This window comes from Giraffa tippelskirchi, chromosome 5 (genome assembly GCF_054371585.1).
Source record: "Giraffa tippelskirchi isolate mGirTip1 chromosome 5, T2T-mGirTip1v1.2.pri, whole genome shotgun sequence".
In the NCBI taxonomy this organism is placed as follows: domain Eukaryota; kingdom Metazoa; phylum Chordata; class Mammalia; order Artiodactyla; family Giraffidae; genus Giraffa; species Giraffa tippelskirchi.
Genome location: NC_137279.1, coordinates 118,153,534 through 118,276,509, shown reverse-complemented (window position 1 = coordinate 118,276,509; position 122,976 = coordinate 118,153,534). Strand labels below are relative to the sequence as shown.

At 35.6% G+C, this 122,976-nt stretch overlaps 1 protein-coding gene across 3 annotated transcripts; it reads left to right on the top strand.

Moving 5' to 3' along the window:
• Positions 1-2,357: 2,357 nt before the first annotated feature.
• Positions 2,358-81,028, top strand: LOC145507100 (pancreatic alpha-amylase). Of its 3 annotated transcripts, none has more exons than XM_081492928.1 (11): positions 2,358-2,525; positions 2,874-3,020; positions 7,917-8,114; positions 8,496-8,726; positions 9,524-9,657; positions 10,470-10,592; positions 10,687-10,786; positions 14,354-14,472; positions 14,839-14,964; positions 23,019-23,122; positions 80,866-81,028. In XM_081492928.1, the coding sequence occupies exons 1-10, from the start codon at positions 2,358-2,360 to the stop codon at positions 23,083-23,085; spliced, it is 1,413 nt and encodes a 470-aa protein (XP_081349054.1). In that variant the 3' UTR covers positions 23,086-23,122; positions 80,866-81,028. The 3 variants fall into 3 exon arrangements, with proteins under 3 accessions (XP_081349054.1, XP_081349055.1, XP_081349053.1); XM_081492929.1 differs by lacking the exon at positions 80,866-81,028 and adding an exon at positions 24,454-26,452; XM_081492927.1 differs by lacking the exons at positions 23,019-23,122; positions 80,866-81,028 and adding an exon at positions 17,005-17,235.
• The last annotated feature ends 41,948 nt before the right edge of the window (positions 81,029-122,976 follow it).

Here is a 122,976-nt window from a genome sequence, read left to right as displayed (position 1 = left end):
TGATTGCTTTTATCACTTCAAATCCAAAGCATTCCTATTAATTCCTACGCTTCTTTTTGCTCTACAGTATCTCTCCAAAATTCTCTTTTCTGGACTCACTTGTCATATTACTTTGCTGGCATACATATAACCCCTCATTTCAAGGGTGATCTACTCCATGTGATCTTAATTTTTCACTATATCCTAGACTCAAAATTAATTCATTTGTTATTTTCCCTGACACTGCAAATTTGCTGAATAAAATGAATTCTTTAACCAATATCTTTGTTTGCTCAGTTAGGTATTCATATCAACAGTCTGGTCTCAGTGAAGATGTGTCTGAAGATTCACATGTTTCATGATATGTCTCCAACTCTGACTATCTATTTACTGTGGCACCGACAGCTTGCCCCCAAAGTCTTCCAGATTCTCTACCTGGAAGATGTGATACAATGTCTCAAACATAATTGTTTTCTTCCTAACTATGTGGCAACCTGCCATTTTCCTTGTTTGCATTATGGCTTCCTTGATGCCTGTTAAGCTACTGTGTGGAAATACCTCTTAACTAATATAGACCACCAGCCCCTTTCCTGCTGATACTATGTTTCCTTGTTAAAAGACTATGCTATTGAAAGGACACTCCCACACCAAAGCCAAAATAGAGCTCTTAGGTACCAGTCTTGTTTAGTCTCCTAGTAATCTCTTTCCTGCAACACTATATGGCCTAAGTAGCCAATCATCATCGCTTTTAATTTATTTATATTAGAAAGAATCTCATTTTACATGCAGTTTCCTTCTCTAGACTTTACCAATCAATCTATGGGAACTTGACCACAATCCATCTTAGAGGCATTTATATTATTCAGAATCACTCCTTACCCTTAATCATTTGATCAAGTTTTGCCTTTATTTTTTTCATGAGTCCTTTCTTCCGGATTTCCTAATATTTTGGGAAAGAGAGAGGTCTTGTCTCTCAGTTCTTTTTTTTTTTTTTTTAGTTGAATGTTATTATTACAGATTCTGATCATGTTAATCCCACCACAAAATCTTTCTGACTCGAAATGTTGGGTGTATGGATTTTATGGACTTTAAATTTCCCTGAATTCCAAGATAAAACTCCACTGTCTCCTCTTATTCTCAGAACAATAAACAACTGTATTACTTTAGATTAAGATCATAGAATTTTAACACTAAAATAGAATGGAATATCCCCTGTAGTCAAGTAGAAACACTTTAGAATTCCCAATGATTTTTTATCATTTTCTGTTAGAAATTGGAGAGCTGTTAGAATTATTTCAATCATCAGATCTAGTCTTTGTTTCTTTTTTGATTATCTAGAATCATCACTCCAGGCTCACTTTAACCCCTAATGCTGTTCAAAGCCCCCTACTCAATCGACATATAAATAAGTCTACTGAGAATTGACTTGTTGCCTCACTTGGTTACCCTAATATATTTTTAAGATTAGAAACAGAATGTAAATGCATCAATGCTTATATTGTGAAATATGCTTTACCTCAGTACTGTGATCATTAGCATTTAATTACTTACCTTATCTGAATCCAAAGGTTTTCACAGTGACACTGCTTTTGATGGTAAAATCTATAGTTTTGAAAAAAAATCCAGAACATTAGAATAGATATTTTGATCCAATACTTTCACTAAGGGGTTTGCTCAGTTGCTCTGTGTGTACTCCTGGAGTGAATAAGCCTAAAGATCTTATATTTGGTCAAACTAGAGTCCTGTGATGATGTCCTAATGGAAAAGAAGCCACAGAATTAACTTCTCATTATTTAGTCTCTTGATATATCTGATATTCTATGACTGTATGTATGAGTAATATCTATTTTTAACCTCAGAAAAAAATGTCATATTGAAACTTAATTTCTTAATGCAGAAACTTCAATAATGAAAAATTTTGGTTGGGGGTGAAACTAAAACTGAATTGAATATTTTGTTCATTTTGAAATTGAAACACTGCAAATGTTTGCAATAGATAGAGCAATATTTTGACTGTGAGTTCAGGTGGCTCAAATTGTTATTTTCCTTCTATTAGTGAAGGACTTTAGATATAAGACCTAATCCTAGTTAAATAATACATGATTACACACTTTATATATATATAATGCCAGATGTTTAAAAGGTTAATATTCCCGTGATAAGGAAAACATTGTTATTAAAGCTCATTTAGATGGTATTCCTGTGAGATTTTATGGATGTTCTTCATCTGTTTAAATTATTATCAATATTTCTTTTCAGATTATGAATAAACAGTTTGTGCTCAAGTGTTTGTTCATGTTAACATTTACTTCGTAATATATACTTCTTATAGGAATATAAATAGCTACTGGAAAGAACACTGACAACTTCAAAGCAAAATGAAGTTTTTTCTGTTGTTTTCAGTGATTGGGTTCTGCTGGGCTCAGTATGACCCACATGTACAATCTGGACGGACATCCATTGTTCATCTGTTTGAATGGCGCTGGGTTGATGTTGCTCTTGAATGTGAGCGATACTTAGCCCCCAAAGGATTTGGAGGGGTTCAGGTGAGTACTGTTCATTGTATAAATTGCGGACTTTGCTATGCTGAGAGTAAACGGTAGTGTGCTCTGTGTCTGAAGACTGGGACATTTTACTTAACAGTTAAGTACTCTAAGTAAAACAGTTTTCTGAGGAAGAAAAAAATTTGAAATTGTCGGTGACTTTATGTTTTATTTCTAAGATAATTTTTTTCAGCAGGATATTTCCAATGCAGTGTTAATATTTTCAACCAATTGTAAAGAAATGTAGTTTTGCCAAAGATTCAGAAATAATTTTAGACTATTGATTATAGAATATTCAGTGATATAAAGTGAGTCATAAATTGATACTTGTTAACATTGTTTTATTTGTAGGTCTCCCCACCCAGTGAAAATGCTGTGATTACTGACCCTTCAAGACCTTGGTGGGAAAGATACCAACCAGTTAGCTACAAGTTATGTTCAAGATCAGGAAATGAAAATGAATTCACAGACATGGTGACTAGATGTAACAATGTTGGTGTAAGTGACTTAAAGTTTCCTTTAAACATATGATATACAAAAATAATTTCTCTCTCTTGTCTCTTATTCCTTTTAAGAAGAACAATTTTCATACATATAAAATTTACCTCGTGCTTTAGCTATAAATTAAAATGTAATTGTTACCTTATGTTTAATTATTATAACTATTTGTATATGTACCATTTATACACTAAAGAAGATGTAATTAAAAGTTTAAAGCCACAGACTTCAACTAATGTGTAAGTTTAAGTTTTATTTTATTAAGCAGAACATCAACTTTTAACCCTTATGGTTGTACACATTTTGGGGGAACACTTTTCCAGTTAGAAATTAGAAGTTCCACTTACAACATTTGCTGTTTCTTTTATGTGAATTGTATGGCCACCCATAATTCTTGGATATTCCTTCCCACAAATACTATGATGGTTTGTAATTATTTTCTCTTTGATGAGGAGCATAATGAGAAATAATTGTTGTTGTTCAGTCACTAAGTTGTGTCCGATTATTTGTGACCTCATGAACTACAGCACGGCAGGCTTCCCTGTCCTCCACTATCTCCTGTAATTTGCTCAAATTCATGTCCACTGAGTCAGCGGTGCTATCTAACCATCTCATCCTCTTTTGTCCTCTTCTCCTTTTGCCTTCAATCTTTCCCCACATCACAGTCTTTTCCAATGAGTCGGCTCTTCGTATCACGTGACCAAAGTATCGGAACTTCAGCATCAGTCCTTCCAGTGAATCTTCAGGGTTGATTTCCTTTAGGACGGACTGCTTTGATCTCTTTGCAGTCCAAGGGACCCTCAAGAATCCTCTCCAGCACCACAGATTGAAAGCATCAATTCTTTGGCGCTCAGCCTTCTTTATGGTCCAACTCTCACATCCATACATGACTACTGAAAAAAAAAACAACATGGCTTTGACTATACTGACTTTTGTCAGCAAAGTGATGTCTTTGCTTTTTAATACACTGTCTAGATTTGTCACAACTTTCCTTCCAAGCATCTTTTTTTTTTTTTTGTCATTGATGCCATATTGACATGTGTCACCATCTCTTTTACAAACTAGATTATGGTTTTAAATGGAATGCACAGGCAATATCTACAAACACCAAGGAAAGCTAAGTATTGCATCTCGATTTCATTTGGAAAAGAGAAGATTCCCAAATCAAGCTGGTTTTTATTCTTGAGAAGAAAGGTGGTAGAACATATGGATAGACAAAATCCTCAGTAAGAATGCAGTATGGTAGTGTCTACTTTGAAAGAAAGGATTAGGTGCTTCAAACCAAAGTATCAGCTGCATGACTCTTAGGTGTTTGAATATGGCCATGTACCACACTGAGTTCTAGTTTGCATGGGGTATGAGCAAGAAACTTAAATAGACAAGATAGTTTTACAGATCCTGTACACAGGATTTGTTTTTTCCATTCATGGAACTTAAAAAAGAGTTAAATGTGAAGCCAAAACATACATTTTGTTTAATATTAACTGTCTTTCCTGGTCCTCCTTCAAATCTGTAAGTAATATTCTAGAACATGTGTATTGAGAGAAGATTGAATCCCAAGCAGTGAGATAATTTTAGAGAAATAAGCGACCAGACACATAGTTTCTTTCTTTCTTTCTCTTTTTTTAAAGCAGCCACACTAATATTTCTGGAGTGTGGCAGGGACCTCGGAACCAATCATTCATCAAAGAAACGTCTTTTAATTTCATTGTTGCAGTCACCATCCACAGTGATTTTGGAGCCCAAGAAAATAAAATCTGTCACTGTTTCTACTTTTTCCCCTACTATTTGACATGAAGTGATGGGACCAGATACCATGATGTTAGTTTTTTGAATGTTGAGTTTTAAGCCAGCTTTTTCACTCTCCTCTTTCACCTTTATCAACAGGTTCTTTAGTTCCTTTTCACTTTCTGCCATTAGAGTGGTATCATCTGCATATCTGAGTTTAATGATATTTTTCCAGGCATTCTTGAATACAGTTTTTGATTCATCCAGCCCAGCATTTCACATGATATACTCTGCATAGAAGTTAAATAAGCAGAGTGACCATATACAGCCTTGTCTTACTCCTTTCCCCATTTCAAACCATTCAATGTTTCCATGTAAGATTCTAACTGCTGCTTCTTGACCCACACTTAGTTTTCTCAGAAGACAGGTGGTCTGTTATTCACATCTCTCTAAGCATTTTTCACAGTTTGTTATGATCCACACTGTCAAAGGCTTTGGCATAGTCAAGGAAGCAGACGTTTTTCTGGAATTTCCTTGCTTTCTCTGTGATCTAATTAGAGTTGGCAATTTGATCTCTGGTTTCTCTGCCTTTTCTAAAATCCAGCTTTTACATCTGGAAATTCTTGGTTCACATATTGCTGAAGCCTAGCTTGAAGGATTTGAACATAACCTTGTTAGCATGTAAAATGAGAGCAATTGCACTGTAGTTTGAACATTCTTTGGCACTGCTCTTCTTTGGGATTGGGATGAAACTTGACCTTTTCCAGTCTTGTGTCCACCGCTGAGTTTTCAAAATTTGCTGACATATTGAGTGTGGCACTTGAATAGCATCATTTAGGATTTTAAATAAATCAACTGCAATTCCAACACCTCCACTAGCTTTCTTTGTAGTAATACTTCCTAAAGCCCACTTGATTTCACACTCAAGGATGTCTGGCTCTTGGTGAGTGACCATACCATCCTGGTTATGTGGGTCATTAAGACATTTTTTTGTATAGTTCTTCTGTGTATTCTTGCCTTCTCTTCTTAATCTCTTCTGCTTCTGTTAAATCTTTACAATTTCTGTCCTTTGTCAAGCCCATCTTTGCATGCACTGTTCACTTAGTATCTCCAGTTTTCTTGAAGAGTACTGTTTTCCTCTCCTTCTTTGCATTGTTCATTTTAGAAGGCCTTCTAATCTCCTTACTGTTCTCTGGAACTCAGGATTCAGTTGGATATATCTTTCCCTTTCTCTTTTGCTTTTTGCTTCTCTTCTTTCCTCTACTATTTCTAAAGCCTACTCAGACAGCTACACTGCCTTCTTGCATCTTTTTGTTTTTTTTCCCCCTTTGGGATGGTTTTGATCACTGCCTCCTAAACAATGATACAAACCTCTGTCCATAGTTCTTCAGGCACTCTATCAGATCTAATCCCTTAAATATATTTGGCACCTCTACTGTATAATCATAAGGAATTTTACTTAGGTCATAACTGAATGGCCTAGTAGTTTTTCCTACTTGTGTTAATTTAAGCATAAATTTTGAAATAAGGACCTCATGTCAGCCACAGTCAGCTCCAGGTCTTGTTTTTGCTGGCTATATAGAGCTTTTCCATTTCCAGCTACAAAGAATATATAGCCATCTTGCCTGTTACTCAGGATATCTCTTGACTTCCTACTTTTGCATTCCAATCCCATATGAAAAGGATATCTTTTTTTTTTGGTGTTGTTTCTAGAAGGTCTTATAGGTCTTTGTAAAACCAGTCAACTTTAGGTCCTTCAGCTTCAGTGGCTGAGCCTTAGACTGGATTACTGTGATGTTGAATGGTTTGCCTTGGAAACAAACTGAGATTATTCTGTTGTTTCTCAGATTGCATCCAAGTAGTGCACTTAAGACTCTTTTCTTAACTATGAGGGCTACTCCATTTCTTCTCGGAGAAGGCAATGGCACCCCACTCCAGTACTCTTGCCTGGAAAGTCCCATGGACGGAGGAGCCTGGTGGGCTACAGTCCATGGGGTCGCTGAGAGTCAGACACGACTCAGCAACTTCACTTTCACTTTTCCCTTTCATGCACTGGAGAAGACCATGGCAACCCACTCCAGTATTCTTGCCTGGGGAATCCCAGGGACGGCAGAGCCTGGTGGGCTGCCGTCTATGGGGTTGCACAGAGTCGGACACGACTGAAGCGACTTAGCAGTAGCAGTAGCAGCCATTTCTTCTAAGGGATTCCTGCCCACAGTAGTAGATGTAATGGTCATCTGAATTAAATTTGCACATTCCCGTCCATTTTAATTCATTGATGCCTAAGATGTTGATGTTTACTCTTGCTATCTCCTGCTTGACAAAGTCCAACTTACCTTGATTCATGGATCTAACTTTCCAGGTTCCTATGCAATATTGTGCTTTAGAGTATCGGACCTTACTTTCACCACCAGACATATCCACAACTGAGCACCATTCCATTTTGGCACAGCTGCTTCATTCTTTTGGAGCAATTAGTAATTGCCTTCCACTCTTCCCAGTGGCATATTGGACACTTTCTGACCTGAGGTCCTAATATTCCGGTGCTATATCTTTTTGCCTCATTGTGTTGTTCATGGAGTTCTTGCAGCAAGAACACTGGAGTGGTTTTCCACTCCCTCCTCCAGTGGGCCACATTTTGTCAGAACTTCTCACTATGACCCATCCATTTTGGGTGGCCCTTCATGACATGGCTCATAGCTTCATTGAGTTACACAAGACCCTTTTTGCCACAACATGGCTGTGATCCATGAAGGAGATGAGAGACAATATCTACCTTTATTTTTCTGATCCTAAGTAGACAGTAGAGTCTGGCTTATTATTTCTTAGGATGACCTATGGAAATTTCAAAAACTAATAATCTCTCTTGCCTTAACTGATTCCTATCTACTGCCAAAAAAAGTCTCTTTGCATTTTTTCACAGTTCTATTAGTTTGGGTTTCTCTTAATTTATTATATGTATAAACATTTTCCAAGTGCCTAGAATGCTTATAGGACTTCAATTCACAATGATTTCTTTTCACACTTGACTGTTTTTCTTGTAAGATAAGTTATAAAATAACAAAGAAGTATTTTTGGAATGTTATCAATGTTCTGTAAAATCTAATTAATAATATTATAAATTTCTATCTCTGTAAGTCATACTGAAATGGAAATTTTGCCTTTCAGGTCCGCATTTATGTGGATGCTGTAATTAACCATATGACTGGAAGTGGTGTGAGTGCGGGAACAAGCAGTACTTGTGGAAGTTACTTCAACCCTGGAAGTGAGGATTTTCCAGCAGTCCCATACTCTGGTTGGGATTTTAATGATGGAAAATGTAATACTGGAAGTGGAGATATTGAGAGCTATAATGATGCTTATCAGGTAATTAGCAAAATATCTATCTACACCTTTTATTATCCATATGTAGTTCACCGATCTCCATTTTAAATGTTAGTTTAGGTGTGTTTAGGAAAACAGCATTCCATGTCTGACTTCAGAATCTCATATCAACATTCAAAAAATTTTCCCCAATTTGATTTTTCAAAATGGAAAAACTTATCCACTTTTTCTCCATTTTCCTCATTTTTATAATGAAAAATATTTCAAAGGTATGTCAGTACTAGAATGTCAATATCCTCAGAGACTGGTGCAAAGAAATCACTATTGAAATATCTATTAATGAATAAATGAATGAATAATTGAATGGATTCTCAAGTGAAGGTGATGTTTTATGTATCAATCACAAAATTTTTACCTCCATAGGTCAGGGATTGTCGTCTCGTTGGTCTTCTTGATCTTGCACTGGAGAAAGATTATGTGCGCTCCACAATTGCCAACTATCTAAACCATCTCATTGACATTGGTGTAGCAGGGTTCCGAATTGATGCTTCTAAGCACATGTGGCCTGGAGACATAAAGGCAGTGTTGGATAAACTGAATAATCTAAACACAAACTGGTTCCCTGAAGGAAGTAGACCTTTCATTTACCAGGAGGTATGTCAATAAATATATATATATGTCCATATAAAATATGACCATTTATTATTCTTTAGAAAATAATTCATCAAGATAATTCATCAGAAAATAAATGGCAGATTTAATTTAAAATGCAATTTCTTTAGCTTAATGGCTGAATCATTTACATAGAAGAATGTTCCTTAACTTCCTTTTATTCAGGGAAAGTACATCTAACTCTGTCACAAGAGGTTTGTTATCCAAATGACAAAAATTTATTTAGGCTGCAAAAATCTCCATGTCATGTGTCATTTCCCCAGAGGCCATTATAGAAGACAGATAATAATACAGATGTCTTAAGACAGGATATCTGACTCTAAATTTTGGCTAGATCACCATTAGGTGTGTTTGTTTAGGCTGATTCATTAACCTCTCTGAGCAACAATTTTTTTCAGAAGTTATCGAAAGGAATAATGATAATGATTATGTCTTTGTTTTTTTTGGAGACTTGAAGAGGTGATATTTATCAAGTAGCAAGAAATATTACCAGCCAGATATTAAGTGCTTTACAAGTATGAACTAGTCTTATCATTTACGTGCAAGTCTAAATTAGGTCAGCATTCTCACAGAACAAGTTACTTTGTCATGTTACTTTTACTATTGTAGGATAGGTATGTTTTAGTGAAGAAAAATGAGAATCTTGATATAAGGAAAACCATTTGGGGCATTTCATATAATATAAAATAGTATAAAGCTATTTTTTATATAATTTTAACTTGGTTAAAATTCTTTAAAATTCTTATTTAAATTGTTATTTTCTTCTTCATTTCTACAAGGTAATTGATCTGGGTGGTGAGGCAGTTACAAGCAGTGAGTACTATGGAAATGGCCGTGTGACAGAATTTAAATATGGTGCAAAACTAGGAACAGTTATTCGCAAATGGAGTGGAGAGAAGATGGCTTACTTAAAGTAAATAAAATATGTTTTATCCTTTGAATTATTTCACAGATTTATTTGTGATGTTACCCCAACATAGATTTTCTTCTTAATGCCTTCTTATTTAGACAAATTTCAAGGATTTATTTACTAATAACAAGTGCTGTAAATCCCCACATTCCAAGGGATCATCTTTATTATTTAGAATATAAATCACAAGGAAGCTTTTTTAGGGACCCAACACCAACCTAGAGATTGTAATTTATGCATTATATGACTGTACTAGATTTAATTAATATTTGCACATAATTTGTGAAAGCCATATTATTGTTAAAGTTATTCTATAATTTATGAAGTTCCTACAATGTTGCCATTCTATAGACTTTACATATATTAATTAATTTCAAATATTAAATGTTTATAACAATATAATGTTGAAGCTTATTTAATCCAATTCATTATTCTGTATAAGATGGTATGGATAGTGGCCCTTCTGAAGTCCATCTAAATTATAATACACTAAAACTTCTAATATAACTTTTATACCAAAATTCCTATAACATGAAAGTAATTCAAGTAATTTCTACGTATATACATGCATGGAATGTATTTGTAGATAATATATATACATATATAGTTTGTAATTTTAAAAAGCTCAGTTTATTCTACAATTAAAATAAATTACTTTAAAAAATTAAAAAATTTTAAAACCCTACAGAATAATCATTTAACTAGAGAGAATTTCATTAAAGAGTGCAATACTGAAAGAAATGCACATTTTGATTATTCTAAAGTTATTGTAAAAGAATACATATACGTGTTCTTAAGATTTTCTTTTTTAATAGGAACTGGGGAGAAGGCTGGGGTTTCATGCCTTCTGACAGGGCCCTTGTCTTTGTTGATAACCATGACAATCAGCGAGGTCATGGAGCTGGGGGAGCATCTATTCTTACATTCTGGGATGCTAGGTAAGAAACAAAGTTCCCCATTTTTAAACCTACCATTTTAATGGTATTAAAAATATTATTTTCTTTTATAATAAGATAATTTTATGCCTTTTAGATTGTACAAAATGGCAGTCGGATTTATGCTCGCTCATCCCTATGGATTTACACGAGTAATGTCAAGCTACCGTTGGGAAAGATATTTTGTGGATGGAAAAGTAAGTTTTATGTTGTCCAAAAAATCTTCTTCTCAAGAAAAAGAAGTTAATTTTGTTATAATTTCACATAATGCTATAACATTCACTATTTATTTTATCGAATATTTATTAAGTGCAAACCTGAGGCAGGGTTCTTGTAACAATGCAGTGGATATTTAAAAAAGTAAAAATGAAGGATCTCTGTTGATAAAAAGTATGTAAACTATTTCAAAATATGAGAAGTATACCCTCTTGCCCACCCACTCTAAAAAAATACCACTTAAAAATAAGGATACAATGATTAAAATGGGTACTCATAAGTACCTGCTTCATAGAGTTGATATGAGGATTACAAGTTAACACTTCAAAGAAATTTAAAACAGTACCTGCTCATGGTATGAGAAATATAAGTATTTGTTAAATACTTTTTTTAAGGAAGTTTTGTGGAATGCAAAGGCATTATCTAGTTGACCTGAAGTTCAGTAGGGAAAGTATAGCAGGAACAAAATACATTTACTAAAGAGAAATTTGCTAACTATTCTGAAAATGTTAAAAATCAGAAAAACTTGAGCAGTATGGTAAAGACATTAATCTGAGTAAATATTTTAAAAAGAAACTGAGAAATAAGAACTTAAGTTATTTGGAAAGTTAGTGGGAAGTTTTCTTTTCAAACTGAAGATTTCAAATGCAGCATCATACAGCAACTTCATACCTGAAGTAGAAAATTCTCTTCACTCTGAACCAGATAGATATTCCCTTAGTTTCTAGTAGGTTCTTTACAAATTGAGAAGTCTACTACTACATTGCACAGCAACATTCTATTCTTAGACAGCATTAATATTTAGGGTATTTCCCTTTATATTGAAGCAATTTCTTATAATTTCCACTAATTAGTCTTATTTCTGATAGCAGGAGTCATGGCATATCTTCATTTCCCCTTTTCCTACAATATTCTCAAGTCTTCTCCATGATTTCTGCATGCTAACAACGCTGAGCTTGTCCATCATTTATCATACCATATGATTTAAGACAGCTATTGATAACCTTCCTAGACATAATCTATTTTTTCCTATGATTACCTTGAAAGTACCAATTAGAAAACCATGGTAATAAAAAATTGGTCAATTTAGTAAAGAGTATTTTGATATTTTGATTAGAACTTTTATTGAAAAAAGATGAAAGAAACATTTATTAGCAATTATCATGTATAAAGCATTTTTATATACCTTATTTAATTTTTATATTATCTAATAAAGAAATGCAATAAAGGAAAATGGCTGTCTGAGGAGGCCTTACAAATAGCTGGGAAAAGAAGAGAAGCAAAAAGCAAAGGAGAAAAGGAAATATATTCCCATCTGAATGCAGAGTTCCAAAGAATAGCAAGGAGAGATAAGAAAGCTTTCCTCAGTGATCAATGCAAAGAAATAGAGGAAACCAACAGAATGGGAAAGACTAGAGATCTCTTCAAGAAAATTAGAGATACCAAGGGAATATTTCCTGAAAATATCGCCTCGATAAAGGACAGAAATGATATGGACCTAACAGAAGCAGAAGATACTAAGAAGAGGTGGCAAGAATACACAGAAGAACTGTACAAAACAGATCTTCACAACCCAGATAATCACGATGGTGTGATCACTCACCTAGAGCCACACATCCTGAAATATGAAGTCAAGTGGGCCTTAGAAAGCATCACTACGAACAAAGCTAGTGAAGGTGATGGAATTCCAGTTGAGCTATTTCAAATCCTGAAAAATGATGCTGTGAAAGTGCTGCACTTGATATGCCAGCAAATCTGGAAAACTCAGCAGTGGCCACAGGACTGGAAAAGGTCAGTTTTCATTTCAATCCCAAAGAAAGGCAATGCCAAAGAATGCTGAAACTACTGCACAATTGCACTCATCTCACATGCTAGTAAAGTAATGCTCAAAATTCTCCAAGCCAGGCTTCAGCAATATGTGAACTGTGAACTTCCAGATGTTCCAGCTCGTTTTAGAAAAGGCAAAGGAACAAGGATCAAATTGCCAACATCCGCTGGATCATCGAAAAAGCAAGAGAGTTCCAGAAAAACATCTATTTCTGATTTATTGACTATGCCAAAGCCTTTGACTGTGTGGATCACAATAAGCTGTGGAAAATTCTGAAAGAGATAGGAATACCAGACCATCTGATCTGTCTCTTGAGAAACCTGTATGTATGTCAGGAAGCAACAGTTAGAACTGGACATGGAACAATAGACTGGTTCCAAATAGGAAAAGGAGTACATCAAGGCTGTATATTGTCAGCCTGCTTATTTAACTTATAGGCAGAGTACATTATGAGAAACGCTGGGCTGGAAGAAACACAAGCTGGAATCAAGATTGCCGGGATAAATATCAATAACCTTAGATATGCAGATGACACCACCCTTATGGCAAAAAGTGAAGAAGAACTAAAGAGCCTCTTGATGAAAGTGAAAGAGGAGAGTGAAAAAGTTGGCTTAAAGCTCAACATTCAGAAATCTAAGATCATGGCATCTGGTCCCATCACTTCACAGGAAATAGATGGGGAAACAATGGAAACAGTGTCAGACTTTATTTTGGGGGGCTCCAAAATCACTGCAGACGGTGATTGCAGCCATGAAATTAAAAGACGCTTACTCCTTGGACGGAAAGTTATGACCAATCTAGACAGCATATTAAAAAGCAAAAGATATTACTTTGCCAACAAATGTCCATCTAGTTAAGGCTACGGTTTTTCCAGTAGTCATGTATGGATGTGAGAGTTGGACTATAAAGAAAGCTGAGCACCAAAGAATTGATGCTTTTGAACTGTGGTGTTGGAGAAGACTCTTGACAGTCCCTTGGACCGCAAGCAGATCCAACCAGTCCATCCTAAAGGAGTCCTGGGTGTTCATCGGAAGGACTGATGTTGAAGCTGAAACTCCAATACTTTGGCCACCTCACGCGAAGAGTTGACCCATTGGAAAAGACCCTAATGCTGGGAAGGATTGGGGGCAGGAGGAGCAGGGGCGACAGAGGATGAGATGGCTGGATGGCATCACCGACTCAATGGAATTGAGTTTGGGTAGACTCCGGGAGTTGGTGATGGACAGGGAGGCCTGGCATGCTGCGATTCATGGGGTAGCAAAGAGTCAGACACGACTGAGGGACTGAACTGAACTGAATAATATCTTCATTTTACAGAAGAGGAAAATGAGGCACAGAAGTTATGTATATTAACTAAGTCTTTGAGTTAGTAGTAATGGAACCTATCTTTTAGTCCTACATTTTCTAACACTAAAGTCCTTGCGATGTCAATAACATCACACTGTCTATAGTGATATTAAGAAGTCATTATAATTCTTTGGAAAAAAATGAGAGACTAAAAAAATCATACTCTTGTTTGAAATATGGCACTAGGCAATGAGTAGTTAGGGAGAAGATAAACTTAGTAAAAATCCTGAACAAGTTGAACTCTAAGTGAAGACACTACAAAAACACAAATAGGACAGATTGGGTTTGATGTCCTAAATAAGGACACATGTAATGTTAAAAATGTGAGCTTTTAAAATTGATTACTTTTTTTTTTTTTTTTTAACTAATTGAGGATGTTAATGATTGGATGGGGCCACCAAATAATAATGGAGTAATTAAAGAAGTCACTATTAATGCAGATACCACTTGTGGCAATGACTGGGTCTGTGAACATCGATGGCGTCAAATAAGGTAGGAATATTATTTGGACACATTCTCTAATAATAAACTTTCTTAGCATTTTAAAAATACCTTTATTTATTTGTTGGTTTTTGACTGAGCTGGGTCTTTGTTGCTATGTAGGCTTTTCTCTCCTTGTAGTGAGTGGTGCTACTCTTTGTTGTGGTGTGGGAGCTTCTCACTGGAGCACAGGCCCAACAGTGTGGCGCATGGGCTTAGTTGCTCCATGGCATGTGGGATCTTCCTGGTTCAGGGATCAGACCCGTTTCTCCTGTGTTGGCAGGCAGATACTCCACTACTGAGCCACCAGGGAAGTCCATTGTTTTGTATTAAATTGTTGAAGTATCATCAGCATTTCACATGCTCTTTTGTTTTTAGGAACATGGTTATGTTCCGTAATGTAGTTGATGGTCAATCTTTTACAAACTGGTGGGATAATGGCAGCAACCAAGTAGCTTTTGGAAGAGGAAACAAAGGATTCATTGTCTTTAACAATGATGACAGGTAAGTAGATATCAATTAGAAATAATATTTTATGCTAATATGTTCTTGGTTTATTCTTTTCCTGCTCTTTTACTTTTTTCACATCTGAAAAATTCTTTCGATAGCAGATTAAGAAAACATAATGATTAGAAAAGGGTCAGAAGAAAAATGATGATGACTGATTTTTTTTTGATCTCCTCTGTTTATAATGGTTTTCTTTTCTAAGTGGAGTCATTTTTTGTGCACTCTTCACATCATGGACAGATGTGATGCATGTGTACTGCTTACATATACACCTCACATAAAATATACAAGTGTTAGTCACTCAGTCATGTCCAACTCTTTGCGACCCCATGGACTGTAGCCCACCAGGCCCCTCTGTCCATCTAATTCTCCAGGCAAGAATACTAGAGTGGGTAGCCATTTCCTCCTCTAGGAGATCTTCCTGACCCAGGGATCGAACCCAGGTCTCCTGCATTGCAGGCAGATTCTTTACTGTCTGAGCCACCAAAGAAGCCCCCAAAATATACAAAGTCATTAATATGACTATTAATATGGTCATGAAATCCATAGAAGAATGTCTTATAAAACTTTTAAAATCAATAATGGAAAAATAATGCCTCAGATCTGAAATGTCTTTTTTTCTCTCTTTTTTTCACCTACTTTAGTATGTAGTTCTTTAGTCTTGTTTTTCTTATTCCCATCTCTCTGTGACAAATAATAGTTTTTAAAGCATATATATATTTATAATGAATATGTATATTATGGTCATTGATTCACCTCAGGAGACTTTTTACTTTTAGTTCTGAGACATGTCATTACTGGCTTTTCATTTGTGAAACTATATTCTTTGCCTCCATTATACTGTTTCCCTCACATATTGAAGGAAGGCATCTTTGCAAGCACTTGTAATGTTTTAGTCCAAACTAGATTCCACCCATGTTTAGCTCACTCTTTGCCCAAATGATATTTTACTGGCAAAAAAATAATAATAATAAATAAATCAAGTATATACTTATCTTCCCCAAGAATCCATTACTAGTTCTTTTTTATTTGTCTTTTGTCATATGTGTATGCGTGCTCGGTCCTGTCTGACTCTGTGACCCTATGGACGGTAGCATGCCAAGCTCCTCTGTCCATGAGATTTTACAAGCAAGAATACCAGAGTGGATTGCCATTGTCTTGTCCAGGCGATCTTCCTGACCCAGGCATCAAACCTGTGTCTCCCACATCTTCTGCATTGTGGGCAGGTTCTTTATCACTTGAGCTATCAGGGAGAGGGAAGAAACATATTTATGAGACAGCTTTATATTTTAAAATTATATAATTCTTTATAGAAATGCAAGATTATTTTTATCTCCAGCCCAAATTTATTTTAACCTCTTAAAAAAAGAGATTTTTGAGGAAATAATCAAATTTAAGTTCTTGAAAATAATCAGTATTTTTTTAAGTTCAGATGAGGATACATTTAAAGTAATTTAAAATTATTTTCTCTAAGTGAAACAGGTCATTCAAATCTTCACTGATAATCTTCAACTTTATTTTTTGTATAATCTTTACTATTGACTGCTGCTGCTGCTGCTAAGTCGCTTCAGTCGTGTCCGACTCTGTGTGACCCCATAGACGGCAGCCCACCAGGCTCCCCCGTCCCTGGGATTCTCCAGGCAAGAACACTGGAGTGGGTTGCCATTTCCTTCTCCAGTGCATGAAAGTGAAAAGTGAAAGTGAAGTCACTTAGTCGTATCCAACGCTTAGTGACCCCGTGGACTGCAGCCTACCAGGCTCCTCCTCCCTGGGATTTTCCAGGCAAGAGTACTGGTGTGGGTTGCCATTACCTTCTCCGTAATATTGACTAGGAAATTCCTAAATCTATAAGAATTTTGTTGACCCTGAGAAAACTAGCTACAACCACTGGAGAAATCTTTATGTTTGAATTTTATTTTCATCGAGACTTTGACTGCTTAAAGTTCTATAGCATACAGTTAAACTATTTTAGAGAGTCTGTATTCTTGCTTTTAATTGTGTTGAATTCATATTAAATCTTAAATTTTATTTTTACAGTGCATTATCTGCAACTTTGCAGACTGGTCTTCCTGCTGGTACATATTGTGATGTTATTTCTGGAGATAAAAGTGGTAACAGTTGTACAGGGATTGAAATCAGTGTTTCCAGTGATGGCAAAGCTTATTTTTCTATTAGTAACTCTGCCGAAGATCCATTTATTGCAATTCATGCTGATTCTAAATTATAAAATTCGAATTGAATTAAATACATACACCCAGAGAAATAAAATGTGTTTTGTTTCTTCTACTTATGTAATGTATAACTTCTCATAATTCATTAATTTTTGGTAAAAGCTATAAAACTGTAAAACTCAAAAAAGCATAAAAACACATATACTTAATAATTGTAATTACAATCAACATTTTGTTACATTTTAAAAGATTCTCTTTAAACTATTTGTCAAAGGAATTTCTAAGAACTCAGAAAAGCATGATGAAAAATTTGTTTGTTACCATTAATACCACTTGCCCAGCTACATCTCTCTAATCCAGGTTTATATTTCTTATGTAGGGTGTTTCTAATAATTAGTTAAGGGTAGCTGATTTAATGATGGTTCACATACAAAATCATAAAATTTGTATATTTTTTACAATATAAAAGGCCCTTTCATAGTTATTAATTAAAAAATAAAAAATTATGTAGTATATAATTCTTAATTATCTTGAGCTTATAGGACTCCTCCTAATTTCTCTGTATTCATTTCTTTCTTTCTCTTTCCAATAGCTTTAGCATGATGATGTTGTATGACTTTTGTTCCATCTCTTAATCCCTAATATGGATGGATGTTTTCATAGGGCTCTCATGACTCCCTATACTCAGTTTTGGTTTTTCCTGATCCTTTAGCTGTTTATTCTTCTTCACCTTGACTCTCAATGTGGGATTTATTAAGACTCTCGGCTAGGTCTTCTTATAACTCTCAGGTGTTTATTTTCATAGTTGAATACGAAAATAGAAGCCATAACTTGGAAATTCTCTCCTCTTTTTACTCACAAATCTATCTATACTTGGCCCTATCTTTCTCTTCTTTCCTCCTGTCATAATGAACAAAGTGCATTTTACCAAAGTCTGCTCCCTCCATTTTTACCTTTTTGAGGAATTAACTGCTTAGATTATCTTTCTCTTCTGATTTAACAATCTTTCTTTTATTGACATATTAGTCCCCTCAGATTACATATATCATATTAGAATCTTTCAGCTAAAAAAAATTCATGACCTCAATTTTTCTCTTTCTAGTGGAACTTTGTAATTTTCATCTCATAGTCTCAACATCCTCAACACTAGTCATTTTTCATCTCCTTACTTTTCAGTTTCCATTGTAAGTTCATTTAATCTGCTCATCAACATAATAAAAAATATTTATGTTACTCATACAATGTACTTCACTGTCCTCATCTTTTTCTATTTCACAACACTACTCAATATGGAGAGACAATCTCACATCCTCTCTTCCTTTGATCTCTGTGATTCTACTCTTTCTTTGTTTTCCTTCTCTCACTAATTACTCTTTTTCAGATTTTGTTTTATTGACTTGGCTTCTGTTTGACCTAAAATCTCATTTGGATTAAATTTTCTTCTTTCTGTATCCTCTCTCTAAGTGACTACAATTGTTTCCAGGGGTTTTAAACACATACTTTAGCATGGAGGCCTATATCTGCAAACCAGATCTTTTCTTGGGACTCAACTTTGTGTTACAACAGATGCTTCACATCTCTATTTTAGTATTTCACAGACATCTCATACCTGACATATCCAAAATGTGATCGTCAATTTTTGTCTTCAGCAAGTCTTTTGGTACACAGCAGTGTTTCACCACTCACTTAGAAAGCTGAAGTATTTCCTTGATTTTTTTTCCCCTTTCTCTTAACTACTTGCCCTATCTCTTCACATAAAACTTAGCATCATCTATTAATTTTTATCTCCAAAATAGTGAGGCTAAAGAGGGAGATCCATGGGATACTAGTAGGAAATAGTTTGAATGGGTAGAAAGAGACTACTATGTAAAAATACATCTCCTGTCAAAGCTTTCCTATTAGATTTGATATATTGATACCAGCAATGGCATTTCTAACTGTATAGGATAGCACTATGAAAAATAATCATATGTTAACCATGAGGGAAATTCTAGAAACCGTCATTTCTTATACTGATAGTAATACAGAATTCATTCACTTGGTTTTAGTTTACACTACATTTATGGCTTACTTCTCTCCTCCCACCTGACCCCATCTGTGTAGTTTAAATAAACTGAATTCTACTGTAGTTCACTAGCACATAAGTCTCTATCTGTGAATCATTTCAGATTTGTATAAACATATTTATCAGTCCTCATTCCAGGCTTCTATTGACATGTGTTGAAATAACTGATTTTAAATGACAGCCAACATCCTGCTTACTGTTTTTATATCAGTGGGGATGGAAATAATAGAACTATCCCTTGATTTAACTGTCATTCCAATAACACGTCAAGCATACTATAAATTTTTAAACACTTTAAACCCTAACCCTAACACTTAATCTCCCAGAAGTTAATGGTTATAATAATATTGCTGGCTTTGTAGAAGAAACGTCAGCTATAAAATGTTTTCCTATATCATAATGAGCATGAACATATTAAAAAAATAAAGACTTACATCCAGCAAAATTCTGCTTCAATGAGAATAAACTTTAAAAATTTTCATTTGAGGAGGAAGAGCATTATTTGGCATAAAGTATTTTCTGCCTTATATTCTAAAATTACCAAATCAATGAAAAACTTTGTATCTATTTTTTGTCAAAAAGCCAAAACGTAGAAGAAAAATAAAAAGGACTAATATCTAACTAGATTTTTTTCTGATATAGAGACTATTTTCTGTAAAATATAGCTTTATTTTATAGAGGTTTAACTTTAGAGTTACTATATGGAAACATTTTTAGTGTGCAGGCTTAAAGGTCTCCAATAAATAGTACATTTTCTAAGGTCCTAGGGTGAATTTACTGAAAAGGCAAACAAAAGTGTAAGGAAGATAGAAATCAAAATATTATCTTCATTTAAAAGCTATTAATGTAAGAGAGGGCTTCCCTGGTGACTAGGCAAAGAATCTACCTGCAGTGTGTGAGACTGGGGCTTGATACTGGGGTCAGGAAGATCCCCTGGAGAAGGAAATAGTGGCTATACCCACTCCAGTATTCCTGCCTGAAGAGTTCCCTGGACCTCAGATAGTTTTTATGAGAGGGCAATTGGCAGTCTTAATAGTGAACCTAGGAATTAGATAGACATTTATACTCAACAGCCTGAACTGGAGCAGGGCTTCCCTTTGGACAGGCGGAGCTTCTCCAGAAGAAAAATGCAGAGTATCTTTATCAACATATAAATCACTGCCAAGAGAAAGAGAAGGAGCTAGGCTACATGTGTCCAATATTTCCTTCCAAATTAATCAAAAAGACTACCCACTCCTTTAGTGAGTGAAGTGGCAGAGAAGTCAAAGCATTCTGTAAATGTAGTTATTCCTTAAAAAAAGAGAAAAAAATGTGTAAGGAAAAAAATCTCCTTCATGGTCCTTGGTGTTTTAGAAGGGTAATAAGTATTTTGTGTTAAAATCAATAATTTTAAAGAAGTAAAAGAATATGTAAAAAATAAAGAACCTCAATTACAGTTTCTTTCTATATATTCTGACTATTCCTTGCTAGTGACATTTTAATAAATATTCATAGCTCTCTCTAATAGTTCATTTGCTTTGGAACCCCTGGAATTCCTATCCATGGCCCATGATGGTCTTTGCTTTTCTGTCCCATTCAGAACCTTCCTACCCATATGCAATATTTGGTCAGGGAGATCTCACAAGAATAGCATCCCACGACTTTACAATTTTACTCTCCCAAATTCTTCCATTAAAACTTTTTTTTTCTTTTTGTTAACTGATCTCAAAAAGTAACATGTCTGTCATTCAAAGGAGATACAATTTCATTTTGCCTACATGTGTGTGCTAAGTCATGTCAGTCATGTCTGACTCTTTACAACCCTGTGGACTGTAGTCTGCCAGGCTCCTCTGTCCATGGGATTCTCCAGGCAAGAATACTGAAGTGGGTTGCCGTACCCTCCTCCAGAGGATCTTCCCAACCCAGGGATCGAACACATGTCTCATGTCTCCTGCACTGGCAGGCAGTTTCTTTACCACTAGTGCCACCTGGGAAACCCACAAATTCATTATAGTAAATGTAAAAGAGGGTTTACTGGAAAATGTTACAAACAGATATAATGCCTTGAGTTTTGATTATTCCACAGAGAGTGGTGGTTCAGCTAGCACATGTGGACTGGGTGCCCACTGAAAGTGCTTCAGTAGACAGAGAGTGCCATTCCCACAAATGACACAAATATGAGGAGGAAACAACAAATAAGTGGCTTTCTTAGAAAAGATGGCTTATGAATTCAGCCTCTGGTATTGCCTGTTCTTCCACTGAGCTCACTCAAACCTGTGGAGTCAATCTTAGTAACCTACCAAAAGATAAGATGAAATGAGTCTTCAAAGAAGATCAAATTTACCCCTTTTATTGCCTCAAAAATTTTACAGATGTTAATGGCTTAATAGCATTTATATTAACTGAATTATTTTAATAGTTATTTTAAAAATTTCCTGGAAATAATGTCTTAACTCAGAGGTGTGACTGCATTGGTAGTAATATCATATTGGGGAAGATATGTAAGTAGACTCTGAGCAGTCTTCCAACCACTGAATATCAGTCACTGCCTATTCTATAATTTTCCACTTAAGACTAAAGAATTCTCTGAAAAAATCTGTATTAATAATTTCTACTTACACATCTGCTGAAAAGTTGCATGGGAGTATGTTTATTTTCTATTTAGCGGTAATATTCCACAGGTGTAAACTCTTATAAGTGCAAAATGATAGAATATCTCATTTCCTCTTTCAAGAGTACCCTTTACATGAAGCTTGGATCTTTTAAGTTGACAACACTTAACATGGGACATATTCTATCTATCTGTCTAACATGGGACATATTCTGGTAATGGGCTTCCGTTGTGGCTCAGCTGGTAAAGAATCTGCCTGTAATGCGGGGGACCTGTGTTTGATCCCTGGGTTGGGAAGATCCCCTGGAGAAGAGAAAGGCTACCCACTCCAGTATTCTGGCCTAGAGAATTCCGTGAACTGTGTAATCCATGGGGTTGCAAAGAGATGGACACGACTGAGTGACTTTTATCTATCTATCTAACATGGAACATATTCTGGTAATGGCATGGTTAAAGGGTGATAGGAAAGACACTTTTTATAATGTGACTACTTGGGCTGAAGATAAAAAGGATATTCCTTTATAATGTGTAATTTAGCATGATATTTATTTTTAAGCTATTTATATGTGGGTTTAATTTGTGTATACATAAATTACTCTCAGGAGTAAAGGGGAAATTTGTAACTTTCTTGGGAAGATGACTATGTGGTCAAAAGTTACAAAATTGTTTTTTTAACTTATCAGAAGAATCTCCTTTCCCTGCCCCTCTTAAAATTAATCTTATGTGGAATATCAATGTGTAAAAATACCATAATGAGGCTTCTCTCTTGGAGTTACAGTGGGATTTTGGGGGGCTGGATTGCCTGTCCTCACATTCTCCCTCCTTGTCCAGGATATCTTGAAAAAATCCATAGAAGCATAATATGTTGCTTTTAAACTTAAGTACAGGAAGAAATCTTAAAATGCTATATTTTTATGTTTAATTTCAATGCCTTATTTGAGAAATGTTTTTGAGATGTTTAATAAAAATTAAATTGCTTTAAAGAATACTATGAAATAATCTATAATATGTCAAAATTTCTAGTAAGAAATTTTAACAATTTTAAAACTGTTAACTAGTTTTAACAGCATGATTTTATGATATATTATGCTGAAAATTAGTGAAATGTAACTCACAAGTAGTATAAACATTGCATATTTACTCTTTTAGCTGCAAAAATGCTGCATAATCAAGAATCTCAAAATCTCAGAAATTTAAAACAACAAATGCTTATTTTTCTTGCAAGTTACTTGAGAGCTCTGATTTATGCGACAGTTTACCTGAGCTTGACTTCAGGCTGTGAGTTGAAGTGATGTCTGATCCATTATCTTCAATCAGTGGCTACTCAAGGTATGTTATGTTCATGATGCAAGGCATAAATACAGGGACCAAGTCTAATCATGAAAGAACATGTAAAGCCTTTGCTTGCTTCAGTCTGAAAATATTCTATTGGTTAAAGGAAGACATATGTATAAGCCCAAGAGTTCTGTTAGTAGCTTTGAGTAAGAAGTATTACCCACTGAGTGAGAAACTATACTCTATGTACTTTATTAGGAGGAATTGCAAAGTCACATGACAAAAGACATAGGTGTATATTTCTTTAACATTGAAAAACTACAGAATTTAAAATATTAACCCAAATGAAAAATATTAAAGGCAAGTACAAGCAAAAACCAAACTTGGATTTTATCCTGGATATTTCAGGACAAATATGGCATACTAAGTTAGCAATGTATAGGACAACATACATGTACATGCACACTTTCCACTACCATAATTCTAAGATTATATAGTTTCCTTTGTAATTAATTATTACAATTAGCAATAACTTTTAGTGAAAATATCTTCTAAGATATTATCCACATGAATTAGGAGATTTCAACATATGCATGTGATGAATATTTATTGTTTATCCCTGTAAAGCATCTCCTCCTTTATTGATAACAGTACATAGCTTTCCTGTTAATGAACCACACAGAGACCATGTTTCATCCATCCCATAAGGCAAAATTAGCCTTATTTCTCACCTGCAGGGGTAACATGTGATCTGGGCTGAAACAATCAGGACATTCCATTCCCTTGTCATAATGTTTGGTTCAGGGCTGGGTTTATAACCAAATCAGGCCAATCGAGGGTTCAGTCTTGAGTCTTTGGCTTAACCTGTTGGGAAAGAGATGCTTACTTTTTTCTCTGAGTTTGCCAGTCAGGTGGAAAGTAAGCTTTGAACACACTGCATTCAAAAGTTTTGCCACTGGGTGGGGTAAACCTGTCTGAGAATTAAGCCATAACATTGGAATGCAGAGCCAAGAGATAGAGACAGAAAATGTCTTGAGGTTTTACGAGCTTTTAATTCCAGTCCAAAGCTATCTGTATCCCTTACTTCCCAGTCATCAAGGTAACAAATTTTCCTTGATTGTTTTTGTCACTCAAAATCCAAGCATTCATACTAACACCGATGCTTCTTTTTGCTCTTGCAGTCTCTCCAAAATTCTCTTTTCTGGACTCACCATATCACTTTGCTGGCACACACATGACCCCTCATTTCAAGGGTCATCAACTTCCATGATATTTTAATATATCAACATGTCATGAACTCATAATCAATTCATTTGTTATTTTTCCTGAAAGTGAAAATTTGGTGAATATAATGGGTTCTTTAACCTGTATCTTTGTTTCCTCAGTTATCTCACTGGGCTCAGTGGAGATGTGTCCCAAGACTCATGTGTTTCATGGTATGTCTGAAACTCTGACTACACTTATTTACTGTGACACTGACAGCTTGCCCTCAAATTCTTATAGATTCTCCATCTGGAAGATGTGATGTCATATCTCAAACATGACTGTATTCTTCTGAACTGTGTGGGAACTTGCCACTTTCCTCCTTTACATTATGGCTTCCTAGAGGCCTTTTAAGCTACCATGTGAAATTACCTTTTGACTAATATGGACTACCAGTCCTTTCTCTGCTGCTAGTAATTCTTCTTGTGAAAAGACCATGTTGTTGTTCCATGCTTCCAGGTCAAAGCTATTAATAGAGTTCTTGATGTGCCAAAGTCTTGTTTCAAATGGGAAGAATCTCATTCCTGCAACACTATGTTGTCTTAAGTCTCAAACCAGTGTTGCCTCTAAATTCAAATATATCTCAAAGAATTTCAGTTTATATGCATATTTTTTCTTATCCAGCCTTTAGCAATCAAACTGTGGGAACTTGACCAAAAACCAGCTGAGAGACAGAAGCATTATAGTACTCAGACTCACTCATTTACTTTAAATGTTTGATCCAGTTTTGCCTTTATCTCCTTATGAGTTATTTTTTCAATATTTCCTAGTTTGGGGGGAAAGAGAGAGGTCTTATCTCTCTCAGTTCTTTTTTATGGTTGACTTTTATCTGTACTACAGTTTCTGATAATGTTGCATATCCTACCACAGGACATTTCTGATTGGCTATACTGGATTCATGGATTTTTATGGACATTAAATTTATAGGCTGAATTCCAAGATACAACTCCATAGTCTTCTGTTATGCTTAGAACAACAAATATATACTGCAGATTAAGATCATAGAAACTTAACAGCAAAATAGAATGGAACATACCCTGTAGCCAAGTAGAAACACTTTAGAATTCTCAATGGTTTCATTATTCAGTGTTAGAAATTATATAGCTGTTAGAATTATTTCAATCATCCCCTCTATTCTTTTTCTCCTTATTTTACTATCTGGAATTGTCACTCTGGACTTACTCCAGCACCTAACACTGCTCCAAGCCCCCTACCCTCCCTACATATGAATAATTCTACTGAAAATTGACTTGTTGCTTCACTTAGTTATCCTTATGTATTTACAAGGTTAGCAGTACAATTTAGATGCATCAATGCTTATATTTTGAAATATGCTTTACTTCAGTACTGTGATTATTATTAGCATTTAGTAACTGTTCTTATCTGAACCCAAAGTCTTTCACAGTGAGACTGCTTTGTATGATAAAACCTATTAGTTTCCAATGTTTTATTGCTGTGAAATCCTGTGAGAGAGGAAATAAGTCTGGAAGAATATTCAGGTACAACACTGTCACTGAGAGGCTTGCTCGGATAACCTGTGGTGTAGTAGGAGACTGAATGACTCTAAAGATCTCGTACCTTGTCAGATTTGGGGCCTGGGATGGTGTCCTAATGGAATAGAAGCTAAAGAATTACCTTTTATATATTTAGTGTCTTGATATAGTTGATATTCTACGATTGTACATATTATTAATATCTATTAACCTGAGAATAAAATGTAATATTGAAATTGAAGAGGGATGTTGGAACTTTGTTAAAGATGATTGCTTGGTGCAGATGCAATGAGATGTAAAATGGAACCTCTGTTTCCTGGTAGTACATTTTATAAGAACTGGGTATTACTTTAGGAATTCTGCACCATTTATCTTAGGAACTTATATTCTATCAATGTTAATACTCTCTATAATTTAATTTGACTGAGATATATCTTTTTATTGCCAAGTGTTATTTTGCTGAAGATTTGCTTCTAATAGAGAATAATTTGTTGTCTTTTAATTCATTTAAAAGAATCTTTAGATTTCTTAGAAATAAATGAGATTGTACTTATGAAGAAAGTGTCAATATTTTAATTGACATATACTAATTAATTGGAAAATGTGTCAATAAAATATATTGTTTAAATATTTTCATCCCATTACTGACAGAAGTACAGTGCACACCCACTTGAAGACTTAACTACCACCAGCAAGGTAGGGTGATAATTATGAGGAGGTAGAGAGATAAGGTATGGCTTTTGCTCTGGAAGACCTATCATTTAGTAGAACTGTTAATTCTCTATACCCTCAGAAAGTTTTGCATCTGATTCTCTTGTTAATTCAAAGTATAAAAGACTAATCTAAAATATGGAAAAAAGAAGAACGATATAGTAGAATAGAATATTTTTCAGTGTGTCCTTGAAATTAATTAAGTTCCTTATTGCTACATATATAATTTAACACTGTAGCTACTGATTTAAAATAGCTGAAAATAAATCTTAGTTTTGTTTTCCCTTTATTAATTCTTATGTTTACCAGTATCAATTATATACTTTCAGAATCCAAAACAATTATCACAAAATTTAACAACTTGGTTTTCAAAAACTTTTTGCATATTTTTAAGCTCATATAGGATCTTTATTAATTCTAAAATTTTTAAAATGGATACTTTCAAAGAACATGAAAGCCATGAGTTTGAAGCAAATTTTGTTTTAGGAAACTTCTTCAAATCATAGAAATTTTAGTTATAGCAGTATAAGGTCTTTAAAAAATATTTCATTTTCTTACATATGAAGATCACAAAGTAAAGTTATTTCTACTCCAAGCCCCTCCTTAATGAAATGAGAAAGTAATAAGAGAAAAAGCTATAGGGAATAATCCCCTTCATCTCTAATAACTGAGATCTTCAGCCCAAATAATAAACTGTAATGTCTAGCATAAAAATTTCAGTAGAGTGGAATTTGGACTCATCTATAGAGGAAACAGTACCAACAGACTTTGTGCATGGCCAAACCGCTTAGAAATATGGAAGTCTCTGACCTTACAATTCTAATCAAATACTCCTTTATTTGAACAGTGAGCTATCATGATGTGGTGAGCCTTGAAACTATACAAAAACCTGTCCTATACTGTGAGAGCAGAAAAGCCACAAAGAAAACCTGTATTTTCCAGAAGAAGTTAGTAACAGCTGCAGGTATTACCAACTAACAGGCTTGATGATCAGCTTGATAGTTGTTTAAAATCCTATCAGGAGTGTAAAGAAGTAATTAAAGCAGTTAACCTGCAGTCTATTTATTCTCTTTACTGTCAGATGCCCTGGGAGAAAGAATAGAAGATGAGTGACCTGATCTACTCTCATTGACATGTGTACTTCTGGGAAAATGTACTATTGGTATTGGCTGGGGGAAGAAAATTCATCTCTGAAATGCCCTTTATTATAGAGAGAGTGCTCCTGGCTAATGGTTATAATAAATAGAACCCAGAATCTATGAGGTATGGTGTATATCTTTTAAGTTATACAGTTCTCTGAGATATAAATGGAAATTTTTTTATACCTTAACTGCTTCTATTGTCTGAGGTAACCCCCATGAAACTTAGTTACAAAATCTGATCTAATATTCTCAGCTAGATACTAATTTCCAGTGTAGAAATATGGGGACTGAAGAGCTGCTGTTAGTATTTCAGGCCTTTCTCTGTTTTGTCTGAACATCTTGATTGACTGTGTCTTTGAAATTATTATATATGGATGATGCTGGAATACTAGGAATTTTAATCTCTAATTATAATAAAGATTTTTTTTAAGAGACTATACAGTAAACAGGAAGGAGGTAATTATGAGCTCAAGGATATGAATATATAGAATAAAAATGAAATGTTGGAAGCAATGCATATTGTAATATTTCAGAAAATTAAAGGGAAAAAGGTGATTTCAAAAACTTCCAGAGAAAGAGAATGACTAGTTTGCATATGGTGGATCAGAATAAGTTTAGTACCCAAGGGCCAGTACAAGACAGTCAATAGAGTGCGGATTCAGATTTTTATTAAACAATTTATTTGCTAAGTAACCTGAGACAATCTTCTTAATTTCTTTAGACCTCAATTTCCTCATCTGTCATTAGGGATAATAATACTTCTCCATAAATTTGTTTTGAGAATTAAATAGGCTAATACAGAAGTTGGTATACAGGAAGAGATAAATTAATATTAGCTATGTGCTGTGCCTAGTCGCTCAGTCATGTCTGACTCTGCGACCCCATGGACTGCAGACTGCCAGGCTCCTCTGTCCGTGGGGATTCTCTAGGCAAGAATACTGGAGTGGGTTGCCATACCCTCCTCCAGGGGATCTTCCCAACCCAGGGACTGAACCCAGGTCTCCCGCATTGCGGACAGATTCTTTCCATTCTAAGCTATCAGGGAAGCCCAATATTAGCTGTATAGAAAACTTATTAACAATAACTCTGAAAGCTTGAACACAGTAGAAAAAAATCTCTTTAAAATCCTGAGGAAAATGATTTAAAACTTAGAATTTTGTGGCCATACATACCATCAGCTATGTTTTGTGGGAGAGAATAGATATTTGGGCTTTCCTGGTGGCTCAGACAGTAAAGAATCTGCCTGCAATACAGGACACATGGGTTTGATCCCTGGGTCAGAAGATCCCCTGAGGAAGGAAATACCAACCCACTCCAGTATTCTTGCCTGGAAAATTCCAGGAACAGAGGAGCCTGGAGGGCTATAGTCCATGGTCACAAAGAGGTGGACACGACTGAGTGACTAACACTTCCACTTTCATCAATATTTATCATATGTAAAAAAATCTAAAAATATCTAATTGCCATATGCTTTCTTTTTTTCATAGAAATGAGAAGTTAAACCCAGAAAGAGGAAAATAAGTTTTCTAAAATAGAGAGAATCCAATATAGAAGAGAGACTAAGGGAATTCTTAATATAATAACACGAAATTTCCAAGAATGTAGGGCTCAAGCAGACTCCAGAAAATATGAGATTAGTTCATTAGTCAGATTTTTGTGAGAAAATTCTTTTTAGAAAAATAAAATAAAGTGTTTGACCCTGAGAATAATTTGAAAAGCATTGATTAATAAGCATTTTAGAGAGCTGTTAGAAGTTTTGGAAGACATAATCAGGTATTTGAAGAACGCCACAAAAATGAGGAATTAAAACCAGACAGAAGAAAATAAGATAGGTGTTTGAAGAATACCAGGCAGACAGAAAAAAATAAATTAAAAATAACTTTTGGAAAAGTAAAAACTCTTGTCTAAGAAAGGTAATGGAATGGTGTCATAGTACTTGGCTCAGAATGAAAAGTGTTTACATAGACATAATATTAATAACAGTGAATGTGGGTTTTATTAATGAAATCATATTGGGAAGATGGGCAACAGAAGATGCGCATATGACAGGGATGTATTATGGGGCTAAATTTGAAAATCAAGACAATGTATACAACACAGAGAAGGAGAGAGACACGATAGACAGAAACTTTTTTCCTAGAAAAAAAATAAATCTTACTTTTCACTTCACATGCATTTCTAAACATCAATGGTCACTTGAATTAGAGTGCCAAGCCAAAACCAGTGCTAGATTCTAACTTAGTAGTCACTAATTACTGAAGCCATTTGGAACCAACACTCCTTTTTAATAATAGTTTTAAAAAAGAAACAGAAAAAAATACTAATTTTTCTTCTAATGCAAGGAATTCTAACAAAGTTCTGAGTTTTGTATTATGATAATTCAATGTGGCTTCCCTGGTGGGTCAGAGGGTAAAGCATCTGCCTGCAATGTGGGAGGTCAGGGTTCAATCCCTGGGTTGGGAAGATCCCCTGGAGAACGAAATGGCAACCCACTCCAGTATTCTTGCCTGGAAAATCCCGTGTATGGAGAAGACTGGTAGGCTACAGTCCAAGGGGGTTGCAAAGAGTCGGACACGACTGAGCAACTTCACTTTCACTTTCAATTCAATGTTTATCTTTTTGAAAATATAAATACAAGTTTTCTCCAATTTTTTTTTTTCTATTTTCTATTCCTGAAGCCACAAACACATGTGTAATTTGCCTGATCCATCTCAGGTTAAAACCTAGGCAGTTCCATTTTTGTCTATGCACAGTGGCAAACAGCCTTTGGAAAATCCTGGGGAATCTCTGTCCCATTTCCCTGTGGAGATATGAGAAAACACATTGTACAGCTTGACCAACATGGCAGACAGAGTTGGATAATGAGTGTTAGAGATCTTTGGAGAAATATGCACTCCTAGAAAAAGTAGACTTGATGGGCTTAATCTTTAGGAATGAGCTGAGTCCAGGCAGAAATTCTGTGTTAGGGTTTATCTGTTCCGTGTTTTTTATTTCCTATGGACTATGGGGAAAATCAGGTTCACTGTCTTGAATTTCTCCTTTTGTGTGTTCAGCTCTAATCTCTCCCAACCTTCAGAAATGACTGACATATACACAGGAGAGTAAAAGTTCAGGACTTTTAGAATTATCTTTATAAAGATTTTGTATTCTCTCTCTCTCTCTCACAGATCTCAGATAATATCTTACATCATCTTGTATTTGAAGTAGAAGTAGGTGCACAAGCCAACATTCATGTAGGACCTAGACCATTCTGCAAACCAAGGATTATTCTGAAATCTAGTTTAGATGCAAATTAAAGTATGTCCAAGAAGGTGCTGTTGTTCTGCATCTTGTATCTTCCACCAAATTACATTTTGGAATGGGTTTATATCATTTAGTTCATCCTTGTTAGATTATTAAAGTCAAATCTGTATTTTAATACATGTTTTAAACTTTAAAAATGATAGCTTTAGTTTGAGAAGAAAAAAGATTTATGCTGAGAGTATTGGCTGGTCACACAGTTAAATCATCTGTGCTATGTGAATGCTTTACGTGCTGCTAGGTCAGGTACGTCCGTGTTCTTATTGCCATCAAGTTCAATCATTGCTTGTCACCTAGAAAAATGCTGACATACTGCCAATTAGAGTGAATCTTCCTATCATCCCTGTCCAAGATTTTGTTGCTTAAAGATGAATACTGTGCAAGTATGAATCAGTATGTTAGGGACAGGTAAAAAAGCTAAGAAAATATGTTCAATATATTGGGAAAATGAGCCCATTTACAGGTCAGGCAAGGCTACACTCTCTATTCCAGATTTTGGAGGAAAAAGTTTAAATGAGGCACCGACAAGGTTTCTAAGGAGGGAAATATCTTGGGCAGTTTAGAAGAATGTTTTCAAAATTTATTATTGCATTAGTAGTATTTTCTATATTTTAATAAATAAGTAGTTGATAAAATAAATATTTATCTATTTTATAAATATATGTAATATCTATAAATATTTTAATAAAATAAGTGTTTTATCTATTTTAATAAATATGTAATTTGACAAAAGTTCATAAAATGTTAGGAGGAAAAATCTCCTTAATTATTCAGGTACTTACTTACATCTAAGCATACATTGTCTTTAGCACCAAACATGCTATCTGACACACAATAGGCTTTAATGAATTATGTGATGAGTAATTGAAAAAATGTAGTTCTTCATTAGATACTAACATGCAACCTCTGAAAAATAATCTATATAGAAAGTAAAAAATATTGATAACTGTGAATAAAGAATCAATTTTCACATCCCTAAAAGTGTGAAAGGTGTTAGGTGAGACAGATTTGGGTCTGAATTCAATAACTGCTACTTTGTTGTGTGTCTGTGGGCAATTTATTTAACCTTTCTGCATGCACCTTTTTGTTCCTAGGCAGTAGTGATAAATAACACCTAACACCTAACTCACAGGGAAGTTATAGAAACAGCATGTATATGAATAGGGCATAGTGCCTGCCACATTGAATATGCAATAAATTACAGTTAATGTCCAATAAACCTTATATTGACTAGAGAGAGTAAGTAAATAAGGTATTTGCATAAATTGAGTAGATACAAGAAATTTAATTGCTTCGATGGAGTCTCTCTACTTAAACATCTCCAAGTGCTTTATTTTATAAAATTAAATTTGCCTATAATCTGAATTAAAAATTCAAATACTATTAATAAAAGTTTACTTCACAACACTGATTAATTTACTAATTGTATTACTGTGGCATTTTGAACTACACTTTGAAAGAGCAATAAATTACAAGCATACGTAATTGCTTTTCTAATGTAAAGTCACAAAGAATATCTGATCCATAAGTGGATACTATCAATTTCAATAGTCAAAGTAAAATAAAAATTTAAGATATTGTTAAGTAATTTGAGTATTTATCATTTGAATAAATGACAAAATTCTTTTAGTAGTTTACCTAAATAATGACTGCATTTGTTTGGAATATCAGTGCAGCATGGAGTGATAGAAAGAACACTGTCATGAGAATTCAGAGGCTCTAGTTACATGATGGCTCTGATACTATCAGTATGATCCTGGGAAAGACATTTTCCTCTACATGTCTCAGGATACTGGTCAAGATGATATTTAAGGTACTTCAAAGGGACTGCCATCCATGGAGCCATTTTAAGCTAAGAAATAAATTCCTAAATTGTAGAAGTTGAGTAATAGGACAATTATTAGAAAGTGAAAATATATTATTTAGTATCTGACATCTGAATTATCACATAGATAAAAATCCTCCTCTTTAACAAGATATGAAAAGCCATTGGCAGCTAAAGTGAGATTCTGAGACAAGATCCCAAAAGAATAAAAATGGTTTTCTAGGTCTTTCTTAGAATGAATGGGATCTTTTTTCCCAGGAAAAGGCATAAAATCAGGGATTGAAGGCAGAAAAGAGTTAGAAGCCAGTAAAACTTTATGAGATGACCATGAGGACATAAACTCATTCTCTCCCTACCATACATCAACAGAAATCTTGACAACAGAAAACTTCAGGATTCCAAAGGGAGTGGTCATTGGTAATTTATAAAGTCTTAGGTAGCTCTCAAAGGGCAAGAAAACACTAGATGATATCTGGCTCATATTTTGAGGGCCTAACCAGGATCATGTAAACTAAGGCTTTGAAACCCCACTGCATCTTAAATTAAGTCACCACTCTCAAACTGAGCCAGCAATAACAAAGTATTTGGTACATGAATAGAGTAGAATTGTGTTGATACTTAAACAATTGAATAATTACCACAATTAAGTAAATTAATACCTCTATCACCTAATATAGTTCATTTTTTCTTTCTTGAGTATGGTAAAATTCTTGATTTACTTTTTTTTTTTTAGCAAATTTTAAGTATACAATAGAGTGTTATTAACCATAGCCACCATGCTATACATTACAGCCCCAGAATTTATTTGTTTTATAATTGGAAGAGTATACCAACACCTTCTCATTTGCTCCACCACCACCAGCTCCCGGGAACCATATTCTCTTTACTTCTCTGAGTTCTAACTTAAAAAAAAAAAAAAAAAAAAAAGATGCCACATACAGGCAAGATCACACAGTTTTGTTTCTGTTTGTATGGTTTATTTCAATTAGTATAACGTCCTCCAGTTTCGTTCATGTCATCACAAATGGACCTATTTCATTATTTATGGCTGAATAGTAGTTCATTATATATAGATATATCATCTTTTCTTATCCATTCATCCACTGAGGGACACTTAGGTTATTTCTATATCTTGGCTATCGTAAGTATGCTGCAATGAACATAAAAGTACAGACGTCAATTCAAGATACTGACTTTATTTCTTTCAGATATATACACAGCAGGATAGCTAGATCATATGTATGTGCTTAGTTACTCTGTTGTGTCCAACTCTTTGTGGCCTCATGGACTGTAGCCCTCCAGGCTCCTCTGTCCATGGGGATTCTCCAGGCAAGAATACTAGAGTGGCCAGGCTACTATACTTGCCAGGCCCTCCTCCAAGGTATCTTCCCAACCCAGGGATTGAAACCCGGTCTCCTGCATTGCAGGCAGAATCTTTACTGTCTGAGCCACTAGAGAAGCCCAGATCTTATGGTAATTCTATTTTTAATTTTTTGAGGAACTTCATACTGTTTTCCATAATGGCTATACCAATTTACATTTTTAACAGCAATGTACAGGGTTTCCTTTTCTCCACATCCTTGTGAATATTTGCTATTTCTTGTCTTTTTGATAGCAGACATTCTGAAAGGTCTGATGTGATACCTCATTATGGTTTTGTTTGGCATTTCTCTGAGGATGAGTGATGGTGAGAAACTATCATGTACTTATGGATCATTCGTATGTTTTTATTTTTGGAAAAATGTTTATTCAGGTTCCTTGCTCATTTTAAATTGTTACGTGTGTGTGTGTATGTATATATATATATATATATACACACACACATATATCATATATCTACATACCAGATATGTATGGATATGGACACATATATGGTCAATGATCATTGACAATCCATTCGCTGTCCATTTGAAATTATCAAAACTTTGTTAATTGGCTAAATTCCAATATAAAATAAAAAGTTAAAAAAAAGGTACTGTAAGACATGAGAGGAAGCTCCTAGGCAGTGCTTCTGTGGAGAATCTACAAGAAGTCAAAGGGAAAACCTGGGAAAATTAGGTTAAGATTTGTTCAGCTTTGGTAACTCAGTCAGGTGTTATTTTTTTCAAAGTATAGTGATTTGACTAGAAATCTGGTTTTTAATTAAGCGTCAATCTTTATTGTAAGAGATAATCTTTACTATCTTCAGTACACAAGTGAAGTCCACACAATCCCAATTTATGTTGTTTAAAGATATTAGTGTGTATACACTGGGGAACTGATGATCAGAATTATTTAATGCATGAGTTCAGTTCAGTTCAGTAGCTCAGTTGTGTCCGATACTCTGCGACCCCATGGACTGCAGTATTCCAGGCTTCCCTGTCCACCACAAACTCCCAGAGTTTACTCAAACTCACGTCCATTGAGTCAGTGATGCCATCCAACCATCTCATCCTCTGTTGTCCCCTTCTCCTCCTGCCTTCAAACTTTCCCAGCATCAGGGGCTTTTCCAATGAGTCAGTTCTTCACATCAGGTGGCCAAAGTATTGGAGTTTCAGCTTCAGCATCAGTCCTTCCAATGAATAGTCAGGGTTGATTTCCTTTAGGATGGACTGGTTTGATCTCTTTGTAGTCCAAGGGACCCTCGAGAGTCTTCTCCAACACCACAGTTCAAAAGCATCAATTCTTCGGTGCTCAACTTTCATAATGGTTCAACACTCACATCCATACATGACTACTGGAAAAACCATAGGCTTGACTGGATGGACCTTTGTTGGCAAAGTAATGTCTCTGCTTTTTAATATGCTGTCTTGGTTGCTCAAAACTTTCCTTTCAAGGAGTAAGCGTCTTTTACTTTCATGGCCGCAATCACCATCTGCAGTGATTTTGGAGCCCCTCAAAATAAAGTCTGTCACTGTTTCCATTGTTTCCCCATCTATTTGCCATGAAGTGATGGGACCAGGTGCCATTATCTTTGGTTTTTGAATGTTGAGTTTTAAGCCAACTTTTTTACTCTCCACTTTCACTTTCATCAAGAGGATCTTTAGTTCTTCTTCGCTGTCTGCCATAACGGTGGTGTCATCTGCATATCTGAGTTTATTGATGTTTCTCCTGGCAATCTTGATTCCAGCTTGTGCTTCATCCAGCCCGACATTTTGCATGATGTAATCTTCATAAAAGTTAAGTAAGCAGGATGACAGTATACAGCCTTGACGTACTCCTTTCCCAATTTGGAACCAGTGTGTTGTTCCATGTCCAGTTCTAACTGTGGCTTACTGACCTGCATACGATTTCTCAGGAGGTAGGTAAGGTGGTCTAGTATTCCCATCTCTTTAAGAATTTTCCACAGTTTGTTGTAATCTACACATCAAAGGCTTTGGTGTAGTCAATAAAGCAGAAGTAGATGTTTTTCTGGAACTCTCTTGCTTTTTCAGTGATCCAACGGACATTTGCAATTTGATCTCTGGTTCCTCTGCCTTTCCTAAATCTAGCTTGAACATCTGGAATTCCATGGTTCATATATCGCTGAAGCCTAGCTTGGAGAATATTGAGCATAACTTTGCTAGCATGTGAGATGAGTGCAATGATGCAGTAGTTTAACATTCTTTGGCATTGCCTTTCTTTAGGATTGGAATGAAAACTGACCTTTTCCAGTCCTGTGGCCACTGCTGAGTTTTCAAATTTGCTGGCGTATTGAGTGCAGCACTTTCACAGCATCATCTTTCAGGATTTGAAATAGCTCAACTGGAATTCCATCACCTCCACTAGCTTTGTTCATTGTGATGTTTTCTAAGACCCACTTGACTTTGCATTCCAGGATGTCTGGCTCTAGGTGAGTGATCATACCATTGTGGTTATCTGGGTCATGAAGATCTTTTTTGTATAGTTCTGTGTATTCTTGTCACTTCTTCTTAATATCTTCTGCTTCTGTTAGGTCCATACCATTTCTGTCCTATATTGTGCCATCTTTGCATGAAATGTTTCCTTGGTATCTCTAATTCTCTTGACGGGAGCTCTAGTCTTTCCCATGCTATTCTTTCCTCTATTTTTTTGCATTGATCAATAAGAAAGGCTTTCTTATCTCTCCTTGCTATTCTTTGCAACTCTGCATTCAAAAGGGCGTATCTTTCCTTTTCTCCTTTGCCTTTCACTTCTTTTCACAGCTATTTGTAAGGCTGCCTCAGACAACCATTTTGCCTTTTTGTATTTCTTTTTCTTGGGATGGTCTGGATCACAGCCTCCTGTACAATGTCATGAACCTCCATTCATAGTTCTTCAGGTACTCTGGCTATCAGATAAACCCTTGATTCTATTTGTCACTTCCACTGTATAATCATAGGGGATTAGATTTAGGTCATACCTGAATGATCTAGTGGTTTTTCCTCCTTTCTTCAATTTAAGCCTGAATTTTGCAATAAAGAAGTTCATCATCTGAGCCATAGTCAGCTCCCGGTCTTGTTTTCGCTGACGGTAGAGAGCTTCTCCCTCTTTGGCTGAATTGTCTTAAAAATCTGTTAATTTTTTATCCCCCCCTACAATAAAAAAGAAACAATGGTGATATAGAGCAACCAAAATACAAAAGATAAAATGACAGCAGTAAGTCCTTACCTGTCAATAATCACCTTAAATATAAATGGATCATATTTGGAAATCAAAAGACACAAAGTGGCTGGATAGATTGAAAATCACAACCCAACATATGCTGCCTCCCGGAGACATAATTTATAACTGAAGACAAACATAGGCTAAAAGTGAAGAGATGAAAGATAATATTCCAAACAAATAGCAGCTGAAAGAAAGTTAGTGTAGCTATACTCATATCACACAAAATATACTTCTAATCAAAAAAGGTAATAAGAGACAATATGGACAGTATAAAAAAATAAAGGGGATGATTCACCAAGAGATATATAACAACAATTAATATATGTACCTAATACAGGAGTACAAATATATAAAAAACAATTATTAACAGAACTAAAGAGAGAAATTGATGGCAATACAATGATAGTAGGGGACTTTAACACCACCCTACTTACATCATTGAACAGATCATCCAGACAGAACTTAACAAGGAAACAGAATTAAATGAAACATTAGACTAGATGGATTTGATAGATTTACACAGAACATTCCATTCAAGTGCAGCAGAGTACACATTTTCTGGAGTTCACATGGAACTTTCGCAAGGACAACAATGTGTTGGGACATAAAACAAGTCTCAATAAATTTAAGAAAACTGAAATCATATCAAACATCATTTCCTATGAAAATGGAATGAAACTAGAAATTAACTATAAGAAGAAAACTAGAAAAATCATAAATATGTGGATACTGAACATGATACTGAACAAACTTTGGATCAATGAAAATAAAATCAAGGGGGAAATTGGAAATTGCCTGAAGACAAATGAAAATATGACATTCCAAAATTGATGGAATACAGAGAAAGTAGTATTGAGAGGGAAGTTTTATAGCAATGCAGGCCTTCTCAAGAAGTAAGAAAAATCTCAAATAAATAATCTAACCCTACCCCTAAAGGAACTAGAAAAAGAAGAACAATGAAGCCCAGAGTTAGTAGAAGGAAGGAAGTAATAAAGATCAAATCATAAGTAATTGATATTGAGACTAAAAAAATAGAAATCAAAGAAGCTAAGAGCTGGTTCTTTGAAGATAAACAAAACCAACAAACTGTTAGGTAGACTCAATAAGAAAAAAAGAGAGAAGGCTCTGATAAATAAAATCAGCAAATAGACAACCTAGAAGAAATGGACATATTCTTAGAACCATACTGTCTTCCAAGACTGAAGTGGGAAGAAATAGAGACTCAGTGATAAAGAATCTGCCTACAGTGCAGGAGACTCAAGTTTGATCCCTGGGTCAGGAAGATTCCCTGGAGAAGGGAATGGCTAGCCACTCCAGTATTCTTTCCTGGAGAATTCCATGAGCAGAGGGGTCTGGCGAGCTATAGTCCAAGGGGTTGCAAAGAGTCAGGCACAACTGAGTGACTAACTGAGTCACATTGAGCTACAAGAGACTCTGAAGAGACCAATCACTAGTTCAGAGATTGAAATAGTAATCAAAAAACTCCCTCAAAACAAAATTATGGGGCCAGATGATTTCAGAATTAAATTCTACCAAATACTAATGCCTGTTTTTCTCAAACCATTGCAAAAATTAAAGAGAAGGGAACACCTCCTAACTTGTTTTGCAAGGCCAACAGCACCCAGACAATACAAAAACCAGAAAACTACAGGCCAATATCTGATGAAAATGGATGTAAAAATTTTCAACAAAATATTAGAAAATGAATTTGACAATACATTAAAAGAATCATACTCCATGGTCCAGTGGGATTCATTCCAGGGATCAAATATAGTTTAATACTCATAAATCAATCAGTGTGATACACTACATTGACAAAATGAAGGATGAAAATAATATGATCAGATAAAAAGTAGATATGTATAAAACATTTGACAAGATTCAACACCTATTTCTGATTTTAAAAAAAAGCACTTAATAATGTAGGTATAGAAGGGATACTTCAAAATAATTAGGACATGTATGAGAAACTCAGAGCTAGCATCATAGTCAATGGTGAAAAATGGAAAACTACCCCTCTAAGATTAGAAACAAGACAAGGATGCCCGCTATCACCACTGCTATTCAACATAGTATTGGAAATCCTAATCAGAGTAATTAAGCAAGAAAAAGAAATAAAAGACACGCAAGCTGAAAAGAAAGAAGCAAAATTTTCACTATTTGCAGATGAAATGATTTAATATGTAGAAAACCCTAAAGACTTCACCAAAAAGTTTTGGAAATGATAAATGAATACGGCAAAGTAGCAGGATACAAAACCAATATACACAATCTGTTGTATTTATATATGATAAAAGTGAGATAGTAGAAATAGAAATCTAGAGACAATCTCATTTACAACCACAACAAAAATGTTTAGGAATCAATTTAACCAAGAAAATGAAAGACATAAACACTGAAAACTATAGACATTGTTGAAATAAATTGAAAAAGACACAAATACATGGAAAGATATTCTGTGCTCATGAATTGAAAAAGAGAATATATTTACAAAGAAACCAACAACAATCATGTAGATACAGAGACAGTTAGGATGGAGGGTGAAATGCGTAAGTGGGATCAACTGTATGGTGCTGGATGGAAAATCAATTTTCGGTGGTGATCATGTTGGAGGGTATATATATATATACATATATATACATGTAGAAACATAATGTTATGCATATGAAACTTTATAATGTTATAAACCAATGTTGTGTCAATAAAAAAATCAGATAAGAATGGCATACAACATACCAAAACACAGGATACAGCAAAAGCAATTCTCAGGGAAAAGTATAGTAATAATTGCCTACATTAAGAAAGAATGCTACTGCTACTGCTACTGCTAAGTCGCTTCAGTCATGTCCGACTCTGTGCGACCCCACAGACGGCAGCCCACCAGGCTCCCCGTCCCTGGGATTCTCCAGGCAAGAATACTGGAGTGGGTTGCCATTTCCTTCTCCTAAGAAAGAATAAATATATCAAATAAACAATTTAGCCTCATGCCTCAAGGAACTAGAAAAGAAGGAAAAACTCAACTCAAAGTAGGAAGAAGGAATAAAATAATAAAGATTAGAACAAAAATAAATGACATAGAGACTAGAAAAAGAATAGAAAGATCAATGAAACTAAGCTGGGTTTTTGAAAAGATAAACAAAATTCACAAGCTTTTATCTAAAATAACTAAGAAAAAGGAGAGAATACAAATGAAAGCAGAAATAAAAGAGAAGATTTTGCAACTAATACCATAAAGTAAAAAGAATCACAAAAGACTGCTATGAACAATTATATGCCAAGAAATTAGATAACCTAAAAGAAAGTAATACGTTTCTAGAAACATACAATCTATCAAAACTGGATAAAAACTAAATAGAAAATCTAAGCTCAGGACCAGATGACTTTACTGGTGAATTCCACTAAACACTAAAAGAAGTATACCAGTCTTTCTCAAACTCTTTCCAAAAAAATTAAAGAAGAAGGAATACTTTTGAGCTCATTTCATGAGGCAAGTGTGACTCTGATAGGCATGTTTGTAAGATGCAAAAGAGTGGAATGCTTAGAGTATGAATGTGAAGGATAAATATAGAGGAATTGTAGGCCGCAGCATTAGAAATTAGACATGCTCCCAGAGAAACTACTGTTTGTGTTTCTGTCACCAATTACATGACATCTGATTAGGTAAACACTCACTGTGAAATGTTTGGTAATATATGAGCAAGAGGAAGAGAATACCACTTTATTTGTGTTGGTTCTGGAGAGTCTATTATTATGCTTTCTATATATTTACAGTATCTATAACAAGGTACTACTGTGAAAAAGAAAAGAGAAGAAAGTGTGTGTTTAGTGAGGGAGATGATTTTGATGAGGTTGGGAAACTAGTCAAGATGTTGCTAGTGAAAGATGGGGAGAAACTGAATACAGGCAGTATTGTGAATATAGAAATTAAGAAAATAGTCCTTATAGTGTTCAGGAAGTAGAATTAAGAATGTTTACTGATTAAGATAATATAGATGAATACATTTGAATCAGTTCTAATGAGGTGGATGAAACTGGAGCCTATTATACAGAGTGAAGTAAGCCAGAAAGAAAAACACCAATACAGTATACTAACACATATATATGGTATTCAGTCAATCGGTAAAGATAACCCTGTATGCGAGACATCAAAAGAGACACAGATAAATAGAACAGTATTATGGAATCTATGGGAGAGGCCGAGGGCGGGATGACATGGGAGAATGGCATGGAAGCATGTAAATTATCATATGTGAAACGAATCGCCAGTCCAGGTTCAATGGATGATACAGGGTGCTTGGGGCTGTTGCACCAGGATGACCCAGAGGGATGGGATGGGGAGGGACGTGGAAGGGGGGTTCTGGAAGGGGAAAACATGTACACCCATGGTGGATTCATGTCAATGTATGGCAAAACAAATACAATATTGTAAAGTTAAAAAATAGAAAATAAACTAATTAAAAAAAAAAGATAATATAGATGATGAAGAAGAATGATTTAAGAATAGTCTCTAAAATTTCTTATTTACTTTAGAAGATAGATGGTGCCATCACTAAAGCAGAGAGCATGGTGAATATGAATGGAGAAGAACTGGAGAAGAGTTGAAAAAAGAACTGAAAAAGAATAAAGAATTGGAGATAAATGAAATGGGATAAAAATGATAATTCAGATTTGAACACATGAGTTTCTAGGTAGTTTTGTTCAGTGCACAACTGAACATACATATTCAGGCTTTGTTAGAAAAATCTTTGCTGTATGTATTGGAGTCTTCAATATACAAATGGTAGTTGAGGCCTCATGTGGAGTTTTTCTTATATTTATAAAGTGAAAAGAGATGGAATGAAGGTAAGAAAAAGAAGAAAAAAGCAATGGAAAAGATGGGAATGGAAACAATGAAAGTTTGGAAAAAGGAATTTTAAGAAGGATGAGAAATCACTATGGAGAACTAGGTCTTAGTGTAATAAAAACAAAAGAACTAAAATAAGGGTAAGAGTCACAGGAAACATACAGGGGCAGAAGTGTTGGATAGACAACTGGTTACCTTGCCATTGATGACCTTTGTAGTATCCTTAGAGTGGTTCAGCTGGAAATCTCCTCTCTGAGAATCATATGGGGAGGGTAAACAATTTCAAATAACCATGTTTAGAAATCTAAAGCTTAAATTGAATCAGAATATGAAAGCATTTTGAAGAAAATATACATAATGTGGTCATTATAGAGTGTACATGATTTTGTAAAAGAAATGTATGTTTACAAGGAGATTAGTGTTTGAAGGCAAGGTAGTTTTTATATATTTTAATTTAATTGTGAAAATTTTTGATGGTACTGTGGCATTTAGATTTTTTAAAATTAATTTTTATTGGAATATAGTTGTTTTACAATGTTGTGGCTTTTAGGTTCTTAAGCTTTGTAGAATTGCTAGCTGAATTGAAATAGATAGCTTAGGTTCTCTGATTTCCCTTTAAATGTTCAACAAACTATCACAAGGAAGTGATTCTGCATGGTTTATAACAACTTTAAGAGATTTGCTGCTGTGCCATAAATACATCCAATTACAATAAATATGACTTTCAAAATTTGTACCAAGAGAATTCACTAGTCATAGCAAATACTCTTTTTCAACAACACAAGAGATGACTTTACATGTGAACATCACCAAATGGTCAATACAGAAATCAAACTGATTATATTCTTTGTAGCCAAAGATGGAGAAGCTGTGTGCAGTCAGCAAAAACAAGACCTGGAGCTGACTGTGACTCAGATCATCAGCTTCTCATAGCAAAATTCAGGCTTAAACTAAAGAAAACCAGGAAAAACACTAGTCTAGCCAGGTATGACTTGAATCAAATCCCATGTGAATTCACAGTAGAGATAGCGAATAGATTCAAGGGACTAGATCTAGATAACAGTGTGCCTGAAGAACTATGGACAGATGTCCATATGTTGTAAAGGAGATGGTGATCAAAACCATCCCAAAGAAAAAGAAAAGCAAGAAGTCAAAGTGGCTATCTGAGGAGGCTCTACAAATAGCAGAAGAACAAAGAGAAGCAAAAAGCAAGGGAGAGAGGGAAAGGTACATCCAATTAAATGTAGAGTTTCAAAGAATAGCTAGAAGAGACAAGAAGGCCTTCTTCGGTAAAGAGTGTTTAAATAGAAGAAAACAACCAAAGGGGAAAGAATAGAGATTTCTTTAGGAAAATTGGAAATGTCAAGGGAGCATTCCGCCCAAAGATGGGCACAGTGAAGGATAAAAATGGTAGAGATCTAGTAGATGCTGATCAGATCAAGAAGAGTTGGAAAGCATACACAGAAAAGCTGTATAAAAAATATCTTAATGAACTGGATTACTATGATGGTGTGTAGTCACCCAGAGCCAGACATTCTGGAGTGTGAAGTCAAGTGGGCATTAAGAAACACTGCTGTTAATAAAACTAGTGGATGCAATGAAATTCCAGCAGAACTATTCAAATCCTTAAAGGAGGATGCCATCAAGGTTTTGCATTCATTATGTCAGCAAATCTGGAAGACCCAACAGTGGCTACAGGATCAGAAAAGATCAATCCTCATCCCAATTCCCAAGAAGGGTAGTATCAAAGAATGTGCTAACCATCTGACAATTGCACTCATCTCCCATGCTAGTAAGGTCACGCTTAAAATCTGGCATGCTAGGCTTCAGCATTATGTGAACCAAGAACTTCCAGATGTCCAAACTGGGTTTAGAAAAGAGGAACTAGAGATCAAATTGCCAACATTCACTGGATTATAGAGAAAGCAAGGGAATTTCAGAAAAACATCTATCTTTGTTTCATCAACTATGCTAAAGCCTTTGTGTGGATCATGACAAACTGTGGACAGCTCTTAAAGAGATGGAAATACCAAACCATCTTACCTGTTTCCTGAGAAACCTGTATGGGAGTCAAGAAGCAACAATTAGAACTCTGTATAGAACAACTTAGTTGTTCAAAATAGAGAAAGGAGTATGACAAGGCTGTTTGCTGTCACCCTGTTTGTTTAACATACACTGAGCACATCATGGGCTGGATGAATTACAAGCTGGAATCAAGATAGGTGGGAGAAACATCAACAACCTCAGATATGCAGATGATACCACTCTTATGGCAGAAAGTGAAGAGGAACTAAAGAGCCTCTTGATGAGGGTGAAGGAGGAGAGTGAAAGAGCCGGCTTAAGACTAAACATTAAAAAAACTAAGATCATGGCATCTGGCTCCATTACTGCATGGCATATAGAAGGGGAAACAGTGGAAGTAGTGACAGATTTCCTCTTCTTGGGCTCCAAAATCACTGCAGATGGTGACTGCAGCCATGAAATCAGAAGACGATTGCTTCTTCACTGGAAAGCGAAGGCAAACCCAGAGAATGTGTTGAAAAGCAGAGACATTACTCTGCCAACACAGGTCCATATAGTCAAGGTTGTGGTCTTCCAGTGGTCACATACAGTTGTGAGAGCTGGGCCATAAAGAAAGCATACCAAAGAACTGATGCCTTCGAACTGTGGTGCTGGAGAAGACTCCTGAAAGTCCCTTGGACAGCAAGATCAAACCAGTCAATCTTAAGGGAAATCAACCCTGAATATTCACTGGAAGGACTGATGCTGAAGTTGAAGTTCCGGTATTTTCGTCATCTATTACACTCAGCCAACTCATTGGAAAAGTCCTTGATGCTGGGATATCGAGGGCAGAAAGAAAAGAGGACATCAGCAGATGAAATGGCTGGATGGTATCACTGATGCAATGAACCTGAACTTGGGCAAACTCCGGAAGATGGTGAGGGACAAGGAGGCTTGGCTTGCTGCAGTCCCTCGGGTCACAAAGAGTCGAACGTGACTGAACAACAACAACAATGACTTTCAAAATTTCTTGTTTGCTATTACCTGGACACGTTAGTGGTTAGTGTAGATGGAAGTGGTTTGCCTAGATATAGATGGTTAATATAGGCTTCCTTGGTGACTCAGCAGTAAAGAATCTGCCTGAAATGCAGAGGACTGTCTGCAATGCAGAAGACTTGGGTTCAATCCCTGTGTTAGGATGATCCCCTGGAGAAGGAAATGGCAAGGCAATCTATTCTTGCCTGAGAACTCCCATGGACAGAGGAGCCTGGCAGACTGCAGTCCATGTGATCCTAAAAGAGTCAAATACAACTTAGAAACTAAACCAAGTGGCTAATATAGATTTGAACATTTGATATATTCAAATGAACTGTCTGAACACACACAGAAAGAAAATAAATTGTAGCTATTTGTTACAGATAGAACTGAATTCAAAAGAAAGAGTTGAGTTTTCAGGGTTGAATGTATTTCACAGAGAGATATTTTCATAAAGGGGCAGAGAGGTCGATGAGTTCTCAATATTATCTATTGAATTTTAGATGATTTCAGTACAGTGAAGACTGTGGCCAGTTCTTGCCTTCCTCCCAGTCAACAGTACTGTAATTTAATCTTTGTCTACATTATCTAATTTGGTAATCAAAAAAAGCAGTCAGTAAGAATAAAGGATGGGAAAATCAGTCAAAAAACTTTTTAAAATATCAAGCTCCTTAGAAACCAAACATATTGTTCTCTATGATCCCATGGAGGCTTAACAATAATAAATATTCATTAAATTAATTTTAAAATTCTTTCATCAATTCTCTTAATCCTAATATATTTCAAAATTCTTGGAGATCTTTTATTACCCTGGTGGTGGTTTAGTCGCTAAGTCGTGGCTGACTCTTGCGACCCCATGGACTGTAGCCAGCCAGGCTCCTCTGTTCATGGGGATTCTCCAGGCAAGAATACTGGAGTGAGTTACCATTTCCTTCTCCAGGGGATCTTCCCAACCCAGAAATCAAACCTGGGTCTCCTGCATTACAGGCAGATTCTTTACCGACTGAGCTACGAGAGAAGCCCATAGTATGAAATTTAGCATTAACCCAAAAGATAAATGGGCCCTTTCCTCTAAATAATTCTTTTACAGCAAATAGATATTTTTCAGACATTCAGCTGCTTTGTAATTCATGTCTAATTGTAATTTTAAAATAATCTAAGAGGATATTTCCTTCCTACAGACTGCCAAATATAACCCCTTCTCTAAATCCACTGGTATTTTAACACAAAATTTAAAGAGTAATTGTGTTTATCCTTTAGGCTAGATTAAGTAGAAATGAGAAGGATTAAAAAAGAAATTCCTCACTACATAGCTTGTTAAGAAAAATAGAAAATATTTCCCCTGGAAATTTGAACGTTGATGAACCACTTTCCCTCTTGACCATAAAAGATAATTATGAGCCATAAGCAGGAAACATATAGAGATACAAACTGGGGAGAGAGGAAGAATGAATATGAAGGATGAAAAATCAGGGCTCTTCAAAATCATTTCAATTTAGATTTCCCCATAATTTGTCAGTTTTTTAAAAATTTGTTTTAATTTATAACAGAAAATATATTTATTTAATATCTAGCTCTATTTCTGTCAGTATAAAAATTCAAATGTAAATGGACAATGTATAAAATTTTAAAAATTAAACTTAAAATAAAACTACAGCTTATGTTTAATGTGTTTTAAAGGAAGAATTTGAGAAATATTTACTTAGCACTTCAAAATTAACAAAGATTTTACATTTCTATTGCAAAATTTAGCCATGAGCAATCAGATGTGTCGCATGTAATTCTCATTTATTATTTTTTTTTCTAATTTATTCTTTCAGGGTAAAGATCATACCAAATGTAGCAACAGAAAGAGAAAAAAAAAACTAAACAAAAACAATACAACTGTATTCTTTACTCGAATATTATTTTTTGCATGACCAGTTACATAAAAGAATATGGTGTCATATATATTACCTATGATTGAGTCAATAAACATATCCAATGTAAGATTAAAGTAAATGAAATTAAAATGAATAACTCTGAGCATATTTATAATGCTAATAACATTGGTGTATAAAATAGTATGTAGTAATGATCATAGCATAAATAAACTTTTAATTATTAGTTATTTTTCTATGAAAACTATTATTATAAATCAGGGAATGGGAGGAATTGATATAGGCAAAGTTAAATGATGAGAGTGAGTCTCAAATACATCTGAGTTATACCAATGCTGGAATCTATCTGGTTAAATCAGTGCTCTGTTTACACATTGCTGACCATCTGCTTTGTCACCTCAAGTGATCCTGTTATGAAAGGGAATCCAAAGAGATCTTATCTTCTATTACCTCTGCATGTCAACACAATTTTAACCAGCTAAAAAAGATAAATACTCATCACCAACAACCAGCTTAACTTTTAGAATATGTTAATGAAATTATATTTTAGATCCATGGCAGTATATTAAATACCTTTTATAATTAAAAGTAGTCATTTATAAACTTGCTTCAACCTCTGAAGAAAATGAAAGCCACTTTCTAAGTAACATAGTAAATATGTTGTTAAATAATGACTAGTAAGTAAGCTCTAAAACTGAGAATTTGGTTGGAAAGCATGTGAATCTGTGCATGTATTTATATTTATATAAATATAATATTGTATATTGAATATATATACAAATTACAGGGAGAGATGGTGAGGTTAAAGTATTCAAATAAAATACTTTTTTTGTAAGGTTACAATGACATGTGGAAGAGAACCCAAAAAATCAAAGGAAGAGAACAGATTGAACTTCTATTCAAGAATAAGTGTTTTTCAATATGGACAAAAAGTCTGCACCTTTTCAGTAGATTAGCCTAAGGGAAAAACACACTTCTCTTTAATTTTCTGTATTAAAATATCAGTGGATTCAGAGAAGATGTCATATTTATAGCAGGCTTTAGGGGAGAAATATCCTCTTAGATTATTTTAAAATTATAATTAAATAAGAATTACAAAACTACTGAATGTCTAAAACGTATCTATTTGCTGTAAAAGAATTATTTAGAAGATAAGACCCAGTTATCTGGGGGGAGAGGAAGGAGACTCATGAGGGAGGGGATAAATACATAATTACAATACTTTTGACTAGGGTAGGAAGATAAGAACTAGCATCAGTTTTCATTAATTCTTCCTTTTCGTTTCTCTTTAGTGTTCCAAAATTAAGATTAGTCCAGCTCCAGAGGAGTCTAGCCTAACCTCACAGATAGGAGAGTAATGAAGTTGGATTTTAGGGCAGGGAAATGGGCAATTTTTCTTGCTATTAACTCTAACTTGCACACTAGGAAGATATATGTACTTGCTATCCTTTTTATTGTCAGTAGACATTCAATACTAACGGTTGGTTTGGATTAGGCCATATGCACTAAACCTCACTGTAATTTGTAGACCCTTATGGATCATGTTGGGCTTCCCTCGTGGTTCATATGGTGAAGAATCTGCCTGAAATGGAGGAGACCAGATTCAATCCCTGGGTTCAGGAAGATCCCCTGGAGAAAGGAATGACAACTCCCTCAAGTATTTTTGCCTGGAGAATCCCATTGACAGAGAAGCCAGGCAGGTTATAGTCCATCGTGTTGCAAAGAGTCAGATACAAATGAGCGACTAAACACAATTAGGAGCATCGATCATGTTATATAATAATTTAATTATTCAGTAGATTTAAAAATATCCCTCTAAATATAGCAATTTCATCTGGAGGAAAAAAATACATTGGAAAACATTAATAAGTTTCTAAAGTGTCTGTTAGTGTAGGCCTCCAGCACAAAAGGAATTTCATTCTATTGATTCTTTTCATGTTTTTACTTTAAATTTTAAAAATTAGCCTACAAAAATGTTTTAATATACGACTGCTTAAAAGTGTTGATGATTGTTAGTCTGATGATTACTTATAAAGGAAAATCGACACTTTCCTTTAATAAGTGACTTTAAAGTGTCCTAAGGAAATTGCATAAAGTCAAAGTGCTTGTCTGAGGAGGCCTTACAAACAGTGATGAAAAGAAGAGACGCAAAAGGTAAAGGAGAAAAAGAAACATATACACATTTGAATGCAGAATTCCAAAGATTGGAAGGAGAGAAAAGAAAGTGTTCCTCAGGGATCAATGCAAAGAAGTAGAGGGAAAAAAATAGAATGGGAAAGACTAGAGCTCTCTTCAAGAAAATTAAGAGATACCAAGGGAATATTTCATGCAAAGATGGGCACAATAAAGGACAGAAATGGTACGGACCTAAAAGAGGGAGAAGATATTAAGAAGAGGTGGCAAGAATACACAGAAGAACTGTACAAAAAAGATCCTCATGACCCAGATAATCATGATGGTGTGATCACTCACCTAGAGCCAAACATCCTGGAATGCGAAGTCCAGTGGGCCTTAGGATGCATCATTATGAACCAAGCTAGTGGAGGCGATGGAATTCCAGTTAAGCTATTTCAAATCCTAAAAGATGATGCTGTGAAGTGTTGCACTCAATATGCCAGCAAATTTGGAAAACTCAGCAGTGGCCACAGGACTGGAAAAGGTCAGTTTTCATTCCAATCTCAAAGAAAGACAATAGCAAAGAATTTTAAACTACCACATCATTGCACTCATCTCACATGCTAGCAAAGTAGAGCTCACAATTCTCCAAGTCAGGCTTCACCAGTACATGAACCATGAAATTCCAGATGTTCAAGCTGGAATTAGAAAAGGCAGAGGAACCAGAAATCAAATTGCCAACATCCGTTGGATCATCAAAAAAGCAAGAGAGTTCCAGAAAAACATCTACTTCTGCTTCATTGACTATGTCAAGGCCTTTGACTGTGTGGATCACAACACACTGTGTAAAGTTCTTCAAGAGATTGAAATACCAGACCACCTGACCTGCCTCCTGAGAAATCTGTAGGCAGGTCAAGAAGCAACAGTTAGAACTGGACATGAAACAACAGACTGTTTCAAATAGGAAAAGGAGTACATCAAGGCTATATATTGTCACCCTGCTTGTTCAACATATTCAGAGTACATCATGAGAAATGCTGGACTGGTTGAAACACACGCTGCAATCAAGATTTCCAGGAGAAATATCAATAACCTCAAATATGCAGATGACACCACCCTTATGGCAGAAAGTGTAGAAGAACTAAAGATCCTCTTGATGAAAGTGAAAGAGGAAAGTGAAAATGTTGGCTTAAAACTCAACTATTAAAAAACAAAGATAATGGCATCTGGTCCCATCACTTCATGGCTAATGGATGGGGAAACAATGGAAACAGTGACAGATTTTATTTTGGGGGGCTCCAAAATCACTGCAGATGGTGACTGCAGCCATGAAATTAAAAGATGCTTGCTTCTTGGAAGAAAAGTTATGACCAACCTAGACAGCATATTAAATAGCAGAGACATTACTTTGCCAACAAAGACCCATCTAGTCAAAGCTATGGTTTTGCCAGTAGTCATGTATGGATGTGAGTGTTGCACTATAAAGAAAGCTGAGCGCTGAAGAACTGATGCTTTTGAACTGTGGTGTTGGAGAAGACTCTTGAGAGTCCCTTGGACAACAGGGAGATCAAACCAGTCAATTCTAAAGGAAATCAGTCCTGAATATTCAGTGGAAGGACTGATGCTGAAGCTGAAACTCCAATACTTTGGCCACCTGATGCGAAGAACTGACTCATTTGAAAAGACCCTGATGCTGGGAAAGATTGAATGTGGGAGGAGAGGGGAGGACAGAGGATGAGATGGTTGGATGGCATCACCAACTCAATGGATTTGAGTTTGAGTAAACTCTGGGAGTTGGTGATGGACAGGGAGGCCTGGCATGCTGCAGTCCATGGGGTGGCAAAGAGTCGGACATGACTGAGCAACTGAACTGACTGAAGGAAATCGAAGTGCATTATTTTTCTCATATAACTTTGTATGGCATAAGTAAACAGAATTGGTTGGGAATAAGGAAACAAGGAACAGAATTATGTTGAAGTATCTTGTCACAAGGTGGCACTGCTGTTTCAAATATGAAGCTATACCTGTGCTTTCTCTTTTTTGGGGTGATCTTTTAAAATATTTAAAATGTTTTGAAAATACTTCATACTACCTTAAGGAGCTTAGATCTCAGATAAACTTTTAGAGTAACATCCACAATTAGTGTTGCCTATTGGCTACAGTTTTCCCAGGCTGGTTTTTTTTTTCCATCTAGGTTTGTGAAGTTCCCAGTCTCTAACAGCTGACTTTGAATTTAGACATACTAATTTAATCTAATGCCCCTAGGGGACAAAAGTAAGCAGACAGACATATTTCATGCCATAATACTTCTAGGTTTGACTTTCATCTCTTTTTAACTTGTTAAGAAAATAATCAATTTCATTAATGTCATTATTAGGGTGTGACATTCAACTTTTTTCCATAAAGCTAGTAATTACATTATTTCTAGGAAGGAGAAAAAATTCAAATTTCTGAATTGGTATTTTGAAAAGAAGGCAGTATAATAGAGCTTACTACCAAAGTACATCTCATATACACAAAGTTGAAATAAAAACAGAATAAAATACCATTATGCACTCTTACATTCTCTGTGAGAAATACTCATTTAGACTTATTTTCACTGTACATATGATTTCTATGGCTATAGTTACAGCTACAGAGTATCATTTTTCACATGAAAGCAGCACTTTCAGAATAAAGTATCTGAGCTACAGAAGCCAAACGGTGAGAGGTGATGCTCATTAAGCAGGCTGGAAAGACTAATAAGAATAAACATTTGCTAAAGGCAAACAGTCACCTTCACAAGTTTAAAGAGAAAGGAATAATGTTAAAAACAACCTTTCTGCCTGAAGTTACCAAGAGAGATAGAAGTTGTTTAAAAGAGTAGTTTTAGAAAGAATAACACAACAGCTTTAAACTCAGCAAATTTTACATTGTTAAGGAATAATTAAGTTGCATCTCAAACTTTGAATGAACTTGCTTGCTACAGATAAATAGATTGTGTGTTTGTCTCTGGATTTAATACTTGGTTTAGTCTTGCTAGCATGCATAGACAGGATGCCAGTCTTTAGGTATATCCTCTGAAGTTAGTTTGCAATAAGTCAATCCTCTGAATATTCTCATTTTCACTTACTTGGAAATAAGAAGTAGAAAGAGGAAGAAGAAAAGAAAAGAAGACCAAACAACATAAATCACTCCAGTAAGAGATTCCTCTATTAAGGACGTTTTATCAGTGGGCCCCTCCTTGACTATTCACTCCTCCTTGCTCTTTACTCCCAGTGTCCTGGACATGGCAGATTTAGACTTGTTTGTTGTTTGTCTCCCTCACCAGACTATCAGTTCCGTGGGAGCAGATTACTGATTTGTTCACTCTTGCTTCCTCAGTGTTTGAGACACTTAACACATAATAGGTCTCTCAATAAACATTAGTTCAATAAATGAATGAATTTTCATACATTATGGATTTAGATGTACAATTTAGATATGCAATTACTTTTTTCATCATAATAAACCTGTAGTAAATATTTATTAAACATGAATTTGGGGTGCTATTGCTAGACAAAGCCTGAAACCTGGCTTTACCTAGCTGATTAAAATTTTTGGATGTTCGGTATCATTTTCTGTAATGAGTATGTAATGCAGAATATATAAGAAATATGTCAAAGTTTGAGGAGTCAGAATATTTGGGCTGTGGTCACCAGGGTGACTTGCTGAGGGGCATTTACTTGGTAAAGTCGATATTTTAGGTCTGACTTTAGTCTTGGACAAACATTGTCTTCTTATTCAATTTTATTATTGGAAACAATGTTATTTTCAGGATGATAATTTAACCAATTTAAACTTCTCAGATTGAGGCATGTCTGCCTCCTGGGAATAGCTGGCGGAGTGCCATATTCATAGCTCTCCATGGGGCTGAGAGCAGAAAGGTACAAATGAAGTGAGGCAGAGTTTGTTAAATGGCACTTTTTTCTTTAGTTATGTTAATACTTTAGTCTTGCAGGCTAGGAGTTATTTAGTATTTTCTCTATTTATTGTAAGGCTTTCTATCAATATATTTTTTTCTTAAAAGGCATAATTTACTTTAAATGTATCCATCAATTGTAAGGTGATCCAGATTTGAGATATTAAAATGTTTAAAGAGTATCAAATAATGAAGGGAAAAATGATGTTCCTATCTTAGTTTATTTTACAAGAACATATCTCTGCTCTGATTATACAATATTTAAATTTCAGAGGGCAAAATTATTTTATTTTCAAGCCCCATGTGGCATTTTACTTTCACTTCTATATACTAGGCTTATATTTGTCATTGTTAATATATATTTATCTTTTAAAATTGCCCCTCTTCATCCCCATCTTTTTTTGCGAAAGAAGTGAGAAAGAGAAGGAAGAACATATAGAAGTAAAATTATGTTGAAATATGGAAAATTGCTGTTTCTTGAGATTATTATTGGTACCTGAGTACCACATTATGATAGTCTTAAATGATGATAATGCAATCCAACATATAAGACATACAATTAAGCTTAGATAGAAGTAACTACCTTTTCTCCCACATATCTCTCATAAACTGACATAGTCAGTGTAACCAAGTATACTCTCAAAAGACTATCATTAGGCTGATATAACCCAAACCAAACCTTACTAAATAGTGTAGATCCCACCAAAAGAATTACTGGAATAGACAATCTGAATATCTGACCTTCAAATAAATAAAATAGTCTAAGATAATGAAACATCCTTGTGTTAGGTCAAATTCTAACACAGTCCCCCAAGCTCCTCTTTCTCTGAACAAGGATTTTGTAGATATGATGGGATAGTTACTCTCATGATTAGGTTATCATATATGTCACTTCAGTCCTGTCCAACTCTGTGTGACCCTGTGGACTACATCCTGCCAGGCTCCTCTGTCCATGGGATTCTCCATGCAAGAATACTGGAATGGGTTGCCATTTCCTCTTTCAGGTGATCTTCCAGACCCAGGGATCGAACCCACATCTTTTAAATCTCCTGCATTGGCAGATGGATTCTTTACCACTAGCATCACCTGGGAAGCCCTTATGGCACAAAAGCAAAGTTATCTGAGATCTGATCTATCAAGTGAGCCTTTAAGAGGAACTGAGTTCTTCCTGAAGAAAGATTTTTATGTTAGGAAGTTTCTCTATTTCTGGCTTTGAAGACGAAGGGAGCTGTGTGCAAGGAATGTGAGAACCCTCTAGGAGCTTAGAGGGGTCATTTGCTGATACAGCAAGGAAACGGGGACCTCTGTCCCATTATTGCAAGAAACTGAATTCTGCCACAGCCACATAAGCTTAGAAGAGAACCCTGAGCTCCAGGTGAACATGAAGGTTGACTAAAACCTTAATTTTGGCTTTGATTTGAAATGCTGAGCAGAGAGCCCAGCCTCACTGTTTTGAACTCTTCACCTACCTAATTGTGGTGAACAGAATGGGGAATGTGTTAAGCCAATGGTTTGGGTAATTTATTATGCAGCAACAGAAAACTAATACAATCATGAAGACCAGTCTGAATAACTAACTAACCTCTACCTTAATGCCTGATACATACCAGCACATCACCACATGCAGCCACCTCTATTGGGTGTTTCTCACTTAACAAAAATTCTTTTCCATTTTAAAATAATGATAATAGTTAATATTTACTGATTACTTTCAGCATGCAGTACTGATATATATGTGAATTATATCATTCAGTTTTCTCACTGACCCCATGTTGATGATACTGTTTACTATTTCTATTTTACGGAAGAGAAAACTGGAAGAGTTAGATTCAGTACTCAGCCTGATATGCTAGTTTGTTTGTCTAATACACAAAATGAGCTGGGATAAGGATCCAGATATTCTGACTTCAGACTCCATGGGTTTTGTTTTTAGAAAATGAAAATAATGTAATTTTTATTATATACATGTGAAATACTAACTTTAAAAACAAAACAAAAAGACAACAAAAATTAGTGAAGTTCCATCAACAAACAACACCACTGTTAAAGATGGAGTGATCATTCTTTAGCAAGATTCTCTCAACATATACACAAATGTGTAAATTTGCCAAAGTGGAGTCATATATAAATGTTGTTTTATAAAAACTGCTTATTTTGTTCTTATTTCTTTTCTCTATTTCTGTCCTTCCCTTTTCAACCAACTCTTTACTTTTATTTACCTTCTCACCTTGTTCCTATCCTAAATAACAAATAGCCTTGCACATCTTTCAATATGCTTGTGTTATACAAATACATAAAACATAATTTCCTCATTATAGATATATGTATATACATACTTATACATGTGTATCTACATATTTGTGTAATTTTTAGAGAATTTTGTAAAAAAAAAAGTCTTTTTATATAAAGTTTTTAGTTTCTTTTATCATGGACATTTGAGGAATTCTTTAATTGGCCTTACATGGTCATTCTTATGGGCTTCCATTTAATGTTGCCTTCTCTCTCCTTGAAGGAAGGTGAATTTCTGTCCTTTCTGTAATGATTTAATCTCAGCTCTGTTTGGATTATTTTCTGTCCCAACAAAAATGATCTTGCTACCCAGATTAGAATACACTGCAGAAATCTTAAATTTGTATATATTGTTTCTAATTATAAAAGCAATACATATTTACTTAATATGCATACAGAATAAAAAATAATATAGAAATAAATAAATATAGTCTGCTATTCAATCAGATGATCTGAATGGTGGATCTTTAAATTATATCCTAGATTGAAACCTACAATTAGCATTTGGGGTTTTATTTCCATTTTTTAAAAAGCAAAAGAAAACACTGAAGAACAAAGAAAATATACTGTATATGCATTTGTATATATTTTCCCCCAGTGAATACAGTATGAGAACTTCCCTAGTTTCATTTAAATTTAGCTACAACAAAGAAGTTGAGAAAACCTGTAAACTTAAAAGATACCAAAGTGAAAGTGATAATCCCATTTTTACAAGTAAAATGTTTTCATTTCCTATGCCTATAAAAGTGTGAGTCAAAAAGTGAAACTGCAATAAAATGCAATAAAAATATGCCATAGAAATTGCCAAATGGTGAAATGGTCAAATGGTGAAAGACATGAGAAAAGTGGATAGAATTTGGAACTAGTTATTCAGAGATTTGAACTTTAAAATTTCTTCTATCTCTCATAATTCAGAAAGCAGATGTACCAAGTTAGCAAGTATGACCCCTACCTTTCTTGATTATTCTCATTTCTTCCTATTTTTTCCCCAAATTGAGCTATGAGTAGGGGTGGGGGGGGCTGGGGGGCTAGAGATTGCCAGTATTTAATGAGAACCTATAATTTTATGATTATATACTTTTTCTTATAATTTTGTATAATGAAATTTTTTCAGCATGCACAGAAAAGAGCAAGTTGTATAACGAATTTCATTTAGTCATGTCTCAGCTTTAACAGTCATTGTTGTTTAGCTAATTTTATTTTATATATATTGTCGCCCCCCATTTTTTGTGCTACAGTATTTTAAAGCAAATCCGAGACATAATGTTATTTCCACTGTAAGAAATGCCCAATTTTGTTAAAAGTTACAAATATAGCTTCCCTGATAGCTCAGTTAGTAAAGAATCTGTCTGCAATGCAGGAGACCCTGGTTTGATTCCTGGGTTGGGAAGATCCACTGGAGAAGAGAAAAGCTACGCACTCCAGTATTCTTGAGCTTCCCTTGTGGCTCAGCTGGTAAAGAATCTGTCTGCAATGCGGGAGACCTGGGTTCAATTCCTGGGTTGAGAAGATCCCCTGGAGAAGAGAAAGGCTACCCATTCCAGTATTCTGGCCTGAAGAATTCCATGGACTGTATCGTCCATGGGGTAGCAAAGTGTCGGACGTTACTAAGTGACTTTCAGTTCACTTCACAAATATAGCATATAGCATATTTTATTACTTGAGGCAAACTTATACTAAAGATAGTGCAATGTAATGGTCATAAATATATATGAAATGTGTAACAAATTAAAAAAAAAACATGATATATTGCAGTCTGATTCCAACAAGAATTTATTAGTTCCTATTACTAGGCTGAGAGAATATTGGGTTCCAAAGCAAATTTGAATTGGTTTTTAAACTTCGGATAGTTGTTTAATCTTCATAGCACTGTTAATTGGGGTTCTTTATGTTGCAGTTACATTTACTTATTAATCAATTAGCCAAAGGAAAAGAAGAAATTTATTTGGAGGATGTTGGGGTATTTATTTGAATAAACAAGGATTGAGCAGAGGTTCAGGGGTTGGAGACTTGAGTCCTGAGGGGTCTCTCATCTCTGTTTCTCCCCATCAGTTTTAGCTTTTTCTTTTGTTGCCAATGCTGCTGCTAAGTCGCTTTAGTCGTGTCCAACTCTGTGCGACCCCATAGACAGCAGCCCACCAGGCTCCGCCGTCCCTGGGATTCTCCAGGCAAGAACACAGGAGTGGGTTGCCATTTCCTTCTCCAATGCATGAAAGTGAAAAGTGAAAGTGAAGTCGTTCAGTCGTGTCCGACTCTTTGCGACCCCACGGACTGCAGCCTACCAGACTCTTCTGTCCATGGGATTTTCCAGGCAAAAGTACTGGAGTGGGATGCCATTGCCTTCTCCAAGCAATGAGTTTTTTCCTAAAGGATAGAAGGCATAGCTGCTAACAATTTTATAACTTAGACCTTATCAAACTCTAACAATCTTTGTAAAGATGCTAACTTCTAGAACAATCAACTGTGGCCAGGGGTAAACTGAAAATAAATGAAGAAGATCAAAATTGAAATCATGTGGATGAAACAGGTGAAATGTAGTTCCCAGGAAATCTGAGGGAGAGGATGTCATGCAGACAATCACATACACATCCTCTATGGGAACTAAATGATTTTATCTGTAAAATGAGAGCTTTAAATTACATGATTAATCAGGTTCTAGTTTCTAATATATACCTCTTTCAAAATCCCTAAATATGCTTGAAGGAAGTTTGTCGCTTTGGAAGGGCAGGAAAAACTATAAATAAATAATAAAATGTCCCATAATGTGAGTTTATCCAAAGTTCAAATCTATAGTGTGTCATTTTTAAGCATATATCTTAGGATGATAGGCCATTAATATGAAACTTTAATAAGAGAAGAAACCAAAAGCAGACAATTTCATTTTGTATTAAATATATCTTAAATGTGTTGTCTTACGGACATCCCCCACCCTTAAAAATTATGGGAGTATAAATTAAACTAAGGAACAGGAGAATTTTTTATGTAAAAACAAAGTTTGTTTCTCATTGCTGATATCCATATTTGAAGTTCCAGGTTTATCATATAGGCTTAATGATCTCAACATAGCACCCCCCCCATTTATAAAGTTTAACCTTAAAATACCAAAAGAAATATTTTGAGCATATAGATATTGTATTTTATGTTATTATATATTTCATATTTTTATTGAACTGATATATTTTTCTGACAGAGTCTTATATTTTTCTGGGATGTATTATTCAGCTAGACGGACCAATAAACTAGAACAGTTCAAATAACTCTTTTGTTAAGACTGAATTTATATAAAATCAAGTGTCCATATGATAATATAAGATCAAAGAAAATAGCTTTTAATATTTTTAATATCCTTAAAATGAAATTGATATAAATTTTAAAACATGCAATTGTTTTGGCTTTTTAGTATCATTTTCAACATTGACTTATGTTACACTTAGAATTTTCAAACAAAAAATTATAATAAATTTTTAATGAGATTTCATAAGTTGATACAATTTAAACTGAAAATGATTAAATTTATTAGTCAGGCACTGGTTTTTTGGTAGGATTCCCAACACATTTTGTTAATTAACTAACATTGTCTCACAACTGTTAGTAGTGTGATTATCATCTATATTAGGAAAATAGGTTTAAATTCAATTGTGAATCTAGCAAAAAAAAAAATGCATGTCAAATATTCCATTTATCAATTAACTTCTTTATGTAGAAAAATTCTGCTTAGAGAATTTGGAATTGCACTTGTACTCTCTTAAACCTTAGCAGAAAAAAACAAAAAGAACTTGCCTAATTTTACTTCTTTTTTAAAAAAAGTTTTTATTTATTCATTTCTTTTATTTGGCTTCATCAGGTCTTAATTGTGACATGTGATGTCTTTGTTGTGTCATGAAGGATCCTTCCTTGAAGCATACGAGCTCAGTAGCTATGGCTCCCGAGATTAGTTGCCGTGTGGCATGTGGGATCTCTGTTCCTCAACTAGGGATCAAACCCACGTACCCTACACTGCAAGGCAGATTCTTAACCACTGGATCACCAGGGAAGTTCTGTTTTATTTCTTTAATGTATTAATAGTTTAGAGTAATATATTGGAAAATAACAAGACTTCTATTCTAAGATTCTTTCTGTTTCAGTTATCTATTGGGCAGTAACAAGCCACTCCAAAATCTTAAGACTAAACACAAATTAATCATTTCTGACCACCTGTGTGTTGCCTGGACTCATCTGGGTAGTTTTACTGCTCCATGTGATATAGCTGATATAACTCATGTGTCTGTGTTTAGCCAGTGTATGTCTGGGCTGGAAGGTCCAAGTTGGTTTCTCATCCTTTAGGGCTTATCTCCATGTGATCTCTAATGATTCATCAGTCTGCTCTGCACTACCTTGTAGCTGGGTAACTAAATTCCTGGTAGGAGCATTCCAAAAGGACAAGCAACAAGACACAAATGCTTTTCAATCCTCTGCTTGCATCACATTTGCAAATGTCCCATTAGACAAAGCAAGTCACAGAACCAGGCCTAGGTTCAATGTGGGAGGGGACAACACAAGGGCTGGAACATCTGGGAGCTGAGGCTCACTTAACATTTTACCACAATTTCTCTGATCCCTGATGATCTGTTCCTCTCACATGCAAAATAAATTCATGCTCTTCCCAAGACTCAAACATCTTATCCCATTATGTCATCAGACCTAACCCTGGAGTTCAAGGATATGCTGCCGCTGCTGCTGCTGCTCAATCAAGTCCAACTCTGAGACCCCCATGGGCTGTAGCCCGGCAGACTTCTCTGTCCATAGGATTTTCCAGGCAAGAATACTGGAGTGGGTAGCCATTTCCTTCTCCATGAGGTTTTCCTGACCCTGGGACTGAACCTAGGTCTCCTGCATTGCAGGCAGATTCTTTACCATCTGAACCACAAGGGAAGTTCAAGAGCCCACATCTAAATAATGCTCAGTGTGATCCCTTAGGTGCAGTTACTTGGGTTCAGTTGTTGGGTGCAGAGACCTATAAACTGGAAAGGTAAATTACCAGCCAGCCCTCTATACACGTTCATAAAATGGTGAGATAGAAAGAAGACAGTCATGTTAGACACAGGAAGTAGAAATACATAGAAATTCTGGAATCCAGTCAGGTACATGCCACCAGTTTCCCCGCTCCAGGGGCAGGAAATGTTTCTGGATTAGGCCCACTTCTTCTGTTTGGAAATGGCTCCCTCTGCCCCTTCTTTTTAGTAAACAATTACCTTTGCTTACCTTAGCTTAGTATGTTTCTCAGCTAGCTTCCTGCTGTAGAAAGTTGATAGCCCAAATTATTGAACTGTTTCTGTCCCTTTTAGTCTAAGCTCATATGCTTTCTATACTAAAAATTTATGTGAAAATTGTGAGGACTGTCTACATAGTAATTAAAGTTCATTCCATTAAACAAAAGACTCAGGGACATAATTTTCAAGACAGATCTCTTTCTACTTTGAAATATGGGTTGGTGTGCATTGAGACAACATTCTTAAAATGCTTAGGAGCCTTTGGTCTGGCTAAGAAAGTCTGAGAAGAGACATGTTGAGTATTTCTTAGGTTCTAGCAAAGGGTCTTACAGTCATAGCCTTGATTTGATCTTTATTTTGAAGCCACATTTTACTATTAGTACCCTGGATTTCATTTTTACTTCTCCTCTTTTCTTAATTGAAAACTTTTAATCCACTTGAGAAGCTGGGCATGAAAGTCAATTTTATATTCTAACTCAGCCAGTTTTCTGTTAGAAATCATTTCATTAAGCTCTGCTTGAAATCAGTTTCTTCTGTCATTCATCTCTTTCCTATAAAGCCATATCTTAGGTAATTGCATTGTGCTGTGCTTAGTTGCTCAGTCAAGTCTGACTCTTTGCGACCCCATGGACTGCAGTCCACCAGGCTCCTCTGACCATGGGGATTCTCCAGGCAAGAATACTGCAGGGGGTTGCCACGCCCTCCTCCAGGGTATTGTCCCAAGCCAGGTATCAAACCCAGGCTTCCTGCATTGCAGGTGGATTCTTTACCATCTGAGCCACCAGGGAAGCCAAAAATACTGGAGTGGGTAGCATGCCCCTTTTCCAGGGGACTTTTCAAACCCAGGAATTGAACCAGGGTCTCCTGCATTGCAGGCGGATGCTTTACCAGCTGAGCTACCAGGGAAGTCCATCTTAGGCAACTATAAGAATCCAATTGGCACTTTCAACATCCTGTCTGAAAATCTCCTTAACCAGAATCGCAAAGTCATCAGGAAGATGTTTTATCTTAGAAGTTACCAAGGTCACTATTGTTATTTGATGTTGTTGTTCAGTTGCTAAGTCATGTCTGACTCTGTGATCTCATGAACTGCAGGACGCCAGCCTTCCTGTTCTTCACTATCTAACTGAGTTTGCCCAAACTCATGTTCATTGAGTCAATGACGCCATCCAACCATTTCAGCCTCTGGCGCCCCCTTCTCCTCTTGCTCGAAATCTTTCCCAGCATCAGGGTCTTATCCAATGAGTCAGCTCTTTGCATCAGATGGCTAGAGTATTGAACCTTCAGCATCAGCACCAGTCTTCCAATGAATAGTCAGGGTTGATTTCCTTTAGGATTGACTGGTTTGAACTCCTTGTTGTCCAAGAAACTCTTAAGAGGCTTCTCCAGTAGTACAGTTCAAAAGCATCATTTCAGCACTCAGCCTCCTATATGGTTCAACTCTCACATACATACATGACTATTGGAAAAACCATAGCTTTGACTGTATGGATCTTTGTCGGCAAAGTGATGTCTCTGTTTTTTAATACAAAGTCTAGGTTTGTCATAGAGAATTCCAAAAAAAAATCTACCTCTACTTCTTTGACTACGCCAAACTTTTGACCCTGTGGATCACAACAAACTGTGGAAAATTCTCAAAGAGATGGAAATACCAGACCACCTTACCTGCCTCCTCAGAAATCTGTATGCAAGTCAGGAAGCAACAGTTAGAACCAGACATGGAACAGTAGACTGGTTCCAAATTGGGAAAGGAGAATGTTAAGGCTGTATATTGTCACCCTGCTTATTTAACTTCTATGCAGAGTACATCATGCAAAATACCAGGCTGGATGAAGTACAAGCTAGAATTAAGATTGCCGGGAGAAATATCAATAACTGCAGATGGCACCACTCTTATGGCAGAAAGCAAAGAGGAAGTAAAGAGCCTCTTGATGAAAGTGAAAGAGGAGAGTTTGAAAAGGCTGGCTTAAAACTCAATATTCAAAAAATGAAGATCATGACATTCAGTCCCATCACTTCATGGCACATAGATGGAGAAACAATAAAAACAGTGACAGACTTAATTTTCTTGTGCTCCAAAATCACTGCAGATGCTGATTGCAGCCATGAAATTAAAAGACACTTGCTCCTTGGAAGAAAAGCTATGACCAACCTAGACAGCATATTAAAAAGCAGAGACATTAATTTACTGACAAAGGGCCATCTAGTCAAAGCTATGATCTTTCCTGTAGTTATGTATGGATGTGAGAGTTGGACCATAAAGAAAGCTGAGTGCCAAAGAATTGATGCTTTTGAACTGTGGTGTTGGAGAAGACTTTTTAGAGTCCCTTGGACAGCAAGGAAATTAAACCAGAAGACTCTTGACAGTCTCTTGGACAGCAAGGAGATTAAACCAGTCCTAAAGGAAATCAACCCTAAATATTCATTGTAAGGACTGTTGCTGAAGCTGAAGCTCCAATACTTTGGCCACCATATGGGAAGAACTGACTTATTGGAAAAGACCCTGATGCTGGGACAGATTGAAGGTAGGAGGAGAAGGGGATGGCAGAGGATTAGATGGTTGGATGGCATCACCAACTCAAGAGATATGAGTCTGAGCAAGCTCTGGAAGTTGGTGATGGACAGGGATGCCTGGCGTGCTGCAGTTCATGGGGTCACAAAGTGTCAGACATTACTGAGTGACTGAACTGAACTGAACTAGGTTTGTCATAGCTATTCTTCTAAGGAGCAAAATAAATGTCTCTCAGTCGTGTCCAACTCTTTGCGACCCCCCTCTTGGAATTCTCCAGGCCAGAATACTGGAGTGGGTAGCCTTTCCCTTCTCCAGGGTATCTTCCCAACCTAGGGATTGAACCCAGGTCTCCCATATTGCAGGCAGATACTTTACCAGCTGAACCACATGGGAAACCCTAAGGAACTGTAAGAAGCAACTCTTTTTTAATTTTGTGGCTGCAATCACTGTCTGCATTGATTTTGGAGCCCAATAAAATGAAATCTGACACTGTTTCCACATTTTTCCCATCTGTTTGTCATGAAGTGATGGGACTGGATGCCATTGGCTTAGTTTTTTGAATGTTGAATTTTAAGCCAGCTTTTTCACTCTCCTCTTTCACATTGATCAAGAGGCTCTAGTGCCTCTTCACTTCCTGCCATTAAAGTGGTAGCATCTGCATATCTGAGGTTATTGATATTTCTCCCAGCAATCTTGATTCCAGCTTGTGATTCATCCAGCCCAGCATTTTGCATGATGTACCCTGCCTAGATGTTAAATAAGCAGGGTGACAATATACAGCCTGATGTACTACTTTCCCAATTTGGAACCAGTCAGTTGTTCCATGTCCAGTTCTAAGTGTTGCTTCTTGTCCTGCATACTGGTTTCTCAGGAGGAAGGTAGGGTGGTCTGATATTCCCATCTCTTTAAGGATATTCCACAGTTGGTTGTAATGCATGCTGTCAAAGGCTTTAGTGTAGTCAAAGAAGCAGAAGTAGATGTTTTTCAGAATTCCCTTGCTTTTTCTCTGGTCCAGAGTATGTTGGCAATTTGATCTCTGCTTCCTCTGCCTTTTCTAAATCCAGCTTGTACACCAGGAATTTCTTGGTTCAGATAGTGCTGAAGCCTAGGTTGGAGAATTTTGAGCATAATCTTGCTAGCAGGAGAAATGAGTGCAGTTGTATGGTAATTTGAACATTCTTTGGCATTGCCTTTCTTGGGACTGGAATGAAAACTGAACTTTTCCAGTCCTGTGGCCACTGCTGAGTTTTCCAAATTTGCTGGCATAATGAGTGCAGCACTTTCACAGCATCATCTTTTAGGATTTGAATTAGCTCAACTGGAATTCTGTCATCACCACGAGCTTTGTTCTTAGTAATACTTCCTAAGGCCCACTTGACTACACACTCCGGGATATCTGACTCTAGGTGAGTGACCGCACCATCATGATTACCTGGGTCATTAAAAACTTTTTGTACAGTTCTTCTGTGTATTCTTGCCACTTTTTCTTAATATCTTCTGCTTCTGTTAGGTCCTTGCTGTTTTTGTCCTTTATTGTGCCTATCTTTACATGAAAATTCCCTTGGTATCTCCAATTTTCTTAAAGCAATTTCTAGTCTTATCCAATCTACTGTTTTCCTCTATTTCTTTGCAGTGTTCACTTAATAAGGCTTTCTTATCTCCCTTGCTCTTCCTGGAACTCTGCATTCAGTTGCATGTATCTTTCCCTTTCCCCTTTGCCTTTCACTTCTCTTCTTTTCTCAACTGTTTATAAGGCCTTCTCAGACAACCACTTCGGAGAAGGCAATGGCACCCCACTCCAGTACTCTTGCCTGGAAAATCCCATGGACAGAGGAGCCTGGTGGGCTGCAGTCCATGGGGTCGCTAAGAGTTGGACACGACTGAGCGACTTCACTTTCACTTTTCCCTTTCATGCACTGGAGAAGGAAATGGCAACCCACTCCTGTGTTCTTGCCTGGAGAATCCCAGGGACGAGGGAGCCTGGTGGGCTGCCGTCGATGGGGTCGCACAGAGTCGGACACGACTGAAGCGACTTAGCAGCAGCAGCAGCAGCAGCAGCAGCAGCAGCAGACAACCACTTTGCTCTCTTGCATTTCTTTTTCTTAAGGATAGTTTTGGTCACCACCTCCTCTACTTCACACCACAGTTGACAACGATTACTGGGTGGCTGATCGGCTGCACCGCGGATAGTGACTCCTGGGCCAATGGCCTTGGATGTTTACTATTGTTGTTAATTTTCTGTAAGGACTAAAGTTAGGTTCACTGTTGTGAGTTTCCCATAGCAGTTTCTCACTACTCTTCTAGACAGGCCTTTGCTGCTTAGTTCCAAAGCCAGTGCCACATACTTTATGTTTGTTAATGCCAGCACCCTGCTTTTACATATTACCAATATCTGTTTCAGTTATGTATTGCTGTGATAAAAACACTCCAAAAAAACTTACTGACTTCTAATAGCAAGTATTTATTATTCCTTATAATCTTGTAGGTTGATTGAGATCAGTTGATTGGTTGTTCTGCCCCAGTGGCAAAATGGATATACTCATATGGCTTTATTAAAGTCAGAACTTAGCTGGGGTTAAAACAGCAAAGTGATTTCATCTTCCAGATTAGTGTAGTCTTTACTTCTTCAGAGGTAAAATTTACTTACTTGAGTGTGGTGGAATGAGAATGTGTGTGTGTGTGTGTGTGTGTGTGTGTGTGTGTGTGTGTATGTGTATACATATATATATATATATATATATATATATAGTCTAGTAAGTAAATTTTACCTCTTAAGAATAAAGACTACACTAATATATATAATATATTACACTAATATATACTTATATATATACATATATATATACACTAATATATGTAATATATTCTTATATATTATATATATAAATATGTATTATTTGAAAAAATGTAAAGTTATTTATAAATACAGGTTTTTTATATGCTTTAAGACTCTACAGAAATAAAATTTCATAGGTCAGTGCTTCTCAGACTTCTTTTTGTCCTCCCTATGGTAGCAGAGGATGCTCAAGTCACCAAGCAAGGCTGTGGCATCCAGTCTCCAAGATGGCCTTTGATGATCCCTGCCTCATGGTTTTCACACCCTTGTTTAGTTCTCACTCACACTGTACCAAGGTTGGTCTGTGTAAGAAATGGAATACTTCAGAAGAAAATGAATATCACTTTAGAAACACATTATAAGACACTCTGACTTCCTTTTTGGGCACCTCACCTTCATGCTGGCATGTCTCTCATCACACTACAGGGCTATGTGGTGGATGACTGAAGCCTCTTGTCAACATCTGTGTGAGTGAACTTTGAAGCAGATCCTTAAGCCCTAAATGATGACAGTCTTGGCCAACAGCTTGACTCAAGCCAATGAGAAACTTGAGCCAGAACTACCCAGAATTTTGACCCTCAGAAACTGTGAGGTCATATATGTTTGTCAATTTAAGCTCCAAGTTTTGAGTAATTCACTTTATACCAATAGCCAATTAGTATACAAACACAAAATACCTTTCCTTATATTTTATGAGAACAATTTCATATGAGCTCTGAATTTTCTTTTATAATATATCCAATTTTAATATAAAATAAATCTTACAGATTACTCTTGATAAGATAAACTGATGCTTTAGGAAGATTTGCCCTCTTTATTTTTTCTTGGATCCCCTGGTAAAAATATCTAATTTCAAACAACTTTATATTAAAATCTGCTAATATAAAGTGCAGTATGCTTAGGGTTATTCTTAATGAGAAATGTTCCACCTCTGTGGAAAGAAAAACTAGTTTTTTTTCCTGAAAAAAACAAAAAGAAGGCCACAAAGAAGTGGAAAGATAAACTTTCTCAAAACACTGAGTGTAGTTAGAAAATATTATCAGAACTTTTAATATCTAAGAGGTAATTTCTAATGACTTTTGTATCTTTCACTGTGGCTAAGGAGATAATAAAATTCAGAGGTTGAGAGGGCCAAGATAGTCACAAATTAACCAAATAGGAAAAAATGCTAGGTAGTTATTTTAAAAATTCATTTGCTACTTTCTGTAGTAAAGTAGCTTTTAATGAATTACCTACCTGTTTCCTACAATAGACCACAGCTCTACTACAACTAATCTAGAGTTATGGTGAATTAAAACTGGATTTCTTAACTCTTTGGAGACTATAGAATGCCAATTAATACTATTATTATGTGAAATGCAAATGAAAGAAAACATTTTTAAGTAATAAAATCTTCTTTCCTAGTAAAACCAACAATGACATAAATAACAAAAATAAAATAGATTTAATCAGGTTTACCTTCACAGAACTTTTATATCTAAAAAATAAACAAGAGTACCTATTTTTCCATGATGAAAATTTGTTTGATTTTGAAATAATAAGAAATAGAAAAAATCTGATGCTTTCAAGTTCTCATTTCTAGTTCTGGTTTTGCCTGCAAATAGTATAAAGGGAGAACATACTTTAAGAAAGACTGCATAAAGAAAATTCCAAATAATGCTTTAAAGTCTAGTGCTTGGTGAGTGTGGAAGACACAGTCATCTTTTTGCAGGGATATCAATACATAGAAGTCCAACCAGAAGCCCAAGAATACTTGGTAAGAATAGACTAAATTGTTCTTATGTTCTGCACCAAGCTTTTTTTCCACTAATACTCTGTTAATAGTGTTTCACAAACATAACACTTCCAAATAAGAAAATATCTCCACCAGGGAGTTTTCTCCTTGTAAGGGAAGTCCTAGAATGTAAGACCACATTTTACATTATCTAACTGCTCATCACTTTCTTCTCCACAGAGCTCTTCATTCAGAAAGTCAAGTTGAACCTAAACCCTCCATCCTGACCTGCCTTACATGTTCTACTCTGTGCTTCATAAAATCCTGACACTGTACTCCATCACTGACTACTAGATAGATCTAGAATAATATTTCTGTCTGTGAGCCTGTGAAGTGACTGCTACTGACTTTGGAATGGTAGGATTTTTTTTAATGAGAGTATCAAGAAAAAATGTTAGAGACTTTTAAAAGTAAAATATCTTCCAACAAAAGGTATGGATATTTTGTAGTTGGAGAGGTTGGGAAGTGGAATTCATATAAGTCGTATTTTTATGACTTGGAGAAAGACAAGGAAAAGGCATTTCCTTTCTTGCATAGTAAACAAAGTCATGGGGTCTGGAGAGCATAAAGGCAGTTGAGAAAACCATACTCAACTTTCCACCCATTCAGTTCAGTTCAGTTCAATCGCTCAGTCATCTCCAACTCTTTGCAACCCCATGGACTGTGGCATGCCAGGTCTCCCTGTCCATCACCAAATCCTGGAGTTTACCCAAACTCATGTACATTGAGTAAGTGACGCCATCCAACCATCTCATCCTCTGTCGGCCCCTTCTCCTCCTGCCTGCAATCTTTCCAGGCATCAGGGTCTTTTCCAATGAGTCAGTTCTTTGCATCAGGTAGCCAAAGTATTGGAGCTTCAGCTTCAACATCAGTCCTTCCAATGAACACTCAGGACTGATTTCCTTTAGGATGGACTGGTTGGATCTCCTTGTAGTCCAAGGGACTCTCAAGAGTCTTCTCCAACACCACAGTTCAAAAGCATCAATTCTTTGGCATTCAACTTTCTTTATAGTCCAGCTCTCACATCGATACATGACTACTGGAAAAATCATAGCCTTGACTAGACAGACCTTTGTTGACAAAGTAATGTCTCTTCTTTTTAATATGCTCTCTATGTTGGTCATAATTTTCCTTCCAAAGAGTAAGCGTCTTTTAATTTCATGGCTGCAGTCACCATCTGCAGTGATTTTGGAGCCCAAAAAAATAAAGTCTGCCACTGCTTCCACTGTTTCCCATCTATTTGCCATGAAGTGATGGGACCGGACGCCATGATCTTAGTTTTCTGAATGTTGAGCTTTAAGCCAACATTTTTGCTCTCCTTTTTCACTTTCATCAAGAGGCTCTTTAGTTCTTCTTCACTTACTGCCATAAGGGTGGTGTCATCCGCATATCTGAGGTTATTGATATTTCTCCCAGCAATCTTGGTTTCAGCTTGTGCTTCTTCCAGCCCAGCGATTCTCATGATGTACTCTGCATATAAGTTAAATAAGCAGGGGGACAATATACAGCCTTGACGGACTCCTTTCCCGATTTGGAACCAATCTGTTGTTCCACGTTCAGTTCTAACTGTTGCTTCCTGACCTGCATTCAGGTTTCTCAAGAGGCAGGTCAGGTGGTCTGGTTTTCCCATCTCTTTAAGAATTTTCCATAGTTTATTGTGATCCACACAGTCAAAGGCTTTGGCATAGTCAATAAAGCAGAAATAGATGTTTTTCTGGAACTCTCTTACTTTTTCAATGATACAGTGGATGTTGGCTGTTTGATCTCTGGTTCCTCTGCCTTTTCTAAAACCAGCTTGAACATCTGGAAGTTCACAGTTCACGTATTGTTGAAGCCTGGCTTAGAGAATTTTGAGCATTACTTTTCTAGCGTTTGAGATGAGTGCAATTGTACGAGTGACCAATATTATGTGAATGAGAGATAGTCTGACAGCCAGGAGCAGCCTAATTTCCCTTGAATAACAACTTTGGTGATAAGCCCTTAAATTCAGGAATGAAGTGGCTGACCCTGGCTTCCATTGCCTGTTTGTTCAACAATTTTTTAAGCTACAGATTCCCTGAATTAAGATTCCTTTCTGCTTGACATACTTTGAAAAGAGTTAACTTCCTGCACTGAACCAAAACTGATACATACTCTCTGTTATATTCTTCACTTGAGTGGTTTTCCCTCTACTAGATAGCAAACACTTTATATGAATGGGGATAGAATTTCTCTTTGTTCATTCTTTCATTGATTCCTTCATTCAGTTATACATACTTACTATATGTGTATGTCCTACAGTTACATAATACTTGACACAGAGGTACACAATAAATATCCACTTAATTAATATATTAGTAAATGTGTTATGTCAGGTAATGTGTAAGGTACCAGAGATACAGAGATGAGATGACCTTAGCAGTTATAAAATGATAAATTACATTTATTAAGCACTTATGTCGGGCTTCCCTGATAGCTCAGTTGGTAAAGAATCTGCTTGCAATGCAGGGGACCCTGGTTCAATTCTTGGGTCAGGAAGATTCCCTGGAGAAGGGACAGGCTACCCACTCCAGTATTCTTGGGCTTCCCTTGTGGCTCAGCAGATAAAGAATCTGCCTGCGGTGTGGAAGACTTGGGTTCAATCCCTGGGTTGGGAAGATCCCCTGGAGAAGGGAAAGGCTGCCCACTCCAGTATTCTGGCCTAGAGAATTCCATGGACTACAGTCCATGGGGTTGCAAAGAGTCAGACATAACTGAGAGACTTTCACTTCACTTATGATATGTCAGGCTCTGGGTGTAACATTTTACATGCAATGATTTGATTTTAATTTTCTCTGTACTTAGTTTTAGGTTTGTTTTCTAACCCTCATAACATTTCCAAGAGCTAGATACTAATAATCAATTCCCATTTGACACAAAAAACAACTGAAGATGGAGGAGGTTAAATAACTTGCCTAATATTACACAGTACTGTGATTGTTGAATTTGAAACTAGGCAATCTGATTCAATAATTCACATTCAATCAATACTCTGGAATCTTTAGTGTAGTTGATGAGCGATTCATAAATAGATTTAAGATATCACATGATAAATTCCACAATATATCAGTGAGATCAGAGGAGGCTTCCATCTGAAAGAAGAGAGACTTAAGTACAGACGATTAACAGAAGTTAGGAATAAGCAGAAGGGATCAAAGATGCTGATTTAGGTGGAAAGAAGTACACATACTACAAAAAAGAACCAAACAGAAAATAGAGGAAGTATTTCTGAGCAGAAGGGGATTATTATTGGTGAGATTTAGTGTGAAGGAATTAAAAAATGGGTACAGAGAAGAAAAGAAAGACCCACCATAAAAATGGCATACATTTCTAGGGAACTGAAAGATTTTTTATGAGAGCCACATGGCATTACTGAAATATTTAAAAAACTTTGAGAAGATTTATGATATAAAGAGATCACTTTGGAGCAATGTGGATAATCTAGAAATTATTGAGTGGGTTAAGATTGGCATTGGGAATTGCAGTAACTTAAGTAGAAGCAATTTTCATCTTTGGGCTCTCAGTGTTGAACACAAGGACTGACACCTAAAATGAAAGCAATTCATATTCACCAAGTTGAATTGAGCCTGAGTAACCTGAGGGTCAGGCAGGTTCAATTACTTGTCAAGCCTTACACAGGAATATGGTGGTAGAACTGGGACAAGTATCTAAACCAGTGCTTTATTTTAGCTTAAATACAACCAGGGGAAAATGGATTGCATATATACCATTTTAAATATTTGAAATGTTGCTGTATGTTTAGAAATATACTTGAAAATATACACAGGTGTACAGTTATGGCTACATCTCATTTCTTGTCTTCTATTTTTGTGTGCTTATTTTGAGTCCATGGCCTCAAATATTCAAATTCCTACACTCTCAATGACCACTAAAGTCACTTTCCATGCTAGATACTCCTCTTATTCTCAAGTTTCTGTCTTCTGATGCCTAAAGGGAAAAGGAGTGAAATAGAAAAAATAAATCTAGACTGGAGGAAAAATTGCTACCACCATTAGCTGTTAAAACATGCCATTAGAAACTAATGTAAAATATACATATGTATATAATTTTCCTCTTTAAAAGACTAAGATGCAATCATTGTTATTGTGCTGTGTATGTTTTCTTTTCTTTTTGAAGTTATTGGTTCACCCTGAAATACAGTATTCTCTCATGAGGTCCAAGGATTGACATTTCTGTGGACTTAATCTATATGTCTAAGGACACCTCAAAGGTTAAGTAAATTCTATTTCTAATACCATGATCACCAAATTGTAAATGCTAGCAGCTTTAAGTTTTGACAACTTTGGGCCATTAATTTTGAATAAAAATTCTACCACCAAGGGTGAAATATCAGATGCTACACATTAGCAGTGGGCTATAAAAATGTATATTACAGGATTTGCTAAAACAAATCTTATGAGAATTTAACTGTTCTGGAGGTAAAATTAGCCTAAATATACTATGGCGTATTAAATATATATATATATATGGATACATATATATATTTCATAGCGACTTAGCATGCATATACATATATTTGCTCTTGTTTGAAATTAAATGTACAGTAAATTTTTATCCAATCACCTTGTTTTCAAAGACACCAATGTATCTTGGAAAGAAAATTTTATAATCTGCCTAAAAATAACCAAGCCTACTATGTAACTCTTTTGATCTTCAGGAGGTCAAGGGATTATCTTTACTTAGATAAATTGGAATCACTTTATACTTTATCTTCTATTGACTGGTTTGGAAAAGACAAAACAAAATTAAAAAGTAGTCAAAACACCTGTTATAACTGATCATCAGAGACACAAGCCTAGGGTACACCTGAATAATAGTAGATGTTCCTTTGTAGTTAACAACTGAGTTTTTTCTATTTATAGAAAGATATCACAAGTTTAAACACAGAGGAAAATGGCTCACAAATCCAATAAAATTTGGATTGCACAGCTACTAGCAATATCAGGGGATTTTCATCCAACATATTTGCCAACAAATCGATAATAAGCATAAATCCTTCTGCATTGTGGGCAATTGTAGGCTCACTAACACGTACTACTGCTTAAATTAATATAATCCCAGAAGTGATATGTCTTTGTCAAACCGAATGCCACTGAGGCTTAAAATTCACATGTGATAAGCTGGCAGATATTTTTTAATAATGGTTTAAACAAAAGGAAATTATGTGAAGATTCTGAATTAAATGTTCCCAGATTGAGTGGGCTCAGTTTGAATTGTTTAAATTGTTCAAATTGTTCTCATCTCTAGATGGCATATTTCCTGCTGTTCATATTCTTTACACTGTACACTCAAATAAAGTAAGGAGTATTTTTTAATATATTACTTGTTTCACTAAAACTTATGACTTTATCTTACAACTGTTTGTTATAAGGATTGTGTTGAGTATCAGGACTCTTGAAATGACTCTCATCACTCACACTTTTAGACTCAAAGTCACCACTTCTCTGAAACTACTGAAGACTCCACCAAAAAATTTAGTGGCTTTCTTCTTTGTTTCTTGTAGCACTTATCACACTATTTTATAACCACTTCTTCTAGCCCTTGAGTGTAGCATAAGGATCTCTCACATATTTTACTAAGTAAATGTGACTGCCCTATCAAGTATGCAATGGAGCATAAGAACAACATATACCATATAGCTTAATGGTGGTGTTTTTTTTAAATATAAATTTATTTTGAAGATAAAAGTTGGACATAAAAGATAGTCAAATGCAAAGAAAAGTTATGTCATAATTGTTTAAATTAATACATCCAGAGTTTGTCAGTGTGCTAGCACTGTGCTCTGCTCACATTCACTAGGAAGATTATGAAAACAGTTATATAAAAGTTTTGAGTAGCTGATACCTACCAGGAACAATATTAGTTACTGCAGTAATAGATGAATAAGGCAGAGTAGTTGACCTTAAGGAAACACTTATTAAGTAAAAGAGGCCTTTTATTCTCAGAAATCTTTAAGCTAATTAGAAATATATTCTATATGTATCATTTATTTATTATTTCTATCAAATAATACTGATGGTGAAGAAAACCAAATAACATTAATGTGACATTCAAAAAACCCATTTTTTCCTCCTTAGAAAACTATAATTGTTTGGCTAACTTGACTCACATATAAGAATCCAGCCTGAAAATCTTTTTTAAAGAAGTGCAACATATATAACGTTTTAATACTTTGTTTGGCCATATCTGAGAGAGAGAAAGAGCAAAGAGATAGGACATAGAAAGAAGGAGAATGAAGAAGATGAAAAGGAAATGGATAAGGAAAAGAAAGTAAGGGAGTGAAGTAAAGTGAAGTGAAAGTCTCTCAGTCGTGTCCAACTCTTGTGACCCCATGGACTACAGTCCATGGAATTCTCCAGGCCAGAATACAGAAGCGGGTAGCTGTCCCCCTTCTCTAAGGGATCTTCCCAACCCAGGGATCAAACCCAGGTCTTCCACATTGCAGGCAGATTCATTACCAGATGAGCCACAAGGGAAGCCTGAGAATACTGGAGTGGGTAGCCTATCTGCTCTCCAGCAGATCTTCCTGACCCAGGAATAGAACTGGGGTCTCCTGTATTGCAGGCAGATTCTTTATCAACTGAGCTACCCGGGAAGTTTTCCCTTGGGCTTAGTTTGTTTGTTTTTAAAAAGGAAAATACTAAGATTAAAGAGGTATGGGAGGAGAGATAAAAGGAAAGAAAAGAGGAATAACGAAAATAGTGGAGAGAGAGAACCCAAGGTAGACAAGGGAGGCAAATGCAAACACAAGTCAAGAGGAAACCAAAAAAATCAGCTAAAATAGTTGATTCTAAGGTTTCTGAATGTTGAAAAATGGAGGGGTGATATATATGCAGGGGACAATTACATTTGTGTGAAAGCTTTAGAATTATTTAGCTGTTTGAATTATGTGACTGTATAACTTGACCTAAAATAAAACCTAAAGTTAAAAATCTCTCTTAACCTTTAACTTTTCCATTCATTAGCCCTTTCTTTGTTTAAAAGATTAGTCCTCAGGGAAACCAGTAAGAACATAACTAACAAAAAGAAAAGGAAACAAAAACAGAATAAAAATTGTATACTACAAAGAATTAAATAAACAAAAATAAGGCACTAATGGAGGAAATGTAAAACAATGACAAAGACACATCCAAAACAAATAACAACAAGGCAGAAATTCTTCCTTATCTCTAATTACTTTAAATGGTTTAAACTGTCCAATTAAAAGGTAGAAATTTGCAGAATAAATTTTTTAAAAGTATGATCCATTCTACTAGAGACTCACTTAAAGTAAGTTGTGGCATCTACTTTACAATAATGAGATCTAAGAGACATAATAAAACAAAAAGCCATGTAAGAAACTTATTTAGATCTTGATTTCAAGAAAGCAGCTATATAAATATATTTTAAAACAACTGAATAAGTTTGATTTTAGAAACCTGATTATGATATTAGCGGATATTAAGGAATATCATCACTTTTGCTAGTCCTGATAACTCTGTAGCTTTGGGAATTCATATTAAATCCCTTGGTGAGGGTGGAATTACGAGATATTTAGGAATTGCTCTAAAATACTTTGCAAAGAAGAAATTGATAAAGAGTGATAAATAAAATATGACTAAAACTTGATAATTCTTCTTTATCAGTTATGGATATATGAGGTTCATTATACTACTATTTTTACTTTTTACTGTATTTGTATTATTTTAGAACACTGAGACCATGGTTACTTCTGACTCCCCTCTCTACTGATTTTATCCTACTACAAGTCACCACCCTCTATCTTTAGAATTATTGCAATGGGCTATAATAGTATGCTCCTATATCTACCTTTATCCACTTAAATTTGTTTTCAGGCCAAGTAATCCTTTGCAGTAGAAATAAAAATAAATCTATCCTTTGCTTATAACTATTCCTTGATGACTCCCCATACCCCTCAGAGTAAAAGCCAAAGTTCTTGCGATGTTCTAAAAGGCCTTCTGTGACTTTGCTCCCCAGACAAGTCTCTAACCCCACCTCTACTGCTCCCCACTCCCACTGCACTCTAGTCATACTAGTCTCTCTCCTCAAGCCAAAGATGCCCCTGCCTTAGGGCCTCTACTCTAGCTGCTTCTTATCATCCATGTTGCTAACTGTCTCATTTCCTTAAGGTTTTGCTCAAATGTCACTTTCTTAATGAGGTCAGTGGTGGTCTTCCTTTATCCTGTCACAACTAAAATTACAACTTGCTCCTTCCCACTTCACACACTCTCTACCTCCTCAACCTGCTCTATTTTTCTTTACAGAATCAATCACTTTTGAATATATATATATTTCTAATTAATTTTGTTAATTTATGATTACCTGTGTCTCTCTGATGGAATGTAAGCTCCATCAGGGCAGGGAGTTTTATTTATTTGCTTTCTAGTTTGTTTGATGCTATATTCCTAAATGCCTAAAACAGTATGTGGAGCATTGTAGGCCATCAGTAAATATTTAGGAGGAGAATGAGTGAATGAATTTTTAAACTAGTGGTAAAATTACATTTGAAGCATTAAATATAATTGTGTGTATACACATACAAGCCACACTACAATAAAAATTCACCAAATGTCAATTTACATAAAATATGGAATTTGGAATTTGTTGTTAGTTTACAAAGTTTTGACTGGTTCATTTACTTATCTAGGTTAATTTAATACTCTCCAACTAAAAGAGCTTCCCTGGTGATTCAGACAGTATAGAACTCACCTGCCAATGTAGGAGACACTTGTTTGCCCCTGGAGAAGGGAATAGCAACCCATTCCAGTATTCTTCCCTGGAGAATTTCATGGACAGAGGAGCCTGGAGGGCTATAATTCATGGGTGGCAGAGTCAGACATGACTGAATAACCAATACTTTCACTTTCACAGCTAAAAGAGCACAAACATTCTAGTTAATGCTATAGTTTTAGTTTTGAGTGAGACAATGACAACAGAACTTTGACATTTGTCAAAATACATGTTAGTTTCTTTTGTATTTGTTGCTCTCCAAGGGATGATCGTTAGCAAAGAATGCTAATTTTCTGAGTTAATTGTTATGGTGGGTGCTATAGGATAAGTCAGAAATAAATTTTTATTAAAAATTGATAAAATCACCTTATGTAACTCACCTTTTCCAGGAGAAAAAACTAAACAGATAAAAGTTTATTTAAAAGCTGTGTTTAATCCTCATATCTCTCAGTGTGATACCATATCTCTTGCTCTTTAAGAAAAATTCACCTGCAGTCACTATTAAATGAAGATAAAAATAAATTATCTTTGAAATTGAAAACAAAATTTAAGAGTCTAAAAAGAAGAAACATGTTCTATGCTTATCTATTTGCATAAAAAATTTAAAAATATTAAAGAACAGAAAATTGAAAAGAGAAAGTGGAGTAAGTTAAAAGCTGGCAGGCATTTTTCCCACTGATTCTTTGACAAGTTGTGATACTGCTGAGAAGGGTGTGAAAGAAGAGGTCCAAAATGACATGTATTGGTTTTGATTAGCCAAGAAACTGAATGAACGATAAAGCAATGAAATGGAAAATTCAGGGAAATATATACATTTTATACCTTGATTTCAGCAAGCCACTTCAGTTTCTGCCACAATATCTTTAAAAACAAAATGGAGAAATTTGGACCAAATACAAACACAACTGGGTACAGTTTCAACTGATTAGACAAATATACATAATGCTTATTGATTAATGGATTAATGCAGGCTTTAATTATGTAAATGAGGATCTTTGGGTTTTGGTTCATTAATTCAGATGAATAATAATAATGCCTGACATTGTATAGCATTTTATAGTTGACAAAGAGCTTTTAGGTCAAGTGTCTCATCTGATCTTCATCATAGACTTGTGTTGAAAGCTGAGACAATGTGATTATCTTAGTTTAACTAGATATGAAAACTAATTCTCAAACTGATTTTATTTTTCAAATAAAGTGATTACTTAACTAAATATGGGTAAGTGATTTGCCTAAAGACATATGGGAATGCATATGCTTATTTACATTTCAGATGACACAAAGCTAAGAGGAAAACTAATGTATTGGATAAAATAATGTAGATTCAAAAACATCCTCAAAGTGGATGTATGGAACAAATCTAACAAGAAAAATAACTATAAATGTATGCAATAAACTAGATTTTCTCATTTGGGCATTTATCTCTTATACATTTATTGTTGTGATTGTTTTATTAACATCTGACTGTTTCTAGGGCTATTATGGTCATTGTGATCAGAGTGTCTACGTTCAGCAATACATATCCAGCACCTGGGGTAGTCCTTGGCACTAGTAGTTATACAACTAATAATTAAATAAATTCAGCACAAAGGTTACAAAAATGTCAAATATAAATTTCCTAATCAAAAGACTATCTTGAGAGCTTTATATCAGAAAGTAAAATAAGGTTTTAGTTGACAGACAAAAACAGAAAAGAATGTCTATGTAATCTTAGCTTATGCAGCTGTGCATGATTTTAAGCTCTACTCTTATAATCAGGGCACTGTCCAGCCAGATTGCATACAGAAGAGCATATTAGAAATTACTGGAGAAAATTTTAGACATTTAACTTGAATATTTCTTTTATTAAAATAAATTTTAAACATTTGTAGAACGGTAATGTGTAAGAAATAGATATATAACTAAGAGTTCTAAGCTGAAATTAGGGTCAACAAATCTTTTAAAGAAGCAAGCTTATTCTCTACAAAAAGAAAACATTTATAAGATATAAAAATAGAACAACCTAACTATAAGAAACACCCTTGTGAAGTAAGGGAATCTGAGTCACAGAAAGTATTTAAATAGATCTGTATAAACTAGCCAAAGTCATGACAGAGAGCATTTATTTTCTTGGATGGAAATCTATTAGATTTCAATTTACTATAACATATTCCTAACCAAATTGATCATAACATCCTTGATATTATTAACAGGCACTGGAGAAAACATATACACTATATATATTTTTTTCCTATTTTGACCTCTTTACCTGATTTTTGGCACCAGGCATTATATTTAAACTCTTGCCTTTATAAAAAAAGAAGATATGATTTGGTTCTTGTTATTATTTTCAACTTTAAAAATATTCAGGTTTTAAACAAAAAGGAAATTATATCAGATAGCTATGTATTGTTAAATATTTAACCTATTCAAATGTGTATGCATAAAGGCATTTTTCTAAGGCTAATACAATATAAAATACATTTCAGATGAAAACACACAGAGAAAAATTTCTCATTCTTCCAGAGAATACTCTTCCTGAGTTTGAAAATTTATAAAAGGAGTTTTGTGATTTTTAAGAGTTAGAGTTATGTCTGTTAGATTTCTGTTATATGTCCGTTAGATGCCTGTTAAAACTCAGCATTCAAAACATGAAGATCATGGCATACGATCCCATCACTTCACGGCAAATAGATGGGGAAACAATGGAAACAGTGACAGACTTTATTTTCTTGGGCTCCAAAATTACTGCAGATGGTGACTTCAGTCATGAAATTAAAAGATGATTGCTCCTTGGAAGAAAAGCTATGGCCAACCTCGACAGCATATTGAAAAGCAGAGACGTTAATTTACCAACAAAGGTCCATCTAGTCAAAGCTATGGTTTTTCCAGTAGTCATGTATGGATGTGAGAGTTGGACTATAAAGAAAGCTGAGCGCAGAAGAATTGATGCTTTTGACCTCTGGTGTTGGTGAAGACTCTTGAGAGTCCCTTGGACTGCAAGATCAAACTAGTCAATTCTAAAGGAAATCAGTCCTAAATATTCATTGGAAGGACTGAGGCAGAAGCTGAAACTTCAATACTTCGGCCACCTGATGGCAAGAGCCGACTCACTGGAAAAGACCCTAATGCCTGGGAAGATTGAAGGCAGGAGAAGGGGCCGACAGAGGATGAGATGGTTGGATGGCATCACTGACTCAATGGACATGAGTTTGAGCATGCTCCAGTAGTTGGTGATGGATGGGGAAGCCTGGTGTGCTGCAGTCCATGGGGTCTCAAAGAGTCCGACACAACTGAGCAACTGAACTGAACTGAACTCTTAGATTTCAGCATTTGGATGCATCAAGTGGGATATTGACTCAATACTGTGATGCTAGCTTTTGCTTTGCTGTTCAGAATCACGTTTTACAAGCCCATCCATTAAGAGATTCTTCCTAAAGTATATCTAAAAGGCTAAATGTTTCCTGCTGTGCTGAGTGGATTAATTTCCATTACCTTCTAGTGCTTTCCTCTTGGTAATCACCTGCAGACAACCACCTGTAGAAGAGCAACACTATGTTTATGTATAAATAAAATAGGCTCTATATGTGCTTTCTATTTTTCTCTACAGAAAAAACGGTGTTTTACTCCTGCTGTTCAATGCATTTTGAACATGTGCTATTCTACAAATTTAAAGCAAGGTTAAAAAGGAAATTAAACAAGATTCATCTGGCAGCATTGCAAGTTAGTACCATACACCTGGCACATAGATGCCAAAGCAAAGTGATTCAATGGGAAAGAACTGCTTGATAAGCAGTAGAACTAAAAAAAGATGAGCAGATGACAGTGCATTGAAAATTAGATAAAAGCCTGCAATATGATATTGCAGGAAGGTGCATAAATGTAATGAAATGAAACAGAGCAAAGGGAAAACCAGGCAGAATAAGGAGAAAAATTCCTACACATTAGGTTCACAGTGCCAAATAGTTTTCCAAAAAGTAGTGGAAATTATATCCCTTGAATAGGTTCAAAGTATAGTAGGAAATTAGGCTGAGAATATAAAGTGGTAACAAAACTTTAATGACTAAAGAATAGGATGATGAAATAAAGAAGCAAAGACATACAAACTCAGAGTTAGGTGATTTTGAACATGATGCTTTTGTTGTTTCTCTCTCATTAACAATAATAATAATTGTAATATTTAAAGTTTATGGAAGATTTTTATAAATTCCTAAAAAACCATGACTAATCAAAAATAATATGATTTAATCTTTGTAGATATGTTGAAAACAGACATTCAGTTGAGCATCTGATGAGACTGCAGCCCCTGCATACACCTGGATTGTAGCTTCATAAGACCCTGAACAGAGGACTCAGTTGAGCCCTGACTCCTGACCCACAGAAAATGTAAGATAATAAAAGTATATTTTTAATTGGCTAAGTTTGTGGTAATTTGTTTATAAAGCCATAGAAAATGGACATAGCCATCAATGCTTACAAAAAGAAAATTCTACCTAAAAGATTTTATAAGGAATATTTAACCAATATAGTATTAAACTGAAATGAATGATGCCAGAAAACTGCTTACTTTCATATTTGTACCTGTTAGTAACTTTGAAATATAAGACCTTTTGCAGAGCACAGTTTTCATTTCCATTTTTAGTTAAATTGGGACTGGTGCCTCTTATCTGTGTTTTAAAATCTTGCTTTTGTCTTTGGGTTTGAAAAAGAAAAAATAGATTGTCATACAATGATTGATTCTATTTTGGGGTTAAAATGTGTGCAGGTTGTTAATGACTAATAATCAGAGGGCTGTTTAGGAGAATTTCAAATTTTCTCTTTTTTCTAAGTATTCTAAGTGTGCTTTTAAAATGCTCTATTAATAAAGTTCATATATGAAAAATTTACAGCTAATATTATAAACAATGGTGAAAAACTGAAAACTTTTTCTCTGAGATCAGATAACCACTCTTGACACTTCTATTCAGCATAGAAGTCCCAGACAGAAAAAGAAACAAAATGAACCTAAGTTGTAAGGGAAGAAGTAAAATTGTCCCTGTTTGCAGATGACATGCTCTGTTACATAGAAAAACCTGGACTGCACACACACAGAAAAGGTTAGAACTAATAAACTAATTCAGTCAAGTTGCAGGATACAAAATCAACATACAAAAATTAGTAGTATATTATGGATAAAAATGAACCCTCTGAAAAGGAAACTAGTAAAGCAATTTTGTTAACAATACCACCAAAAATAATAAAATGCTTAGGGATGAACTTAAGGAAGTATCAATAAAGACTTGAAAAGTACAAAACACTGATGAAAGAGATTAAAGAAGATACAAAAATGGAATGAGATCTTGTGTTCATGGAATATAAAACTATATTGTTGAAATGTCCATAATATTCAGTGGCCCAGATTTAATTCACTCCCTATTAAAATCCCAATGTTAGTTTTTTTTTTTAACAGAAATAGAAAAAAAATCCTAAAATTCATATGGAACCACAAAGATTCTGAATAGCAAAGAAAATCTTAAAAAGAAGAGCAAAGCTGGAGACATCACATTTCCTGATTTCAAGCTATGTAAACTGAAATAGTATGGCATTAGCATAGAGAAAGACATACTGACCAATGAAACAGAATAGACAGTCCAGAAATTAATCCATGCATACATGGTTGACTGATCTTTGACAAGAGTGCCAAAAATACACAATGGAGAAAGGATAGTCTCTTTAACAAATGGTACTGGGAAAATGGACTGTTGTGTTCAGTTGCTCAATCCAGTCTGATTCTTTGCGACCCCATGAACTGCAACAAGCCAAACTTCCCTGTCCTTCACTATCTCCTGGAGTTTATTCAAACTCATGTCCATTGAGTCAATGATGTCATCCAACCATCTCATCCTCTGTCATCCCCTTCTCCTCCTGCCCTCAGTCTTTCCCAGCATCAGAGTCTTTTCCAATTAGTCGGCTCTTCGCATCAGGTGGCCAAAGTACTGGAGCTCAAGCTTCAGCAAATGTCCTTCCAAGGAATATTCAGGGTTGATTTCCTTTAGGATTGACTGGTTTGATCTCTTTATAGTCCAAGGGACTCTCAAGAGTCTTCTCCAGCACTGCAGTGCGAAGCATCAGTTCTTTGTTACACAGCCCTCTTTATGGTCCAACACTCACATCCATATATGACTACTGGAAAAATCATAGTTTTTTCTATATGAACCTTTGCCTGCAAAGTGATGTCTCTGCTTTTTAACATGCTGTCTAGGTTAGTCATAGCTTTTCTTCCAAGGAGCAAGCATCTTTTAATTTCATGGCTGCAGTCACTGTCTGCAGTGATTTTGGAGGCCCCTAAAATAAATTCTGTCACTGTTTCCATTGTTTCCCCATCTATTTGCCATGAAGAGATTGGACTGGATTCCATGATCTTAGTTTTTTTGAATGTTGAGTTTTAAGCCACTCTCCTCTATCACCTTCGTCGAGACGCTCTTTAGTTCCTCTTAATTTTCTGCCATTAGGGTGGTGTCATCTGTGTATCTGTGGTTATTGATATTTCTCTCACCAATCTTGATTCCAGCTTGAGATTCATCCAGCCTGGCATTTCACATGATGTACTCTGCATATAAGTTGAATAAGCCCATTGACAATACATAGCCTTGATGTATTCCTTTCCCAATTTTGACCAGTCTGTTGTTCCATGTCCGATTCTAACTGTTACTTCTGGACCTGCATACAGGTTTCTCAGGAGGCGGATAAGGTGGTCTGGTATTCCCATCTGTTTAAGAATTTTTCACAGTTCGTTGTGAACCACACAGTCAAAGGCTAATGCAGTCAAGGAAGCAGAAGTAGATGTTTCTTGGAAATCCTTTGCTTTCTCTATGATCCAATGGATGTTGGCAATTTGATCCCTCAGACCTCTGCATTTTCTAAATCCAGCTTGTACATCTGGAAGCTCTCAGTTCATGTGCTGTTAAAGCCTAGCTTAAAGAATTTTGAGCAGTACCTTGTTTGCATGTGAAATGAGTGCAATTGTGTGGTGGTTTGAACATTCTTTGGCATTGCCCTTCTTACTATTAACTATATAAAAATTCTTTTTAAAAAAATAGAAACAAAAATTATAAGTATGTATCAAGACATTAAAGGTAACTTAATAGGATATTTATGAATAAGTGAGGGTAAAGCAGGAGTCAGATGCATGCATTTTAATCCCAGTTCCATTCATAGTCAAACTTACAGAAAAGCCAACTCCAGTGGAAGTTTTTCTATTAAACAATCCATTCAGTCTTCAACCCACTGTAATATCACTTGTTAACTTTCCTTCTGAAATTTTGATTATGAAACCATCTATGAATTCCTAATTCCAAATCAGTGAAAGTTTGACCTTGTTATAGCCATGCTCTCTTAAATATTTGACACTGTTGACTATTTCTAATTGAAATTCTTTCCTTCTTTGGTTTTCATGACACTAATTATTCCATAATTTCCTTTTATTTCTCTGGCAGTCCTCATTCCTGTTTATGTATTCACTTTCCTTTGCCCTACATTTAAATATTAGTGTTACACAGAGTTTTATCCTCAGGTTTATCTTCCTCTCCTTTATAGATTCTTCCTGGAGGATGATATCTAATGCTTGCTTTCAGCTGCTCCTTGACTACTAAAGATATCCAGTCACATTCTGTGCTCTCAATTCATATAGCCATAGCATATTCAACATCTAGTCACAAACAGTTTTTAACTGAACTCGTGACTTCCTTCATACCCCACAACAAAATAGCTCTGGATCTCTTTATTTCATTTTATATTTAGTGTTTGTATGGGGGTCAAAAATATGTATTGAATAAATGTACTTTTAACAGTGTTTGTTCAATCTGGAAAGTGAGTAATGATTGTCAGATTTTCTTTAATTGCAAATACTCCTTTCAGAACAATAAGTCCTCATGGACTTAAAGGATTATTTTTATATGTTTAATCAAAATGAGCAGGTATTTCTTCTCAGAGTAGTTTCAACTAAAATTATTAAGAGGAAAATATCTTTAGCCTCCTTTTTGGTCTTCTCTGAAAATTAGACTTTTCTTTTATTGTTCCCATATCCAGAAGCACAATGCTATCAAAAGATCACTTAACCATTATGATAAGGTATCAGTTCAGTTCAGTTCAGTCGCTCAGTCATGTCCGACTCTTTGCGACCCCATGAATTGCAGCATGCCAGGCCTCCCTGTCCGTCACCAACTCCCGGAGTCCACCCAAACGCATGTCCATTGAGTTGGTGATGCCATCCAACCATCTCATCCTCTGTTGTCCCCTTCTCCTCCTGCCCCCAATCCTTCCCAGCATCAGGGTCTTTTCCAATGAGTCAACTCTTCGCATGAGGTGGCCAAAGTATTGGAGTTTCAGCTTCAACATCAGTCCTTCCAATGAACACCCAGGATTGATCTCTTTTAGGATGGATTGATTGGATCTCCTTGCAGTCCAAGGGACTCTCAAGAGTCTTCTCCAACACCACAGTTCAAAAGCATCAATTCTGCAGTGCTCAGCTTTCTTCACCATCCAACTCTCACATCCATACATGACCACTGGAAAAACCATAGCCTTGACTAGATGGACTTTTGCTGGCAAAGTAATGTCTCTGCTTTTAAATATGCTGTCTAGGTTGGCCATAACCTTCCTTCCAAGGAGTAAGCATACTAGTTAGTTATTGCCATAATTCTATTGCATAGCATATCACCCAGAAATGTAAAATAATTTTCCTCAGTCAATTTTCTGCAGATTTGTTGGAGCAGTCTCATCTTGCCTCAGTTGAAACTGGTTTGGTTCCAAGATGATGTTGAGCTCAGGTCCGCTCCACATGCTTTTATTCCTCCCTGGACTAGTATGCTGATCAGAGCTTATTAGTTTCAAGGAAATATGCTATGTTTGAGGTGACATATAGAGTATCTGAGTGTGGGAAGGACATTTCTTAATGTTGATTTAGAAACCCTTTACAGAGGAGGTGACATTTGACATTGAAGGAAGGGAAATTAAGATTAGTTAATCAGAGAATGAGGGAAGAACTTTCCAATTATTGATAATGAGGTGTAAGATTGTTTATATTAGCTTATAATGATTTATTACACTAGCTGAGAAAAGGTTTGAGTTTTAGCAGAAAAAGCATGGAAACTGAAATCCCAACATAGAAAAATACATGTGTGTGCTTAGTCACTCAATTATGTCTGACTCTTTGTGACCAGTTGGACTGTAACTCACCAGGTCCCTCTGTTCATGGGGTTTTTCAGGCAAGAATGCTGGAGTGATTGTCATTTCCATCTCCAGGGGATCTTCCCGATACGGGGATTGAACCTGCATCTGCTGTGTTTCTTGCATTGCAGGTGGATTCTTTACCTGCTGAACCATCAGGGAAGCCCATAAGGGAAATGACTACTACAGAATTTGACAAACTCAGGCAAGTAGGCCTTCCTGGAATTAAGATAATGCATGTTAGAAAGGTGGTGGAACATTGAATCAAAAGACACTCGAAAAAAAAAAAAAAGACACTCAATGGCAAACTAGTTTCACTAAATCTTACTGATGTGTTTGGTTTAACCTGAATACAGTTCTTCGAAAATTTGAACTAATGATTTAAAATTGGGCAATTTTACATAAAGATCCAAATCTTTGACAATGCTGAGTTTGTATTCCAACATGAAATGAGTTGTCTAGAGCTGTATGGTGGGTCCTTTGTTAAAAGGGATGTATATTTTCCAAGTTAGTTCCAACTCCATGGAGTCTCTTTTACCCAGAGATAGATTGTCAGTTGCTATTTATCATTAAGCCTGGGCTATTTGTTTTTTCTGATAAAAGAGAATATTTATCTGTACCCTATCAAAAATAGACGAATGAAAGATATACCAAAAGAGACACATGTTTCAAGAAAAAAGGGAAGAAGCATATTTGTAAGGTCTATTTCTTGGTTAATATGCAAGTGAGATGCTATTTTAGAAGATGATGATAATAAGAAGCCGTTAATAAGAGGCTTTCCAAAAGCTGTGACCCTAGTTTTATGTTATCTGCTGGTGCTGTTGCATCAATACTGTATCTAACCCTCATGATAATTTATCACAATTCAAGGTCAAAAAATTCCCAGAAATTAGCCAACCCAAACTCTGAGAATCTCAAACCTAATTAAAAAACAATATTATTATCCTCTTTGAGTCCACCTGCCTCCTAGAAGTTACCTGTGTTGAATTTGTAGTCTATTCAAACAAGAGAGAAACTCAGTATGGACTATTTCAGGCAAGGCTATCCTGACAGTCATCTTTTGTTATCTTGTTTTCTATAGCATCAGGGTCAGGGAAGTGAGAAATACTAGTTTCTGAGGAAACACATTGCACATTAGTACTAGTAGAAAACAAAGAAATACCTCAAATTGAGCCAAATATCATTTTACTATCCCAAGAGTTGTGTACTCTCAGGAAGTATATGAAATAACACAGCTTCCTTCCATTCAAATAGAAAAAATGTGCTCTTGGGGAGCAAATATATTCATTTATCTCCAAAGGTATGTTGCTGGTTTTCTTCCCCTTTGTCAGACTTGAACAGTAAGCTGTCCCTGGAGTGGTTGACTGAGGGGAAGAGAAAGCCAAGAGCCAGCCTTTGCCACCCAGGGATGGCTCTGCATCCCTGTACTTGGCAAGATTCTGATTCATTCATTTCTTCAGTTTGGGCTGGGCCCAGGAATAGACCTGACTCTGCTATCCAGCTTATTTTGCTTACTCCAAGACACTGATGCTGGGAAAGATTGAAGGCAGGAAGAGAAGGGGATGACAGAGGATGAGATGGTTGGGTGGTATCACTGACTCAGTGGACATGAGTTTGAGCAAGCTCCAGGAGATGATGAAGGACAGGGAAGCCTGGTGTGCTGCAGTTCATAGGGTCTCAAAGAGTGGGACGTGACTGAGCAAGAGAACAACAACCTGTGACCTCACAGGCCAAGGTCTACATGCTGGCCCTCCAGAGATAAAAGAAATACAAAATTCAAACAAGAGTTCAAGCCAGGTGGGAGCCATAGATTTTGATGAATCCAGGGACATGGATAAAATATTGATATGTAAACATGGTAGGTCTGAAAAGTTAACCTTTGAAATTTGAGGAATAATAGTAGAAAAGGAGGCAAAGCATTTTCTTCAATTCCAGAAAGACTTAAAATCAAATAAGAAACATTTAAGAGCTAAAACTCATAGTATTGATATTCTTTAGTAAAAATTAGGTGCATATTTGCTATTGGTCCCTTTAGTGTTGAAGAGAATTGGAAAACTAGAATCACAGAGGGTCAACTATGTCCTTTCATTTTAAAACCCTTTATTTTCATACTAAGATGTCTAATGAACCAGTCATTTTAGGCTTATACTTTTTTGGTTGCTGTTGGAACCTGACTAGTTTTTTAAAAATAATATTTAAGAGAATTCTAGTTTATAAATATACCTTATTAGCTTTATAAAAAGCATTGTTGGGAATTGTAGCAAGAAAATGAAAATATAAGAAAATAAGTTTAAAAAATTTAACTGTGGTTTAAAATACTAAAATGTTTATAACTAAGCTTAAATGGGGCTAGGAATTATTGAAAGAACTAAAATAATTTGAGAATTTTCTAGTCTTTTAAGTAGAATAAGGTAAATAAACTGAGCTTGAAAACAAAGTAAACTTTAAACTTAAAAACAAAAATGAACTAAGATTTTATCATTATAAATTTAATTAGTTGATTTTTTAAAGATTAAACTTCAGGATATTCATTTGTATAAATAAAAACCACCCATGAGGGTAAAAAGCAAAACCAAAATTAAAAAAAATTCCACAAAACTACTTTCAATATTAGGAATGAAACACACAACTATCAGGGATAGAAGGTTTGAATATAATTTTTCAAGACTTAGCTTTGGGCAGGGAGTTCTCATATTCTCCCCTCTCCAGACCAATATTAAGGACCAAAACTTGGCAATAAATATTACTGATAAATGTAGCTAAGCTCTATAAAGATTTTAATAAACTTCAAATATGACTGAAATGTCAACAGTTTGATTTTGAATTTGAATGTTTGCACCAAAGCCCTTAGAATAATTTATATTATCTGGTTATGATTAGCTTTGGTTTCAGTTTAAATCATTTCTCTGAGGCAACTTTATTTATCTACCTATGCTTTCTGCTATTAAATAAACAAAGTGATTCCCTGGTGGCTCAGTGGTGAAGAATTCACCTGCCAGTGCAGGGGAGACAGGTTCAATCCCTGGGTTGCAAAGATTCCCTGGAGAAGGAAATGGCAACTTACTTCAGTATTCTTGCCTGGAAAATCCCAAGGACAGAGGAAACTGTTGGGCTACATTCTAGGGGGTCACAAAAGGCAGACGTGACTTAGTGACTAAACAACAACAATAAAACAAACAAAAAAATAATGTGAGGTAACTCTGAAAAAATGTGGTTGATTTACTTTAAAATTTAGTCAACCTAAATTTTTGTTGGCTTTCAACAATTTAAAATTTCCTTTACTTTTTATAATATTTTTAATGGATTTAGGCTACCTCAGGGTCTACTAGTACATTTTCAATAGTCTGGGTTGTACTTTCTTGTGTAGTAAAATTCTAAGTGATTTTCATTCACTTCTTTATATTTTTTGTATTGTTAATTTTTCTTACGATGAGCATAATAGGAAGGAAATGTTGTTAAAACAATGTGAATTTAAAACCTATTTTCCCCAGAGATTTCTTAACTATATAAAGTGAACCGTGAATAGTGTGGTGTAACATTTTCTAGGACTTTAATATTTTAATGATTGAAAAGTATACCATTATTAAAAGGAAGAAGCTTTGGTCTAAACACAATCCCTCCTATGATGTATCTCAACTTAGAAGGCTGTGAACTAATTAGACATACAGCATATGCCTCCTTAAGAGTTTCACTTACCCATTGTTGGTTTCCATTCTTTAGTCAGAACTTGGTTGATATGTTCTTTTGCTGTTAAACTTTTCCTTTTGAAGAAATTGCTTTTAATTACAAAATTTAAAAAGGGAAACGCAAAAGCCTTATCCAGTAATGAGTCATAAAAAACTGCAGCAGGTGGTCATAGCCACATGATGGTCTAACTCATACTTTGTGACTTTTGCCAAGGACTCTGATTGCAATCCTGCTGAACTCAACTGCAATTCTTGTGTCAGCTCTGTCCTGTAGTGCAAATCAATCACCAGGTACCTTTTGAGCTCTCGTGGACATTTAAGATTCCAAAGCTTGAACCCCTCATACATTTACAGAAGAAGCAGGGAGAGAAGCCACTCACCAGCCCTGTACTCAAACCCAGCACGATATTCAATAATGACCTGTCAGGAAAGGAGGCTGTGTATACTCACACTGTGAAATATCCTGAGAGACTTTCTTTATGAATTTGAAAAAAGATTCAGCAGGGCTCTAGGCAAGAGCTCACACACACAATTTCAAAAGTGCATCACAATCCTTTAAAATTTTTTTTTCAGAGGGTATCATTACCTTGGCATTTTTTCATCTATCCTTTAAAAAATTATAAAAATAAAAAGGATGGCCTGAAAGAGTCTCCTGATCACAAAAAATAGTCATCTGTTTTTTCAAGGTTTATCATTTTTCTTTTTACCCTAGCAGGGTTCTTTTTGCCTTTTAAGCATTCATTGATTTATTTTCATTTTTGCCCATTCATAATGTGAAAGATATTGAATGGGTGATATGTGTGCATTAGTCATTGTTCAAAATTTGTTAGAATTAATTCAAAGGCTAAAACTAGTCACATTTCATCTTTTCTTAGTAACTGGATGATCTTCAATACACTAGAACAATGGTACTTATATTTTTTGATACAAAGGCAACCTAGGAAATATATGTGTAACTATATGTGAAACAGGAAAACTCACTTATACTTAGAAAATTTAAAGTGCATGTTTAAACTGAGAAGACTCACAAATTCCTTGGAGCCTGTGCTCTGAGTTGGGATGGAGGAGACCAACAGTTTAGCATGCAGGCTATTTGCTAGGAAGCAATACCTATGAAAAGGAAGGTGAGGATATAAGATTGGGAAGGAGAAAACTGTGATGCAGAACCAACAAAGCTTCAGGTGATCAGAATCATATTGGAGTAATCACTCAGGAACTAGAATGGCCTGTCAGTTCTGTTAGGAGCCAGACCCTCCTGTTATTGATCAGTTAAATTGACAGTCAGTTTCCTAGGAGGCACTGGATGTAGACCACTAATGCAGCTGAGGAAACCTCTGAAGGGACTGATGGCTAAAGCCTGTCAATGACAGCCCTCCCAACAACTGGGGCAACAAGTTCTTTCATGAACTGGTATCTGTATGCTACATTACAATGTCTATCCAATCCAGGTTATTAGAAACCCTGCCCTAGGATCTTCAGCTTTCTCTTTTCAATTTTAGCCACTAGGATAATTTTTATATTTTATTTCTAAAATCTAATTGAAAGACCAAATGAGAACAATTTGATTAATATAGTTTATGCCTTTACTTATACAATTAATTTTAGATGTGCCTTACTGAGTAGGTTGGGCTTCCCAGGTGGCGCTAGTGGTAAAGAACCTGCCTACCGATGCAAGAGACAGAAGAGACATAGGTTCCTCCCTGGTTTGGGAAGATCCGTTGGAGGAGGGCGTGGCAACTCACTACTGTTTTCTTGCCTGGGAAATCCCACGGACAGAGGAGTCTGGCGAGCTATGGTCTATAGGGTCACAAAGAGTTGGACACGAACTGAAGCGACTTAGCACGCACACACTGAGTAGGTTACTTGGTTTATATTTTGAGCTTAGTTTACACTTTCTGGATTTTGAAAGATATTTTATTTTAATAATTACATAAGAATGTACCTCACCGCTACAAAACTTGGTAAATCCAGAAAGGAATCTCTTTTGCGTTTGTTCCATTAATTTAGCTAAAAAACTGACAGGCATGGAGGAGAAATAGGAATAAATAGAAATGAAGCAGATGGCATTATTGCCCTCGTCATTATAAAGAAAATTAACTGAAATAAAAGCACAATGAAAGATAAAAGTAGCATACTTTTCACTTGAGAAGTCATTGAAATAATGAAAAATAATCTCTTTATTATTAGAGATTTTCACCTTTTATCAGTTTAGGTTGTCACTGAAATATTTTTATGCCTAAATCTAATTATGCCAGGAGGAGAGTACTATTTTCAGTGTGCCATATTTAATTCTCTAAAATGTTTCTGTTCAGTAAGGCCCTGAAGGGATGAATGATAGTCTGGCAGATTTTCAATAAATGATGACAATTTATCAGTAAAGAGGCTAATTTTCAAGAGATGAGTAGCTAGATACAGCTGTAACATTAATTTCCAAATCCTGAATACAAAATAGCATTGACAGAAATCATGAAATATGAAGGACAAACTACTTTGGGTGGGAGCCAGAGTGTGGGAGCAGTGCAAAGATATATTTTAATTTAGACATGTTGCTTTTGAAGTGGTATGGCAATCTAAGGAGAGAGAGATTAAGCAGGTAGCTAGAAATACAGGTCTGCAGCTCAAGGGGGAAAGGTCAGGTTCACTTGAACAGAATTGTCTGCATTCACCAGGTTAGTCTCTCCTGGGTTAGGTGATGTGTCTAGCACACTTCAGAAAAACGGAATCGAGGAGGTGTCCCCACTCCAGTAGGTAGGCAGTGTGGTCTGTTGGAAGAATTTATGTTCAGAGTGATAGTTCAATCAGTAGCTGTTTGACCTTGAATAAATCTCTCGGAACTTCAACTTTCCCTGTGATTAAAAATGAGAATATCAAAACCTATTAATGCTCTGTATAAAGTGATTTGGATCAAACAGGATAAATGTAAAAGTATTTCATAAATTTAAAGGTGCAATTCAAATATATCATTATAATAAAGTGTATATGGATAGTTGAACTATTTAAGTGTGAAAGAGAAGATGTAAATTATTCACTCACTAAATAAAGATAAGTTGTATAAGGCACTAAATTAGTGCTAGAAAGTGGAATATAAATAAGATGTGATTTCTTCCCTCTCATGGCCCACAAGTCCTATCAAGAAAAATAACACATGTACATGTGTCAAGTACAAGCAGAGAGAAGAGTAAGTAAAGGATATTATAAGTGAACAAATGAATGGATACATAAATAGATGCACAAAGGAGAAGTATCTAATCCAAACTCAGTTTCAAAAGAGCCTTCTTGGAAGAATCTGCCTTAAAGCACGTTAAATTGTTCTTCAGGTAGAGAATGGCTGATGGAAAGCAAAAAATCCAAATATCAGGCAATGTTAAGAGAAAATGTTGAACATAAAATGCCTGAGGGCAGTTGGCAAGAAATAAGACTAGTGGTAGAGACGAGGGTGAGGTGGTGGTCAGATAACCTATGTAATGCTAAGTTACTTGATTATTATGATGAGATAATAGTTTTAAGAGGAGGAATAGAGTAGTCAGATTTGCCTTTTAGATAGAGCCCTCTGGTAGTGATGTAGAAGTCTGATTAAAAGAAAAGAAATTGGAATCCAAGAGACAATTCTGGAAATTATAGCGACTTAACAGCAGCAGCAGCAGCATAGCAATAGAACAGCAATAGATGATGGAGGTTTGAATTAACTTCAAAATTAATTTGGATTTAAAATATTGGAGACTGATTGAAGAGTGAAAGAGAGGGAGGAAAGAAAAATGTCTTCTTGGGTCTAAATAGTTGGCTGTACCAACTGCTGAGATGGAAAATGTTAAGGAAGAGCAAATGTAAGAGAAAAGAAAAATTTTATTTGGGTATTTTGAGTTAAGCAGTATCTATGTGACGTTTAGGCAAACTTAACAAGAAGTTGGATATCTGAACCTGAAATCCAGTGTACAGAACTTCTTATGAGAGAGTTTTGGGCTAGAGATTTAGATTTAAAAAGCATCAATAGATGAAAAGATTAGATCGATTGGTAGATAGATAGATGAGAGATAGGTACATGGACAGATAGATTTAAACGAATGCTTAGCTAATTATATCCATAGTGCCTAGAATAGTTCCTGGTACTTGGCAATATTTCAATGAATAAATATAAGAAAATTTAAAGCCATGAAAATAGATGCATATACTCAGAGAAAAACAGACACTGAGAATGAACATGGCAAAAGTGGGTTGAGGTGGACAAACAGCAATATTTAAGGTGTCAGCAAAGCGTACTCAGAGGATGAAGAATAGAAATATACAGAAGTATGAAGGTAATTGAGTAAAGGGTGATATTACAAAAATCAAGAAAGAATAAAATTTAGAGAAACAAGAGTTCTACTCTACTGTTGCCCGTCATATGACATTGATAGAGGTATCAACTGGGTGCTAAAGCAGAGGCAGAACTGGAAGGGGTTAATTGGCTCTCATCTGAAATTTGATTTATGGATGCTGAATCTGAACTATAAGTCCTTATGACTGTCACTGGGAACTCTCTTCATACGGAGAAAGCCTTCAAGAAAATGAAGTATTTCTATGCTTGTTCCTTTCTAATACTCTCCACTAGCTCTCTTTTTAAAACTTAAACTAACATCATTCCTTCCCTGCTCAGAAGTTTTTAATGGCTCCTATTGTACTTATCCTAGCCTATTATCCTCATAAAATTTGGCTTCTGCCAGTTTCTCTAGCCTTATTCTGTTCCTTATCCCCCTTTGCTTTATATACTAAAAATCCTTTCCTGATTTAGGTTCTCTTTAACATGATTCTTTTCTCCCTTCAGTTTGGAATGTTCCTTCATTCATAAAATGGTTATTTCTTATCTTTTAAGTCTTAGCTTAAATGGCACCTCTTAAAATATGTCTCTTAAGAAAAAAAAGTCATCCAAAACAGGTTCTCCCTATTTAATCTTTTAGCACTTCACTTTCTTTTCATTGGATTTATTATAGTTTGTAATCATATTGTTGATTGGTTATTATTTTTTCGTGTTCTTTTTTCTGTTTATATATTCCTTTTTTTATTGCCTTCTTCTTCCTTGATTGATCATTTATTTTTATTTTTTAATATTTATTTATTTATTTGGTGTCTTAGTCGCCACCCATGGGATCAGCGATCTTTGTTCTGGCATGGGGGATCATTTATTACATATATTCACTACAGAATTATCATCTCCAGAAGGAAGGGACCATATTTCTGTGTTTACTTTTTCATACTCAATGCCTAGCTTAATATGTGTAGAAGAAATAAGCAATAATGCCTACTTACTTAACTAGATTTGTAATTCATTTATCTGTTTAGACATAGCTTTAGGATACACAGAAAAGATGTTTAAACTGCTACTTTCAAAATATGCCATTAACCACATAATAAAACTGCCTGATACACTGTTTTAGATGTTTAAAGAATTAGGTTGGGACCATTTTAAAAAGAACTGATTTGAAAGCAGCATTAATTATAGTTACTGGAATCAGAGATACAAAATAAAAGAAGGATATTTCTTGTAAGGCATAGAATTGTGTGATTGAAATACAGTATATTTTAATATTTCATCTGTACCTTCTATTTAGAAACTTTCTAGGATCCTAATATGGGGCTTCATGTTATATTTTATTTTATATATGTATTTTCTAAGGCATAGAATTGTGTGATTGAACTGTGTGATTGAAATACAAGTATAGTTTAATGTTTCATCTGCTCCTCCTATTTAGAAACTTTCCAGGCTCCTAATATAGGTGGCACAGATGGTAAAGAACCTGCCTGCCAATGCAGGAGACATGAGTCTGATCCCTGGGTCAAGAAAATCCCCTGGAGGAGGGCATGGCAACCCACTCCAGTATCCTTGCCTGGAGAATTCCATGGACAAAAGAGTCTGGCAGGCTGCATGCAGTCCATAGGATCGCAAGAGTCTTAACACAGGCTCCTAATAGAATATACAACCAGAAACTCTCACATTCTTTGAAGTCATACATTTATGAGATAATGTAACTTCATGAATTTAACAGATTTTCACTATTTTACTTTGGCTCTTTCCTCTCACTGAGGTAATCCTTCTCCCACTATAATTTATCTCTCTTAATAACCTCAATAATTCCAATTCAGCAAATCTTTAATGGATATCTATTATGGGCTGAGAATATTGTAGTGTTGAGAACACATGTTAGAAGTAGTAACTGTGGTCAAGGTATTTATCATCTGTTTCAGGAAAACTACAAGACAAAGATGAACTTAAGTGTCAGCTAGTCTGATACAGATTAACAGAATAAAAATGCGTTACAGCAGCCAAGGAAGCTACATCTTTAAAAAAAAAAATGGCTAAGATTGGGCAAATCAGAGAACATGGAAGAAGAATAGCATCCTATGGGAAAAAAAAATTAGAAATCTTTGAAGGAATATTGCCCCTGGAATATTACATGCAAAGCAGTGCTGCTGACCATAATAGAGCAGAGATGTGCCCACTAGCTCTAAAGCAAAATTAAAATAGTGTCCTTGCCTCAGGTGGGAAAATACCATTGTGAATGAATAAATGATGGTAGTCATAGATTTTCTGTTTGAGTAAATGATGGATGAATTACTCAATAAGCAGCCTGTCTATGGAAACAAGTCTGGTTTCTTATCACATAGCCTCCATACAGAGAGGCAAGTATTTGCATAGAAATGAATTGATTTGGGAAAGGGCAGAAGAGAAGCAATAGAGAGAGATATTGGAGCTGGTAAGAAAGTGCAGAGCAAAATATCCTTATGGGTTTGTTTAATAACACTCGATTCCACTTATGGTATGTAATGCCTTTGGTAATTTAACTCACGTGGTCACCTCACATCCATGTCATTTTAGATAAGGAGGAGAAAATATGATTTTAAAAGAGGAGTAATAACTATTTTATATCCATACATCATTCATTACATGAAGTCTTAATAGAAAAGTTACATATATCACCATTTGAATGTAAGTAGCTATGCATTTTTAGAAAGTTACAGTTTACATGGGTAACTACCCCAAGGCTTTCTTCCCCTTCCTTTTCACCCTTAAATAAACAAATTTAACACACATTTGTTATTACATCTAAAAAAATATTACCTAACAATTTCAAGAAATTCAATAAATTTCGACAAAAACAAAGTTGGAAGGCTGAGATAAACAGAATTAAATATTTTCTTACTATAAGGTCCTTTGATTTTTAAAACCATGTGCATTGTGAATATTTAGGAAGTGGTATATTACCAAAATTTTTTTCAAACTTCTAGATTTCAGGACATTTTGAGTATATTCTTAAAGAGCTAGTGCTCTGAAGAATATAAAACTGAATCTATTACATTAGGGAAAAGTTAGTTAGAAGCTAAAAAATTCTAAGTAGTTTTAATCATGCAGGTAATCACTGCTTGAAGAAAAATTAACATAGAATAATCCAAAATGTAAATATTTTATAAAGGGATTTAATACAGAAATGTTCTTTTTATAAACCCTGAAGTATTTTAAAGGCTTTAAGGTGGGTAGTATATAACAGTGATTAAGAACAAGGCTTTTAGAATGAGATGCATTTGAATTCCAAGTTTACCAATAGCTGAAGGTATGATGTTTTTCTCAAAGTATTTTTTAAAATGACTGTAAAATGGAGACAATAACAACTCCTTCTAGAACATTTGAAGATTAAATGAGATAAGCATGTATCAATACTATGCATAATAATTAGTAAAAAAAAACTATATCCTGTTATTCTTATATTGAAATGTGTTATTATATATTAAGGATATATTGTTTTATACCTATAAATTTAATCAATAAATGTTGCCACTAGCAATTAAAAGTCAGTCTGAAAGAACAGTATAGACTGAAATTACTCAAGACCTTCTCTATTGCATTGCTTACTGTATTGTGAATTAAGGAAGCATCTGCTCCAAGGAGTGGGTGAAGAGTAAATTACTGGAGTATCAAAATCATTTTGTAGTAAAATAGCTCATCTATTGGGCAATCCCAAAACATAAATCTGATGTTTAATGGCATTTTAAAAACTTTTAATATCTGAAGTCCACCTTTAGAAACCTATTGTGTTATTTATATAAGAGAATTTCTAATATCTTACCATGTCTTACTAGGAGCACTGTTCTATAATTAGTTACAAGCGTATCAAACACTTAGCTTGCCAGTAAGAGTACAAGAACTATTTTATTACAGTGAAGAAATCTCAAGGTAAATATTATATTTATATGACAAAACTATCTAAGTCTTGAGCAGATACACACAGCTTAAAATGGTATCAAATAAAATACATAACAATAAAAGAAACTAGGGCTTCCCTGATGGCTCAGCTGATAAAAAATCTGCCTGCAATGCAGGAGACCTAGGTTTGATATCTGGGTTGGGAAGATCCCCTGGAGTAGGGAACAGCTACCCATTCTAGTATTCTGGCCTGGAGAATTCTATGGACTCTTTAGTTCATGGAGTCACAAACAGTTGGACATGACTGAGCAACTTTCATTTTCACACTAAACTAAATAAAACACTTGATATTTGTTAATCTTTCAAGTCATAGGGACTACAGGCATACTCATGTGATCTCAGTAAATCCTGAATGATTTAAAGATATAAAGGAGTAAAAGTTTCACCTTAGCTGCGTAAGAGCACAACGCTACTCATGAATGCAATGGCAGTCCTAATAACCTGACAGCAACTCCATGTTTGTTGTCTGTAGAGATAATAGAATCTATGTTCATATTCTAACATTCTTACATTTTCTTTTGATTCTTTAAGCCATGCAATTGATTCTTTGTGACTCACTAATACCCCAAGAAAAGGAGTGATTGTTTCGACCATTCACAGTCTTACTACAGCATTAGCGTTAAGCAGAACTCTCAAAATGGTCAGTCAATTTCTTGATCACATAGCTATTATATGTGTGAGAACTAAGTCACTTCAGTCATGTCTGAATCTTTGCGACCCTGTGAACTGTAGCCCGCCAGGCTCCTCTGTCCATGGGACTCTCCAGGCAAGAATGCTGCTGCTGCTAAGTCGCTTCAGTTGTGTCCGACTCTGTGCGACCCCATAGACGGCAGCCCACCAGGCTCCGCCGTCCCTGGGATTCTCCAGGCAAGAATACTGGAGTGGGTTGCCATTTCCTTCTCCAGTGCATGAAAGGGAAAAGTGAAAGTGAAGTCGCTCAGTCGTGTCCGACTCTTAGCGACCCCATGGACTGCAGCCTACCAGGCTCCTCCATCCATGGGATTTTCCAGGCAAGAGTACTGGAGTGGGGTGCCATTGCCTTCTCCGCCAGGCAAGAATACTAGAATGGATTTTCATGCTCTCCTCCAGGGATCTTCCCAACTCCGGGATGGAACTGGCATCTCAGGTCTCCCACATTGGCAGGCGGGTTCTTTACCACTAGTCCACCCGGGAAACCTAACATAGTTATTAAGAATGCAATTTGTGATGATCACTTTCCATGACAGGTTCTACAGTGGGGACAAAATAGACATGATTACTGCATCATGGAATTGTCTAGTAATTCAAGTAGTCATCTGAGCAGGATGATAGCATTATGAGACATAGTGCAGGGTGCAAGATAAACCATGGAGAAAATAGGCTTGCTAGATACTCAGTGAGTCTGCAATTTATCTTCAGTGTGCATATTTTGATTATTAATAGCAATTATGATATTAATATAGGATAAATGTCTATTGCCTTGGGTAACAAAATATAAAATAGCAGCATGTCTCTATAATGTAAAATTTAAAATTATTAATGTACAAACGCTAGTAAAGTAATGCCCAAAATTCTCCAAGCCAGGCTTCAGCAATACATGAACCGTGAACTTCCAGATGTTCAAGCTGGTTTTAGAAAAGGCAGAGGAACCAGAGATCAAGTTGCCATCATTCGCTGGATCATCAAAAAAGCAAGAGAGTTCCAGAAAAACATTTATTTCTGCTTTATTGACTATGCCAAAGCCTTTGACTGTGTGGATCACAATAAACTGTGGAAAATTCTGAAAGAGATGGGAATACCAGACCACCTGACCTACCTCTTGAGAAACCTGTATGCAGGTCAGGAAGCAACAGTTAAAACTGGACATGGAACAACAGACTGGTTCCAAATAGGAAAAGGAGTATATCAAGGCTGTATATTGTCATCCTTCTTATTTAACTTATATTCTGGGTATGTCATGAGAAATGCTGGGTTGGAGGAAGCACAAGCTGGAATCAAGATTGCCGGGAGAAATATCAGTAATCTCAGATATGCAGATGACCCCACCCTTATGGCAGAAAGTGAAGAAGAACTAAAGAGCCTTGTGATGAGGATGAAAGAGGAGTGAAAAAGTTGGCTTAAAGCTCAACATTCAAATAACTAAAATCATGGCATCCGGTCCCATCACTTCCTGGCAAATAGATGAGGAAACAGTGGCTGACTTTATACTTTGGGGCTCCATAATCACTGCAGATGGTGATTGCAGCCATGAAATTAAAAGACACTTAACTCCTTGGAAGAAAAGTTATGACCAACCTAGACAGCATATTAAAAAGCAGAGACATTACTTTGTCAGCAAAGGTCCATCTAGTCAAGGCTATGGTTTTTCCAGTAGTCATGTATGAATGTGAGAGTTGGACTATAAAGAGGCCTGAGCACTGAAGAATTGATGCTTTTGAACTGTGGTGTTGGAGAAGACTCTTGAGAGTCCCTTGGAATGCAAGGAGATCCAACCAGTCCATCCTAAGGGAAATCGGTCTGGGTGTTCATTGGAAAGACTGATGTTAAAGCTGAAACTCCAGTATTTTGGCCACCTGATGCAAAGAGCTGACTCATTTGAAAAGACCCTGATGTTGGGAAAGATTGAAGACAGGAGGAGAAGGGGACAGCAGAGGATGAGATGGTTGGATGGCATCACCGACTCAATGGACATGAATTTGGGTAAACTCCGGGAGTTGGTGATGGACAGGGAAGCCTGGCATGCTGCGATTCATGGGGTCACAAAGAGTCGGAGGGGACTGAGCGATTGAACTGAATGAATGAATAGATGAGTGAATGCAGGTGGCATTGATTGGATTATTTGATTAAATCCTATCAAAAGAAATTTTGCTTTCCCCTCACTTCTTCAATGACACTTCTCTCACTACTTTCCTTCTAGATATTAAGCTCCAGAAACATGGCTATATATGAATCATGTCATTTTTATACTTGTTTCAAGGCAGAGAAAAGTCTTATAAAATTTTCCAAGACAGGAAGTAATACCTAAAACAAGACACAAGAGCGATCTTGGGGAGATATCTGTTGCAACAACAGGCTGCTTTCCTAACACCTTACCTTATCTCCCACAATATACTGCCTTTTGCAAAGAAGTCTCCATCTCGTTATTTGATGCTACTGATTTTTTTCCATTTTTTTTCTCAGTTTTATCTTTTGTCTTTTCCTTCTCTCCTGATATTTCTTTTTCTTTCATTGACACATGCCATGTCACTGTTAGATCATTGCTTGATGTTCTACTAATTTCTTTGGGGATGATATTTACAACGTAATAAAATCTTATTACCGATAGTACTTATGCATAAATTAAATAAATATTCCACTCAACGAATATGCACTAAGCACCTTAAATGTGTTAGATGCTGATTTAAGTACTTGGATACAGCAATTACAAATAAAATTAAAACAGACAAATATTCTTGTTCTCTTGGCTGTTACATTCTAGTGGGCAAAATTCAGTCTATGGATATTAATATGAAATTTATGTAATCTATTATCTCGTGTCAAAAGTATTATATGTGCCTGTTGATTAACACAAATCAATATAATTTAGTTCCAATTTTAGTAGAAAGTGATATATAAAAATTTTTCAGTGCCACTACTCATAGGATTATCACTTATGATTTTTGTAGATGGGGACACAATAATTTATGATTCTTCATAAGGCTTTCTTGATTGTTACCCACTATGACATATGTATAAATAAGAATTTATCATAATGTCTCAATTGATGTTGAAAGAAAATAACCCACTCAGTAAAGTTATCCTTGCCTGTTCATCAGAAAAAGGTATTAAACTTTCCTTTTCCTAAATTTAAAATCTTCCCTTTTCTCTCAGGCATTTTCACACATAATGGTACTAGTCTCTGCTTTACATTTGCTAATTCATATCACCTGCACCTGCCTGTGCAACATTTCAGTTTTTGAAAATCTTCTTCATAAATTTAGTTTTCTAAATTTGCTTCCAAAATTTAACCAAAGGTGGCTAGCACATTGCTTCACTCATAACAGCCCAAAATTAGTGAACAAGAAAATATATGGCATTTAAAGACATCTGTTAAATGTCAATCTAAAGCTGACATTTAGGAGTGTTTTTTTAGCTTCATATTAAAGGTAGTTTTTAAGCTTTCAACTTAAAAAACTTTCAACTAAATTTTTTAACTTATGTTTTAATTTAAACTTATTATAGAGTGAATTATTCTTCCCTAAATTCATATTTGAAGTCCTAATCCCAAATACAATTGTATTTTGAAATAGAACCTTTAAAGACACATTCAGAAGTAGATCATAAGTATGGGGTTCTAATTCAATAGAACTCATGTCCTTGTAAGAAAAGTAAAAGAAACCAAGAGTGTGAACGCACAGAGGAAAGGCCATGTGAAGACACAGTGAAAAGGAAGCTTGCAACAAGTCAAGGAAGTAAAATATTACTGGAAACCAACACTGATATCACCTTGATATTTCACTTCCGGCCTCCAGAACAGTGAGAAATAAATTTTTGTTGTTTGAATCACCCAGCCTATGATATTTTGTTATGGCATCCCATGCAGACTAATGCAAAGTTTTTATTTTAAATTTACTTAAAAGCAGCATTACATAAGCATTACAGAAGTCCCTTTTTTTTTTTTTTCCTCCAGGAAAAAGCTTATAGACTTTAGGGTAGTTAAAGATGTAAACCAATGTCCCTGGGTGTTAGTTCTCTTTCTTTTCTTAACTTAGAATTTATCTATAAATATTCTTTGTAGATAGAATGGAGACAATTGTAAAACCCATTGAAATGAGGGTCTTTCTAGCTGCTCCCTGACAAGCAGTTTAGGTACACATCATCCCTTGATGTCCAGTCAGTTACATCAGGATACTTCCTGAAGCCCTCCATTCTAGTGATAGTGGTACTATTGATACTCACTATACAAGGAGTAGAGGGCTTCTCCTTCTAACATTGCTGCTCCTTCTCCAGGGGTTCTTCCTGACCCAGGGATTGAACCCACATTCTCCTGCATTGGCAGGCAGTTTCTTTTCCACTGAGCCACCTGTGAAGCCCTCTATCATTGCTGAGTTTTTAAATAGTGTATTTACTTATTTATTTATTTAATAGCAGACAAGTATTTTTCATGGTTCTGGAAGCTGAAAATCCAAGATTAATGTGCCAATTGATTCAGCTCCCTGGTGAAGGCTTTCTTTTTGGCTTGGATATGGTTGCATCCTCACATGATGGAGAGAAGGAGAGCTCTGGTCTTTCTTCCAATTCCTTCTTATTTTTAATTCAGTTTTATTAAGCATAATCAACAATTAAAAACAAAATTAGTAGCACTAGCAGTAAAGAACTGGCCTGCCATTTCCAATATAGGAAATGCAGGTTTGACCCCTGGGTCAGGAAGATCTGGAGAAGGCAGTCATGGCAACCCATACTCCAGCATTCTCACCTGGATAATCCCATTGACAGAATCCCTTATGGGCTATGGTCCATAAATTTGCAAAGAGTTGGGCAGGCCTGAAGTGACTTAGCACACACTGCACTCACGCACTGCCCTCACGCACACAAAGAATACAACGTGATGATTTGATGCATGTATACACTGTGAGATAACCATCACAAGCAAGGTAATTAATACATCTATTCACTTCAGTTCAGTTCATTCGCTCAGTCGTGTCCGACTCTGCGACCCCATGAACTGCAGCAAGCCAGGCCTCTCTGACCATCACCAACTCCCAGAGTCCATCCAAACCCATGTCCATTGAGTAGGTGATGCCATCCAACCATCTCATCCTCTGTTGTCCCCTTCTCCTCCTGCCCTCAATCTTTCCCAGCATCAGTTCAGTTCAGTTCAGTCGCTCAGTCATGTCCGACTCTTTGCGACCCCATGAACCACAGCATGCCAGGCCTCTCTGTCCATCACCAACTCCTGGAGTTTACCCAAACTCATGCTCATTGAGTCGGTGATGTCAACTAACCATCTCATCCTCTGTCGTCACCTTGTCAGGACTGATCTCCTTTAGGATGGACTGGTTGGATCTCCTTGCAGTCCAAGGGACTCTCAAGAGTCTTCTCCAACACCACAGTTCAAAAGCATCGATTCTTTGGCGCTCAGCTTTCCTTATAGTCCAACTCTCACATCCATACATGACTACTGAAAAAACCATAGCCTTGACTAGATGGACCTTTGTTGACAAAGTAATGTCTCTGCTTTTAATTACCTCAGGCAATTACCCATTTCATTCTTTGTGTGCATGTGGTGGGAAGACTTAAGATTCACCCTCTTAGCAAATTTCATTTATACAATACTGTATCATTAATTACAGTCACACTTTTGCAGATTAGATTTCCAGAACTTATTCAATTTGCGTAACTAAAACTTTGTACTTCTGACCAGCATTCCTCACAACCCTCACCCCTCTCTTGCCTCAGCAACCACCATTCTACTCTTTGCTTCTCTAAGTCTGACTATTTTTGGAGTACTTGTTTAAGTGAGATCATGTATTTTTAAGTATGAGATATCTAAAATAGTCAAACTTATTGAAACATAAAGTAGAATGCTGTTTGTCAGGGACTCAGGGAGGAGGAAATGAGAATCATTTAGTGGGTATAATGCTTCCGTTTTGTAAGATGAAAAGTTCTGGGGATCTGTTGCATAATCACGTGAATATACTTCACAATATTGATTTACCATTGATTTTAGACTCATTTTTTTGAATTTAATATGCTCCTGGTAGTTTTTAAGATTTGTTATATATTAAAGAAATTTGGAATTTGGAGGATCGAGATGTTATATCCCTGATAGCTTCCTACTTTATCAAAATGCAAAAGGTATAAATGTGTAGCTAGTGTAGGCCTCATGACAATAGAGGGTCTGTTATGAACCTTCCCTATTCTATCACTACCCTCCTACCACTATTTCTTTTTAACACTTTCTCCTCTCTTATATACTGAAAACTCTTGTAAAAAAATACCTTAATGTATTTTCACATTTTCCCAATGAAGAGAGAAGGATTATTTCAATCCACTGGGTTATCCAGGAAGATGTGTGGGTGTGTGTGCGTGCATGTGAATGCACAAGTTATAAGCTATGGTGTCATGGATGAAGATATTTGTGGAGATACAAGAAAGACAAGTTATTTGATTTACTATCAAAGCTACTTGTAGTCTGGCCCATCAAAAGTCAAAAATATCTAATCAAGCATAGATGTAATTCCTTCCCAAGTATCTAATTTTGTTTCCCTGAATAATCATATTCCTATGATTAAAGTAACATTGGCTTTATTTCTTATGAATAAGTATTCTGGCCTTATATACCATGAAAGCAGCACTTATCTCTCTTTTATCTGAGTTATAATATAAAAGATTCTTGTGATTAAGAATAATTTTCTCATGTATGTACTACATCTTCTTTGTCCACTGCTTCTGTTGATGGACATTTAGGTTTCTTTGTAAATAGTGCTGCAATGAATATTCAGTTCACTCAGTCATGTTCCTACTCTTTGCATCTCCATGGACTGCAGCATGCCAGGCCTCCTTCTCCATCACCAGCTCCTGGAACTTGCTACTTTAATTCCCCTTTGTCACACAACATAACATATTCCCAATTTCCAGAATTAGGAAATGGGCATCTTTGGAAAATTGTTACACTGAATACCACACATAGCCATTTCTTATGGAAAGGAGAATGATATAACATGGTTGGCCCACCTCAGACTGGTGCCTTTAACTGTTGTAGGAAAGCTAGTGGCAGGATTACAGAAGTTGAGAAGAGATGAAAGGGAACTTAACATTCAATCCTCATAAAAGGGAAAGAGAATGTATAAAATATACAGATGCTAAGAAGAAAAATAAAACAGGGAATTGATTTAAAGAATATTGAGGGTGGAGTTGGGATAGGACAGTTGCCCCTCTGCCCATATGTAGACATCATGTTGTTCAGAATCCAGAGAATAAAGACTGAATTAGGTGTTCTAGATGTCTTGTGATGCCTGTCTTGAAACAGATAAACTACAAAATGAAATGATGTTTTCAAAAATGGTGAAGGTAAGTTTGTAAGAATTGGTTGAAAATGGGTGAGTCTTGCAAAGATCATAAAGTTCTATGGTCTCTTGTTCACCCTTGCCAAAGGGCATGTGGAATTTGAAGAGGGAAGATTTTATTTAGAGGACATGGAGCCCTTGCATCCCTTGATTTTTTTCCTATGGATTTGTGGAAGCTAGCAGAGAGGTGGTCTTGTTTAAAGCATCTCAACATTGGAGGTGTTCTGATACTCAGGATATGCACTTAACATAGTAATTTTCTCCAAAAGATCCCATGTGACTTAGCGGTAAAGAACCTGCCTGCCAATGCAGGAGACACAGGTTTGATCCCTGGGCCAGGAAGATCCCCTGGAGAAGGAAATGGCAATCCACTCAGTATTCTTGCCTGGGAAATCCCATGGACAGAGGAGCCTAGTGAGCTACAGTGCAGGAGGTCATAAAGAGTCAGACACAAATGAGTGACTGAGTGTGCACACACACAAATATCACTCTGGTGACTGTGAAAACTGAAACAAAAGATTAGACTAAGGAGCAAGAAATCCTGTTAGTAGTCTATTTTGAGAACCCATTCGAGTGCCTAAAATAAGACAGATGTTATGAAAATGTGAAGATGTTATAACAAAAGTTAAGAAAATAGAATCATTAATATCTAGATTTTTATGTTATTTTCATAATCTGGAAAGATAAAGTATGTATTAGGTTCTTTCAGTTTCTATTGACAGGGACTCAAACTAGCTTAATTCATTAGTTAATTCATTTATTACTCTATTCAACAAACATTTATTAAAAACTAGGCATAGTGCTAGGCTCTAGAATTATTACAGTGAACAAGACAATGACTCTGCCATTGTTGTTGTAGTTCAGTCTCTAAGGTGTACCAGACACTTTGTGACCTATACACTGCAGCACATCGGGCTTCCCTGTCCTTCACTATCTCCCTGAATTTGCTCAAATTCCCATCCATTGAGTAGTGATACCATCAAACCATGTCCTTCTCTGTTGCCCCTTTCTCCTCCTGCCCTCAGTCTTTCCCAGCACCAAGGTCTTTTCTAGTGAGTTGGCTCTTCACACAAGGTGGCAGAAGTATTGGAGCTTCAGCTTCAGCATCAATCCTTCCAATGAATATTCAGGGTTGGTTTTCCTTAGGATTGACTGGTTTGATCTCCTTACTGTCCAAGGGACTCTCCGGAGTCTTCTCCTGCACCACCATTCAAAAGCATCAATTCTTCAGCACTCAGCCTTCTTTATGGTCCAACTCTCACATCCATACATGACTACTGGAAAAAAATATAGCTATGAATATATGGACCTTTATTGGCAAAGAGATGTCTCTGTTTTTTAATATGATGTCTAGCTTTGTCATAACTTTTCTTCCAAGGAGCAAGCGTCTTTTAATTTCATGGCTGTAATCACTGTCCACAGTGATTTTGGAGTCCAAGAAAACAAAATCTGTCATGTTTTCCACTTTTTCCCCATCTATTTGCCATGGAGTTATGGGACTGGATGTCATGATCTCAGTTTTCTGAATGTTGAGGTTTAAGCAAGCTTTTCCCCTCTCCTCTTTCACCTTCATCAAGAGCCTCTTTAGTTCCTCTTTGCTTTCTGCCATTTAAAAGCATTTGTCTTTTGCTCATCTGCACATCTGAGGCTGTTGATACTTCTTCCTGTAACCTTGATTCCAGCTTGTGATTCATCCAGCCCAGCATTTCATGTGATGTACTCTACATAGAAGTTAAATAAGCAGAGTGACAGTATACAACCTTGACATACTCCCTTCCCAATTTTGAACCAGTTCATTGCTCCATGTCTCATTCTAACTGTACCACCTTATTGACCTGCACACAGGTTTCTTATGAGGCAGGTAAGGTGGTCCAGTATTCCCATGTCTTTAAGAATTTTTCAGTTTGTTGTGATCCACACAAAGGCTTTTAGCATTGTCAATGAAGCAGAAGTAGATGTTTTTCTGAAATTCCCTTGCTTTTTCTATGATCCAACACATGTTGGCAGTTTGATATCTGGTTCCTCTGCCTTTTCTAAATCTTAGCTATTTGTAAGGCCTCCTCAGACAACAGTTTTGACTTCTTGCATTTCCTCTGCTTTGGAACGGTTTTAGTCACCACCTACTGTACAATATTATTAACCTTCATCCATAGTTCTCCAGGTACTTTGTCTACCAGGTTGAATCCATTGAATCTTTCCATCACCTCCAATGTATAATCATAAAGGATTTGACTTAGGTCATACCTGAATGGTCTAGTGGTTTTCCCTACTTTCATCAGTTTAAGCCTGAATTTTGCAATAAGACACTCATTATTGGAGCTACAGTCAGCTCCAGGTTTTGTTGTGCCATAGTGGAGCTTATATTCTTATGGGGAAAAGAGACTATAAACAGTGACGTAAATAAGATAATTCAGTTTGTTATGCTTATTATGAAAGTATGAAGTGAAGGAGTAACTGATAGGTTCTTAAAGATATTATTTTAGTTACTGTGTGTAGATAAGGCCTCTGAAGAAGTGATGTTTGAGCCAAACTTAGAATAATGGCTTATATTAGGACATATAAATGAAATATTTATGTATGAAGCTAGTTTCAGATATGCATAAAGTTGTCTTCATATCTTTCTCTTTTGGCTCAACTTATCTCTATTTAGCATTATTCATAGAAAAGCATGTCATGTTATGAGCAAGATAGCTGCTAGCTACTTCCATGTAGGAATGTGGAAATACCTACATTCCCATGCAGGAAGAGATCTTTTCTTTAAGAATTTCCTAGCTTTGAAGTGATAATATGCTCATCCATGAAGTGATCACTAGGGGCCAGGTAGATGGTATTTTTGACAAACTTGGGTCATAAACTTCTTGGAGTTGGGAATGGGTGCCATAATGGAGAGACACTCAGAAACATAAGTGAGTAGAGGGCTTCTGCAAAGGAAATAGACAAAGGAGGATAAGGAAATCATGAAGGCCAGCAAAACTCTTATAGTCCAATAATATACCATGTTGATTATCTAAAAACATGGGGAAACATTCTATGCACCTGGATAGGGAAAATGGCTACCAAAATAAGAACTCAGAACAGTAAAATATTTAAAATCTGAGATCTGTAATAATGATGTAATAGATTCTTGCCTGGAAAATCCCATGGACGGAGGAGCCTGGTAGGCTGTAGTCCATGGCGTCGCGAAGAGTCGGACACGACTGAGTGACTTCACTTTCACTTTTCACTTTCATGCATTGGAGAAGGAAATGGCAACCAACTCCAGTGTTCTTGCCTGGAGAATCCCAGGGACGAGGGAGCCTGGTGGGCTGCCGTCTATGGGGTCGCACAGAGTCGGACACAACTGAAGCGACTTAGCAGCAGCAGCAGCAGCAGCAGCAGCAGCAGCAGATATTATCTAGACAGGACTGACAATGCTGTGCTTGGTCACTTAGTCATGTCTGACTCTTTGAGACCCATGAACTGTGGCCCATAAGGCTCCTCTGTCCACGGAATCCTCCAGGCAAGAATACTGGAGCAGGTTGCCATGCCCTCCTCCAGATCTTTCCAACCCTAGATCGAACCCAGGTCTCCAGCACTGCAGGTGGACTCTTTACCAGCTGAGCTACCCAGAAAGCCTATGGGGCTGACAATAGTCACAGAATTACAGAGAATCAGAAAATAGAACTCTGAAATCTTTAAAAATATTTGCAAGCTTTTATCTTGCAAATTTTGCTTAAACACATAGTATGAATGATATATAAAATCATATTTTGAACTATAAGTTATAGGATTAATAAATTTCATTTAAATAGAATTCCAAACCAAAAAACACCTGAAGAGTAAATTCTGTTGGGCACCACTGGCTATCAAATACAAATAAACATGGTAGAAGTGAACTTGAGAAATCAGAAATAGATAGAAAATAAGGGGAAAAAAATTGTCAGGGAAGAAAGTCCACTTTAACAACTAATGCATCCTTTGTCAGGAATCACTTTGACATTTAGATGGTTGGAAAAAATTGTTAATTGCTACAAATATTGGGTTGGCCAAAAAGTTCATTCAGGTTTTCCCATATGATATTACAGAAATAGCTGACTGAGCTTCTTGGCTAACCAAATAAATAGAAAGAGACTGAAAGTTAATGTGTTTATACACTAAATAACAGTCTACCTGTATTTGTAATAAGCCTATATGCTCTTTTGATTGTTTTTTTCTTTTACAACTTAATGGTGGGTACCTTTAAGCAGAGCATGTATTAAACAATGGCATACTGATCTGACAACCAAGTTAATTGAAATGTTAAAAGTCTTCTGTTTTCGATGAGAAAAAGAAATCTTTCAAGAGAAGCTGTGTCCTTTTTAAAAGAGAGATCACAAAACAAGTGAGACATATGATGGTAGCCATTAGAGAGAAGGATGAATGCCAGTTTGTGAAGTGCTGCTTCAGCTGTCTCAGTAGAGTAGCTGCCAAGCACACTCAAGGAGGAAATACAAAATCAGACATCTGTATGTGTGCAGCGTCCGCCATGTTTGCTCTGAGGAGAGAGAGCCGTATGAAGCAAGACAGCAAAGGTGAAATCCAGCAGGATAGCCTCCTTTATTGCCATGGCAACCCAACCCTGATGAAAAGTAGAAAAACAATAAAATATCTCTGAAAAAAAATCTGTGCTATGAATACCTTACCAGGTTGAGGAAAGATGCACTCATGGAAAGAGCTTGGCATTTTTACCATTTGGTGATTCACTGTAACAAAGCCATGGGTGCTGTTTTGGGAAATGCTGCTTTAAAAAGCATTGCATTTCCTAAATTATTTAATTTGAACTGTTGCTAAATTCAGATTTATATGTGAAAGCTGTAGTTTCAGATTAAAATCTTCAGTGCTATCACAGAAGTCAAAACGTTAACATTGTCACTCTCCTTGATGCTTTTTGACAATCTTTTGCCATATTTCATATAAATTATGTGTTCAGTAAAAAGGAAAATGTTCAGGACATTCTGATATTACATGAATTAGGGATATATTTTATTTGCCTAGATTGGATTCCCAAATTTCACCCATTAGTTTTTTTTAAATGCTCTTTTTTTCTTTAACTTCCTATTTTTTAGTATGCAGTTCAGTATGGAAAGAAAACATTTTCTTTTTTACTGTTCTGAAAATGTTTAACATTCACAGCTTTCTAAATTTTCCCAAACTTCAGGCAATTTTGAGTTGCTCCTATGATTGTTTTTATTTAAAAAAGACATCCTGGTTTGTAGAAAACTCTGGGAAAGCTTTTTTTGGTCCTCTTTTTTCTCCCTCTTTTTAAAAAATTTTATTAAAGTATAGTTGCTTTATAAGATGTGTTAGTTTCTGCTATATAACAAAGTGAATCAGCTATATGTATACATATATACCCTCTTTTTTGGATTTTCTTTCCATTTAGATCACCACAGAGCATTTATTAGAGTTCCCTGCGCTATACAAAAGGTTTTCATTAATTATTTATTTTATGCATAGTATAAATAGTGTATATATGTCAATCCCAATCTCCCAATTACTTTTTTGAAAGTCAGCTTCATTGAAATAATTTGCATACAAAAAATCTGTTTTTAAATGTACAACTAGTTGAGTTTTGACCAGTGTATACAGTCACATAATGAACACCACATTCAATTTCTTTGCGATATTATTTTAGTGTTTGTCAAAGGCACTTCAAGTTTTACTAACTTGCTTTTCATAAAATATAAAAATTTTGTACCACATCCTCCTTTGTTCTATTTTTGTCATATACATTACATGTTTATGCTATATACTCAGTAACAGGATGTGACAGTTTTTACTTCAGTAATAAATGTTTGTAAAGAAATTTATAGATGAGTAATATACACAAAAATATTTTATTTGTATTATATTTATGTACATTATAACATTTCTAGTGTTGTCTTATAATATTTCTACTGTTCTTCATTCCTGCCATTGACTTGAATTACAATCTTGTGGGATTCTCTTTCAATCTGATGGACTTCTATATATACTTTTTGCAGTGCACTTGTGTTAGCGTTATCTCAATTTTTATTAATTAGAAATACCTTTATCTCACATTCATTTATAAAAGAGAATTTCACTATATATTAAATTCTTAATTGGTAGGTCTTTTCCCATCAGCATTCTGAATGTGTTATTTCAGTGTCCTTTTGTCTCCATTGTATCTGAAGAGAAATCAGCCATTAATTGTATCATTATGATGTATGTGATACAACTTTCAATATTTATCTCTGCTTTTAGTTTTCAGCTGTTAGACCTTGATGCATCTAGGTGTGGTTCCCTTTTCACTTATACTAGCTGAAGGTTCGTTGAGGCTGTTGGATCTGTAAGTTAATATTCCTGATCAAATTTTGAGTTTGGGGTCCCTACTACTTCATACATTTTTCTGATCCTTTATATTTCTCTCTTTCTCCTGGAACTCCAATTATACACATTTTGTAATACTTGCTATTGTCCTACATACCTCCAATATCTGTTCACTTTTTTCAAACTATTTTTCTCTTTTCTTTGGATTTGAAGATGTTTATCTTCAAGTTCACTATTTCTTCTGACATCACAAATCTGCTGTTGAACAGAGAAGTTTTAATTTTCACTATTACCTTTTTCAGTCCTAGAATTTTCATTAAGATTCCTTATTGTTCAATAAGATTCCTTATTATTCCACTAAGATTTCTTATTGATCATTTAAATTATTCTTAACATTTTTAATTATTTGAAATAAATAATTTAGTAATTTGATTATTTGAATATGTATTCCTTTAATTAAATAAAGGAATTATTCCTTCAAAATCTCTAAATCTCACATCTGAACCCACATGTGTGCATGCTAAGTCGCTTCAGTCATGTTCAACTCTGCAACCCTGTGGACTGTGACCCACCAGGCTCCTCTGTCCATGGGGATTATACAGGCAAAATACTGAAGTGGGTTGCTATGCCCTCCTCCAGGAGATCTTCCCAATCCAGAGATTGAACCCAGGTCTGCTGCATTGGTAGACATGTTCTATACCACTATGGCCACCTGGGAAACCCACATCTGAACCCAGTTGAAGTCAGTTTCTGGCTATTTTTAAACTCTTGATTACTGTTCACAATTTTCTGTTTCTTTGTGTAGTTCATAAAGAGCATGGCTTATAATTATGCACGATAGATAATACATTATAGCCATTCTGGACTCTGTTTTCCTGAAGACCATTCTGTATTTAACTGCACTCACATTGTGAAATATGTGTTCATCATGGTATATGAGTACTGATGTCTCTGCTCAGTTTTCTTAAGCTTGATTTCCTTGTGGTCTCCCGGTGTCTGTACAGTTTATAGATTAGTCAATGATTCCAACAGAAATTGTGCTCAGGTATCTCCAGTCAGGAAGTTTTTCATTTCTACAATCCCAGTTCTGTGTGAATTGAGGATTATTTGCAAAGTTCACAGTCTGTGCAGGCTTTCAGTTTCCCTGAGCTCTCTGGGATCTCTTGCACACTCTTAGTTCAGCTGCCAGCCAATAATATTTGAAGAGTTTATCGTCTAGTTCTTTTCTAATTGTCTTGCTTCCAAGAGAAATTCCCTCTGAATTTCTACTTGCTCTTCCAGCCACTCTGATAGAAGTCCCCCACCTGAAGCAGGTAAAAAGATGATTTCACCAACCAAACTGATGTGGGAACACCTCTATGCAAGAATGTCACTGGACTCATTTTTCATCCAATGGGTAAGGAATTTCTTTTTCTAGTAAACACTTCTCAAGTTGTTGTCTGACTTTAGTCATTTTCCAGCATCCTTAAATTTGTTTTTAGTAATTGTGATCAGTTTTATGCTTTTTTTGTCTTCTGAAGGGAATTTCTCAATCACTTTCTAGGGTCATTTCTAGAAGAAAAGGTTACACTAATTTATAATACACTGAGAAACACAACTGAGATACTTAACACATTAAGAAAAAAATTTCATAGTAGTTACCACAAATGAATTAAGTACCTGGGGATATAATATAAGCTATCAGAACAGTTAAAACTCTTTTAAAGAAGACTTCACTTTTGCATCCAAGTCTCCAAAATTTAGAATAATATTTTTTAATTAAATATATTCACCTCAGATGGTACACACAACACTCTCAGTATTACGAAATACTATTGACACAATGCAATCATTATAGTTTTAACAGCATATTACCAAAAGCAGGACATACATGAAACTTTTATTTGTGGAAGTGAGGGAAATTAAAAAATATGTTCAACCCCAAAATATAATGATGAAATAAACAGGCATCGAATTACCTTCTCATATTACTAAAACATGTCTAAGCCCAAAACTATTATTATTTTTGAGAGAAGTAAAAATCTATTTCAAGAAAACAATATATCTTGATAATAATAGTCATAGTCTACTTTTATTGAGTTCTTACTATAGAACAACCATTATGCTAACCCACGTCACACAGATCTCACCCTTTGATCCTCACAGTAACCCTGTGGTTGGTATCATTAGCAAAACTTCTGATACAGACCTTTAGAAGATCCGTGCCTTCCTGTTGTACAATGTTTGTGTTTTGGGGTTGGGGACTGGGGAGAGGCCTGCTGTGTCTCATGTTTTTCTATCTTTTGGGAATATTTAAAGTACTAAGAAGTGAGATCACCAAAGGAAGAATAGTAATCAAGACACTGAAAGAAATAGCATTTTCTAGTGACAATTTAAATAATTGTCAATGTGATTGATAGCTGACTGAACTTCTATAATGTACCCCATCCTCTTTGAATTTATTATCATCTTACATGGCCCTTGGTTTCTTTTACCCATATTACTATAACATATGTAACACTAATATTTCAGAAATGACATTTCTATCACAATTGCTGTCTCCTCCTCCATCTCTGCATTTCTCAAATATTAAAAATAAAGATCTATCTTTGGCTTTTCATGCCTTTCTATGTTACTTTTCCTTTTGTTTCATCCATAAATACAGTTTTCTTTAGAATGTCAAATAATTGCTTTCATGATGTCTCTTATATTTGAATCACTTTCTCTATCTGTTTGCAGCTTTCAGTCTTTAATAAAAGTCAAACTTCAGACTCATTTCCTCTAAGGATGGTTCTCTGAGAAAGAGATTTGTCCCAGTTTTATGATATCTTTTTATAACTGTTAAGCAGTTACAAAAATTTTTCATGTTCAGGATCTTTAGTCTGCTTAGCAATGTTGTGTAGGAGAGATATCATTAGCACTATTTTATACATGAAGAACTGAAGTAATAATTGAGTTATTACAGCCATATTACTAGTAATTGACCAAAATATTTCTCAAATCCAAGTTCTCTGTATTTCATGACAAACAATTTTTCCATTATGCCATGCTGCCCACACTGTAAAGTATACTGGAAAGTGAGTTTGTGTAGTGCACCTAGGACATCCATCTAACTTAAATTAGTGTCTATTTGTAAAATAGACATCACACTGATGCAACTCATTATTATGGGAAAAATTACTTTTTTAATTTAAATTTATTTATATTTAATTGGAGGATAATTGCTTTACAATATTGTATTGGTTTATGTCATATATCAACATGAATCAGCCACAGGTATACATATATCCCCTCCTTCTTGAACCTCCCTCCCACCTAATCCCAGTCTTTTGGGTTTTGGCAGATTACTAGATATGTTAATAAAATTATAATATTAATAATAATACATTTCACTGAACAACTAGTTTTTGCAAATATATGGGCATTCCACTTGAATTAGCTCACTAATTCTCACAACATACGGACTTCCCATGTTCTTACCTAAGTTATATTCCGTGATTTGTAAACTTGATTCCATGCCTTTTTGCACCTTCAACATACTGTATTTCAACTAATGCCCCTATTTTCTCTGTCCTGTTTTCTCCTGAGCCCAAACCAATTCGTCTTTGCCCCTTACCTTCATCAGAACAGCTTTAATTAAAAATACACAGCGTTGGTTCTTATCAGATTTATCAGTGAGTACCACGTTGCTAAATTCAGTGGTCAATTTTCAGGCCTTTCTTTTGTCTATCACCAGTATTTGACACAGCTAATTATTCACTTTTCCTTAAAATATTTTCCTCTCCTGGTTTTCAGTACACTAACCTTTTGTTCCACATCTTTAGCTACTGCTTTCTGAATTATCCTGTTTTCTGTCTCTAAGCTTTAAAGAATCTCTGGTTTTGGCATTTTGATATATTTTTTCCAACTATACTCATAGCCTAGGTGATTTTTCTCAGACCCAAGGATTCAATACCAAACACATATGCTAACTACTTCCAAATTTATTTATCCAGCAAGGAGCATTATCCTGTACTGTAGATATATTTAACATCTTACTTGACATCTCCACTTTGATATCTAAAAGTCATCTCAAATGTAACATGTTCAAAAATAGACTACTTGATTTTCCATATGCGGGTCTAAACCCACTCTTTACTGTCTTCCATCCCCTCTAAACTTTTAGTTGCTTAGACTACACTGTAGTTTCTTATTTCTGTTATTATCAAATTACTACAAATTTCCCAGCTTAGAGAAGCACACATTTATTTGCTTACTGGTCTTAAGATTTAAAGTCTGAAATGAGTCTTACTGGTCTAAACTCAAAGCAAAGGCAGAGCTGGGTCTGCTTGTTTTTTGTTGTTGTTGTTGTTTTGTTCTTTGTTTTTTCTCCTGGAGGCTTTAGGGGTTAATCCATTTCCTTACTTTTTCCAGCTTCTAAAGGTTTTCTTCATTCCTTGGATTTTGGTCCTGCATTACATAGCATTTTTACTTTCTGCTCCTATAATTACATGGTCTTCTTCCTCACACTGACTCCCCCTGAATTCCTCCTAAAAGAATCTTTCTGATTAATTGGCCCTGCCCAACTAATCATGAATAATCTCCCCATCTCAAAATCATTAACATAATCTCATCAGCAAAATCTCTTTTGGCACACAAAGTAATATTCAGAGATTACAGAGGTTGTTAATTCAGCCTTCAACAGAGCATAAGCCTTATAGTCATTCTTAATTCCTCTCTTTCACAATTCACATCCATCAGTTAATTCCTCTTTTGACATATATCCATAATCTTCCTACTTTTTACTGCCTTTTTAAACCTCAGACTTGTAGAAATCACTTTCATCTGGATTAGAGCAATACCTCCAACTGGTTCCCCTATTTCTAACCTTGCCACTGCTGTAGTGCATTCTCCACCTATCACCAGGGCGTTGTTACAACTGAAGTCTTGATCACTTTTCTGCTTACAACTCTCTAATGGTTTCCAGTTCCACTCAGAATTATATTCAGAATTATTACCATGTTTTTCATATCTCCCAATCATCTGTCTCCAGCTTGCCTGTCTCCTCCTGCCTCCTATTGCTTGCTGTTCACACACCTGCATTATTCCTGGATTAATCTTAGGGTGTTTTACACATGCACATTTGAGTTTAGAACACTTTTCCTTAGATGGTTTCACAAGGGTAAATCTCATTACGTTTAGGTTTCTCTCACCCTTTCAGGCATGCTTTACTGACATTATCTCAAATAGTCAGTTCAGTTCAGTTCATTCACTCAGTCATATCCGACTCTGTAACCACATGGACTGCAGCACACCAGGTTTCCCTGTTCATCACCAGCTCCTGGAACTTACTCAGATTCATGTCCATTGAGTCAGTGATGCCATCCAACCATCTCATCCTCTGTCATCCCCTTCTCCTCCTGCATTCAATCTTTCCCAGCATCAGGGTCTTTTCAATGAGTCAGTTCTTCACACCAGGTGGCCAAAGTATTGGAGTTTCAGCTTCAGCATCAGTCCTTCCAATGAATATTCAGGACTGTTTCCTTTAGGATGGACTGGTTGGAGTTCCTTGCAGTCCAAGAGACTCTCAAAAGTCTTCTCCAGCACCACAGTTCAAAACCATCAATTCTTCGGTGCTCAACTTTCTTTTTAGTCCAACTCTCACATCCATACATGACTACTGGAAAAACCTTAGCTTTGACTAGATGGACCTTTGCTGGCAAAGTAATGTCTCTGCTTTTAAATGCGCTGTCTAGGGTGGTCATAGCTTTTCTTCCAAGGAGCAAGCGTCTTTTAATTTCATGGGTGCAGTCACCATCTGCAGTGATTTTGGAGCCCAAGAATATAAAGTCTGTCACTGTTTCCAGTGTTTCCCCATCTATTTGCCATGAACTGATGGGACCAGATGGCATGATCTTAGTTTTCTGAATGTTGAGTTTTAAGCCAACTTTTTCACTTTCCTCTTTCACTTTCATCAAGAGGCTCATTAGTTCTTCTTTGCTTTCTGTCATAAGTGTGGTGTCATCTGCATATCTGAGGTTATTGATATTTCTCCTGGCAATCTTGATTCCAGCTTATGCTCCATACAGTCCAGCATTTCTCATGATGTACTCTGCATATAAGTTAAATAAGCAGGGTGACAATATACAGCCTTGACATATTCCTTTCCCAAGTTGGAACCAATCAGTTGTTCCATGTCCAGTTCTAACTGTTCTTCTTGACCTGCATACAGATTTCTCAGAAGGCAGGTCAGGTGGTCTGGTATTCCCATCTGTTGAAGAATTTTCCACAGTTTGTTGTGATCTGAAATAGTACAATGCCCCAAGTACTTTTTAAAATTTCTGTTTTTTTCTTTTTTTTTTCAGGCAGTGATTTCTACCTGATACATTACAAATTTCTTTGTTTAGTAATTTCCTAGTGGTCTTGTTCCAAAGTCCATGACAGCATTCCTATAGTCTCATGGCAGGAATGAGCCTTGGCATACTGCAAGCAATCAAAAAATGTGTTGAATGATTAAATGAATGAATGCATACAAGGACAGATAAACAGCTAATTGAAGGTAGAGACCATTCCCCTTGCTTACAAGCCTGGAAACTGAAGCCATGTTAAGTTACTTGCACTGAATTATGTTAAGAGACATAGCAGAACTTGGATTTGTGCTCACATTTATCTGACTCAAAACCTCTTCTCAAGCTATATGTTTTAATATAATGCCCAATAACAATGCAATCACTTTATAAGTAAAGGCATTTTATATAGTCTAAAAATTATTATACGGATTTTAGATTTTGGTACTGCTTATTGTTCCTTGCTTGCTCCTTGAAAGAAGAGTTATGACCAACCTAGACAGCATATTAAAAAGCAGAGACATTACTTTGCCAACAAAGGTCCATCTAGTCAAAGCTAAGGTTTTTCCAGTAGTCATGTATGGATGTGAGAGTTGGACTAAAAAGAAAGCTGAGCACCAAAAAATTGATGGTTTTGAACTGTGGTGTTGGAGAAGACTTTTGAGAGTCTCTTGGACTGCAAGGAGCTCCGACCAGTCCATCCTAAAGGAAATCAGTCCTGAATATTCATTGGAAGGACTGATGCTGAAGCTGAAACTACAGTACTTTGGCCACCTGATGCAAAGAACTGACTCATTTGAGAAGATCCTGATGCTGGGAAAGATTGAAGGCAGGAGAATAAGGGGATGGCAGAGGATGAGATGGTTGAATGGCATCACCAATTCAATGGACATGAGTTTGAATAAACTCTGGGAGTTGGTAATGGACAGGGAGGCCTGGTGTGCTGCAGTCCATGGGGTCGCAAAGAGTCAGACACGATTAAGCGACTGAATTTAAATAATCTGAACTGCCTATTGCATATATATGATACATGGTTAACCTTTACCAGTAATAACCAAGTTTGTACTGATTTTTTGTATTCACCATAAAATGTTTTTCTTTAACTAACATGTGGTATAAGAAGCTATGAGCATATTAAGTGAAGTTTTGTAATTAAGTTCCTGCTTTCATTTCTTTAGGGTATATAATCAGACTGAAATTGTTAGATCATATGATAATTTTATTTTTAAGTTTTTGAGAAATTGTCAGGCTATTTACCATTGCAGTTGTATCATTTTACATCCCAATCAGCAGTACATAAGGGCTCCAAGTTCTCCAAATCCAAATTTTGCCAACACTTTCTATTTTTCAGGTTTTTGGATAACGGCCAATCTAATGGATGTGGAGTGATATCTCAATGTGGTTTTGATTTGCAACTTCCTATTAGGGATGTTGAACATCTTTTTTGTATACTTGTTGACCAGTGGTGTATCTTTGGAGAAATGTTTATTCAAGACCTTTGCTCATTTTTGAATTGGGCTATTTGTGTTTTGTTGTTGAGTTTTAAGAGTGTTTTATATATTCTCAATATTAACCCCTTAACAGATATATGATTTGCAAATCTTTTCTCCTATTCTGTGGATTGCCTTTTCACCCTGTTGATTATGTACTTTTATATGCAGAAATTTTTAATTCTGATGTAGCCCAGTTTATCTGTTTTTTCCTTTGTTACCTGTGCTTTTAGTGTCATATCAAAGAAACCATTGCCAAATCCACTGGCATGAAGCTTCTGTCCTATGTTTTTTAATGAGAGTTTTATAGTTTTAGATTCTATATTTAGGCCTCTGATCCATTTTGAGTTAAATTTTTATATGTGGTATAAGGTAAGAGTCCAACTTCATGTTTGCATATGGAAATCCAATTTTTCCAAACTTGAGTTGAAAAGACTGCCTTTTTCCCTTTGAATGGTTTTAGATACCTTGTTGAAAATCATTTGACCATATCTGTGAGTGTTGTATTTCTGGGCTCCCTATTCTACTCCATTGGTATATATGTCTGTCTTTAGGCCAATATTACACTTCTTTATTACTGTAGCTTTGTGGTAAATTCTGAAGTTGGTAAGTGTGAGACCTCCAACTTTGATTGGTGGTAATTTTTAGATATTTGGAAGAATCTATTAGTGAAGCTGTCTGGTCCTCAGCCTCTCTTTATTGGAAGGTTTTGATTACTGATTCAATTTCTTTATAGCTCTGGTCATATTTTCTTTTCCTTCATGATTCAGTCTTGGTAGATTGTGTTTCTAGGAATGGATCCATTTCATCTAGGTTGTACAATTTATTGGCATAAAATTGTTCATAAATACTCTCAAATACTCCTTTTATTTCTTTAAAATCAATAGTAATGTACTCTTGCTTATTTATGATATTACTTGAGTTTCTCTTTTCATACCTTAATCTAGTTAAAGATTTGTCTATTTTGTTGATCATTTCAAGGAATCAACTCTTGACTTTATTGATCTATCATTTCCCATTCTAAATTTCATCTCTGCTCTAATCTTTACCATTTACTTTCTTTAGTTACCTTTCAATTTACTTTGTTTTTCTTTATCTTGTTTTTTAAGAAGTGGGGTTAAGTTTTTGATGCAAGATTGCTCTCCCTTTTTAATAAAAGCATTAACAGTTATAAATTTTCCTCTTAGTACTGCTTTCTCTGTATCCCATAAGTTTTGGTATGGTTTAGTTTTCATTTTCAACTGTCTTAAATTATTTTTAACTTTAATTTTATTTAAATTATTTTATTTTATTTAATTAACAGATTAAATTAATCTCTGTTAAGAGTGTATTATTTACTTTCCACATATGTGGATTTCCCACTTTTTTATTCTGCTGTTTATTTCTAATTTTATTCCACTGTGATTGGAAAATAAACAGTGAAATTTTAGTCCTTTATCATTTATTAAAACTTGTTTTGTGGCCTAACATATGTTCTATCCTGGAGAAGGTATTATATGCACTTGAGGGAAATACGCACTCTGCTATTACTGGATAGAGTGTTCTGTACGCGTGTTAGGTCCATTTGTTCTATTGATGTTGCTCAAGTCTTCTGTGTCCTTATTGATCTTGATCTGATTATTTTTTGAGATTAGTTTCCATTTATGGTAGAAATATAAAGATTAATCTTCTAAAATAATTATTATACTTAAAATCTATAATTGTAAAGAAATTAAATGTGACAAACTGTGAAGATGATATACAGTTCTTCAAAGTTTGGAAGTTCTGATTTAAGGTATAAAATTTGAAGTATCAAAATATTGATAATTTGCTATAGTTTATTTTCTACTTGTATTAAATCCTGTGTTTTGTGCATTATTTTGGTTTATATTATATTCTTTAAGATGATAAAGAAAGTGAGATTCAAAAATTAAGCAGCTTGCTCAGGATCGGGAAACTAGGAAGGTGATTAGGAAAAGGTAGAACTCAAGTCTCTTTATTCTGAAAGTTCTATTTAATTTCCAAAACATAATTTTCAAGTAGTTAAAATATGATTCTTAAAAAGAGACACATGTCAACAGTCTTATTTAAATTATTAATTCATGATGTAACAACTAAGATCAAAGGGTAGAACAAAATCATATTGAGAAGCTGTCAATATATAGACATTTTGAAGAAAAATAGTGTTAAAATACAATTAAAAGTTTAACGACTTTCCTAATGGCAATAAAAGCATAATCCTTGGGATTATTTTTCTATCAGACATAAATCCACAAGTTAACCTGTAACTCTGAATGGTTATATTCTAAACGAAGAATCTAAAAATAAAAGTCAACACAGATAAACTTTCCTAATAATTAAAGAATCCCTCATACAATGTTGAAAGGACATGCTGTACTCTCTTTTGATTTTTAAACTTTGTATAAATTTTCTTAATACCATTATACCCTGATGGAAATTTTTTTCCTAATTTTAATTTCTCTGGGTCATAAATTTTGTAAAATTGGCATAGATTGAAATGACAAATAGAAGTTGCTACCACGGAGTAATTTTGTTATCTGTGAATATCCATCCCCAAGTTTTATGAAATTTGCCACAGTCTGTGCCTTACTAATAGCAGTGTGAACTGTGTTTCAAGGACATGTTTTAAAATCTGGAAACACTGTCCTGGGAAATATTAATGTGTAATGGATTTGGTGCTTACCTTTTCAAAATTATCTTTTTTATATTAAATATTTTTTAAATAAGGCTTATAAAAATATATGATATCTTCTTTGATATCATTGTCAAATATGTATTGTATTTTTCAGGTCTTAATAGTAGTTCACGGATGTTAAGTGTAAAACTTTTAAATATGTAATTTTTTAAAATAGACAGTTACTTGAACAACAGCTTTCAGGTTCAGTTCGGTTCAGTCACTCAGTCGTGTCCGACTCTTTGCAACGCCATGAATCGCAGCATGCCAGGCCTCCCTGTCCATCACCAGCTCCTGGAGTTTACCCAAACTCATGTCCATCGAGTCGGTGATGCCATCCAGCCATCTCATCCTCTGTCATCCCCTTCTCCTCCTGCCCCCAATCCTTCCCAGCATCAGGGTCTTTTCCAATGAATCAACTCTTCACATGAGGTGGC

Bases quoted from the DNA above. Each gene is read 5' to 3' on its own strand.
- LOC145507100 (XM_081492927.1), top strand. From the start codon at position 2,358: ATGAAGTTTTTTCTGTTGTTTTCAGTGATTGGGTTCTGCTGGGCTCAG. The intron at 9,658-10,469 runs GTAAATAAAATA...CTTTTTTAATAG, and splicing joins GAGAAGATGGCTTACTTAAA to GAACTGGGGAGAAGGCTGGG. The intron at 10,787-14,353 runs GTAAGTTTTATG...TAACTAATTGAG, and splicing joins GATATTTTGTGGATGGAAAA to GATGTTAATGATTGGATGGG.